A 144,179-nucleotide genomic window follows, 5' to 3' on the forward strand; every position below is an offset into this window, starting at 1 on the left:
GTCCCACACGTGGTCGAGTGTCGGCTCTGATACCATTTGTAACGACCCGGGCCCCATTGTATAATATTGTCCGCTTTGGACACTGAATCCTCACGACTTTAAAACGTGTTATACAGGTTAGAGGGGCCCAAGCCATTATAAATTGGCCCAAGACTCCTTTAGGCGATGTGGGACAGGGACCCCTTCCTTGCGCACGTTCGGGGACTGAGGCGCGGATGCATCGCCATCCCTCCTCCCCGCGCACCACCGCTCAGGCCGTCACAAGAGCTGACTCCCGCAGCGTGTGGGGCCACAACGAGGGCACTGCGCCTTAAGGGGGAGAGAATGTGACGACCCAGACTCGAGGTAGTACGGAGGGAGCCTTAAGGGAGGAGAGAATGTGATAACCCAGACCTGGGGCAATATGGAGGGACGGATTAAGATTGCCTCGGCAGTATGCAGGCGAGGCTAAAGGCATGTCTCCCATTCTAGCGTGTGGGGCCATAGCGAGGACGATGTGCCTTAAAGAGGGGGGAGAATGTGATGACCCAAACCTGGGGCAGTACAAAGGGATGGACTAAGATCGCCTCGGCAGTATGCGGGCGAGGCTAAGGGCAGGTCTCCCGTCCTAGCGTGTGAGGCTGCAGTGAGGGCGTTGTCCCTTAAAGGGGGAGAATGTGATGACCCAAACATGGGGTAGTATGGAGGGACGAACTAAGATCACCTCAACAATACGCGGGTGAGGCTAAGGGCATTCTCCCATTCCACATCGCTTAGGAGGGAGTCCTGGGCTAGCTTATTAGGCTTGGGTTTCTCTAACTATATATACGCGTTTTCTTAGGGTAGTATGAGCTGCCTTGAGAAGAACAAAACCATGAGGACTCAGTGTGTAAAGTGTGTAAAGCGGGCAATATGTGTACAGTAGAGGCCCGAGTCCTTATAAGTGGTATCAGAGTCGACTTCCACAGCGGACTAGCTTATAAAACTTGGGTCTCTCTAACTATATATATTCATTTTCTTCGGGTAGTATGGGCTGCCCCGAGAACAACAAAACTGTAAGGACTTAGTGTCCAAAGCGAACAATATGTGTACAGTGGAGGCTCGGGTCCTTACAAGTGGTTTCAAAGCCGACTCCCATAGCGTGTGGGGCCACAGCGAGGGCGCTATGCCTTAAGGCGGGGAGAATGTGACGACCCAGACTCAGGGCAGTACTGAGGAACGAACTAAAATCGTTTCGGCAGTATGCGAGCGATGCTAAGGGCATGTCTCTTGTCCCACATCGCTTAGGGGGGAGTCCTAAGCTAGTTTATAAGGCTTGGATTTGTTAGTTGATGCTCCGCTGATGCGGTGGTGATGCAGAGACATTTAACGAGAAAAGGAGAGAGAAGTGCGCATAAGAATGAGTAGGAAGATCCCGATACGGGCCGAACTTGGCGGGAGGCGTGAATTAAGGCCCATCATTTTTCGGGCCGAGCCTTAGGGACATATTTGGGCCGGGGCTGACCCAGCTCGCTCAGGCCTGTTGTCCGCCCTTGGGGAAAATTACATATTATTATTGCCCCTCGAAGTTTTTAGGGTCGTTGCAAATTGGGCCCCAGGGGATGTCTCTATTTTTTGCAATTTGCCACGCGAGTATAAGAAATCAAATGTCATTCGGCCCTTGGCATTGACTCTGACCGAGTTTTTTCTTGGAGCTTCCGAGGGCGAGACGACACATGAGTAATTATGACGGGTGAATTTGTCATGTAAATACATAGATATGAAAAAGAAAGTAGAAGAATAATGTAGAATTATATTATGTATGAAAGTGTGGTTGAAGAATTGATAATAATTTGATTGGATCTGATACCAAATTCGTATTGATATACAGTTTTGAAATATGTTGTTATCTAATCATGTGACAGATTATACATGACCAATTCACCTTATAATTTCAAAAAAATAATTCTTTACCACAAATTTCAAAACGTTAGGAGGCAGCATGCAAAATTTCGAAATGCCAAGAGGCAAATTTTCACAATTAGAAAAACTTGAAGGACAATATGTAATTCTCTCTTTTCACAATTACAATGGTCTAGTTTCTAGAAACTCCTAACTTTAGGTAAATTTTAAATCTTCTATGATTTTTTTTTTTTTTTTTTTTGTCTAAAAAGAATCCTTTACTTTAGTTTCAATTCTATTCATGCATCAAAAAATATTTGTTTCAAGTCCATTATCTGAAACTGCACCTTTATTAATACCCTTATTTCCATTCGTTCTTGATGCTGAAAATTTTAAATAAACCAATGCGATTATTGAATGTGTAGGAAAATTTAGGATTGAAGTGAAAGTTGGACTAAAATTTGAGCATTATTTTTAGGTATTTAACCTTAAATACAACAACTAACTACCCTCACTTTGGTTGAAACTGAAGGCGAAGCAGCAACCACCGCTCTTGCTTTGCTAACCGCCAACTGGACCTATCAACTCGCTTCCCACGTGCCGCGTCACTGTCTGAGAAATGAAGAGGAGAAAATATTGGCTGGGTTTTACCCTCCACGTAGGTGGTGGGTAAGACCACTCAGCGATCGACACATGGCGCCACGTAGGCGAGGGCGTCAGGCATTCAAAATTCGTGCAGGCCGCGTGTGGGGCCCACCACTCTGACGCTCCCTCTACTCGCTCTCCTCTGCGACGCCTGCGCCCTGTTGAATCGTCCTCTCTCTCCTCTCTCTCTCTCTCTCCCCGTTCTCCGTTCCGTTCCGTTGCAGGGGAGAACAAAAGTCGCACAGCTGCTTCTCTTCCCCTCCTCTGCTCTCTCTCTCCATTCTCGACTCCGACGCCCCTCAAGCCGGTTGCCTCTGTCGCCCCCGACTCCGACACTGACGATGCCGCCTCCGCCCCCAACGCCCTCTCGCGACTCCGACGCCTTCAACTCCGACGCTCCTCAAGCCAGTTGCCTCCAACGCCGACGACGCCACCTCCGCCTCCACCTCCGCCCTCGACGCCCTCTCGCGACTCGTCGCCCCGACTCCGTCGCCCCGACTCGATGCCCCTCAAGCCGGTTGCCTCCTTTGCCCCCAACACCAACGCCAATGCAACCTTTGCCTCCGCCCCGAACCCGACTCTAACGCCGACGCCCCTCCATCGGTTGCCTCCGTCGCCCCCAACTCGACGTCCCTCAAGTCGGTTGCCTCCGTCGCCCCAGACTCCGACGCCAACGTTGACGCAGCCTCCGCCTCCGTCTCTCGCCCCCAAAGCCGACGCCCCTCCGCCTCGTCCCCGAACCCGACTCGACGCCGATGCCCCGACTCCGACGTCCCTCAAGTCGGTTGCCTCCGTCGCCCCGACTCTAACGCCGACGCGACGTAGCCTCCACCTCCACCTCCACCCCCAACGCCGACGCCCCTCCGCCTCCGCCCCCGGGCCCCTCCCCTTCCTCTCCCCGTCGCCAACTCGCCGCGTCTCACATTTCCCGAGGTGAGCGCCGCTTCCGATTCCTTTCTCCACTCACTCACTCGCGATCGACCGGCCTAAAAGTGAATGTGCTTTCCCGGGAGATTCGAACTCTCTATCGAGTGAACATACCTTGAGGTGTCGGTAGAGGTTTGTCTTTGCTCGGTGCGCAATATTTGAAAGAGCAAAGTGGCAGCTTTAGGTTCGAGACTATGCCGCGATATGCATTTTATTTTTGAAAATTTAGTGTGGACTTAGGAATGCTTGTGAAATTTGAATCCGTGACGGCAGCTATAATGGATGATGGCTTGTGCCGACATGATTGGGCTTGAATGGTGGTTTCGATATTAGGCCTATGTTAGCATTAGGCAGTGACTGAAATCGTACATGAGCTTGTCTATTGTAGTTGCTGCCAAAATGTTCGCGTGAGATTGTGAGGAACCTATCTGTTGTTCATACTGGCTTGATGTTTAAGGCATGTAATTGATGGTTTTGCTCAACGAGATGCTGATGAGAAGTGTCTGTAACTGAATGTTAAGTCATCTATCCCTTTGCCTTCGGTCTTTTATTTAGTGCTGATTAAACAATGATGAACTTGGAGAAGATGAAAGATGTTCAAGGAATCAGTCAGCTATTTCTGACGTGCACATGCATGTGCGGACGTGAGTGTTCCACTAAAAAACTATGCCATTGTTTTGATGAAGAGATACCTGAAGTGCTAGGCAACCTTCAGTCTACCCTAGGAATTTTGTAGAGTTTTGCTCATACAAGGCAATGAATGCGGCAACAAAAGCTCCTGATTCCTCTTCGCCTGATGTAGCATGAGTAATAGGTAGAGATGGTTGGTGACAAAGCTAGAGGCATTTGTTCATCTAGTTTTATTAAGTGACTGTTTGTTTTTCATGTGGAATTTAGTCCCAATGTCACTCATTATTAGCCCGTGCATATTAGTAGTAGGATTATGTCATTTTACTCATAAACGATAATGATTGGGATATTTTATTTCCTTAGAATATAGGGTTAATTAGTGTAGGTGTCAAACAAGATGGGCTAAATATTGTAAGTTTAGTTTTCTTAGAACTTTTTAATAAATTGGATGTTCCATCTTGACAATCACATTTGACAATTTCATAGGAGAAAAAAATCTCATATACTTATGTTTGCTAAAGTGCTATTATAATAAAGCTGTCTTCATGGTGCTTGAATGGATATTTGTCAATATTGCCTGAATATATTAATACTCACAATTGGTTACTTCACTTGAGAGGTTCACATATTGCATTTTTCTTACCTTTTTGTGATCATGTTATTTTTTTCTATTTGGGCAATAATCCAATAGTAGACCATCATTGTAAGTTTGCAATGATGGTGTACTGTCGTATTTGATCAACAACTTGAGTTTTGCAAGGTTTGCCACTTGTTCTGCCGAAATTACATTTTGCGTTATTGGTGGTGGTGGTTGGTGTTCTTATTTTATTTTTTTTTTTTTTTTAGGGGGGTGGTCTGTGATTTAATAGAGATTTGTACCGATTATTTCATTGTTCTCCTGAAGCTATTTGATATGAGCACCGAGAAAATATTCATAATGTTCTAGTGAGGATTTATGCATCTGAAGGGATGCTTTGGGAAGTTATTATTAATGAAGTTTGTATCGTTCCCTAAGTGTAGCTTAGACTACCAAGACTACACTCCCTGCACAGATCCTAAGGTACGAGCAGACCAAATAATTTGTTGTGATCTGATCTACCAGAACGAATCTAAGATATATGGTTTTCTTCTTTTGGGCACAGAGGTGGAGGAAGTATGGCATGCATCGTCTAACTTTCATGGAGCACCATTGCCCGGCGGTTTTTGAGAGAAAGGAATGCTTAGTCCCGCCACGAGAAGGGTACAAGCCGCCGATTAGATGGCCAAAGAGCAGGGACGAATGTTGGTATAGGTAATTGTGTTTCCTCAATCATACTAAAAAACAGAAATTTCTGAATTCATGACACCATAGTGAAAATGGATATGTGGATCGGGTCATAGGAATGTGCCATATGATTGGATCAAAAGAGATATCAAACCAGAACTGGCTGAGAAAGCAAGGAGAGAAGTTTCCTTTTCCTGGTGGCGGTACGATGTTTCACAAGGGTGTGAGTGCATATGTTGATTTGATGCAAGATCTGATCCCGGGTATGAAAGATGGCACAGTTCGAACACCCATTGACACGGGTTGTGGGGGAGTTTGTACTTACTCATGAAGGGGAAAAGAATTGTGGTACTTTTTTTAATTAGCATTTCGGAGATGTGCAGATGCTTCTGTGGTTTAATAGATTTGGCACTTACAGTTCTAGTGGTAGTTTTAGCTGATGCCTACAATATCTTTAAATTGTTTCAAGTTGCAAGCTGGGGAGGCACTTTGTTGGATCATGGGATATTAACCATTTCTCTTGCCCCTCGAGATAATCATGAAGCTCAAGTCCAATTTGCCTTGGAACGGGGGATTCCGGCAATACTAGGCATCATCTCTACGCAATGGCTACCTTTCCTGTCAAACTCATTCGATATGGCCCACTACTCAAGATGCCTTATTCCATGGACTGAATTTGGTAACTCCTTTTCCTGATGCGTTGAATCTAAATACCAGGAAGAATTGGATGTCGGGTATGAAATCTCTCTTTTCTTACTTATGAAAGTGCATTGGTCATTGGTGGATTATACCTCCTAGAAATCAACCGGATACTGCAGCCTGGAGGTTTCTGGGTCCTCTCAGGACCACCAGTCAACTACCAAAACCGCTGGCGTGGATGGAACACCACCGTGCAGGAACAGAAGTCAGATTATGACAGACTGCAGAAGCTTCTCACCTCAATGTGCTTCAAGCTGTATAACAAGAAGGATGACATCGCCATGTGGCAGAAAACCTCAAACAGCAGTTGCTACAATCGCCTTGCGAAACCTGATGCCTACCCACCGAAATGCGATGACAGCCTTGAGCTGGACTCTGCTTGGTATACTCCGCTCCATCCTTGCGTGGTTGTTCCGGATCCAAAGCTCAAGAATATCAGTCTCAAATCCATCCCCCACGTCGCACCTGAGCGCATGTCAGAAATACAAGGAGGAAGCGCGAGTGCTTTCAAGCACGATGATAGTAAATGGAAGGTGCGGGCAAAGCACTACAAGAAAGTACTACCTGCACTTGGGACTGATAAAATAAGAAATGTCATGGATATGAACACTGTCTATGGAGGTTTTGCAGCTACTTTGATTGATGATCCATTATGGGTTATGAATGTTGTCTTGTCCTATAGTGCCAATACTCTTGCCATCAAGCATTTATGTGTGCGTTATAATTGTGTACTAATATATTTTTTTGAACATTCAAATCTAACATTCTTCATTTTGACTTGACTTAGGAGTGTACGTCAAAGCTTAAATTCTAAGCCCAATTATGATTCAATGCGACATTTGTCCATCATTATGACATCATACTATCAAGTAATCAACGACTAAATTGCGGAGAATGATCGATAAATCCGTGATGTCCTACTCCTTTGGCACTTGAGTTCACTACTAAATATAAGAATTAGATCCAAATATGATATGAATGCGGAAAAAATGTCCGCTCATCTTTTCATGCCCTGCAGCTTCACTACTAATTCACATCTTGGTGCTACTCATCAGCATTGTTTAAGTAAACATCGGTATGAAAACTTTCTAATTAAAAATAAGTATTGGTGGACGTTGTTATATGAAACTCCATAATCATTGACAAATAAATATTCACGATACATTTTATAAAATTAATTTATTAAAATACGAAATATTATCATCAATTGACTAAATAAATAAACACTTTCAACCATCAAATAGATTTTTAAGTCCTTGTTCTCTGCAATCTCATTGAACATCTCAATGCACTTCTTGACAAGATTTTTCCTGATGACCTTTAGAATCTTGTTCTGTTGCAGCATCTCACGAGAAATGTTGAGGGACAAGTCATCAGAATCGACAACTCCTTTCACGAATCCAAGATACTCTGGAATGAGCTCCTTGCAGTTGTCCATAATGAAAACCCTCCTAACATATCGAAGAGGTTGAACGGAGCACGTTTTGGGACGAACAAAATAGCCTTGAATTCAAGCTGCCCCTCAACAGAGAAGTGCTTCACAGCAAGATGGTCTTCCCAATCATTGGTCAAGCTCTTGTAGAAGGAAGCATACTCCTCCTTGGTGATCTCCTCTGGCTTTCACAGCCAGATGGGTTTCAGTTTGTTGATGAGCTGCCACTCATGAGAAACGTCCTTAATCTTCTTCTTCTTGGACTTCTTTTCTTCCTTCTCCTCATTGACGTCCTCAACATCTCCTTCCTCTTCCTTCTTGGGCTCATCGTCCTCATCATCACTGATCTCTTTCTCAATTGTCTTCTCAGTCCATAGATAGATGGGGTAGCTAATGAACTTGGAGTGCTTCTTCACAAGGTCCTTAATCCTTCTTTCTTCCAGGTACTCCAGCTGAGGAAAACAGAGAGTTGACGCTGTTAGCATCATGTATCATCCAAAACCATCGTAAATCTTTTCCACCAATTCATAAAAAGCAACCATAAATGAACTCACCCGGTCCTCCTTAAGGAAGAGGGTGATATTGGTCCCTCTGCCGAGTTGCTCCCCACTCACATTTCTCGTAACGGTGAAGGAACCACCAGCCTGGGACTCCCAGATGTACTGCTCATCATTGTGCTTAGTAGTCACAATGACTTTCTCAGCCACCAAATAAGCAGAGTAGAAACCGACACCAAATTGACCAATCATGCTCTCATTAGCTCCCGCCTAAGTGTGGGCGGGAGACGACCAGAGAGAATGTTCCTGGAGAGGTTCAGGTGCGTCAGCTTCGAGAGTGAGCCGATTTGAGGCGGGATAGGCCCCGAGAGGTTGCATTGGCTGAGATTGAGGGACACCAGGCTGTCAAAAGCCGAGAACTCAAAGCCAGTGAGGTTTCCCCCTAGGCTCGCGCGCGGGAGATGTATCTTCATGATGCCGCCCTCCGCATCGCAAGAGACGCCAAACCATCTGCACGGCCTCGTCGACAGGTTTGGGTCACCCATCGTCCTGCTGGTCGTCCACGATCGAAGGGCAGTTTGGTTCTCAAGAGTCGACTTCCATGTGAGGAGCGCCTCTGCTTCTGAACTAGCTCTCGCTTCAGCACTGCAAGATAATAGTAGCAGAATCCAAAGCAAGATGCGTGACTTAAGTTCGGCCATGGTCAGCACTCTTCCTCTTGTCCGCGTTCAGCTTGCTGCAGATTCCATTTATTATTCCTTCTGATGGATTTACATTCTTGCTTCAGTCCCTTGTAGAGATTGTGCTATCTCATCAGATGACGATGACAGGCCGTGGATCAGTGCGAATTCTCGATGAAAGCGAGCCAAGTGACCATTCCAAAACCATGATAGCCGCCGAGATTGCCGTAAGCTGTCGACATCTCGACCGCTGAAACAACAGCCACATTCAAGCACGAGGACAAAATTTCCAGGAAAGCTTAATCCAATGAGAATGGACGACGAATGTGGCAGTCCCAAGAGCAACCCCAGTCGACAGGGACGCGGTTCAACAGTTCATCGCACGGTGGCGACGTTATATGCTGATACGATAACGGGTCAATGTTGGCTTTGTTGTCTATTTTCTTGCACCGTGGTGTAAACATGCATTCCCGACATTACTTGGAATTTTGAGTTACGCCTATTAACATCAAGCGGACGACTTTCACCAGAGACTTGCAACAAGATTGAATGGACGGCCGCTCGATCAAATTGGACCTTTTTGTCGGTAAGATCCCTCGAGGAACATTTTATGACATTATATAACATGACACTTTGCATTAAGCAACTGGTTCCTTGAGAGACCATGTAAGGCTAGAAGTGATCGGTTCCCAATTCGATCCGATCCCACCCAGGACCACATTTCTGGAATTCGGAATCGGACCACCTGGTCCTGGGACCACCAGTCCAGTTTGGTTCCTTGGCGGTCCAATAGAACTGGTGAATTCACATAACTTGATTGAAAGTTTTCGATTAATTGAATTAACAATCTATGTTGCAATTCAAAATTGGGATTTCGTCCAAGATTTGTGAAGAAGACCAAGAGATGATAGGGTCGTGATTGTAAGGGCACGCTTGAAAAAAAGGAGGAGGATTCAGTGAATTTGAATTCTTTTCCATTTTCCATAAACGATGGACTCACAAATTTAAGGAAGGTGGAGCGAGGGAGGTAAAACTGGTGAATTCTTGTAAGAAAAGAAAGAAAGTAAAATTGAGAAAGAAGCAAGAGATAAAAGGAACAAGTTGGATGAATCCGTATAGTGATATGAAAGAAACAAAGATTTACTTCATCATTTGGAATAAGTGAGGGGTGAGAGGAGATTAGGGTTCAGGTTTACACTTTACTTCATTAAGAAATAAAAAATTAAAGAAAAACGTAAATCGATTCAGTCTGGGCACTGGTTCCCACCTCGAAATTAGAAACCAAACTGAAAATCACTGGAATCAGATTGGCAACCCTAAAACTACCCAAAACTGGTCGGTCTGATTCAGTCCGGGCAGTTCTATGGCCGTCCACGATCCAAGCGCGGTTTGGTTCTCAAGAGTCGACTTCCATGCGAGGAGCGCCTCTACTTCTGAACCAGCTCTCGCTTCAGCACTGCAAGATAATAGCAGCAGAAACCAAAGCAAGATGTGTGACTTGAGTTCCACCATGGCCAGCAATCTTCTTCTTCTCTGCGTGCAGATTGCAGCAGATTGTGCTATCTCATCAGACGACGACCACGTGCTGCGGATCAGTTGGAGTTCTCGATGATGGCGAGCCTAGCGGGAAGCGATTGTTTCAAAACCGTGATAGCCGCTGAGATTGCTGTAGGCTGTCGACATCTTGACCACTGAAACGACGGCGACATTTGAGCACGAGGACGACATTTTCAGGAAAGCCTAATCCGACGAGAATGGACGACGAATGTGGAGGTTCCCGGGAGCAACCCCAGTCTATACGGACGCGGTTCAACAGTTCATACCACAGCGGCGATACAGACGAATTTCACCAGCGACTTTACAACAAGATTGTATGGACCGCCGTCGATCAAATGAGACCTTTCATCGATACGCTAAGTTGACTAAGACTTTAGAGGAAATTCCCCGATTCTAAAAACGATCCCTTGAGGAACCGTTCCTCGCAGATCCTCGCAGATCGGTGACCGGGAAAGAAACGATCGTAACCATCCATCGAGGACAATTCGTGACATTGTGTAGCACAGCACTTTGCTTTAAGCAACAGGTTCCTCGAGAGACCATAGAAGGCCGATTTTGCCATGGAAAGGAATTGGATCGATCGATCATTCCAGCCCGAATAAAATAAAAATAAACATCGGTTGACAATCGAAATATGGAGAGATGTATGGATCGTCACAAATTTGATTAAACCTGGAGATTGAATTCCCATCAATCACGGAGAAGACTGAGTGCAAATGCGGTTGGAAATCAACTCAGCACCGTTCTTGACCTAAGTGCTGACTAGAGAAAAAAGAGAAAATCATCACGCTTACATATTAGCTTGTGCAATAAGTGGGATAATTACCAAAAAAAAATCTGAAATCTGGACCTCTATTCAATCTTGAATCATTCATTTGGCCAATTTAATCCAAACCTTTTTAAGAATTTGCCAATGCAGCCATTTTGGCCAAATTTGGTTGGAAATATGTGACATGGATGCTGGCCGTCTTAGGTGGCACGATCGATGTTGATGTGGATGATTTTTGCAATTTCTTAAAATTTTCCGAATTTTTCCTTTTTCCTTTTAATTTTTTTTATTCTTTCTTCTTCCACCTGTTGCCGGCCATCACGAGGGCCGACGATCGGCTAGGGAAGAAGGGAAAAAAGAAAAAGAAATTGAAATAATTTATAAAAAAAATTCAAAAAAATGTTTTTAAAAAAATGCATAACAACGTCCGTGTTAGCACTAGTCATACCATGAGAACAATTGGCATCTAAGTCGGCAATTATTGACTAAAATTTGGTCAGAAAGACTACATTGACAAATTTTCAGAAGGTTTATGACTAAATTGGCCAAATTAAGATTGAATTGACATTGTAAAATAGATTCATGATTCTTCTCTCTTTTTTTGGTGAAAATTATCCCGTAATTACTTGCGAAACTCATTAGAGATGCATTCCTATTCCTACATGACAAAGTGTCAAGACCAATTTGGCTCTACACGGCACGTGCTTCTCAATCTAAGCTAATACCAGTCCCTTGCATCGTCAAAGCACTGAGTGCGAATACATGCTCGTGTGCACGCATATATATACCCCTATCAGTATATGCCATCAACAGACATATCACCTCGCTAATAGAGAAGAGGGTGCATGGAAATGGGTTATAACAGGTCACTTCTTGCGGCCGCCATGCTCGTTCTGGTTGTTTCCGCCGCGCTTGGAGGCGAAGCGACAAGGGTTCTCACTTCAACTTATGAGACAGGTGTTCTTTCTCTCTCTTACTCTCTCAAATCATACTCAGTTTAGGGTCTCTTTGTGCTAGAGGCATTTGGGAGACTCTTCTGCTCTAAGATAAGAGAAGTGAGCGATGTTTTAATCGGATTTGATTGCAGGAGAAAACATGGGACGGAACTTGGAGTCGCAGGTGACCCTTGATTGCCCCGACCCCTATCCTTGGGCGTGCGGTCCGGTCGGGCCCAAGGTCAGCGGTGCCAACGACGAAGGCTAGCTCTCATCAAGTGACGACCTTGGGTTCACTGCTATGTAATGGATATTGATTAGATATGTCACACAATAACAAACATTCTATCCGCCAATATATATAGAAAGAGTTGCTTTCTTATCTCCCTTGCCTTCTTCGGAAATTTAGGTTTCGTTTAGTAACATGTTAGACAGTGCTTGCTTTTATTCTTTTATTCATTGGAATAAAAAAAGAACAAAAAATCCGTTTAATAACTTTTTTTGTTCCCAAGAATAGATTTTGAGCAGAATCAAGAAGTTAAAAAAGTTGTTTTTCGTTCCGGGAACAACTCTAGAATCAAGCAAAAACCATTTTATTTTCTTCCTCTTTTATTTTCTTCTTTTTCTTTTCTTTCTTTTTTTCTCCTCTTCTTCTTCCCCTAGCCAATCGCCGGCCATGGCAAAGGTTGGCAATTGGCTAGCCAAGTTTTGGCGACCTCATCGGTGGTTGAGCGAGGCTTGACCTCGTTGGCTCTCGTCTGGTCGGTTGTGGGCCCTCGCCGTGGCCAACGACCTTGCGACTCTCATCTAGCCGGAAGAAGAAGAGAAACAAAAAAAAAAAAAAAAGGAAAAAATGTAATAAAATTATTAAAAAATTCTAAGTCACAAAAAATTTAAGTAGCGTACCAAATGCATTTCTATTTTGGGAATAGAAATTTTGTACAATTATCAAACACATTTGAATGCTCAAAAATTCATTCATGAAACAGAATGAAAAATACTATTTCTGAGCAAAAATTGTTCCTTTATCCATGAAACAGAATGAAAAATACTATTTATGAGCAGAAATTGTTCCTGGGAACAAAATGGTTACCAAATGTATCCTTATTTTATATGTATTGAGGTAGCCACTAGCTGAGACCGATAATTTGGTAACGGTGGCATTTCCTGTGACCTTGTCCCTAGAAATATAATTGAAGTTCATAAGCAGAACTGGACATTTATAAAAAGATGCGAGAGTTATTTTCACATCATCCGAAAAGAACGATCTTTTACAAAATCCGCCCTTTAACTAATATGTATGAAAAATCTGGAGCAATTCAAGGACCACTCGCTAGTTTGCGTGAGATGAATCTCAGGATGTTCCAAAGCCCTTTCACAAACTCAACAACCGTTATGGTCTCCCTCCCCGCCTTCGCCACCACGTCGCGCTGCAGGAGGGGCGGTGGGAACAACCAGAACCCCATCACCACCACGAACCCCGCCATCAACACCCTTGACACCTTTGCCAGCAGCCGCTGCCACCTTGTGCCGCGCAACGCCTTCTTTGCTGTGACCTTTGCCGCCACAGCGACCCCGTGGAGGAGGAAGAACCGCGCGATCGCCCACGCGGCCTCCTTCCTTCCGATGTGGTAGAGCATCAGCTCGTGCATGAGGGCCAACGCCGCGAACCCGGTGAGCACTGTGGGCAGTGCGGCCCACTGCCTCCCGACAAGGCAGACCAAGGCCGATCGCACGGGGTCGTACATGCTCGGGCACAGGATGCTCATCGAACGGTGGCTCCACCACCGTCCTGATGAGCCGGCTAGTCACAGCACCGCCCGCCAAAGGTGAGATTATTTGGGCGAATGAAGACGCGTGAAGCAGTCAAAGGTGGAAGGACAACTAGGAGAAAGCAAGCATCCCAATCTTTATATTTACTCAAATAAAATACATACATACATACATACATATATATATATATATATATACATATATACATCTATGTATATAATATATACATCTATGTATATATGTATATACATCTATGTATATATGTATATATTATATACATAGATGTATATATGTATATATGTATATATATATATATATATATAGATGTATATATATATATATATATATATATATATACATCTATATATATATATATATATATATATATATATATATATATGATTTGGCAGCTTGCGTAGTTTCAAAAATATTTCAAACCAAGACGCGCGATACGGTGAGTCCCTTTCGCGAACCGTTTTAAAAATTATCCATTCTAAACTCAACCAAAAAAAAAAAAAAAAAAAAAAAAAAACTATGATGTGCTCACCTCTAATCAACATCGTATATTAATATGTTCCGATATATAATTGTTATACTTCATCTCTAGTTAAAGAATTTAGGCAGGATTAACACTCTAAGGACGAGAATCTAACCATAAAGGCAATGTTGACACATAAATACAAGATCTTATTGAGGTGTGCTTCATACTCCCTATCAATAGGAAGGCACAAGAGCTATTTTGACAGGGGTTGCAAGGGTAATGCCCTCAAGCCGCTATATTTTATTAGTTAGTTGAATTTGAGCTCATGAATAACTATTAAGTGTATATATACACAAAGAGGTGTGAGTGCTAATTACAGCGGAATCCTCTATGGATGTAGTCTTGTATCTCGATTTCTCTTTTTCACTTTTATTCTTTCTTTCCTTGCATTTGAGAGCTTAATCCTGACAAATCTGACCCAAGAGGTGGAATTAAAATCCTAAAGATGGGGAACTACATTAATACCCTTAAAACAAGGAAAACGTTGATTTAAAACTCAATATTTAATCAGACTATGAAATATATACATGGAGAAGCTGTCGTAAAAAAATGAATGAATTAGATTAGAGAAGCTGAGAAATGGGGTGTGGTCATTGGCGGAGGAAGGATCAATGGCTGTGAAAGAAAAGAAGAGGGAAGTGAGGAGCAAATCAATGTGATTTGATGTTTGCCTCATTTCAAAATTCTCGAGTGTTGAAGCATCCTCCATATAGAACTCCTATGGGGAAAATTATCAAAAAAGTCTCAAACCTATTACAATTGTATTAGTTCAATCATAAACTTATTTTTTTGATCAATTGAGTTTTAAACCTTTTACAATTATTCCCGATTAGTTTATCCATCCAAAATTATCCAACTGGTGGTGACGTGGCAGCCGGTCGGTACCAGCGACCTTTTATTAATAATATTTTATTATTATTATTATTATTATTATTATTATTATTATTATTATTATTATTATTATTATTATTTATCTTTTTCCTTTTCTCTATCTCTTTTCCCCCTTTTTCCCTCTTCCTTCTTCCTCCCTCCTCCCTCCTCTTACCTTTGGCTCGGCGGGCTCGCCTCACCGGTCGGTGAGCTCGCGCCCGGTGACGGCGGGGCAAGCCCCCGTCGGATCTAGTGAGGGCTCCCTCGTGGTCGGCTGGGCAAGGCGAGCCCTCACCGGGCCTTGTCAAACGCGACGGTGAGCCCCCTAGCCAGATCTAGTGAGGGCTCGCCTTGCTCTGCGGCGCAGGCGAGCCCTCACTAGATCCGGCGAGGGCTCGCCCTACCATTGTTAGGCACGTGCTTGTCGATTGGCGAGGCAAGCCCTCACCAGATCAGGCGAGGCGAGCCTCGCCAAACCCGGCAACCGTGAGGCCCCCACGCCGGATCTGGCGAGGCTCGCCCCGCCGGTGGTTGGGCAAACTTGCCCTCGCCCGGTGACAATGAGGTGAGCTAGCCTGGCCTCCTTAGTTCGGCGACCGGCCAGCCCTCCCCTCTAGTTGGTCGCCGGAGCCAAAGGAAGAAGGAGGGAGGAGGAGAGGAGGAGAGGAGGAGGAAGGAGGGAGAGGGAGAAGGAAAAAAAGAAGGAAAAAAGATTAAAAAAATAATAATAATATTTCAAATAATAAATATATTATTAAAAAAAATGTCGCCAGCGCTGGCCGGTTGCCATGTCGGCGCCGGATGGCCATTTTTGTTCGGATAGAGTGATTGAGAATAATTGTAAAAGGTTTAGTACTCAATTGGTAAAAAAAAAATAAGTTTATAACTAAATTAACACAATAACAATAGGTTTATGACTTTTTTTGGTAATTTTCCCAACTCCTAAGATAAATAAAAGTTAAGTGCTGCATTTTTTAATAATTCATTGACAAGAACCCATTTGCAATATACAATCAACATTTAAAATTCAATAACGTTTGATCCTTAAAGACGACAAATGCATACCATGTGGTGTAGAACGAGTTGGGGTTTGACCTTTTTAGATGTTATAGTATAATATTAGTCGATAATCTAGATGTACGCAATTTCTACCCAAAAGCTGTGTTGACCATGAGATATTTCGCTCAAATACAAGTGTCTACTTGAGGCCCATCAATTAACTATCGGCTTTGATATCTCTTGTTGGGACACCCAACGGAAATGCGATACCTTCATCGGGGGAGATTATTAATAGAGTCTCTAAGCCCCAACCTATCAACATGTCCATTTGAACTTACATTTACTTAAACACTTGATTGCTTCTAATACAATTCACATGAATCTATATTAATAAACTGAAGATGCCAATGATCCTTCGTAAGTGAGAACATCTCAATCCGTAATTACAATTATTGCTCACCAGTGATGGGAGATCGAGATATCCCATTGGAGTTAACTTCTCATCAAACACTTATGCCTAGTTCAAGGCATCATTTTCGGGTAGATTGCGAGTCCCTTTAAGTTCAATTCTTTTTTATTTTGTTTGGCAATACTTTTGTGAAGATATCCTACATCACTTGTTTATGGAGTGTTGAGTTCACATGTGAGTGAAGTGAAAGAAAATTTTTTACTTTAGATGTCAAGAGCTGAAAGAAGCAACTGATAATACTTAATTTGCCCATAATTTAATGGGAAAAAACCATCAAAAACCCCAAACTTTGTCAAAAATGACAAATTTACCCAAAACTTTCTTTTTTCTTTTTTGGTAACCGAGGACTCCATCACGGGCTCCCCGTGCTTGGACGGCACCAAAAGACCGGGCCCCTATACCTTGGGGAGACTAGCCCACATCCCACTTTGCTAGAGCCCCCACTTAAATTGCTAGTAACTGCAAGTTTCGAACCCTTAACCTCAGCGATGAATGAGAGACTCTCAACCAACGTAGCTGCCCACGGATGGGTTACCCCAAAGTTTACCAACCGTGACACATTTATCTAAAACTTTTTTTTTCGTGACACAAAAACACATTTACTTTAAACTTTATGGCATTTTTGTCTTTTTACTTTTTAATATTTTTTTCATTTTTTTTTTCTTCTCTCTTCCCTCCGTTAGCCATGGCGAGCCAACGGAGGGAAGTCAGCATCCAGCAAGGGTTGCCCTCGCCGGCGGAGGAAAGCCGGCGTTTGGCGAGGTTGCCCTCACAGGGTTGGCTAGGGTCACCCTCGCAGTATCGGGTGAGGGTGGCCCTCGGTTGAGTTAGGTGAGGGCACCCCTCACCAAGCCCTCACCGAAGTCGGGGAAGGGGTGCCCTCGCCAGATCTTGTGAGGGAGGCCCTCACCCGATCCAGCCGAGGGCTGCCTTCGCTCGACACTTGTGCTGAGAAGACTGAACCTTGATCTGTTGTCAGTAATTACTTGCTCTCCACTCTTTCTTACCGAGGATACTCTGGGCCAACAAGCAAGGCATATCTAGCTGGGCTCGTTCAAGGGAGATTGGTGCGTATTGCTGGCTTTGGCCGGTCTAACCTCGATAAGTTTCCATGGGCCCAAATAGTACGGATTAAACAAATCATGTCGTGTTATGTTCGAGTTTTTTTTTTTCCTCGGCAATTTGTATTTTGACTGTTGTCGTGCTAAAAATAAGAATGAGATAATCATGATTGGCCAATCTAATTGTGCTCGAAAAGCTTTTATTACACGTAAACAAGCACATGATCGTCATTGCCTATTTAACGCTTAAATTTGCCTACTCGTAGAGGACTAGGAGTGAATCGATTACAGCGAGAAAATACAAATGGGCGTGCCTGCTCCAGACTAGTGAAGATTGTTCTAATTTTCGAGGAGTGCCTGCGACACTTCTCTCATGGTTGGCCTCCGATTCGGATCAACATCTATACATGAACGTGCTTGCTTCACTATTGCTTTCACTTCGTTCATGGTGATTTGATCTGCCGGAGGTGGAAGACGTGCATCTAACAGATCTTCTAGCTCCACGCTTTGCTCGGATTGCAGGGAATTCAGAGATATGCCGAGCTCCGCTGGGTGTTTTCCGATTGTCACTTCGAGCACCAGGACACCGAAGCTATAAACATCGCATTTTTCAGTCAGGCTCATTGTGTACGCGAGCTCTGGCATCAAGCAACGAGAAATCCATTGTCAGAATAGCAATTTTGCGAATAACTAGCTTCCTTTTCAAGTATACTGATTTATCTGATATGCTGATAGTAATATAGTTCTGAAGCTGTTTAACCACAGGATTACAGGCTCAATCAGTATGATCTCAAGGCATTTCCTATATCAATCCAATTACGCCAAAGGGAATGCTCTAGCAACGATGACGAACGATGCGTAAACTTGTAAAGCACAGAGAAAGAGGCGCAAGGAGAGTTACCTGGAGCGACATAACCGTACGTGCCAGCCACGGCCGTCCAGTTGCTCGAATCAGGCTTTAAAATCCTGGAGATGCCGAAATCGGAAAGAAAAGCTTTATATTCTGTGTTCAACAGGATGTTTCGGCTTGATATGTCTCGATGAATTACCGGCGGTGTGCAGTCGTGCATGTAACACAGGGCCCGTGCTATGTCCCTCACGATCTCTGCTCGCCTCCTCCAGTCGAGCTGTGCTGCTTCACCGCCATTGTTCAGGGTGCTCGCTAGGCTTCCCCTCTCAATCAGGTCGTACACGAGGAATTTATGAGGCCTGCTAGAGCAGAATCCATAGAACTTGACAATGTTTCGATGTCGTATGGCTGTCAACAACCTGATCTCATTGATGAAGCTTGCTGTGATCTGCTCTATTTCATCACCTTCCGAGGACTTGATCTTCTTTACGGCTAACGCATGTCCCGATGGAAGCAGAGCTCTGTAGACTCTTCCGCTTCCGCCCTCGCCGATGCAATACTTGTCATCGAAACCCTCCGTGGCTTTGATGATGTCCTTGTAGACGACTTTCCCATCATAGTTCAGCACGGAGAAAACATTTCTGCTGTTTAGCCCAGCAATTCTCACACTCGCGCATTTCGTTCTTTGGCGGGATAGGATGGATTTTCCGAGCAATACCACAATAAGGAGTAAAACGACCAATGAAGAAACGCCTAATATAATCCACAATTTGTGGCTTTTCTTGCGAACTGCGCTCCCCGACAATTTAGCATTGCATGGTTGGAAACCTTGGACCGGACCGCACATGTTCTTGTTGTTGCTGAATGCAGTTGGGGCAGAGTGGAGGAAGAATTTGCTGTCTGGAATCGGACCTTCCAGTTCATTGTATGAGAAATCGACCGATGTTAAACCAGTCATCAGGGCAAAGGAAGGAGGGATTTTGCCGGAGAGCACATTGTGAGAAAGATCTAGATGCTCCACGGCCAACTTTGCAATCTGTGGAGGTATATTGCCGGTGAGGCGGTTATGGCTCAAGTTCAGGGAACCTTGCAGTGCTAGGTTTCCGACCTGAGGTGATATAGACCCGTTGAGATTGTTCATCGCCAGGACCAGGTTCCGCAGCTTTGAGCATTTCCAGAGTTGTTCTGGAATCGGGCCTCCCAGCTCGTTTGATGAGAGGTCAAGGTCCTTGAGACGCGACAGATGCCCAAGTTCAGGCGGAATCGAACCTGAGAGCCTGTTCTCTGCTAAATTCAGCCAAAACAGAGAGGAAAAGTTTCCTAAATGTTGGGATATCGATCCGGTAATATGGTTAGACGACAGATCGAGCACTTCCAGGACACTTAATTTGCCGAGCTCATTCGGAATGGTGCCGCCGATCTCATTTCCAGCAACTTTCAGCAGTGTCAGCTTTAGGCATGATCCCCAGTACGGGGACAGGACCCCCCTCAACTTATTGTTGCTCAAGTCAAGATAATTGAGGTTCGGATAGACACTGAAGTCTCGGTCTAGATACCCCGAAAGGAAGTTGCTCTCGAGACGGACTCGCACGAGAGTCGTGCAGTTCCTCAAGCTTCTAGGCATTGGACCTGTGAAGCTGTTGAAGGCGGCCGTGAATACTACGAGAGGAGACTCTCGGCAGACTTGCGGTAGGGGACCAGAGAGACTGTTTTCACTGAGATGAAGCTTCTTCAGGAATGAAAAGTTGGCGAGTCCTGGAGGTACTGAACCCGAGAGATCGTTGTCATACAGAAATATTTCGACTAGCTTGGTACACTTGACAATATCCTGAGGAATAGGTCCTGAGAGATTGTTCTGCTGCAAGTACAAGATTGTCAAGCGAGTAAGATTGCCGATGGACACAGGGACTGGACCGGTGAGATGATTCCCGTATAAAGATATAGCATCTAAATGCTTCAGGTTTCCGATTTCATATGGGATCGAGCCATTCAGACGGTTGTTATTGATAGCTAGCTCTATGAGATTCGTCAGGAGGCTGATCTCCAAGGGGATTTTCCCAGTGAAATTGTTGTTTTGGAGTTCCAGGAACTGGAGTTCAGTCAAGTTGGAAAACAAGCGCGGATCCAGCTTGCCGTTTATCATGTTGTTGCCGAGATAAAGCAAGGAGAGACGAGTGAGGTTCGAAAGTGTGGGCGGGAGACGACCAGAGAGAATGTTCCTGGAGAGGTTCAGGTGCGTCAGCTTTGAGAGCAAGCCGATTTGAGGTGGGATAGGCCCCGAGAGGTTGCATTGGCTGAGATTGAGGGACACCAGGCTGTCGAAAGCCGAGAACTCAAAGCCAGTGAGGTTTCCCCCTAGGCTTGCGCGCGGGAGATGTATCTTCGTGATGCTGCCCTCCGCATTGCAAGAGACGCCAAACCATCTGCACGGCCTTGTCGACAGGTTCGGGTCACCCATCGTCCTGCTGGCCGTCCACGATCGAAGGGCAGTTTGGTTCTCAAGAGTCGACTTCCATGTGAGGAGCGCCTCTGCTTCTGAACTAGCTCTCGCTTCAGCACTGCAAGATAATAGCAGCAGAATCCAAAGCAAGATGCGTGGCTTAAGTTCGGCCATGGTCAGCAATCTTCCTCTTGTCCGCGTTCAGCTTGCTGCAGATTCCATTTATAATTCCTTCTGATGGATTTACATTCTTGCTTCAGTCCCTTGTAGGGATTGTGCTATCTCGTCAGATGATGATGACAGGCCCTGGATCAGTCCGAGTTCTTGATGAAAGCGAGCCAAGCGACCATTCCAAAACCATGATAGCCGCCGAGATTGCCGTAAGCTGTCGACATCTTGACTGCTGAAACGATGGTCACATTAGAGCACGAGGCCAAAATTTCAGGAAAGCTTAATCCGACGAGAATGGACGACGAATGTGGCAGTCCCCAAGAGCAACCCCAGTCGACACGGACGCAGTTCAACAGTTCATCGCACGGCGGCGACATAATATGCTGATATGATAACGGGTCACTGTTGGCTTTGTTGTCTATTTTCTTGCACCGTGGTGTAAACATGCATTCCCGACATTACTTGGAATTTTGAGTTACGCCTGTTAACATCAAGCGGACGACTTTCACCAGAGACTTGCAACAAGATTGAATGGACGGCCGCTTGATCAAATTGGACCTTTTCGTTGGTAAGATCCCTCGAGGAACATTTCACGACATCTTGACATTGTATAACATGATACTTTTGCAGGAAAAGAAAGTAAAATTAAGAAAGAAGCCATAAACAAAAGAACAAGTTGGATGAATCGGTGTAGCGATATGAAAGAAACAATGATTTGCTTCATCATTAGGAATGAGTGAACCGTAAGAGGAGATTAGGGTTTAGGTTTACACTTTACTTCATTAATAAATAAAAAATTAAAGAAAAACGTAAATCGATTTGGTCTGCGAGCCGGTTCCACCTTGAAATCAGGAACCGGACTGAAAGTCACTGGAATCAGACTGGCAACCCCTAAAACTGCCCAGAAACGGTTGGGCTGATTCAGTCCTGACGGTTCTATGGCCGTCCACGATTGAAGCGCGGCTTGGTTCTCGAGAGTCGACTTCCAAGCGAGGAGCGCCTTGACTTCTGAACTAGCTTTCCCTTCAGCACTGCAAGATAGTAGCAGCAGAAACCAAAGCAAAATAGGTGACTTAAGTTCCACCATGGTCAGCAATCTTCTTCTTGTATGCGTGCAGATTGCAGCAGATTGTGCTATCTCATCAGACGACCACGACGTGCTGCGTATCAGTTGGTGTTCTCAGTTGATGGCGAGCCTAGCGGGAAGCGATTGTTCCGAAACCGTGATAGCCGCTGAGATTGCTGTAGGCTGTCGACATCCTGACCACTGAAACGACGGCGACATTCGAGCACGAGGACGACATTTTCAGGAAAGCCTAATCCAACGAGAATGGACGACGAATGCTGAGGTTCCCGGGAGCAACCCCAGTCTATACGGACGCGGTTCAACAGTTCATTCCACGGCGGCGAAACAGACGAATTTCACCAGCGACTGTGCAACAAGATTGTATGGACCGCCGTCGGTCAAATGGGACCTTTCATCGATACGCTAACTTGACTAAGACTTTAGAGTAAATTCCCCAATTCTAGATACGATTTCTTGAGGAACCGTTCCTCAGGAGATCGGTGACCAGGAAAGAAACGATCGTGATCATCATCAAGGACAGTTCACGACATTGTATAACACGACACTTTGCGTTAAGCAACGGTTCCTCGAGTGACCATAGAAGGCCGATTTTGCCGTGGAAACGATCTCAACCATCCATCGAGGACAGTTCGCAACATTGTGTAGCACGGCACTTTACGTTAAGCAACAGGTTCCTTGAGCGACCATAGAAGGCCGATTTTGCCGTGGAAAGGAATTGGATCGATCGGTCATTCCGGCCCAGAAAAAAATAAAAATAAAAATCGGTTGACAATGGAAATATGGAGAGGTGTATGGACCGTCACAAATTTGATTAAACCTGGAGATTGAAGGCCCATCAATCACGGAGAAGACTGAGTGTAAATGCGCTTGGAAATCAACTCAGCGCCGTGCTTGACCTAAGTGCTGACTAGAGAAAAAAGAGAAAATCATCACGCGTACATATTAGCTTGTGCATTAAGTGGGATAATTACCAAAAAAATCCAAAAATCTTGACGTCTATTCAATCTTGAATATTTCATTTAGCCAATTTAATCTAAACCTTTTTAAAAATTTCCCAATGTAGTAATTTTGACCAAATTTGGTCGGAAATATGTGACATGGGTGCTGGCCGTCTTATGTGACAGTTGACGTTGACGTTGATGATTTTTAAAATTTTTATAATTTTTAAAATTTTTCCTTTTTTTCCTTTTTTTTTCTATTTTTTATTTTTATTCCTATTCCTTCTTCCTCCACTGTTTGCTGGCCATCATTGAGGCTTGGTGATTGGCTAAGGAAGAAGGGGAAAAAAAATTCAAACTCTGAATTTCTTTTTAAAAAATGCAAAACAATGTTTATGTCAAGCACCGGTGTACCATGAGAATAACGGCGTCTATGTCAGCAATTATTGACCAAAATTTGGCTAGAAAGACTAATATTGGTTAGTTGTCAAAATATTTACAACTAAATTGACCAAATAAAAAAATTTAAAATTGAATTAGAATTGTAAAGTAGGTTTATGATTTTTTTTTCTTTTTGCGGAAATTATCCCGAAATAACTTGCGAAACTCATTACAGATTCATTCCTACATGACAAAGTGTCAAGACCAATTTGGTTCTACACGGCACGCGCTTCCCAATCTAAGCTAGTATGTTTCCTATGCATCGTCAAAGCATTGAGCGTCAATACATGCTCATGTGCACGCATATATATGCCCCTGTCGAGTGTTTGCCTTCAACAGAAACATCAACCCGGTAATAGAGAAGAGGGTGCATGGAAATGAGTTATAACAGGTCATTTCTTGCAGCCGCCGTGCTCATTCTGGTTGTTTCCACCGCGCTCGGAGGCGAAGCAACGAGGCTTCTCACTTCAACTTATGAGACAGGTTCTCTCTCTCTTACTCTCTCAGATCATACTCAATTTAGGGTCTCTCTATGCTAGAGGCATTTCGGAGACTCTTTTGCTCTAAGATAAGAGAAGTGAGCGACGTTTTAATCGAATTCGATCGCAGGAGAAAACATGGGACGGAACTTGGAGTCGCAGGCAACCCCTGACAGCTATCCTTGGGCGGACGGTCCGGTCGAGTACATGGTCAGTGGCGCCGACGAAGGCTAGCTCTTGTAGAGCGATGACCTCAAATTGATTGCTATGTAATGGTTACTGAATAGATATGTCACACAATAATAAAAATTCTACTCGCCAATATATATAGAAAGAGTTGCTTTCTTATCTCCCATGCCTTTTTTGGATATTTAGGATTTGTTTTTTTTTTTTTTTTTTTTTTTTTTTTTTTGGTTGGTCGTATTCTATTCTTACTCTAACTCTCATGCTCAGATGTCTCGCCTCTTTGTAAGGTGTTGGAGTTGAAACCTACACTTGAAATTAAATCGTTCCCACTCCTAACCCCTTGATTATGTGGGGATTTGAACTCCCAAAAAAATCAAATTGGCATACCAAACGTATTTCTATTTTTGGGAATAAAAGTTTTAGACAGTTACCAAACGTTTTCGAATGCTCAAAAACTCGTTTAGGAAACAGAATAAAATAAAAATAAAAACTACTTTTTTAGCATAAATTATTTTTGAGAATAAAATGATTACCAAACGTACCCTTAATATACTTGTATTGTTTTAGCCACTAGCGGAGACCAATAATTTGGTAACGGTGGCATTTTTTTGACCTTGTCCCTAGAAATAAAATTAAAGTTCACAAGCGAAATGGCATTCATAGAAAGATGCGACAGTTAATTTTTACAAATCCACCGTTTAACTAATATGTACGAAAATCTGGAGCAATTCAAGGACCACTCGCTAGGGTACGTGAGATGAATCTCAGGATGCTCCAACGCCCTTTCACAAACTAAACAACCACTATGGTCTCCCTCCCTGCCTTCGCCACCACGCTGCGCTGCAGGAGTGGCGGCAGGAACAGCCGAAACCCCGTCGCCGCCACGAACCCCGCCATCAACACCCTCGACACCTCTGTCAGCAGCCGCTGCCACCTTGTGCTGCGCAGCGCCTTCTTTGCTGTGACCTTTGCTGCCACAGCGACCCCGTGGAGGAGGAAGAACCGCCCGATCACCCACGCGGGCTCCTTCCTTCCGATGTGGTAGAGCATCAGCTCGTGCATGAGGGCCAACGCCGCGAACGTGGCGAGCACTGTAGGTGTTGCAGCCCATTGCCTCCCGATGAGGCGGACCAAGGCTGATCGCACGGGGTCGTACACGCTCGGGCACAGGATGCTCGTCGAACGGTGGCTCTGCCGCCATCCCGATGAGCCGGCTAGTCGCAGCACCGACCACCAAAGGTGAGATTATTTGGGAGAATTAAGACGCGGGAAGCTGTCAATGGTGGAAGGGACAAATATATAAACGTGATGAGTTCGGCGAAAGCAAGCATCCCAATCTTTATATTTACTAAAATAAAATACATATACATATACATACATATATATATATATATATATATATATATATATATAAAGTACGATTTGGCAGCTTGTGTAGTTTCCAAAATATTTCAAACCAAGACGCACAATATGGTGAGTTCATTTCACGAACCGTTTTAAAAATTATCCATTCTAAACTCAACCAAACCAAAAAGAAACCATGATGTGCTCACCTCTAATCAACATCGTATGTTAATATGTTCCAATATATAATTGTCATACTTCATCTCTAGTTAAAGAATTTAGGCAGAATTAACACCCTAAAGACAGAGAATCTAACCATAAAGGCGATGTTGACACATAAAGACAAGATCTTATTGAGGTGTGCTTCATACTCCCTATCAATAGAAAGGCACATGAGCTATTTTGACAGGAGTTGCAAGGGTAATGCCCTCAAGTCGCTATATTTTATTAGTTAGTTGAATTTGAGCTCATGAATAACTATTAAGTATATATAATTTTCTTTTTGTATAATTGAGGATTATAACAAAAAGATGTGAGTGCTAATTACAGCGGAATCCTCTATGGATGTAGTCTTGTGTCTCAATTTCTCTTTTTCACTTTTATTCTTTCTTTCCTTGTATTTGAGAGCTTAATCTTGACAAATCTGACCCAAGAGGTGAAATTAAAATCCTAAAGATGGGGAACTACATTAATACCTTTAAAACAAGGAAAAGGTGGATTTAAAACTTAGTATTTAATCAGACTATGAAATTTATACATGGAGAAGCTGTCGTAAAAAAAATGAATGAATTAGACTAGAGAAGCTGAGAAATGGGGTGTGGTCATTGGAGGAGGAAAGATCAATGGCTGTGAAAGAAAAGAAGAGGAGAAGTGAGGAGCAAATCAATGTGACTTGATGTTTGCCTCATTTTAAAATTCTCGAGTGTTGAAGCATCCTCCATATAAACTCATATGGGGAAAATTATCAAAAAAGTCCTAAACCTATTGCAATTGTATTAGTTCAATCATAAACTTATTTTTTGACAAATTGAGTTCTAAACCTTTTACAATTATTCCCGATTAGTTTATCCATCCAAAATTATCCAGCCGACACCGACGTGGCAATCGGCGGCACCGGCGACCTTTTATTAATAATATTTTATTTTTCGAAATATTTTATTTTATTTTATCTTTTTTCCTCTCTCTCTCTCTCTCTCTCTCTCTCTCTCTCTCTCTCTCTCTCTCTCTCCTCTTACCTTTGGCTCCAGCGGCTCACCTTGCCGGTCGGCGAGCTCACGCCCGGCGACGGCAGGCAAGCCCCGTTAGATCCGGTGAGGGCTCCCTCGTGGTCGCTGGGCAAGGCGAGCCCTCACTAGGGCCTTGTCAAACGCGACGATGAGCCCCCTCGAAAGGCGAGCCCTCGCCGGATCCGGCGGGGGCTCGTCTCTTGTCGTTGGGCGCGTGCTCGTCGATTGGCGAGGCAAGCCCTCATCGGATCGGGCGAGGCTCGCCTCGCCAAACCCGGCAATCGTGAGGCTCCTCGCTAGATCTGTGAGGGCTCGCCCGCCGCGGTGGCTGGGCAACTCACCCTCGCCCAGCGACAACGAGGTTAGCTAGCCTGGCCTCCTTAGTCTGGCGATCGGCCAGCCCTCCCCTCTAGCTGATCACTGGAGCCAAAGGAAGAAGGAGGAAGGAGGGAGAGGGAGAAGGAAATAAAATAAAATAAATAAATAAATATTTCAAATAATAAAATATTATTTAAAAAAGGTCACCGGCACTAGACGATTGCCATGTTAGCGTCGGAGGGCCATTTTGGCCGATGGACTGGTTGAGAATAATTGTAAAAGGTTTAGGACTCAATTGGTAAAAAAAAAAAATAAGTTTATGACTAAATTAACACAATTACAATAGGTTTATGATTTTTTTTGGTAATTTTCCCAACTCCTAAGATAAATAAAAGTTAAGTGCTACGTTTTTTAATAATTCATCGACAAGAACCCATTTGCAATATACAATCAACATTTAAAATTCAATAACGTTTGATCTTGAAAGACAACAAATGCATACCATGTGGTGTAGAACGAGCTGGGGTTTGACCTTTTCAGATGTTATAGTATAATATTAGTCGATAATCTAGATGTACGCAATTTCTACCCAAAAGCTGTGTTGACCATGAGATATTTCGCTCAAATACAAGTGTCTACTTGAGGCCCATCAATTAACTATCGGCTTTGATATCTCTTGTTAGGACACCCAACGGAAATGCGATACCTTCATCGGGGGAGATTATTAATAGAGTCTCTAAGCCCCAACCTATCAACATGTCCATTTGAACTTACATTTACTTAAACACTTGATTGCTTCTAATACAATTCATATGAATCTATATTAATAAATTGAAGATGTCAATGATCCTTCGTAAGTGAGAACTTCTCAATCTATAATTACAATTATTGCTCACCAGTGATGGGAGATCGTGATATCATATTGGAGTTAACTTCTCATCAAACACTTGATGCCTAGTTCAAGGCATCATTTTTGGGTAGATTGCGAGTCCCTTTAAGTTCAATTCTTTTTTATTTTGTTTGGCAATACTTTTGTGAAGATATCCTACATCACTTGTTTATGGAGTGTTGAGTACACATGTGAGTGAAGTGAAAGAAAGAAATTTTACTTTAGATGTCAAGAGCTGAAAGAAGCAATTGATAATATTTAGTTTGCCCATAATTTAATGGGAAAAAATCATCAAAAACTCCAAACTTTGCCAAAAATGACAAATTTACCCCAAACTTTCTTTTTTCTTTTTTGGTAATCGAGGACTCCACCACAGGCTCCCCGTGCTCGGACGGCACCAAAAGACCGAGCCCCTATACCTTGGGGGAGACTAGCCCAGCATCCCACTGCTAGAGCCCCCCACTTAAATTGCTAGTAACCGCTGGTTTCGAACCCTCGACCTTAGCGATGAAGAAGAGATTCTCAACCAACGCAGCTGCCCACGGATGTGTTATCCCAAAGTTTACCAACCGTGACACATTTACCCCAAACTTTTTTTTTTGTGACACAAAAAACCCTTAACTTCTATGTGTGACACATTTACTTTAAACTATATGCATTTTTGTCTTTTTACTTTTTAATATTTTTTTTTCTTCTTCCTCTCTCTTCCCTCCGTCGGCCATGGCAGAGCCAGCGGAGGGAAGTCGGCGTCCAACAAGGGTTGCCCTCCCTGGCGGAGGAAAGCCGGCGTCTGGTGAGGGTCGCCCTCACCTGGGTTGGCTAGGGTCACCCTTGCCGGTGTTGGAGAAATCTTCTTGAAGTGTTTTGAAGTTGACAAATCGTTTCTATCAGTCTAGTCTGAAGGCTTGCAGACTCTGCTATTTAAAGTCTGAAGACCTTGGGACAGCCAGACTCAAGACTCAAAGTCTATCCTCATTGACAGTCACTAATCCGTTGAAGAAAGGTTATCTAGAACTGTATGTTTCGTTGAGGATTTAACCTTGTCAACTGGAGAAGATCTCATGGCTGGAGAAGACATAATCGGAGTCCTTTGATTGATCGAAGATTGATTCGATATTTGAAGATCCGGTGATTGCCTAAATATTATTGGAAGGTTCTGCTTATGGAAACCGAGATCCTGATTGTATGGGCGAATATGATTGATGGGCTATCAACACGTTCCTTTAATAGCTTGAACAATCTTCCTAATTGATTCCGTCCAACGGGTAGATTGGAGGAATTCCTTTGGTAAGTGCCAACGGGTATGATGGCATAAATGAGTATATAAGGAAGACTGTCTTAGTTGTTCAAGGTGTGCGCGATAGAAGAATTCCAAAGTCTGAAGCTCCTTTTTGTTTAGACAAATCCTTTGAGCGAATACTTGTATACGAAAGAGAGAGTCTATATTTGTGAGAAATCTTGAGGAGGTGTGGTAGAACATCTACACTATGGAATCAAGGCAAAGCTGTGCTGTAACCTCTCTCTTGTTCATAGTGGAATCCAGCCAATAGGCTGTCGGTGAAGAAGAGTGGACGTAGGCTTGATATAAGCCGAACCACTATAAACCGCGTGTTAAATTTTCTCTTCTCTCAGTCTTACTTTGATTATCGTTTCATCCAACTGTCTAGTATTGTGCAATTGCTTGAGAAAAATTCTTTATATACCTATTCACCCCCCTCTAGGTACTCATACTAGCAATATCAGCCGGCATCGGGCAAGGGTGGCCCTCGGGTGAGTCGGTGAGGGCACCCCTCGCCAAGCCCTCGCCGGAGTCGGGCGAGGGGTGCCCTCGCCAAATCTAGTGAGGGAGGCCCTCACTTGACCCAGCCGAGGGCCGCCCTCCGAGGGCCTCCCTCGCTCGACACTTGTGCTGAGATGACTGAACCTTGATCTGTTGTTAGTAATTACTTGCTCTCCACTCTGTCTTACCGAGGATACTCTGGGCCAACAAGCAAGGCATATCTAGCTGGGCTCGTTCAAGGGAGAGATTGGTGCGTATTGCTGGCTTCGGCCGGTCTCACCTCGATAAGTTTCCATGAGCCCAAATAGTACGGATTAAACAAATCATGTCCTGTTATGTTCGAGTTTTTTTTTTTCCTGGGCAATTTGTATTTTGACTACTGTCGTGCTAAAAATAAGAATGAGATAATCATGATTGGCCAATCTAATTGTGCTCGAGAAGCTTTTATCACACGTAAACAAGCACATGATCGTCATTGCCTATTTAATGCTTAAATTTGCCTACTCGTAGAGGACTAGGAGGGAATCGATTACAGCGAGAAAATACAAATGGGCGTGCCTGCTCCAGACTAGTGAAGACTGTTCTAATTTTCGAGGAGTGCCTGCGACACTTCTCTCATGGTTGGCCTACGATTCGGATCAACATCTATACATGAACGTGCTTGCTTCACTATTGCTTTCACTTCGTTCACGGTGATTCGATCTGCCGGAGGTGGAAGACGTGCATCTAACAGATCTTCTAGCTCCACGCTTTGCTCGGATTGCAGGGAATTCAGAGATATGCCGAGCTCCGCTGGGTGTTTTCCGATTATCACTTCGAGCGCCAGGACACCGAAGCTATAAACATCGCATTTTTCAGTCAGGCTCATTGTGTACGCGAGCTCTGGCATCAAGCCACGAGAAATCCATTGTCGAATAGCAATTTTGCGAATAACTAGCTTCCTTTTCAAGTATACTGATTTATCTGATATGCTGATAGTAATATAGTCCTGAAGCTGTTTAACCACAGGATTACAGGCTCAATCAGTATGATCTCAAGGCATTTCCTATGTCAATCCAATTACGCCTAAGGGAATGTCTCTAGCGACGATGACGAACGATGCGTAAACTTGTAAAGCACAGAGAAAGAGGCGCAAGGAGAGTTACCTGGAGCGACATAACCGTACGTGCCTGCCACAGCCGTCCAGTTGCTCGAATTAGGCTTCAAAATCCTAGAGATGCCGAAATCAGAAAGAAAAGCTTTATATTCTGTGTTCAACAGGATGTTTCGGCTTGATATGTCTCGATGAATTACAGGCGGTGTGCAATCATTGTGCATGTAACACAGGGCCCGTGCTATGTCCCTCACGATCTCTGCTCGCCTCCTCCAGTCGAGCTGTGCTGCTTCACCGCCATTGTTCAGGGTGCTCGCTAGGCTTCCCCTCTCAATCAGGTCGTACACGAGGAATTTATGAGGCCCGCTAGAGCAGAATCCATAGAACTTGACAATGTTTCGATGTCGTATCGCTGTCAACAACCTGATCTCATTGATGAAGCTTGCTGTGATCTGCTCTATTTCATCACCTTCCGAGGACTTGATCTTCTTTACGGCTAACGCATGTCCCATAGGAAGCAGAGCTCTGTAGACTCTTCCGCTTCCGCCCTCACCGATGCAATACTTGTCATCGAAACCCTCCGTGGCTTTGACGATGTCCTCGTAGACGACTTTCCCATCATAGTTCAGCACGGAGAAAACATTTCTGCTGTTTAGCCCAGCAATTCTCACACTTGCGCATTTTGTTCTTTGGCGGGATAGCATGGATTTTCTGAGCAATACCACAATTAGGAGTAAAACGACTGACGAAGAAACGCCTAATATAATCCACAATTTGTGGCTTTTCTTGCGAACTGCGCTTCCTGACAATTTAGCATTGCATGGTTGGAAACCTTGGACCGGACCGCACATGTTCTTGTTGTTGCTGAATGCAGTTGGGGCGGAGAGGAGGAAGAATTTGCTGTCTGGAATCGGACCTTCCAGTTCATTGTATGAGAAATCGACCGATGTTAAACTGGTCATCAGGGCAAAGGAAGGAGGGACTTTGCCGGAGAGCACATTGTGAGAGAGATCTAGATACTCCACGGCCAACTTTGCAATCTGCGGAGGTATATTGCCAGCAAGGCGGTTATGGCTCAAGTTCAGGGTACCTTGCAAAGCTAGGTTTCCGACTTGAGGTGATATAGACCCGTTGAGATTGTTCATCGCCAGGACCAGGTTCCACAGCTTTGAGCATTTCCAGAGTTGTTCTGGCATCGGGCCTCCCAGCTCGTTCGATGAGAGGTCAAGGTCCTTGAGACGTGACAGATGCCCGAGTTGAGACGGAATCGAACCTGAAAGCCTGTTCTCTCCTAAATTCAGCTGATAGAGAGAGGACAAGTTTCCTAAATGTCCGGGTATCAATCCGGTGATATGGTTAGATGACAAATCGAGCACTTCCAGGACACTTAATTTGCTGAGCTCGTTCGGAATCGTGCCGCCAATCTCATTTCCAGCAACTTTCAGCAGTGTCAGCTTTAGGCATGAACCCCAGTACGGGGACAGGACCCCCTTCAACTTATTGTTGCTCAAGTCAAGATAATTGAGCTTTGGATAGACGCCGAAGTCTCGGTCTAGATACCCCGAAAGGAAGTTGCTCTCGAGACGGACTCGCACGAGAGTTGTGCAGTTCCTCAAGCTTCCAGGCATTGTACATGTGAAGCTGTTGAAGGCAGCTGTGAATACTACGAGAGGAGACTCTCGGCAGACTTGCGGTAAGGGACCGGAGAGATTGTTTTCACTGAGATGAAGCGTCTCTAGGAATGAAAAGTTGGCGAGTCCTGGAGGTACTGAACCCGAGAGATCGTTGTCATACAGAAATATTTTGACTAGCTTGGTACACTTGACAATATCATGAGGAATAGGTCCTGAGAGATGGTTCTGATGCAAGTAAAACATCGTCAAGTGAGTAAGATTGCCGATGGATGCAGGGATCGGACCGGTGAGATGATTCCCGTATAAAGATATAGCATCTAAATGCTTCAGGTTTCCGATTTCATATGGGATCGAGCCATTCAGACGGTTGTTATTGATAGCTAGCTCTACGAGATTCGTCAGGAGGCCGATCTCCGAGGGGATTTTCCCAGTGAAATTGTTGTTTTGGAGTTCCAAGAACTGGAGTTCAGTCAAGTTGGAAAACAAGCGCGGATCCAGCTCGCCGCTTATCATGTTGTTGCCGAGATAAAGCAAGGAGAGACGAGTGAGGTTCGAAAGTGTGGGCGGGAGACGACCAGAGAGAATGTTCCTGGAGAGGTTCAGGTGCGTCAGCTTCGAGAGTGAGCCGATTTGAGGCGGGATAGGCCCCGAGAGGTTGCATTGGCTGAGATTGAGGGACACCAGGCTGTCAAAAGCCGAGAACTCAAAGCCAGTGAGGTTTCCCCCTAGGCTCGCGCGCGGGAGATGTATCTTCGTGATGCCGCCCTCCGCATCGCAAGAGACGCCGAACCATCTGCAAGGGCTGCCCATCATCCCGTTGGCCGTCCACGATTGAAGCGCGGTTTGGTTCTCGACAGTCGACTTCCATGCGAGGAGCGCCTCTGCTTCTGAACTAACTCTTGCTTCAGCACTGCAAGATAATAGCAGCAGAAACGAAAGCAAGAGGTGTGACCTAAGTCCCACCATGGTCAGCAATCTTCTTCTTGTCTGCGTGCAGATTGCAGCAGATTATGCTATCTCATCAGACGACGACCACGCGCTGCGGATCAGTTGGAGTTCTCAACGATGGCGAGCGTAGCGGGAAGCTATTGTTCCTAAACCGCGATAGCTGCATTGCCGTAAGCTGTGGACATCTTGACTGCTGAAACGACCGCGACATTCGAGCACGGGGACGAAATTTTCCGGAAAGCCTAATCCGACGAGAATGTCCGACGAATGTGGCAGTCCCCGAGAGCGACCCCAGTCTATACGGACGCGGTTCAACAGTTCTTACCACGACGGCGACGTAGACGAATTTCACCAGCGACTTTGCAACGAGATTGCATGGACCGCCGCCGATCAAATTGGACCTTCATCAGTACGTTAATTTGACTAAGTCTTTAGAGTAAATTCCCCGATTCTAGCGGAGATCATTGACCGGGAAAGAAACGGTCTCAACCGTCCATCAAGGACAGTTCGCGGCATTATATGACATGACACTTTGCGTTAAGCAACAGGTTCCTCGAGCGAACATAGAAGGCCGATTTTGCCATGGAAAGGAATTCGATCGATTGAATTCCCATCAATCACGGAGAAGACTGACTGTAAATGCGCTTGGAAATCAACTCAAGGCCGTGCTTGACCTAAGTGCTGACTAGAGAAAAAAGAGAAAATTATCACGCGTACAAATTGCAGGTCGCCTCGATGGAAAATAAATTGCATTTGTCGGATGGATGAGAAAAAAAAAATCTGAAATCTATTATAGGGAAGTCTATTCAATTTAAACCTTTTATTCGGCCAAATTTGGTTGGAAATATGTGGCGTGGATGATGGCCGTCTTATCTGACACAGTTGACGTTGACGTAGATGATTTTTACAATTTCTTAAAATTTTCCGAAATTTTCCTATTTTTCTTTTTCTTTTATTTTTAATTTTAATTTTAATTTTATTCCTTCTTCCTCCACTGGTTGCCGGCCATCATTGTGGCCCAACGATGGACTAAGGAAGAAGGAAAAAATTAAAAAAATTCAAACTCTGAATTTCTAAAAAAAGAAAAAGAAATGCAAAACAATGTCAATGTTAGCACCAGTGTACCATGAGAACAACGGTATCTATGTCAGCAATTATCGACCAAAATTTGGCCAAAAAGACTACATTGGTCAATTGTCAATAGATATATGACTAAATTAGTCAAATTAAAAAGTTAAATATTGAATTGGCATTGTAAAATAGGTTCATGATTTTTTTTTCTTTTTGTGGAAATTATCCCGAAATAACTTGCGAAACTCATTACAGATTCATTCCTACATGACAAAGTGTCAAGACCAATTTGGTTCTACACGGCACGCGCTTCCCAATCTAAGCTAGTACGTTTCCTATGCATCGTCAAAGCATTGAGCGTGAATACATGCTCATGTGCACGCATATATATGCCCCTGTCGAGTACTTGCCTTCAACAGAAACATCAACCCGGTAATAGAGAAGAGGGTGCATGGAAATGGGTTTTAACAGGTCATTTCTTGCAGCCGCCGTGATCATTCTGGTTGTCTCCGCCGCGCTTGGAGGCGAAGCAACGAGACTTCTCACTTCAACTTATGAGACAGGTTCTCTCTCTCTCTTACTCTCTCAGATCATACTCAATTTAGGGTCTCTCTATGCTAGAGGCATTTCGGAGACTCTTTTGCTCTAAGATAAGAGAAGTGAGCGACGTTTTAATCGGATTCGATCGCAGGAGAAAACATGGGACGGAACTTGGAGTCGCAAGCAACCCCTGACAGCTATCCCTGGGTGGACGGTCCGGTCGAGTACATGGTCAGTGGCGCCGACGAAGGCTAGCTCTTGTAGAGCGATGACATCAAATTGATTGCTATGTAATGGATATGGAGTAGATATGTCACACAATAATAAACATTCTACTCGCCGATATATATATAGAAAGAGTTACTTTCTTATCTCCCATGCCTTTTTCGGATATTTAGGGTCTGTTTAGTAACATACTAAACAGTGTCTGATTTTATTTTTTTATTTATTGGAACACAAGAAGAACATAATTATGTTTGGTAACTTTTTTGTTTTCAGAAATAGATTTAGAATAGAATTAAGAAGTGAAAAAAGAGCGGCTTTTTGGTTTTCAGAACAACTCCAAAATTAAGCCAAAACCATTTTCTTTCTTTTCCTCCTTTTTTTTTCTCTCTCATCTTCTTCTTCCCCTAGCCGGTTGTCAGCCAAGACTAGTTAGCCAAGGTTCGGTGACCTCATTGGTGGTTGGGCGAGGCCCGACCTCACCAGCTCTCTTTTGGTTGATCATGTGACATTGCTATGACTTGGCAACCTCGCTGGATCTTGTTTGGCCAAAAGAAGAAGATAAAGAAAAAGAAAAAAGAGAAGAAAAATGTAATATAATAATTAAAAAATTCTAAGTTCCAAAAAAAAATTTAATTGGCATACCAAACGTATTTCTATTTTAGGAATAGACATTGTAGACAGTTACCAAACGCTTTCGAATGCTCAAAAACTCGTTCGGAAAACAAAATAAAAAAACTATTTTTTAGCGGAAATTATTTTTGAGAATAGAATAGTTAACAAATGTACCCTTAGTATACTTGTATTGTTTTAGCCACTAGCGGAGACCGATAATTTGGTAACGGTGGCATTTCCTTTGACCTTGTCCCCATAAATAAAATTAAAGTTCACAAGCGAAATGGCATTTATAGAAAGATGCGACAGTTAATTTTTACAAATCCACCCTTTAGCTAATACGTATGAAAAATCTGGAGCAATTCAAGGACCACTCGCAAGGGTTCGTGAGATGAATCTCAGGATGCTCCAAAGCCCTTTCACAAACTAAACAACCGCTATGGTCTCCCTCCCCGCCTTCGCCACCACGCCGCGCTGCAGAAGTGGCGGCAGGAACAGCCGAAACCCCGTCGCCACCACGAACCCCACCGTCAACACCCTCGACACCTCTGCCAGCAGCCGCTGCCTCCTGCTGCGCAGCGCCTTCTTTGCTGTGACCTTTGCTGCCACAACGACCCCATGGAGGAGGACGAACCGCCCGATCACCCACGCGGGCTCCTTCCTTCCGATGTGGTAGAGCATCAGCTCGTGCATGAGAGCCAATGCCGTGAACGTGGCGAGTACTGCCGGCAGTGCGGCCCACTGCCTCCCGACAAGGCGGACCAAGGCCGACCGCATGGGGTCATACACGCTCGGGCACAGGATGCTCGTCGAACGGTGGCTCCGCTGCCGTCCCGATGAGCCGGCTAGTCACCGCACCGACCGCCATAGGTGAGATTATTTGGGCGGATTAAGGCTCGTGAAGCAGTCAAAGGTGGAAGGGACAAATATATAAAACGCGATGAGTAAGGAGAAAGCAAGCATCCCAATCTTTATATTTACTAAAATAAAATACACACACATACATACATACATATATATATATATATAAAGTACGATTTGGCAGCTTGTGTAGTTTCCAAAATATTTCAAACCAAGAGGCAGAATACGGTGAGTCCCGTTTACGAACCGTTTTAGAAATTACCCATTCTAAACTCAACCAAACCAAAAAGAAACTATGATGTGCTCTTCCAATATATAATTGTTGTACTTCATCTCTAGTTAAAGAATTTAGACAAGATTAACACCCTAAAGATGAGAATCTAAGCATAAAAGTGATATTGACACATAAAGACAAGATCTTATTGAGGTGTGCTTCTTACTCTCTATTAATAGGAAGGCACGGGGCTGTTTCGACAGGGGTTGCAACGGTAATGCCCTCAAGCTGCTATATTTTATTAGTTAGTTGAATTTGAGCTCATGAATAAGTACTAAGTATATATAATCTTTTTTTTTTTTTTGTGTAACTGAGGATTACAAAGAGGTGTGATGTGCTAATTATAGTGAAATCCTCCATAGATGTAGTTTTTGTGTCTCCATTTCTCTTTTTCACTTTTATTCTTACTTTCCTTGTATTTGAGAGCTTCTTCCTGACAAATTTGACCTCAAAGACGGAATTAAAATCCTAAAGAGGGGGAGCTACATTAATACCCTCGAGACAAGGAAAAGCTGGGTTTAAAACTCAGTATTTAATCAGACTATGAATTTATACATGGAGAAGCTGTCGTCAAAAAATGAATGAATTAGACTAGAGAAGCTGAGAAATGGGGTGTGGTCATTGGAGGAGAAAGGATAAATGGCTGTGAAAGAGAAGAACAGGGGAAGTGAGGAGCAAATCAATGTAATTTGATGTTTGTCTGATTTCAAAATTCTCGAGTGCGGAAGCATCCTCCACATAAAACTCCAAAGATAAGTAAAAGTGTGCTGCGTTTTTTAATAATTCATCGACACCCATTTGCAATATACAAATCAACATTTAAAATTCAATAACGTTTGATCCTGAAAAACGACAAATGCATACCATGTGGTGTAGAACGGGTTGGGGTTTGACCTTTTCAGATGTTATAGTATAATATTAGTCGATAATCTAGCTGTATGCAATTTCTACCAAAAGCTGTGTTGACCATGAGATACTTCACTCAAATACAAATGTCTATTTGAGGCCCATCAATTAACTACCAGCTTTGATATCACTTGTTGGGACATCCAACAGGAATGCGATACCTTTATTGGGGGAGATTATTAACAGAGTATCTAAGCCCCAACCTATCAACATGTCCATTTGAACTTACATTTACTTAAACACTTGATTGCTTCTAATACAATTCACATGAATCTATATTAATAAACTGAAGATGCCAATGATCCTTTGTAAGTGAGAACATCTCAATACGTAATTACAATTATTGCTTACCAGTGATAGGAGATCAAGATATCCCATTGGAGTTAACTTCTCATCAAACACATGATGCCTAGTTCAAGGCATCATTTTTTGGTAGATTGCGAGTCCCTCTAAGTTCAATTCTTTTTTATTTTGTTTGGTAATACTTTTGTGAAAATATCCTACATCACTTGTTTATGGAGTGTTGAGTGCACATGTGAGTCAAGTGAAAGAAAGAAATTTTACTTTAGATGTCAAGAGCAATTGATAATACTTAGTTTGCCCATAATTTAATTGCGTAAACTTTTGAGTGTTTGTAGATTCAATTAGTTTTTTTTTTTTTTTTTTGGTAGATCCTGTTAGGTTGTCAATGAGCTCAAGTTATGGGTTCCCTCTTGGATCTCTCTTTATGAAGGTATTAAATTTATGAAAAACTTCCCCAACAGTTTTATTAGAGCCAATGGTCGACTGGTAGGCTCCTAATATGAATTAACATCCTGAACTCAACAAGGAATCCTATGAAGACTCATAGTTGCTTCGTGCAGTTTGCCATCATAGTTCGGCCTACAAGAAGAGCACGAGTAAAAGGCAAGTTTGCACAATTGGTATTGATTATAGATTCAGGTTAAGATTTGTTTATGTGGAAGAATACCAGGCTTGGATTAAGGGGGTGACGGCTCAATGTCTTAAAGACTCACATATAAGGAGAGAATGTTGAGTGCACATGTGCGTAATGTGAAAGATAGCAGGTTTAGTAGTAATAAATAATATTTAATTGGCCCATAATTGAATAGTTTAAGTTTTTCAATGGGTTCAAGTTATTAGCTCCTATTGGATCTCTCCATCATCATTATTATTATTATTATTATTATTATTATTATTATTATTATTATTATTATTATTATTATTATTTTTGGTCGGTGGATCTCTCCATTATGAAGTTATTGAATTTCCCTAACACAAGATTTGAATGGGTCTTATATTCACATATTCTCCACCACTTTTAGGTTGGACATATTAACATGATCATATCAAAAGATCCTGAATTCAAATATTCCAGACTCATATAGGCCTATTTTATTATACATTTCCACACTTTAGTTTTAGACTATTGGTCTATAGACACTATAAAAATTTTGGTTTACAATCCAAAATTTCGAGACAAAAATGCCCCTACCATTGCTGTGGAAAGCCGCACATGCTCGCAGGCCAATGGACTTGGCATGCAAACCCAATTAGCGAAGATTTGACTAGTTGGTGAGCTTAGGGGTGATTTGAGACTAAGTTGCTCACTTCAAAAGTTTATTTTAGACGAAGTCCAAGTCCGTTTTGGGACTCTTTCAAGAAATGACTCTGCTTGAAGAGCTAATTGAAATTTTCCCCTGTGCAAGAAAGTGGTTATAGTTTAGAAAATGATAATAATCCATTCGAGGCTAATGATGTATTCACATATTTACTCATCCAATTAGTGCGGGCTTTCTCTCTAAATTCCTATTATCTAGTAATACATTTTACTTTTCTTCTCGACAAAATAGCATATGAACTTATTTAAAATGCATTCCTATGTAACACAGTGTCCAGAGCAATTTGGCTCAAACAAATTAAACAAGATAACACCATTTTGAGTTGGGTTTTCCTAGTAGGACCGTCTTTGGGTTACTGTGATAATAACAGCTTATTGCGAGTCATAAATTCTTAAGGAGTAGACCCCATATTAGATAATAATTTTTTGTTATTTAGTTTTTTATTGAGTAAGATAGACTATTATTCTCACGATAAATTAAATGTCATTATCTAATTATTTCTTTTTTGAGTTTTATCTAACATAGCTTGCGCTTCTTAATCTAGCCGTACTATACCTTGCACTGTCAAATCACACTTTATGATCTCTTAAACTATATACTATCTTGGTCCGACGGTCACATTTGGTTTCATCCAGACTTAGCGAGCCTGGCATGCAAATAGAGGGCGAGGAGGAACTATTTTGCTTTGAGATAAATGACGTGTTAATCCGATTCAATTGTAGAAGACATGGGAAAGAACTTGGAGTCTCAGATGACCACCAGTAATTTGGCATAGACAAATTTTCAATGACCTCATGCCTAGATGTGGATTCTATTAGTAAGTCAATTAGAAACCACCGCAGTTTTGAAAAATGGATCGAATCAAGTAAAGCTAAGTTCATGAGTGAAATTGAATATCAAATATTTCACATCATTGATAAATGCTCTTTATATTCCTTCCACCTATAAATTTAAATTTTTGGGTGGTTTTCGTAACATGGTACCAGAACCGGTGCTATCCCTCCTCTTATCAGCTTAGAGGACAACTAATCTGTGCACAATGAGGAGCGACCACTCAAGAAGCTCCAGAGACTTTTCACAAACTCAATAATAGCAATGGTCTCCCTCTCCGACTTCGCCAATGTGTCGTACCGCAGTAAGGACGGCAGAAACAACCAGAAGCCTGTCGCCACCACGAACCCCATTGTCAACAGCCTTGATACCTCTGCCGGCAGCTGCCACCTCGTGCCACGTAACGCCTTCTTCACCGTGATCTCTGCGGCCACGGCGACCCCATGGAGGAGGAAGAACCACATGACCACCCATGTGGGCTCCTTCCTCCCGATATAGTAGAAGATCAGCTCGTGCATGAGAGCGGACACTGCGAACGTGGTGAGCACGGCGGGCAGACGAGCCCACTGCCTTCCCACGAGGTGGCCCGAGGCTGACCGGATGGGTTCATACACGCTCGGCCGCAGGATGCTCGTCACCATGAGGTTCCATCGCCGGCCCCAAAAGTCCTGTAGTGATGTGGCAAGGTACGGCTCGTTGAACTGCGGCTCCACTGCCACGCCGATGAGCCGGGCAGCCGCTGTACCAACCACCGCCAGAGCCACCTCGAGCACGATATACACGTGGACTAAGTACGCCAACATCATGACCTTCTCATGCACATAGTCACTTCGCTGGTAGAGCGGAAAGAGCGAAACCGACAATAGACATTTCATGACGTAGTTCGCCGGCGACATCAACCCCCCGCCACTGCCATGCTTGGAAGCTGCTCTTTCTGTGGCAGGGCTGATCTTGATCGGAAGCGATGCAATGGCGATGAAGAGCAGGAGAGAGAGAGGTGCTGATGACGGTGGCGGCACTAAAGGGCCTTTGCCATAAGCGAGGAGGAGGAGCTTGAAGTTGGAGAGCCAGGCGACGAAGAAGGAGGTGAGACCGGCGAGGGTGAGGCTGGTGAGGCGGAGTGGGAGGAGGAGGAAGAGGAGGATCACCGGGAGGAAGAAGAAGAGCCTCTTCAGTCCGACGGGGACAAGGACGGAGATGTAGCGACAGTAGGTGAGGGCTGCGATGACAGAGATCCAGACGAAGATGAGGTTTTGGAGCTCGGTCTCCATGGTTTCGGTGAGATCGTCTTGTTTCAGGTCTGATTTAGTTGTGATGGAGCTCTTCTGTTAGATGGTCAAATGCTGTGTTTATTTCTAAGTTATTTGGGAAAGTTCAGGCGATTTGGGACGTGCGAAGCAGTCTGGGACCAAAAAAAAAAAACAAGTGATGAGTTAGGAGAAAGCGTGGAAAGCAAATATTTATATGTTTAACATATATAAATATTTATATATTTAACATATATATATATATTTTACAGTATGATTTGGCAGTTTGCATAAGCCGCACAATCCGGGTGCAGTCCCTTTCAAGAACCATTTTAAGACTTACCCATCCTAAACTGAACGCAGAAAAAAAAAAAAAAAAAGGTGATGAGTTAGGAGAAAGCATGGAAAGCATCCAAATATTTATATATTTAACATATATATTTATTAAAGTATGATTTGGCAGTTTGAGTAAGCCGCACAATACGGGTGCAGCCCCTTTCAAGAACCAATTAAAAAATTACCCATCCTAAACTGAACCCAGAAAAAAAAAATCAATATTGTGCTCAGCTCTAATCAACACTATACATGAGTATGTTGCAAGGGTTGCATTATGTAAGAATTCTTCTCTAGCTAAAGGATTCAGGCAAGATCAACGTCCCGAAACAAGGACTTGAATCTAAAGGCGAGGTTAAAGCCCTAAGGACAAGGAGCATATCCTAAAGGCAGGACTGACGTCCTAAAGATGGACCCACCCTAAAGTTGAGATTGACAACCTAAAGACAAGGATATGACCTGAAACCCTAAAAATAGGGATCTGACCTTAAAGGTGGGACTAAAATTTAGTATTGAATCGGACTATGAAATTTAGATTCTGAGAAGCTATCGCATAAAACTGTTTGAATGAGACTAAGGGACAATGCAAAATGTAGTATTATGGTCATTGGAGGTGAAAGGATCAACGGAGAAGAAGCAAATCAATGTGATCTGACATTGCAGAGCTTCGAAAATGGGTTGTAACAACACAACTAGGGGTGTGCATGGTTTGGGTGGGTGATTCCCAGCCTAGAACCATGAACCGCCTGCTAAGGACCGGTTTAGAAATATTGGAATTGAGAACCATTCATTAGTTGCATGAATCCACTCGAAAAATCGATCATTGGTCCGGTCCGATTCCCGGGTGAATCCATGGAACCGTTCTCACCAATAATAATATCATTTTCCAAATTCCACCGTAAGTACTCTTCATATTGAGTAATATTTTTCTTTAAATCGAAACGGCTTAATTAAGGGTACCATTTTCTTTATTTTATTGGAAAACACTACCAAAGAAGAGAAATAGGTTTTTTTTTCCTATTTTTGAATTATTTCAATTGAAATCTAAAATATTCTTTAAGTTCAAGATTCTTGATGATTGTTATATGTAGATTGTCTTTTCCTTTATCCCCTAACAACAATTAATCTCTTACAACCTCTGCTTTACTAAATTCTTTCTATAGAAATAATTCCACCGATACTCTACATATTTTTGAACACAATGTCTTATGTGAGTCCCGGAAGTATCTTTTGAATGAGCCATTTGTTGAGTTGCTGAAAGGTAGCTTACACACTTTACTAAATTCTTATAAAAATATGGAAATGTGAGAGGAGATGGAGCCCTAAAATTTAGGTTTGCTAATTAGTAATTTCAAGATTTATTTTAATATTAAAAATTAATATATTATTATAATATAATCGGTTCGGTCCAAGGTGGGCGGATCCACCCATGGAACCGGGAACTAGACCGGTACCCACTGGTTACCATAAATTGGAATAAAAAATCGGATCAATTCCCTCAAGAACCACTAGTTCCGGACGGTTCTAGTTCGGTTCCATGCAATCTGAGTGGGTTCCGGTTCTTTTGCACACCCCTAAACACAACCCCAAAATTCTCTAAGTGCGAAAATATTATAAAATTGAAAACGAGCTAACTGCTGCCTTTTAATAATTACCGACAAGACCCATTTTCAATATATAAATCAACATGACCTGAAAACCATTCGGATAGAATTCTCAACAAGGTTCGATTTTGCAAGATGACAAATGCATACCATGTGACGTAGAACGAGCTAGGGTTTGACCTTCACATGGTATAGTTTGATATTAGTCGATAATCTAGCTTTCCCTCTAGATATGTACGTACAAGTTAAAGGTACTGATTTATCAATCAAAGAAGAATAACATGGAGGCATCAAATTAAATACAAGAAATAGTGGGGGTAGACATAGCCAAGTAGATCAAGTTAGTGGATTGTGAATCCACCATGCGAGGGTCCAATTCTTGTCATTCGCCTATGAAAAAATGATTAGCTACAAAAGGATTTTTTTAGTGAATGTGTCATGATTAATTACTTCTATTTCTTTATTTTTGTAAAGACGAAGAAAGAAATTAGATTTTCTTCCCAATTTATTATGGCGACAAGAAATCAAATTATCACTATATTTCTTTTTTTTTTTTTACTTCTTCTTGATTTGATATCCTCTGTATTCTTTTTTCCTTAATTGATACATCAATGCCTTTACAAATGATAGAATTGGATGTTTACGTCGCATTTGGTAACAATTCTATTCGGAAACTGTTTTTGATGAGAAATGATTTTTTTTTTTGTTTCTAATCTTGGAAACAGTTTCTGAGTATAAGAATGTGCTTAGTAACTACAAAAAATTCATATTCCCGGGATAGAAATGCGTTTGGTAAAATTGTATAATTTTGTTGTTTCTTTTAATTTTTTTATTTTTTTAATATTTTTTTTTTTTTTTTTTTTCCTTCTTCCTCCTTGGTGGCCGGTCATCGGCCACGGTGGTGGCTGGCGATCGGTGGGCGAGGTCCGGTGAGCTCGCCGGGCCTTGCTAGGCCACCGCGAGGCTTGGCCTTGCTAGATTTAGGAGCGGGCCGAGCCTTACCGGTGGCCTCGGTGGCTAGGCGAGCCTCGCCAGGCCACTAGCGAGGCTTGACCTCGCTCAGGCAGTGCAAGGTCGGCCAGCCTTAGTCGAGCGAGGCCGAGCCTCGCCGGTGGCTGGGGGAGCTCGGCCTTACCAGATCTAACCTTAAAGGTGAAATGAAACTTGAAGATAGGATCTTGTTGAAATGTGGTTTATATTCCATATGAAACATAATGGTATTTGGAAATTTGTTGAGTTGCCTGATGTTCACTAGCTCATCAACTATAAATGGGTATACAATACTAAAACGGACTCTAAAGAAAGATTGAGGAGTTTAAAGCCAAATTGGTAGCCAAGCGTTTCACTCAGAAAGAATGAATGGATTGTGAAGAAATATTTTTTCTAATATTTTATAAAGATTCTTTCAGAGTGAATATGCCATTAATAGCTCATTTTAATATGGAGTTATACCAAATGGATGTTAAAACTATTTTTCTAAATGAAGACCTTGATAAAAGATATATATGGTGCAACTTGAAGGTTTTGTAGCAGATGATTCAAATAAGCTTGTGTATAGACTAAAAAGTCTATTTATGGCCTCAAACAAATTTTAGACAATGGTACTTAAAGTTTCATAGTGTTGTCAATCTATTCAATTTTGTTGAGAACAAAGTAAATCGGTATATATACTGCAATGTTAGTGGAAGAAATTTAATTTTCTCGTACTCTATGTACATGATATCTTACTTTCATGTAGTGATTTTGAATCACTACATAAGACAAAGTAGATATTATCGAAAAATTTTAACATAGAGGACCTTGATGAGGTGTCTTTTGTCCTTGGCATTGAGATCTATAAGGATCATTCTTGTTGTATATTAGGTTTGTCTTAGAGGATATATGGTAATCATATTTTTTATTTTAAAAAAATCAGTATACATCACTACAAGCTAGGAATGCTCTTGTCATTAAGGGTGATGAACTGAATCTGTCACAATATCCTCATTCAAACATTAAGAAAACCAAATTGGATGATATACCTTGTGTTAGTGCACTTGAAAGTATTATATATGCTTAAATTGTACTAAACCAAACATCACTTTTGCGATAGGACTTCTTGGCACATAGTAGTTAAATCCAAGATATGATCACTAGGTTGTTGCTAAGAAGATCTTGAGATATTTAAAGAAGACAAAAAACTATATGTTGATTTACAGACATGTTCAAGTCTTATAGCTAGTAAGATATTCTAATGCAAACTTTGTTGACTATTAGGATGACATGAAGTCAACAACACAATGCATTTTTATGTTAGTGGGAAGTACAGTATCATAGAAAAGCAAGAAACAAAAACTTTTGTCATCCTCTACCATGTAAGTAGAGTTTGTTACATGCTTTTCGACTATTATTCGAGTTATTTGGCTCTGAAACCTCATTAGGGAGTTGACTATATTGACTTTGTGGATAGACTCATACTATTATATTGAGATAATAATTATGCAGTGTTGTTTATACAACAACAACAGATGTCTCAAGAGATCTAAACATATAGCGGTCAATGTTTTAACCAAAAAATAAGGGTACATAATAGTAATGTTATAATATAACATATTTCTACAGATAATATGGTTGTATATCCACAATTTAAAAGCCTTCGCCCTAGTGTTCTTGAATGACATGTTATTAACATGAGTTTAGGAGCATCATGAGGTGATGTTATTTAATGAGAGTTGTTTTAGTTTTGCTCTAATAAAGTTTAGATTTGTATTTGTTACATTTAGTAACATTGTGATATATGTCAACTTTTTTGTATTTAATAAAGTAATTATAAATGCATTGTTATCGAGTTGAATACATATATTTGTTGAAATTCTCAAGGTATTGTATGAACCTTGAGTAAATGCTAGGAGCATCTCGTTATTAGCCTTAATGATATGTCTTGTTATACATAAAGAAATGTTAACCATAATAATAAGACATATGTATGTTCATGGGAACCATAAAGATATTCTCTGGTTGCAAAGGTTTTTGTGACACTTAAGTAAAAAGAATGATAACTGACAAAGAGAATGACACTATTACTCTCTATAAGAGGTGTTATCCACTTGCCACTTTACCATATGAAATCCATATTAGTAGAGTTGAAAACACTTGTGATAATGTAAGGCTCTATGTGTATACATTAGTTATTGCCATGATTCGGTATTTTAAACCTTATGGGATAGGATTGGCCATTAAAGATTATCTCTAGACCAAGGTGCACACATGCAATTTCAAGTAATATAGCCTAAATTGGAGAATGTAAAATTTTTCTAATATGAGCTACATTAATTTATATTGTAATTTATGATTTTATGAGATTGATCAAATAAGGTGAGATAGAAGGTTTCTTAATTAGTCTAATATGGGACTGGCTTGTGTGGGTTGAGTTGAACCTAGCCCATGATGAGAGAGCTTAGGTGAAAATTTTATAAATAGTGTTCAAGTTTCTCATCTAATCCTAACACATAATAATCTTCATATAAGGAGCTTTTACTAAATGCTAATGAATGCTAAGGGTGAGGAGTAGTCTCATTGAGGTAGTGATACATCGAGTAATGGAAGAGAAGCTCTTGATTGGATCGTCGATTTTGCATTAAGAACAATGAATTCCAAATCAGGTGTGTAAATTTCTTTACTTGATACATATGTTCTTGATTTTAATTATAGAGATCTTGGGATGTTGCTTTCGTGGCTTACAGTAGCGACAATAGATGAGGGCTGTGACAACAGAGATCCAGACGAAGACAAAGTGATGGACCTCAGTCTCCATGTTTTCGGTGAAATTGCCTTGTGTAGATCTATCCTAGTTTTGATAGAGCTCTTTTGTTTGATGGTTAGTGCTGTGGGCAATGGACATCTGAAGCAGTCCAAAACAAAAAATAAAAATAAAAAATTGATGAGTTATGAGAAATCATGGAAAGAGTCCAAATCTTTAAACTGTAGGTCTTCACTTCTCTTTACTAACCCTGCAGCTCGTCTCTCCCGTTTTGGGAGTTTCTCTCTCGCGGGAAGAGTTTCTCCACGCTTGATGTGGCAATGGCTCCTTTACTCCCTAATCAAAACCCTAATCGAAACACCCACCATTCCACTTCAGTCTATTTCCATTCCCTGTGATTCCCTTCCCAACGAGCCTCCTTGTGAGAACGGAAGTTCTTCGAGCATTGTTACATTCACCTGGGGCTGTCATCCATGGCGTGTTCATGCTCCTTCTCACAAAATGAGTTTTTTTTTTTTTACTTTTTTCCACTAAAACCAAATCCAAAGCTCTACAAAATCCACCATTTCAGTCTTAATACCCCTTTCCACAAATCATCCAATTCATATATCCAACACTACAAAAATCCTAACCCTTTCCCAGCTGTTGAATCACGCTTCAATCCGACTTTATGTAAGTTGTCTAAGATGAAGGGATGATCAATACAGCTTCAAAATGGTTACGATAAGACAGGCGCAATACACCCACCATTTTCATATTGGTATCAAATGCTATCCATTGTTCTAGGTTGGTCTCTTCCCTTAAAGTGTTAAGAACATGTCTTAAGGCATTGTCGAGCATGCTTGTGGTTGTTTTACTACCTTCTTCAACTGCTTACTAGAGTGTTCCGCCTCCATGGAACACAAAGGAGCAGATCCTCGGATGGAACTTTTCTGCAAGAGGTTGGGAGATATGTGGTCAGAAGATGATATAATTGATCTGGAGGATATTGACACTAGTGAGTAGGAAAAAGATTGCCAAGCTATGTTGATAGGAAAGCTATTTATGAACCCAAATGTTAATTTTCAAGCTTTTCAGAGTACTATGAAGAAGGCTTGGAAAATTGAAAGTATTGATATTACCCACTTGGAGCAGGGATTGTTTTTATTTGCTTTCAAAACAGAAGGGGACTCAAAACGTGTGTTGAATGGAGGCCCTTGTTCTTTGCTAATCATTGTCTGTTACTAAAACCATGGAAACCAAATACCCCCCCCTCGCTGTTACAATTTCTCAAAAGGGGCTTTCTAGGTCCACATACTCGGCCTTCTAGTGGAATGGCGTAATGCGGAAGCTGTTAGGAGAATTGCGCAGGATCTTGGAGAAGTGTTAGAGATCAAAGTGGAACCCAAAGGTGTTGCAAATTTTGTATTAGGGAAAGTGAAAGTTGAGTTGGATCTCTTTGCGCCTTTAAAACAAGGAAGTGTGGTTAAACGAGTGGGAAGAAAATTTTGGTTGGAATACAAATACGAAAGGCTTCCTCATTTTTGCTATGCATGTGGAAAATTGGGACATTACACTACTAATTGTGCTGAAAACCAAGTTGACCTTGAGAGAATTAATGAGCTACGATTTGGGTATTGGTTGAAGGCATAAGCTAAAGAATTTAGCCCTATATGGAAGATGTTTTATGAAGATATGAATGAGGATAGTGTAGTAGAAGAAGTTGTACCTGAAACTCAAGAGAATCCAAGCTAGATGGATATTGTCTAGCACCTCCCTTTAAACAGCAGCCGCATGGATAGACCTGAAAAAAAGAAAAGAGATGGAAAATGAAAAACCAGGAGATGTACAAGGAAAGGCAAGCTCTTCATTCCTGTTATTAACATGGCCAGAAAATGAACCCTCTTCTGCATCTCTCAAACAGAACATCCAAAAGGGATTGTATCCAAGAAAAGAAGGAAAAGTAGCCAGGCACACAAGCAAAAAACATAAAAGGTTCAGTCCTTATGGCAATGAGAAGCAAGACCAGGAGATTTTGGATGAGACTCAACTCCTAGAGACCCCAATCCAAGTTGAGAAGGGAGAGAGGGCACATGGGCTTTGGTGGCTAGCCCTAATAAGCCACCTAGGTACCAATGAACATATTAAGCTGGAATTGTCAGGGGTTGGGCAATCCCCTGACAATTTGGGAACTAAGAGCCTTAGTGGCTCAAAATAGGCTTAGTTTAGTGTTCCTAATGGAGACGAAGAACAAAGAACAGCTAGTTGTGAGGTTAAAGAAGAACTTAAAGTTTCAGAATCACTTTGTGGTGGACCCAATTGGGACTGTAGGCGGGCTAGCTTTAATGTGGAATGCTGAAATTCAGGTATCAATTGAATCATACTCAGCTGATTTTATAAATGCAACTAATAGTGATGCGGAGTACGTTTGTGCATGCCCCTTATACTTTCCAAAAAAAGGGTGTTGTTATGAGAGGAATTGAAGTATATTAAATCCCACAATTCTATGCTATGGATTTGTATTGGCGATTTTAATGAAATTCTATACCACTGGGAAAAAGTAGGAGGAAGATTAGCTAAGTATCATAGAATGGCAGCATTTAGACAAATTGTAAATGAGTGTTCTTTTATGGAATTAGAAGGCAAAGGCTGCGCGTTTACATGGGCAAACAACCGGGAGGAGATGAATTTATAAAAGAAAAACTTGACAGAGTCCTATGTACCATTGAATGGAGGGTTTCCTTCCCAGAAGCTTTAGTATTTACCCTTTCGACAATAGGTTCAGATCACTGTCCCTTATTAGTATCACTCATGGCTGAAAGGAGGAAGATAAAGAGGTGCTTTAAGTTTGAAGCTTTCTAGTTGGAAGATCAAGAATATGAGGAAAAAGTAAATATGGTGTTGAATGATCTTGGAGTGAAAAATCTTTGGAGGTATGGAGCAAAAATTATTCCAATGCACAAACTCAAATCAGAGACTTAAAAAGTAAACTTGAAGCCATCACAAATAATCAAAAGGCTGAGAATGATAGAAAGAGGGTACAAGAGGTAAAAGGAAAAATAGAACTGTTATGGAAGCAAGAAGAAATGTTATGGGGGATGAGATCGAGAGTTTCATGGCTAAAATGCGGGCATAGGAACTCTAAATATTTTCATGCTACCACTATTCAGCATAGGCAAAGGAACATAATATCTATGCTCCAAGTCTCCAGTGGAGAGTGGACCTAGGATGAAGGAAGACTAAAAGAGGAAACTTTAGCTTTTTTCTCTGAATTGTACACTTCGGTGGGACCTCGCAATATCCAACCCATCATTGACCAATGCCTATTATGGTGACGGAAGAGATGAATACAGCTCTAACAGCAAAAATTATGCTACAGGAAGTCAAAGAAGCTATCTTTCAACTCGGTGCGTTAAAAGCCCTAGGACCAGATGAATTAAATGGTCAATTTTATCATCATCACTGGAAAGATATTCAAACAGAAATTATGGAAATGGTAGACGACATCTTGGAGACTAAATGCCTAAATTCGAATCTGAACATAACACATATTGCACTTGTTCCTAAAGCCTCAAACCCAAAAAAATTAGACCAATTCTGACCGATCAACCTTTGTAACTTTTCTTATAAAATTATTTCAAAAGTGTTGGCAATCGTCTTAAGAGATGGCTTCCTGATTTGATTGAAATAGAACAGAGCGCTTTTGTTAGTGGAAGACAGATACAAGACAACATCCTCATAGTTCAAGAGGTCCTTCACCAATTCAGAATCAGGAAAAGAAAGAATAAATTCCAAGCCGTGCTCAAACTAGACATGAAGAAGGCCTATGACAGAGTTGAATGGGACTTCCTTGAAGCTTGCATGAAGAAAATGGGTTTTAGCACTACATGGGTAACTCGAGATCATGCAATGTGTCACAACTACCTCATTCAAAGGTGAAATTAAATGGAGACTCCCTACCTTATTTTCAACCAGCTCGAGGTATTAGACAAGGAGACCCTCTATCCCCTTACCTTTTTTTATACTTATGGTGAATGTCTTATCTTTAATGTTGAAAAAAGCAGTTGATGAGGGAAGACTAAAATGTATTAAGTTAAATAGCCACTGCCCCACACTATCACACTTACTGTTCGCAGATGACTCTATTTTCTTTTTAGATGGCAAGATTAGTGAGTGTCAAAATCTAGCTGAGGTGTTGAATCAATATTGTGTAGCTACTGGGCAACTAGTGAATTTGAACAAATCAGGGATCCTTTTTAGTGCGGGCTGTCCACAAAGTTTAAGAAGGAATATGGCAAGGGAGCTGCGAGTCTCAGAGATCGACAAAACAGGGAAATATTTGGGTATCCCCTCTGATTGGGGTAGTTAAAAAAAAAACATATGTTTACATGGATTTTGGCATGGGTAAATATGAAGCTGGAAGGATGGAAGGAAAACTTGTTGTCTAAAGCAGGAAAGGAAGTCCTCTTGAAAGCAGTAGTTAAGGCTATCCCACAATATGCAATGTCAATATTCAAAATCCTGGTATCTATTTGCAAAGCAATAGAACAAAAGATAGCTTCCTTTTGGTGGAAAAATAATGAAAGGAAAGCTGGAATTCACTGGAAAAGTTGGAATCTAATGAAAATGAGAAAAGATCATGGCGGTATGGGTTTCAGAGACCTCATTACATTCAACAAAGCTATGCTAGGAAAGCAAGCATGGCGTCTAGCGGAAAATTCTCCTACACTATGGATCCAACTTTTGAAAGGCTTATATTTTCCTAAAACAGATTTATGGCATGCAAAATAGGGGCAAAGAGCTTCATGGGGATGGAAAAGTCTCCTAGTTGGGAGGGAAGCTATCTCAGAATTGACCCAATGGTTAGTGGGTGATAGACAATCAGTCAGAATACGACAGGATAAATGGCTAAAGCGGGGTATACTAATCGGAACTTGCTAATAGAGAAGACCCTGAGCGTGTTAACGAGTTAATTGACAAGCAGATTGGCTCATGGAAAGAAGATATAGTACAAAACACTTTTGAAGACAGCATTGCAGATGAAATACTGGCCATTCCTATCCTAGCTACAAGTGTAAAAGACAAACTAGTGTGGAATGCAACAACATCAGGCAACTACACAGTCAAAAGTGGGTATAATCAACTAAGGAGAGCAGAGATCAATTTAGCACACAATGAAGCATCAACTTCATACCATAAGCCAAGAGAACTATGGTGCAAAATCTGGAATTTGTAGACTATCCTGAAAATAAAAGTTTTTATGTGGACCCTTTGTCAAAATGTGCTCCCTACATTAGAAAACTTAAGTAGAAGGAAAATTGCACTTGAGTCGACTTGCTAGCTCTGTAAAAAGAACCCCGAAACAAAGGAACATATGTTCTTGCTCTGCCCCTGGACAACCAAGATTTGGTCAGACCCACGCATCAATATACCAGTTCAAAGAAAGGGACAAACAATCATAGATCGGTGGATCCTCAACTACAAGCGAGCCTTACCAGAAGCACCACCCCTCGAGCAAGTTGCTGAACTACTTTGGTTCATGTGGAAAGCAAGAAACAAGGCCATTTTCAGAGGGAAATCGCTAGATCCGCAGGGAGTCATCTCGGAAGTGAAGAATTCAAAATCTGGAACTCAAAACAGGAAGTGCGTGAGGAGAGAGACCATACCTGCGCGATGAACTAAACCCCCGCACCAAAATCGCTGAAAATTAACATCGATGGAGGTTTCCGTAGGCGAATCTAGAGGATCGATTGCGGGTGTATGTAGGGACGCGGATGGTGTTCTTCTCGGAGGGTTCGCATGCCAAGTTAGAGTGCAATCTGCACTCCAAGCTGAAACCCTAACTCTACTTGAGGGGATGAAGTTTGTGCACGAATGAGAGAAGGGGAAAGGTAAAAGTGAAAGTACAATTGTTGAATCTAACTCTTCTGTTGCAATTCACACTTTGTTGGGGGAAGGACAAGTACCATGGGACATTGCAGCACAAATTGAAATGGGCCGGGCCTCTATGTCTTCTTCACCTCACATAAGAATTACCCATTGCTTTAGAGAACAAAACAAAATTGCCGATTGGGTTGTTAAAGCCCAGCTCGACCATCGCCTCCCGAACAATTGGGTTTCGAGCCCACCACAACCACTGTTTGATTTTCTTTGTTTTGAAACCAAGATGGGATCATGTTCTATGTTCTCTACTTAAATTGAAATGAAATGCAGCTTTTTCGATAAAAAAAAAAAAAAAAAAAAAAAAAACTTCAGGTCTTCAAGGTTATTAATTTATATGTTAAGTTTCAATTAGAGAATTACGGTCGTTGATGATTAAATTTCATTCCTAATCACGAGTGCCTTTAAGAATTGATTGACATTTACTTGTATGTGACTCCTGAGCATGATTTGTTCCAGCTGGCCATGTTGTGTTAGATGCAATTGCGTGGTGTGAGGAAGTGATTGCTTAAATGGAGTTCCTGCTTGAGTATCAGACAATTAGATTTCATGTACTTGGGTGCAACTTGACGTATGTGCTCAACTTTTCATTAATTTTCTTAATACATAAACATTTTTTTGGGAAATTCAAGTTCTCCTACCATGCCATTTGATATCAACTTAAATGAGAATCATTATCTTTTCTAATAAGTCTTCATATGTCGAATCTCACAGTATGCTTATTTATGATTGATTGACCTTTATCATTGCCATGCTTTACTTTGATTCCGCTTGTTTTATTTTCTTGCATTAGTCAATACATATTAGGGCTTTGAACCTTTAAATACTAACGTCAGACCCTAATATTTTCTTCACGTGATTTGATATGATTGATTTGATTAGTTGAAACTTGATGGCCTTGAAATATCATGTTATCAATGATATGGTGAATTCTAAACTTAACATGTATTTCAATACATCATGATATTATCAATCATCATTGGTCGTCACTGTCTCACGCATATTTAGAGCTTAGCGCATGTAATTCTTGTGGTCTTTTGATTAGGGCAGATGCATGTTAGTTTTAGAATGCACATAGATTTAGCCTAATACATATTATTATTTTTTTGGTAAAAAGCATAATACATATTTTTCATAAATATGTCACAAATAAAATTGTTATCTAGGTTTCATTTAGATAACAGGTACACCTAGAATTAATTAGGCTCATGTCATATAATGCATGTCATTTTGATATAAGTTTTAATAATTATATCTAGATAGTTTTAGTTATTGCATGTAAAACATTAAACGCTTCAGGAAATATATCTACATGATAATTACAAAAATATTTACATGATAGTTACTAACAAGTTACTTGGAAAAAAAAAGTCAAAAAAAAAAATCATATACCGATTTATTTACCAACAAATGGTTAACATTTACTAGGACTTACTGTAATCCACTAGTGTGGATAAAAAATTCGTATTATTTTGTCATGGAACAATATAATTATGCACATAAAATAGATGGTTTCCTTTCTCCTTTTGGTGATGTCTAGTTGCCATGGAAAAATATTTTCATGTATAGAATATATATCAAAAAAAAAAATTGCTAAATAGAAACGACCAACGGACGATAATTCTTAAAGTCAACCTATAAGACAAACCCTAAATTTGGGGTTTGCTCTCCATTCTCACCTAAAACCCTAGAAATTGCTTACTATGATATATGACATGAGCTAATAATTCTCGATGCCTTATTGTGACGGTGATGGATGGTACCCTGTACTATGCAGTACTTCTTATGCTCCTCAGTGTTTGTACATGTACTGCTTAGTTCTCTAGTTGGTGAATAAATGCAATGAAGTCATACATCTTCTTCGCTCCCTTCTTCCCTTGCTTTTACCACGACACATCATGCTTCTCAATATCCTCCTACTCTCAATTATACAAGTTCTCGAATTGACACATATCGATCAACTGGTTGCACTGTGCTAGGGAACCAGAAGGTAAGCATTTTGTCTTGTTTTCCACCAGTTCAGTTTCTTGTGCTACTCCATTTCACTTATTCATGTCGAGTAGTGTAGCCGATGTATCCCTAACTGGAGTGCGCGTGCACCGCAAAATCCATAAGCCATTATTGCATGTGTTGGATTGTGTACTATGGCTTCTCACTCCTTGTATCACGTAAGTCTTACATAGAGTCCCCACAAGAATAGTCAAATCAAGCGTCCTTCCCCTTTTAAACAACCTTTATGAACTCTACCCATGTGCAATAGATATAGAGGACTATTTTACTGTTTCGAGCTTATTTACCTGACGCAGGCTTCTTGGATATCTAGTCCAGCAAGTAAGTCTATGTAAGACCTATGGCTCTGGGCTTCCTTCCGGGGTAGTTCTTTCAATGATAATTTTAAAATAACCAATTTAATCCTAAATCTTTATCCAAAATTTAAGTGTAGTCTTTTTTTTATTATCAATTTTCACCGGAAATTACTAATATAACAATCCAGTCATTACCGGCCATCCTACGTGGCATATCACCTCGTCGGCGATTTCCGACGGAAATTGGCCAGAATGATTATATTGAAATTTCACATGAATATTTGAAATTGAATTGACGAAATTAATTTTTTTAGAACTAACTGATATCCTTAAAACATGTTATGCTTTCGAAGTGGTAGTATTTATTCGATTTATAATTTCAGATAAAATTACGTTTGGCGGGACAATGCTAAAAACACCATAGGCTCCAATATGCCAATCTCCATTATTCTTTGTCATGAACCTTTCTTTGGCACACGAAACCCTCTCCTTGCTCGTCTAATTTTGGTACTGCGAACGTCCATGGACACAAGGACAATGATTCTACTGCTCTCAGCATGTGCCTTCATTCCTCTTTCACGCAAGTCTGTTCTTCAAGTGCCGCCCCTTCTGTCTGAAAAGAAATCAATTATTCAACTCGTGACACGTCTGAATCAATAATTGAGTTGCATATGTACCACGTGCCCATATAATAAAGAATAGGATGCTAACCTTTTTACCATTGTTTATATGATGGATAAATTCGACGAAGAAAAAGGGGGTCCTTGACCAGCTGAGATCGAGGAGATTCTTTTTGGGTAGAAAAAGGAGACATTTTTTAAATTTTACGACTTTTGTTACATCTGTCTGGGTGGAATCAACAGGGAACGGTTACAGCGAGCATGCATGCATCTAGAGTGCTAGAGCTAGAATCCTCTTAATCTATATCCAAGCCAGCTAATCGATGCACGTTTGATACGTGTGTAAGTAGGTAAAACACGAGCTAATTCTAGAAATAGGATCATTATTCGATCCGATGAAGAACAACAATGTTTTAAACACTTATCTTGTTATTATGCACCCCATCATTTGTGATAGTGCTAGAAAAATCATTGCATGCACGTTTCTATAGATCACATAGACTAATATCATCTCAATCAATTAATTGTGGAGCCAGCTTAATCAATGCTAGAGATGAAATTGATCTACATGATCTATATGTAAGTCATGTAATGTTTTGCTTGAGTCAAGAGGGGGAATGTTTGATCTCTACATGCCCATTGCTAAGTAGCAAAACCCTAGTCGTGACCAGTGAGCTGGCTCGCTACCTAGTTCCTCCATTTCCTGAACCGGAGGCCTGTGCTTCTACAGTAGATCTGGCTTTCTAGGATCCGGTTTTTTCACTGCTGTGGACGGAATCATTAGTTTTGCTTTCACCAGCATGATCTCTTTCACGTTGTCTAGTTCTGCATTATGTACCCAAAAACGTGCCCACATAGCAAACATAATTATTACATGAAACACAACATGATCAATTCTACCTAGTCTTCCCACGGAACAATATAATAAACTAAAGAACAAGGTCACTTCCGTGCAGGCCACAAGTTAATTTAGTCCACGATAGTAGTGATCCTCCGGTTAGCCTTGTTACGCTCATATTCTAATTGCCTCCCATGACCTTGTTCAGTGATTTATTAGGTGATAATGCAAGATAATTCCACAAGAACAAGCTTGATGATACGACAACGGAAGCTCCTTTTCAATCTTCCCAATTAACTTTATTTTTGTCTACGCATTGTTATTATCAGTGATAGTACAGTCATCTGTGTCTTTCGTATACTCAGAAAGCAACCCACTCCATTGGTTCCGCTAAAAGTAAAAATTTCATGCCAAAAACAAAACACTCGGGAGGAATTATTTATTTATTTATTTTTATATTCGCGAGGAATAGTATCCTTGCAATTTAATTAGAATCTCACATTTTGTGAGGCCCATGGCTGTTCATTAAGTTACGACACTACTAATTATTTGAATAATCTTGCATCCAAATTCTCAAGTTGTAATAAAATCGTTTTATATAATTGCCTTGGTAAACTCTAGTTTATATCATAAAGATGTCTTATTATTATATGCTTTGCTACTAAGCTCCGGTATTTTTTTATTCTTTTGCCATGACCATAAGTTCCATTAGTCTTGCGGCACTTTTGAAATTTTTCGTAGCGCGTTGATTAATTAAAAGGTGCACCACTGTTTCTCCATTCTGCTCTGGTACATTGTCTGTATCCGAGGAAAATATGAAGTTCCAACATGGCGCTCGTGTTGTAAGAAACGTGTTTTTGGGTTTCTTGTACGAGCATGAAACCACGCCTTGTGTATTGCAGGGAATTATGTAAATTAAAAAGCGATTGCTTAAGGAGTGAGTTACATGACCATGGAATGGTGTCGAAATACACGAGGAAACTTCCATAGGAGCAGGATCTTGTCCGGTTATGGAGGCAACATCATGGGGACATCATCAATTTAAGAAGAGTGTCTCCACGCCTCAAACGTATACATTGGTTACTGTTCTTCGTCGATTCACTGGTCGAAGCAGAACTCTGATGAGGGAGATATTCTTAGATGCAAACATAAGATGTTCCCACCCTCCCAAATTGATAATTACGTGCCAAGGTTCATCGGCTCAGAAGAAAATGAGAAAATACACGATATTTAGTATGTAATGATTCATTTGGATGGATTGTTGATGTTGGGGCAATCAGAAGTGTTTGTATGTTTCTATCGGCAAGGTGTAGAGGCTATGACAACCGGTGTCCTCTCAAGAAATAAAATGTTAATTGTTTACATGTCGACATCAATTTAACTTTTAAAAAATCATGAAAACATTATATGTGAATTTTAGTGTCAAATTTGTATATTGTGAGGGTATTAGATATTTTGGGATAAGACAAAGTCTAAGATGTTCATCACAAAATTTAGATTATGCAAAAAGAAAAATGTAAAACCTAGAGAATTTTTTATTGATTGGGCATTGAGAGATTTTCAGCTAGAAACTGGAGGACACGTATCTAAATCCTGCTAATTGTTTGCAAATTACACTTGATTAGGGCCCTTGCATGGGCCAAAGGATTGTAAATAATTAGTTCATGAGATCTAGAGGGTGTTCAATGAATCTCTAGTCAAAGATCATAAAAGAATTGGAAAAAATAGAAATAAAAATATTTAGACACGCCTTTTAAGATTTATGGATGTGGCATATGGAGGTTCATGGTTGAAACATTAATCATGTGGATCACACAATTTTCGTTTCCTTTCATATTTATTGGTCAATCGGCCATCCAAAGTAGCTCATGCTATCATGAGCAATTGTCAGAATAAGTCGGTATCTGTCTCTTCATGGCTTGAGTTTCTCGATTTACTTTCTTGAGTCTTTAGAATTGATATACACCAATGTTTATACCAAAAATTCACATTCTAGAAATAGTTTGTACCGTAGCATTTTATCATAAGTACAAAAGCATATGTTAGGCATTTATTGATGACCCGTTGGGAATTTATACCGCGCAATCACCAAGTATCAAAGCGAAGGGCACTCATAAAAATTGGATTACTATCGCGATGGTGGTTCAGGGTTTTTTCAGATACTAATGCTGCGCCGGCAATGTTTATGACATCAACTTAAATTACTCGAAAAAGGGTCTTTCACGTCTATAAAGCAATGATAAATGACAAAACCCTCAATTTCCTAGGCCATGTTTTTGTTGAAATATGCCGTGAGTGAATCATCCCTTGTCATAGAAGATCGACAGCCTGCAAAGAAAGTTAACCACCGGCATCTCGTCCAATCATGTAAAAGAAAGATGCTAGCTCATCTAGTCAAACAATGATTCGCACCGCGTGCTTTAATCAAATCATGCAATCAGCTTCCCGAACATGTTTTCCCGGGCTACGGTATTGTCTCTGATCTGGATCCACTTTGTGTGCTTATATGTCAAGAGGAACGTTGGAAAAGAGATTTCCTACGCGCTTCTGTTCCACGAAGGAATTGAGGCAGCTTGGTCTAGGTAAAACCCTGCAAGATCGATCTCATAGAAATTTGGTAAGAGTAGCCATGACTATAAGCCGTCATTACACATGGAAAAATGAACCAAATATGCTTTTACATTCCAATTTTAATTTTTTTGGCAATTTGCATTATCTTCTTCTTTTCGAGAAAATAATTTACTCTGTGAAATTCCCAAAAAAAAAAAAAAATGCTTTACTTCAATAATTTACGCATTATTGGGGGTAAAAAAATGTATTTACAAGCTTTATAAGATGGCCATATTTAAATGGGCATTAGTACAAGTTCGATTTTGTATCAAGAATCAACAATGGATCTTGAAGCAGTTGACGAGCGCGTAAGATAATGTTTGCCTTTCTCTCTCTTTCTGGCCGGCACGACTAAACAAGTCGAGAGAAGTTCATCAGCTTGTTCCTCTGCGGTGCTCTTCAACCGATCTTCTTCTTCGTGGAAACACAGGAAAAACGAGCACGAGCCTTTGAATTTTTTTTTTTTTTTTTTTGAACAGAGAGCCTTTGATTAACAAATGCTCATATTTTCTTTAATTATCATTTGCTGTAATGCCGTAGGACACGTCTCTCTGTGGGGCCTACGGCGACTTCGTTTGCATGTGGGGGCAGACGGTGGTCTGAGATCACCAAACATCGAGAGAAGTTTCCTATAAATAGCTCCCTTCAACGGAAGGGGAAGGTCACAAGAAAAAGAAACAGAGCATAACCCAAGTCTGCCATTCAGTTCTGGATCGAGCGATTAGTACAGGTTCGATTTTTTGTATCAGGGAGAGGGGGAGAGAGAGAGAGAGAGCGACGATGGGAACATTTCTAGGGTTTATGGTCACTCTGACCCTGCTCTTCTGCATGGCTCAAGGCGAAGTCCTCTTCTATGATTTCGTGGTGAGTAGCAACATCCCCTTGCTGAACATTTAGTGACTAAGAGCATGGATTGCTACCAGTTTTAGCATCTTTCGGAGGCATTATAGTTGACCACGATCCTATCAGTGTATTCTACACAAGAATCTCCTTATTTCAACAATGATCTTTACATGTAAATCTCTCAGCTAGCTAAACCCTGGAGTATGCTCAAGGCTGAGCACTACGTCATTCAAATGCCAAACTAGATGCAATTTTTCTGACGATTTCGACATCTTGAGAGTTTAATAGTAATCCGACAATATCTATGGTTGTCTGATTTATATATTTTACTCTTTTGGGATGTGGTTTCCAATCCCGTCTGGAGTCTTTATCCATAAGAAAGTTTGGCTACAAGCCTTGTGTCAATTTAATAAGACTAGTTATTTTATGGGTATAATGGTCTAAGATTCATAGGGTGATTTTTGTTGCAGTTAAACGAGACACCTATTGAGATGTTGTGTGAGACAAATCGGAGTGTAATAACTGTGAACGGTCTATTTCCTGGGCCAGAGATCCGTGCTCACAAGGGCGATACTATTCACGTTAATGTCACCAACTTAGGACCTTATGGAATCACTATCCACTGGTAATAATACAGCCCCCCTCTCTCTCTCTCTCTCTCTCTCTCTCTCTCTCTCTCTCTCTCTTCTCTCTCTTCCCCCTAATTTTATACACATGTGCAGGCACGGAGTGAGACAAATACGATATCCTTGGTCTGACGGCCCGGAATACATCACACAATGCCCCATCCCTACGAACTCAAGCTTCCTTCAAAAAATCAAGCTCACCGAGGAAGAGGGCACATTATGGTGGCATGCTCACAGCGACTGGTCACGTGCCACTATACATGGTCCTATAATCATTTTGCCTGTCAACGACACCAACTACCCTTACGAGTTTGACAAGCAACACACAATCGTGCTCTGTATGCTATTTTCAACTACCTTAAATTTCATAAATAAGTTTTTCACTTACTCAAACAAGCATACACGCACACACAAATAACAATTTGCATTGTTTTTCTTAACAAAATTATTGTTTGGCATGCAGCTGAATGGTATGCGAGAGATACGAAGGACATAATCGATGAGGCTCTTGAATCCGGAGGCGATCCAGACTTGTCCGTGGCCTATACCATCAATGGTCAACCCGGAGACAGTTATACATGCTCTAATGGTACTAATTCTAGTGTATATATGTGAGTGTGATATATGCTATAAATATAAAAGAAAAACTCTTATTCAAAGGTAATGAAATAAGACTTTACTACTCTATAGTTAATGAAATGAGATCTTTGCGAAATTGTTATGCCTTTAAAATTTATTAATGATGATTGATATATAGCAAGAGTAATCTTAGGATCTTCATCAATACTATTTAATATGGTGTGCTTTTTTCCCCTTTTGTAGATTCAGCGTACAATATAACAGTTGTGCAAGGAAAAACGTATCTCCTTCGGATCATACATGCCGGGTTGAACGAAGAGATGTTCTTTGGCATAGCTGAGCACAATCTCACTGTGGTCGGAATGGATGGAGCTTATTTAAAGCCGCTTAATACTGAGTACCTCATGATAACTCCCGGTCAAACAATGGATGTTTTGGTCACTGCGAACCAAACCATCGATCGCTACTATATGGTTTTCAGTCCTTTTGTGGACACCGATGCCTCATCCAACGAAAACGTCACTAGGGGGATATTCCAATACAGCGGTAGTAACAGCTCAGAGACTCCTGTGTTACCCGAGCTTCCAGGTTTTACAAATAAGAGCGATGCTGGAAACTTTACTATTCAATTGAGGAGTTTGAATAGTGAAGAACATCCGTCCACAGTTCCAACCAACATCACAAGAAACATTACAATCACGGTGTCCGTGAATCAGCAGCCATGTCCTGCTAATAAAACATGTACCGGTCCAGACGGCTCTATGCATTCGGCAAGCTTGAACAACATAAGTTTTTCAGCTCCCTCAATTAGCATTCTCCAAGCATACTACAAGTACGTAAATCGTTAGACCCACAAATTTTGATCCTATTTGTTCGGATTGGATATCTTTTTCGAACTGATAGTGCTAGTTCAGGTTGAAACATTCTTCAAATGGAACCAATTAAACTGGTTAAAACCTTCATTGTCTTAAAGTGAAGGCATAATTCGACATCTAAATGTGTCTATAACATTATGTTTGTGTGGTGTGTGCAGCAATCTTCTAGGAGTCTACAACAAAACTTTTCCAGATGAACCACCTTTCGTGTTCGACTACACCGGGAATGTTTCAGCCTTAGGGGAAGCTGCCAATGTGAGTACCGAAGTGTTGATGATTAACTATAATGAGGAGGTCGAAATAAGATTCCAGGGGACCAATTTCGGAGCAGCGGAGAATCACCCCATGCATTTGCACGGCTATAGCTTTTACGTCGTTGGAATGGGTGATGGAAATTTTAGTGACTCCTATGTATCGGATTATAATACAGTGGATCCGCCCTATATTAACACCGTCGGACTCCCCAAAAATGGGTGGACAGCAATCAGATTCAAAGCCGATAATCCAGGTACTATGATTTCATCGGTAGACACGCATAGAAACATATCGTTTCTGTTTTCAAATGAATAGCATCTATTATCATGTATCTACCATTTTGGCATTAGTTTTTCATGAATTGATCTTGTATATGAATGCATAATTAACTAATTATTCTTTTACGGGTGGCTGTAGGAGTATGGTTCATGCACTGTCACTTAGAACGCCATGCGAGCTGGGGAATGGACACAGTCCTCATCGTTGGAGACGGGAAGCTAAAGCATCAGAAGGTGTATCCGCCACCCAAAGACATGCCTCCTTGTACCGTGTCTTAATCTGGATGTTGTTTGCTTCGAGTTCATTGCTAGTGCAAGAGGCTATTGACATCCCAATGGCAATGAATCATCTGTGTTTTATATCGAAGTATGCACTTTTGCAATATTCTAATAAGTTTCGATTGTAACATATGCTCGAAATCTAAGAAGCATTTGTTCAATTCAAAATAATGTATTTTTGTCCAATAAAGTGATTCAAAATGTATTTTGTGCATTGCCGATGATGACTCTAAATTTTATCAATAGGGGTGAAATTCTCAACGATGTTGACTGAAAGGATCATTTACTATCCAATCTTAATAAGTTCGTTGAACATAAATTGGCATAATTATATCAATTTAACGTGTAAAAGAACCTAAGTAATAACCATCGTCAAAGCGAAAAATGCATGCCAACTTGCGGTGTTGACGTGGAAAGAGTGAATACAAGCCGAGCCGATTAATGGTTGAATCAATTATCCATTGCCTCGTTTTACCGACCAAGGATGATAATTAATTTTAGCTAGCGTGGATTATTTATTTTGTGAATTAATTACTGCATTTTTTCAAGACATCTATCTATTTGTTATTATTACCATGGCGCTTACTTACTCGTGCAATTTAACATAAGGCATTTTCTTTTATACCTATAAAATATGGAAAAAGATATTAAAAGTGTCATAATTTTTATATGATGCTCATTTTAGTGCTAAAACTTTTCACCAAATTATTTTAGTCACTTTTTGTAAAGAAAAATAGTCACTTTGTTAAGAATGTGAATCTTTGAATAGAAAAAGTAGGGTAGGAGAACATTAGAAGTTCCTATATCACTTAAATGTCAAGCGAAGAAAAAATTATTAAATGAGTGCAAACATTGAAAAATTCCCAAAAAAAATAATACGTGGCTTTTATAATTAATATTTTTATATGATTTGACATATCATTTAAAAAAATCCAACCCATGTTGCATTTTCATGTGACGTGTTTGGCATTGAAGTGATCGTGTTTTAATAATGATTGATATATATTGATGTATCACGTATACTCGATTTACTATGAAATGAAATCATCTGTCACTTGTTTTTGAGTTTCCTGGACATCTTTCCCATACTACTTCAACCGATTTGAACTGGTTGATTCCGGTATGCCTCCATGTTCCATTTTGGGTAAGCAATTTACATTCAGAAGCACCTAATTCTGGCTTAAAAGAATCAGGGGGTAAGTACACTAATGGTGCCATAAGTTGTGTACGGCGCTCACTTTGGTGCCAAAAGTTTCCGTCGGATCACTTAAGTGCCAAATCGGAGAAAAAACGCTCACTTTGGTGCCACCGGCGAAAGATTCCGGCCTCCAGCGAAAGATTCCGGCCAAAATGATTTTTTTAAATAAAAAAATCGATAGGCCTTTAAATGACGTCGTTTCGGTCCTCCTTAAGAAAACGATGTCGTTTTGCCGTCCTACGTGGATGGCTTCATGGAAACGACGCCATTTAGCTCACATGGGGAAAAATTAGGGTTTCCGCCGCTCGGCCACCGTCATTTGCCCGCCGTCGCTCGGCCACCGTCGCTGCTCGGCCACCGTCGCTGCTTAGCCACCGTCACTCAGCCACCATTGTAGTTGCTCGACCAGGTGAGCGAGGAGATTGTTGCAGGAAAAATCGAAGGCGAGGGCGGAGGAGGAGGAGGAAGAAGATGGGTCGAAGGGGTTGCTGGTGCGCTGCGCTTGCTGGTGTGCTGTCCGCTAGTGCTGCGTTGTTGGTACCGTGCCGGTGCCATTGCTGGTGTGGGTCTTCGAGGAAGAAGAAGACACGAAGACGAGCTTCCCTCTCTCTCAATTTGGGGATTAGGGTTTCAAAGTTGGGGGAAAGATGCCAAACGACGTCGTTTTGGTGTTTGGATGCTGACTCAGCTCTCCGACGAGCCACGTCGGCGTCAAAAATTAATTAAAAAAAAAAAAGGGCACGTCGGATTTTCGGCCAATTTTGTCGGAGTTGGCACCAAAGTGAGCATTTTTCAAATTTTTTGGCACTTAAGTGATCCGACAGAAACTTTTGGCACTAAAGTGAGCGCCGTACACAACTTATGACACAATTAGTGTACTTATCCCAAGAATCAGAGCTTGAACTCCAATATGTCAGCAAACAAGTACCGATGATCTTTCAAGAGAGACCAGAATTCATACAATCTAAAACTCTAGTTACTCTCATCAAAACCCACAGTAAAAGAACTCTGGTAAATTATTAAGCCTAGGCCACACAGCTGCACTTGTACGTGGACATGCATTTATTGCAATCGGATAGCTTTGGCTTCCCACCCTTGCAGTCACACCTCCTCGTGCATTTGGCTCGCGATGACCCGCCCCACAAGCACCGCTTTATGCGGCAGAGAACCGGCCCGCACGATGGGCAACCGCGGTTCAGCCGGTCCATGATGCAGTCCCGGCAGGCGCTGCCATCCGAAGAAAAAGCCATGGTCCGAGGAGGGACGGCCATCGATCACAGCACCCCCAGCATTATGAGCGGCTCGAGAGCCAGCTTAGACATCTTCTCCATCTCTTTACATACCCAATGTGATGTGCAGGATCCTCTCTTTGTTTGCCAATATAGGTCCGTTTGGTTCAGCTTTGAGAATGGGATTTGGGGCTCTAAAGTCATTTGCCAAATGCAAACTTGTTTGATTCGTTTTTTTAGGCAACTTTGGTAAGATGCAATTGCATCTCCAAAGGACTCCAAGGGCCTTTAGCCCAATGTAGTTCTAAAGGTGCTTTGGGAAGTTACATCTTAGTATGCAAGTCTTCAGTATTGTTTAACTTCTCCAAACCACCGCTGATCGGAGGCCGACGACCGCCGGCCAAGGGGTTGCGCGCATCGGCGATGGCCGCCTGAGGGTCGCCCGACCCCAACGACCATCGCCGGACCTCAGGCGACGCTTGGGTCGTGTGACCCAAGTGACTAATGGCCTGAGGTCACGCGACCTCAAGCGGCCATCACCTGGGGTTGCTCGACTCCAGTGACCAACCGAGGGCCAAATCCGGTTTGGCAACCAGATATGATGGTCCGGTGGCCGAGACTTAAAAATATATATATAAATTTTTTTTTTAATTTAATAAAAGTCATTTACAAATGCAAATTTTACCAAACGGTAATTTAGCCAAAGTTGTTTTCAATGCAAATTTTACCAAATGTTATTTACATTTCGAAAAACTTCCTTCATCCAAAAGTATTTGCATTTTTACAAATGCATTTTTCAAAAATCGAACCAAACGAGCCCATATAATAAGTCTCCTACTCTCGCTGTGGGCTTTGACTTGAGAGCATTGATCACTCGCTTCCATCTGCTACCATTAAATGTCTGTCCTCCTTCCTTGGTTTGCTCAAAGTTTTATCTCATCGGGTTCAGTAGCTCCGACACTTGTGCTGAGATGACTGAACCTTGATCTGTTCTCAGAAAATACTCGCTCTTCACTCGTCTTACAATGGATGCTCTGGGCAAACAAGGAGGCATTTACAGCTGGGCTCTTTCAAAGGAGAGATTGGTGCGTATTGCTGGCCTTGGCCCGTCCCACCTCGACGAGCTTCCATGAGCCCAAACAGTATGGATTAAGCGAATCGTGTCGTATTATATTCAATTTTTTTTTTTTTTGGGCAATTCACATTTTGACTCTCGTCATGCTATTACTAAGAATTCGATTATCATGATTGGCCTATCTAATTTGCTTGAGAAGCTTTCATTACATGTGAACGAGAACATGATCGTTATGTTCGGTTTATCTATCGAGTCATTCCATTGCCCATTTAATCCTTAAATTTGCCTACTTGTATGGGTCTAGGACGAAATCGATTACTGCGAGAAGATACAAATGCGCCGATGAGCGTGCCTGCCTGAGACTAGTGAAGATTGTTCTAATTTTCGAGGAGTGCCCGCAACACCTCTCTCATGATTGGCCTGCTATTCAGATCAACATCTATACATGAACGGGCTTGCTTTGCTATTGCTTTCACTTCATTCATGGTGATCCGATCTGCCGGAGGTGGAAGACGCACATCTAACAGATCTTCTAGCTCCATGCTTTGCTCTGATTGCAGGGAATTCAGAGATAAACCGAGCTCCCCTGGGTGTTTTCCTATTATCACTTTGAGTGCCAGGACACCGAACCTATAAACCTCGCACTTCTCAGTCAGGCTCATTGAGTGTGCGAGCTCTGGCATCAAGCAATGAGAAATCCATCATCAGAATAGCGATTGCGAATAGCTAGCTTCTTTTTCAAGTTTAGTTAATAACGTCTGATATGCATAGAGTAATATATAGTATTGAAGCTGTTTCAAGCACAGGATTACAGGCTCAATTTGTATGATCTCAAGGCATTTCCTGTATCAATCCAATGGGTGCCAAAGGGAACTTCTCTGGCGACGATGGCAAATGATGCATAAACTTGTAAAGCACAGTAAAAGAGGCACGAGGAGAGTTACCTGGAGCGACGTAACTGTATGTGCCTGCCATGGCCGTCCAATTGCTCAAGCCGGGCTTTAAAATCCTAGAGATGCCCAAATCAGAAAGAAAAGCTTCATACTGTGTTCAACAGGATGTTTCAGCTCGATATGTCTCGATGAATTATGGGCGGCATGCAATCATTGTGCATGTAACACAGGGCATGTGCTATGTCCCTCACGATCTCTGCTAACCTCCTCCAGTCGAGCCATGTTGCTGGATGGATGCTTGCTAGGCTTCCCCTCTCGATCAAATCGTACACGAGGAACTTATGAGGCCCGCTAGAGCAGAATCTGTAGAACTTGACAATGTTTCGATGTTGTATTGCTGTCAACAACCTGATCTCATTGATGAAGTTCTCTGTGATCTGCTCTATTTCATTGCCTTCCAAGGACCTAATCTTCTTTACGGCTAGGGCATGTCCAGTTGGAAGCAGAGCTCTGCAGACTCTTCCGCTTCCGCCCTCCCAGATGCAATACTTATCATCAAAACCCTCTGTCGCTTGGACGATGTCCTCATAGACGACTTTCCCATCATGATTTAGCACGGAGAAAACATTTCTGCTGTTCAGCCTGGCAATTCTCGCACTTACACATTTTCGTTCTTCAGCAGGATTGGATGGATTTTCCAAGCAATACTACAATCAGGAGTAAAACGACCGATGAAGAAACGCCTAGTATAATCCACAATTTGTGGCTTTTCTTGCGAACTGTGCTCTCCGATAATTGAGCATTGCATGGTTGGAGACCTCGGAGCGGGCCCCGCATGTTCTTGCCGATACGGAATGCAGTTGGGGCAGAGAGGGGGAAAACTTCACCATCTGGAATTGGACCTTCTAGTTGATTGTAGGAGAAATCGACCGATGTTAAACTGGTCATTCAGGCAAAGGAAGGAGGGATTTTGCCAGAGAGCTCGTTGTGAGAGAGATCTAGATGCTCCATGGCCAACTCTGCAATCTGTGGAGGTATATTGCCACCGAGGCGGTTATGACTCAAGTCCAGGGAACCTTGCAGTCCTAGGTTTCTGACCAGAGGCGATATAGACCCATTAAAAGTGTTAATCGCCAGGACCAGATTTCGCAGCCTCGAGCATTTCCAGAGTTGTTCCGGAATCGGGCCTCCCAGCTCGTTCGACGAGAGGTCAAGGTCCTCGAGACGTGACAGATGCCAGAGTTGAGGCAGAACTTGAGAGCCTATTCTCTCTTAAATTCAGCCGATAAAGAGAGGAGAAGTTTCCTAAGGGCATGCATGACAACATTTCTGTTTCTCTATTTATGTGTTTTTCTATTACCTAAAACAAGTTTGGAACATAAATCTGTTTGGTAATGCAATTTCATTTTTCTATTTTTAAAATAGAATTCTATTCCAAAAATAGATTTGCAGCAAAAATCAGAAATTAAAATTTTTAGCTTTTCTATTTCTTGAACAAAAATGAGAAATCAAAATTTTTCTTATTGTTCACTCTCATCATTGCTTGTCACCCACTCGCCGCCCATGGGATGCTGGACTCTCGCCGCCGGTTGCCAGCCACCTGCCATCGACCCTAGCCACCAACCATCAATTGCCAGCCACCGAAGGTCGGCTGTCGGCCACCAATCTCCGGCCGCCCGTTGCCAACCACCAGTCGCTAGATGCCGGACACCCATAGGTCGTTAGTCACTCATTGCCAATCATTGGATGCTAGAGGCTCACCACTAACCACTGGATGTTTGCTGCTGATTGTCCGCCACTCGCCACCGGCCGTCAGATGTCGGCCACTTGCCGTCGAACTCCAGCCACTAGCCACTTGCCACCAGCCTCCAGTCGCCGGACTCCTAATGTCGAATGTTAGACATCAAACTCTGGACTTCGGCCGCTCGTCACTAGACTTCGAACTTCAGCCGCCCATTGCCGATCACTGGACTTTGACGCTGGACATTGGACTCCAAACTTTGGCCGCTCGCTGTCGATCACCGGACGCCGGTCGTTGCCGCTCTTAGAAATAGAAATTTTATTTTGTTATCAAGCGAATTTTTATTTCAGAAATAGAAATTTTGAATCGTTATCAAACGCATGTCTTTGCTTAGAAACTCGTCCATGGAATAGAAATTGATTTATATTCTTGGAATTTTGTCATACACGCCCTAAATGTCTCAGTATCAATTGGTAATATGGTTAGACAACAAATTGAGCACGCCCATGACACTTAATTTGCCGAGCTGGGATAAGTACACTAGAAGCGTGAAAATTTATGTATGTCGCTCATTTTAGTGTTAAAAGTTTTCGCTAGTTCATTAAGTGCTAAATCGAAGAAAAAACAATCACTTAAATGCTGATAATAAGAAATTCTGACCAAATTGATTATATGTCCTTTATAATTAAATTTTTAATATGACTTGGTAAATTTTTTAAAAATTCTAATCCACGTGACATTTTCACAGGGCATGCTTGACACTAAAGTGATTGCTTTTTCACAATGACCGGCACTAAAGTGATCACTTTAAACAAAATTTGGCACTCAAATGATCACTTTAAATAAAATTTGGCACCCAAATGATCATTATTTATAACTTTTAGGCGATGTCATTTAAGGGGTTATATGCTAACTTGGCATGCCAGCGAGCCATATAGAATTGAGAAATTAATAAAATATAGTCACATCGGATTTTCGACGACTGAGCTTAGAGTGATTGTTTTTTTTTTTAAGTGGTACTTAGGTGATATGAAAAAAAAATCTTTTGGCACTAAAGTGAGCATTGTACACAACCTTTGACTTTTTTAGTGTATTTATCCTTGCAGAGCTCATTCAGAATCATGTCGCCAATCTCATTTCTGATAACTTTCAAAAGTGTCGGCTTTAGGCATGATCCCCAGTTCGGGGAGAGGACCTCCCCTCAACTTATTGTAGCTCAAGTCCAAAAAATTGAGGTTCGGTTAAATGCTGAGGTCTCGATCTAGATAACCCGAAAGGAAGTTGCTCTCGAGATAGACTCACACAGGAGTCGTGCAGTTCCTCAGGCTTCCAGGCATTGGACCTGCAAAGCTGTTGAAGGTGGCCATGAATACTATGAAAGGAGACTCTTGACGGAATTGTGGCAAGGGACCAAAGAGATTGTTTACGCTGTGATGAAGCTGAAAGTGCTAGTACGAACACAAATGAGCCACCAGATTTCTGGTAGATGTTCAGAATCTGTTATACGATAGAACAAACTTCTGAAATAACGTCCATTCTCCCACGCTAATAGCCTTCTAGCTGGATTCCGCTGTGTGATCAACAACAAATTATAACTTTGAGTGCAAACACTCAATGGTAGATCACGCTTGTCGCGACCTAATTTTTTCGCGGGTTCACCACCTAAAACTAGGTTAATGGATTACTAAGTCTTTAAGCCTAGCTCGGATTCTCCCAAGCCCATATCAATTCGCGACTTAAGTTTGAATTTCTGAACATGCAAATTGATTTTTATCAGAAGTCGCCACTAATCTATTTTTGGTGGGTCGATTAGAAACCCAAGTAAAGTAACGGGAGATTTACTTTAGTCCTACGAACCAGAGATTTATGAGTTCGGGAACTCTTAGTGCCCTTTCGGTACCTTTTTATTTCATTTTAAAAAAAAATGTTTGGCAATTGAATTGATTTTAATTTAACTTCCTAACATGTGAGGTAATTATACATGTGCGCATACCACCAATTTAACACTCAAGAAAGCAATTAAATATTGCAAAACATACCTAGGAGCAACAAAAGCATCTGCGTTGTTAAATCAGAATTCACATCAGCAGCCATAGATATGATTTCTAATTAACATGCAATTTCAATTTTTTGTTTTCACTTTATTTAATGAAAATCATGACTTATGCAATGCATGTTAATAATCTAATATGACATGGCAGCATGACCTAAACTATATGACATGAAGAAATGCAATAATTAAATGAAATCTAAATGACCTAATTTTAATGACATGTAATGCGATGCAATGACATACAAAATTATTTAAACTAAGATGACATGCCGCATATAATCTAGCACGCGAGTTATATGTCATGCGACATTTATTAAATGAATTAGTCTAATGACGAGGAAGTTCTAATAAAATGAACCTAATAAAAACTAAATGACGTGCATTTGATATTTCTATTTAAAAATGCAAAAAATGATCTAGCTAGATTAAAATTCTATCTAATTTAAACTAAGGATTAAGTCACATTAAATCCTGATTTAAACTAAGATATTATCTTAATCTAACATGTAATTGATCTAATATATAATGACGTGCGGAGCATGCCCTAATTCTACATGACATATGCATGATATTTTTTATCTTTTATTTTTTATTTAAAATTCAAAATTTAAAATTGCCACGTAATTAAACATGTAACTAAAATCCTAAATGAATGCATTTTTTTATATTTTTCAAATTGAAATCCCTATCCTAGATATGCATGATAACAAAAATATTTCAAAAACAAACTGAATCCTAATTCAAATATTTTTTAGATTTTTTAGTGGTTTTCAAAAAAACAAGCAATTATCAACTAATCATTAAATCTAAACAATCAAGATATTCAATCACATGAATGATTAAAATAATCGAAAAATAACATGTTGTCTCACAGGTCAAATTAACGATTATCCTAACCCTAATTATCACGACAAGGAGTTCAAAATAACTAAAATCTGATCCGAATTCTTACGGATCAAATTAATAATTACATTGATCAAGACTTAAAACACTATCAACAAACCCCAAAAGTTAATATAATTAAAAAATGATCCAACATCTTACGAATCAAATTAATAATTACAATAATTTTAGGGAAGACCCTGTGGATAATGCCTACAAAATTCATGAAATAAAGATCACTCCTAAACTTAAAAGAAATAAATAAAATAAAGTAAATAGAAAAAGAAAATAAAACTACCTAATTTCCCTTTCCTTTTCTTTTTTTGTTTTTCTTTTCCTGCTTTCTTCACCCACGGTTGAGCAGCTTCGGTGGATCACCGGAGGTTGGGTCGTCGGCGTTCAGAGCTCCGGCGAAGACCAGCAACGGACTGATCGGCGGTGCTGGCGGAAGACTCCGAGTGCGGGTGTCGCGATGGAAGGCAGGCCCAGCTGGTCACGGGTCAGGCGAGACAGGAGCGGCACGGGCGAAGGAGACAGCCGGCGTCGGAGTTTTGGCGCGGACTGGGCGGCAGCAGCAACAGGGAGGCGCGGCGTCGGTGACCGGCGAACAGCGGGGTAGCGGGTCGCAGCGATGTTGTCCCACGGGTGCGTAGTGGCTCGGCGTTCAGTTCCGGCGTCGTGGGTCAGCAATCAGAGCAACAACGGCGACTGGGCAGAGGTGCTGGTGCGGTGGAAGCTGGCGTCGCGGTGCCGGTGCAACGCACGGCCGGCGCGTCGGGGTCTCCGCGAGTTGCAGCGGCGGCAGGTGAGGAGTGGCTCCGGTGTCACGAACCAGCGCGGATCGGAGATGAGGCGGAGCACGCGGATTGGCGAGGCAGCAGCGGAAACCCGGCTAAGCGCCGGCGACGGGGCCGGCGTGGGTGCTCGCGGACGGAGGCCGGGAGGGGGCGACACCGCGGGCAGTCTGAGATGCGGTCGCTGGACGCCGGGCGCGGCGGTGCTCACAGCTGCGGAGGCGCGACGGGTCGGACGGCGAAAGAGTCCGAGCGGCTTGCGGTTTGATGGCGTCGGCGCAGCGCAGGCGCGGGTGAAGAGAAGCCGGCGGGACAGAGGATGGGGCAGCGAATGTGTGGGGAAGATGATGAACAGTAGGAGTCAAATCACCTTTTTACTTTTACCTTTTCCCCTCTCTCTCTCTTTCTCTCTCTCTCTCACTCTCCTGCTGACCTTTTTTTGTTTTCTTTTTTTTCGACCCAAGAGAAGCCGTGAACCCCCTCTACGGTTTGCTCTCTTTTATAGGCCAAGACAAAATGCAATCCTTTTGTGAATATTTCATCTGACGAAAAGATTGTCTATAACCTCCTAATCACAAAAATCCTTAGCTCAAAAATATTCTCCCCCGATTTCATCATCTATTGATAAAAAATAAGATTACAATGCAATTTTTTTAATTTTTCAAAAATCATAATATCGCATCAAATCTTAATTTTTCGCAAGATAATCAATTAAAAATAACGACGGGGCTTGGGTTAATTTTATCCTTTCATGGGCCTAGCCCGGCCTATTAATTTAAAATTCAAAAACACCAATTCGACTCATCCGCCACCGGTCCAATAAATAAAATGCAAAATTAGCTATGCAATTAAATTTTTTTTCAGGGATAAAATTAACCCATAATTTTTTATGCAATAAATGACCAAATAGATCGCCAAAATTTAGGTGTCAACAACGCTATCTCACTAAGTCACTCTTTTGGTATTTTTCTCACGATCACAAATGTTTAAGCTCACCAAAGATAAGTGTATGATCGAAGTTCACTCAAACTTTGGAATTATAAATTATATGCTCCGTTTCTCACTTGATCATCGGTCCTTAATCTCCTTAAATACTCCTCCACTTCCAAACTAGCTGTTAGATAGTATTTAGAGGATCATCTTCTAATCTACCTATTGGACAGATCTGTATCAAGAAGATTTAGTAGCCATTGAGTGACAAAAGTAGAATCACAAATTGATTCTGATTGCCTATACAAACAGAATCTTGGTTTCCATAAGTAAAGCTTCTTCGTTTAGAAAGTTCTTGTCTTCAAAATCTAATTATTAATCAATTAGATTGAGTCAATTAAATCTGTCTTGACGTAGAATACAAACCAGATCACTAACTGTTATATGTTTGGGGCTTATGTTATGTTCTGTCAAGTTGTCTTGTTCTGGACATGCTTCATTCTAAACCTTGTCACGTTATGGACTTGTGTCGTTCTGGATGTAAAGTTTGAGGGTGTTCTGTCGAAAGTAAAGTCTGAGTGTCTTCCGTCTGAGCTAAAGTTTAAGTATCTTCCGTCTGAAATAAACTTTACAATCTATATGTAAGTCTGAACATATTCTTCTTATGAACATATTTAAGGCGCGAATGATAACCATTCCGGCTAGAAATTGATTTCTGGAAAAGAAATAGATTTTTCTATTTCTATTTCTAGATGAGTTTCTAAACAAAAATACCCGTTTGATAACAACACAAAATTTCTACTCTAAAAATAGAAATCCGTTTGATAACGACACAAATTTTCTCCATTTTGGATGGCGGTAATCGGCGAACGGCGGCAGTGGCGGCGGCAGACAGCAGACGAAATGGCCGATGGCCGGCGACTGGTGGACAGCGGCGACAACCATCGACAAATGGTGGTCGGCGGCGATGGATGGACAACAGGTTCGTAGTAAGGACGAACAATGAAATGAATTTTTATTTCTCATTTCTGTTCCAAAAATAGAAAAGTAGAAAATTTTTACTTCGATTTCTATTTCAAACCTATTTTCGGAACAAAAATCTTTTTAGAAATAGAAAAATGAAGTAATTTTAACAAATGGATTTTCATTCCAAAAACAAGTCTGGAATAGAAAAATTGTTTTTGGAACAAAAATTATGGTTTGTCATGCACCCCCTTAGCCTTAAGGTCTGGACACAATCTGAATAAGTTCAGCTCCAGCATAGAGTCTGTCTTCTGGTTCTTCCAAGTGTAGACTTCAATAATATCCTTTACATGTTCTATCATCTGCATAGTCTATTACTCAACTATTAAACACATTAGTAGCCTTTTGGATCTCTCCATTATAAAGTTATTGAATCTCCCCAACATGGGATTTGAATGGGCCTTATATTCACATATTCTCCATCAACATAATGGCCGAAGCTTTTAGGTTAGACATATTAAAATGATATCATATCCAAAGGTCTTGAATTCAAATATTTCTAGACTCTTATTTGCCTATTTTATTATATATTTCCACATTTTAGTTTTAGACTCTTGATTCATCGACACCATAAAAAAATTTGGTTTACAATCCAAAAATTCGGGAGAAAAATGCCCCTACCATTGTCGTGGAAAGCCACATGTGCTCATGGCTCAACAAACCGAGCCAGCAAATATTTGGTCTGCTGGTGAGATTGAGGGTAATTTGAGACAAAGACGTTGACTTTAAGAGTTGATTTAGGACAATGTCTATTACAGGGACTCTTAAAGAAAAAAAAAAAAAAAAAAAAAAAAACTCTACTTTAGAAGCTACTTGAAATTGTCCCAATGGTTGTGGAAGAAAGTGCTTATAATTTAACAAAAATAAATAAATAAATAAATAAATAAATAAATAAATACCCGCCAGCTGATGATGTATTCAAATATTTACTTACCCAATTACTGCGGGCTTTCTCTTTAAATTCCTAATATCTAGCAATACCTTTTACTTTTCTCCTTAACGAAATAGCTTATGAAACTTATTTAGAACGCATTCCTATGTAAGTGAATTAGAAACGACTGTAGTTTTGGAAATCGGATTGAATTGAAGAAAACTAAAGTTCATGAGCGGAATCAAATATCGACTATGTTGAAGTTCACATCGTTTGACAATGGGTTGTTCTTTATATGTAGTCTTCTTCTATCATCTATCAGTATTAATTTTTAGGCTCGACTTTTAAACATAGTATCAGAGTCAATACTATCCCTTCACTTATCAATTCAAGAGGATGATTAATCTGTGCATAATGATAAGCGACCACTCACTATGGTAAGTGAGATAAATCTCAATAAGCTCCAAAGCCTTTTTCACAAACTCAATAACAGCAATGGTCTCTCTCCCCGCCTTCGCCACCGTGTCGTACCATAGTAAGGGCAGCACAAACAGCCAGAAGCCTGTCGCCACCACGAACCCCATAGTCAACAACCTTGATACCTCTGCCAGCAATTGCCATCTCGTGCCTCACAGCGCCTTCTTCCCTATGACCTCTGTTGCCACGGCAACCCCATGGAGGAGGAAGAACCACATGACCACCCATGTGGGCTCCTTCCTCCCTATATAGTAGAAGATTAGCTCGTGCATGAGGATAGATACTGTGAAAGTGGCGAGCACGGGGGGTAGAGGAGCCCACTGCCTTCCCACGAGGCGGCTTGAGGCCAACCGGATGGCTTCATACACCAGAAGTCCTGCAATGATGTAATGAGGTACGGTAATCGAACTGCGGCTCCACCGACACGCCAATGAACCGGGTAGCTGATGCATTGACCACCGCCATAGCCACCTCGAGCACAATATACAAGTGGACGGAGTACGCCAACATCATGACCTACTCGTGCACACAGTCACTCCACTGGTAGAGCGGAAAGAGCAAAACCAACAATAGACATTTTGCGACATAGTTTGCCAGTGACTTCAGGGCCCCACCGCCGCCGCCATTCTCGGTGGCCGCACTTTCCACGGAAGGGCTGATCTTGATCGAAAGTGACACAATCGTGACGAAGAGTGGAAAAGAGAGGGGTGATGATGTCGGCGGCGGCACTAAAGGGCCTTTGCGATAAGCGAGGAGGAGGAGCTTGAAGATGGAAAGCCAGGCAACGAAGAAGGAGGTGAGACCGGCAAGGGTGAGTGTGAGATGGAGCGGGAGGAGGAGGAAGAGGAGGATCATCGGGAGGAAGAACAAGAGCCTCTTCAGTCCAACGGGGACGAGGACGGAGATGTAGCAATAAGAGTTTTTCTAATTTAGACCATTAATTGATATTACAATTTATCATTTTATGAGATTGATCTAATAAAATGAGATATAAGATTTCATAATAAATCTAATACCGGGCTGACTAATGTAGACTAAGTTGAGCCAAGAAAATGATGAGAGGGCCTAATTGAAAACTTTATAAATGGTGCTCAGGTTTTTTTTTTAACCCGACACATAATTATCCTTAAATAAGGAGCGCTTATTGAATACTAGTGAACATTAAAGGTGATGGGCAGTCTTATTGAGCTAGTAATATAGAGGGGAACAAAGGAGAAGCTCTTGAGTTTGGATTATCGTTATTTCGCATAAAAAATGATGGATTCCAAATCTGATGCATAAATTTCTTTACTGATTATACATGTGTTCTTAATTCTAGTTATGAATATCTTGAAATGTTTTCACAACTCACATGTGGTACTAGAGCAACCATAGCCTAGAACTCAAATGTACAGATTTGGCCCCTTTTTTTTCGTGACTTTTCATGCAATAAAAATTAATTTTGATCACATAAATGGAACGAGCTCATTGAGATGAACGCTTAGAGTGGTCACACACCACCAAGGAAGTGGCACATGCTCACACGTGCCACCACATGCTGCGATGGTGTCAGCGCATGCTATAGTGTCGACATGTGGTGATCATGCGCTCCCACGCACACTCATCAAAGCAAGCGTGTGCTCCACATGCCAGGGCTGATATCATGCTGACATCACCAACCTGCGCAAGATGTGGTTAAATCGAAGGCTACCCATTGAATGGTTAAGACCCGGACCATGCAAATGTTAGATCTGCTCACTCGACTAATTCAAGACTGAACGTGAATGATGAACCAGAAGACAGACTTTATGCTGAAGTTGAACCCAAACCTTAAAACTAAATCTGTTTAGAAGCAGATGTTCAGACCCGAGTTTGTAAAAGTCTACGACTCATATTGGACATCCATATTCGATGAAACATAACTCAAGCCCAATCATATAACGGCTAGTGATTGACTCAAGATTGATTTGATTGATTCGATTGATTCAATCTAATTGATTGACAATTGGATCTTGAAGACAAGATCTTTCTATACGAAGAAGCTTTACTTATGGAAACCAATATTTCGTTTGTATGGGCGATCGGAATCAATTTGGGATTCTACCTTTGTCACTCAACGGCTACCAAATCTTCTAGATACAGAGCTGTCCAATGGGTATATTGGAAGACGATTCTCAGGATACTGTCCAACGGGTAGTTTGGAAGTGGAGGAGTATTTAAGGAGATCATGGACCGATGAGCAAGTAAGAGATAGAGCGTAGAATTTATAATTCCAAAGTCTGAGCAACCTTCGATCATACACTTGTCTTTGGAGAGCTTAAACATTTGTGATCGTGAGAGAAATACCAAAAGAGTGACTTAGTGAGATAGTGTGATCTACTACTAAGTGTTTGCACTCAAAGTTGTAATCTCTTGTTGATTGCATAGTCGAATCCAGCCAAGAAGTCTGTTAGCGTGGGAGAGTGGACGTAGGCTTGGATTAAGCCGAACCACTATAAATCTTGTGTCCTAATTCTCTTCCTTAACTCCTTTGTTTTACTCAAAGTTTATTTTATTCCGCATATATTTGCCAAGGTTTATTTTATACACCTATTCACCCCCTCTAGGTGTTCATATTAGCACTCTCAATTGGTATCAGAGCCAAGTGCTCGGTTTATAAAAGTGTTTTTACTTTTGAGCTAAAGATTCTTTATGGCTAGTATCTTGGCACCAGGACTTATGGAAGGGCAAAGCAACACAAGGCCACCATATTTTGATGGAAAAGAATACAACGTGTGGAAGAACAAAATGAAAGCATTCTTAAGATCCAGAGATCCCTTGCAATGGGATGTTGTGGAAAAAGGAATCAATCCCACTGCTGCATCTACATCAAATAAGAATGGCAAAGACAAAGAAAGCAAACCCCCCGCTCCTATGTCTCGGATGGAGATGTCCAAAAGAGAAGCGCTTGATGCAAAAGCTATTTATTCTTTATATTGCGCATTGTCTCCTACTGAATATAATAGAATCCCTTCATGTGAAACAGCAAAAGAAGTTTGGGATAGACTTCATGTTACATATGAAGGGACCGATCGTGTAAAAGAGACAAAAGTAAACTTCCTGCTCGGCAAATATGAATCCTTCAAGATGAAGCAAGGAGAGTCGATTGAAGATATGTTCAATCGTTTTACAGAAATTGTAAACAGTTTGGCATATCAAGGTCATCCAATTTCTTCGCCAATAAAGGTCAACAAACTCTTGCGAGGTCTCTCAAAGGATTGGAACCATGTCAAGACCTCAATCCGGGAGACTCAAAGGATTATGCCACTCACCATTGATGAATTGATCGGCACTCTTCAATCCTATGAAGTGGAACAAATCAACGATGAAGATCCCGAAGGTAAGAAGTCCATTGCTTTAATATCTAATGTTGTTTTTGATGAAATAGACTCAGAAAATGACATGAACGATGAAGAACTTGCCTTTATGGTCAAGAAATTCAAAAGCTGAGTAGAAAAGGAAGGAAATTGATGGAAGAAAATACAAGCAGAATGGCCAGAAAAGAACAATAAAAGAAAATGATGAGCATGGAAATTTATGCTTGATGGCACATTCAGAATCTGAGTCTGACTCAGACACGGACTCAGAATCAGAGTCTGACTTAGACACAGACTCAGAATCCGATGAGGAAATCGAGGTAAGTCATTCAAAAATTCCTCTCAAAGTTTCAAAGTATATAAAGAAGCTTTGCTCAAATCTCAAATCTTCTCTTAAAAGGATCTCCAAACTTAAAAGGAAAATTTTCGGCTTAGGCAACATGATCTTTCTCAAAAAAGAAAATTTTGAAATTTTGCAAAAGATTTTCTACAATCAAAAGAAAGTCGAGATTTATTTGCCAAAGAAAATGATTCTTTGAAGAAAGAATTTTCAAATATTTCAACAAGACTTTCAAATGGATCAAAAACATTAGAGCATATCATTTCTATACAAGTTCCTTACTATAATAAGTCGGGACTTGGTTTCATTAAGGAAAATGATTCTTTAATTGATTTTCCCAAAGTTAAGGAGAGACTTAGACAAAGACCTCATAAACTTGCGTACAAGAAGCATTTTCAAAATATCTTTACAAAACTTGTTGGTCTAAATGCCCTTAAGTGTTCAAATTGTGGAGATTTGGAACATTTTGGGAAAGATTGCCCTAAAGTCTGGAGACCTGTTAAGAAAAATTGGGTAAAAACAGCATATTCTGCTAACTCTCATGGACCCAAGAAAAATGGGTACCAAAGAAAAGATGAGTTATTTTTGCAGGATATGAAAAAGAAAGAAGAAAGAGGATTTGGTAAGGAATTTTTATTCTCAATTTGATTTGAGTGATAATTCTCATTATACGTGATATTCGATATATCCTTGGTTGATTGAGATTTTATAATGATCATATTCCTTGATTTGTTTTATGGAAGAAAGAATCGTATGATTTGTTTTTGTGATTTGTGAGTTGAGATTTGATTTAGTACGTGTGATTATTTGAGATAATTCAGATTATTTTGTCTAATTTTATACTCTCAGATTTATTCATATTTTGCAAAGTGAAAATCTGTTTTACGTGATGATGCAAGATATTTTTAGATATTCAAAGATTTTATTCTCTCTGTTTTTATCGTACAATGACTAAGTGAGAATTTATTTTTCAAAATAACATTGTGCATAATATTCTTTCTTTGAATACTTTGTTACGATGAATTAAGAAAGAATATTTGATTATGGAGATTTTCTATTTTACTCTAACGTCATGGAAGGATCCAAATTAATGGATACCAAAAAGGGAAATGAGTTGATTGCAGGAAATTCAATAAGGCAAGAATGATTGCGAATCTATGCAAATTTTGGTGCAATTAGAAAAATATCTCCTACGAAGATTGGTAATGATTTCTTTTAACGGTATATTTCAAACATTTACCATGGGTAAGAGAATATTTTTTATCATCCCGCCTTGCAAATTTCTACGTGTATTTATCATGATTTTGGATTATTTTTTATTATATTGTGAATATCTTCTGTCATAAATATAAGGTATTGCAATTTTGGCACGTGACAAAAATATCTATTTTCCTTTTGCAAAATGCATATCTGAAATTTATGCTCAAGGAAATCTCTTTGATCTCGAAAGATATTACTGCATATTCATAGATATTCTTGCTATATTCTTAGAAGATATATTATATCTAGCAAGTTTGATCCGCAAATCAATGGAAGATATTACGTGACATTTTTACAAAGATTATTATCTGTTATATAAGAATTTGCAGGTCACAAAAGAATCTTCCATATGGATTTTTGGAAAACTCAATCAGAAAATCATGGAGATTCTATATTATCTTCTGGAGGTTCAAAGATTCCATTCCTTATGCAAAAAAATTTGCAAATTATTGAGGAAATCCCTTATGTGTCGTACAAAAGGTTGGATAGTTCAGAATTTTAATATTTGATAATTTTATATATGCTATTCAATTTATCTATTTGAAGAAAATGGTATTATATATATCACGTGGATATTATTACAGCTTATTTGTGCAAAAAAATTAGTTAAGTTTATGCAGTTTGAATTCGAGACGAGCTTGATTGAAGAAAATAAATTTTTGCCTTGAATTTCAAAATGCAAGTGATCGTTGCAGATGTTGTTGCTACAAAGGAAATATTGTAAAAATATTATGTTCAACGTGCACAAGCAACAATTGTTTCTATTCGCAAATATTGCCATAATCACAGGGGGAGAAAGCAAATCCAAGAAAAAGGAAAGAATCGTGATCATCTCAAAAAGGCAACAAATTGAGGGGGAGCTTTGATCAATTATGGAAAAATATTTTTGGATTGATCGTGATCTTGTTATGAATGAAATGAAAGGTAAATGTGTCAGAATTTGTTTTAAAAAATTCGGTTAGTGCATCTTTTATTACCTTTTGTCATTAACAAATCTTTTATTGATATTATCATTTTATTATGACAAAAAGGATAAATGAATTTTATGATGCATCCGTGATTTTTATTGAATATTTTCTGATATATATAATCGAAGTGAGCTATATTGCATATCTTCAATATTCAATTTACCTTATAAAAGCTGATTTTTAGAAATTATGCAAGACATATTTGTTATAATTCTCTACGTGATACTTTTTCCCATTATTGTCGCTTTTTGATTATGACAAAAAGGGGGAGAAGATATGAATATGCATGTGTTGATTGATTGATATTATTTATTGCATAATATTGAGCTACGATTATTTTTTCTATATATTGTTATGCTCAATTTATTTGCTATCTTCTGATATCCTTTGATTTAAATTAATATCTTTAAAAGCATGTTTACAAATCTGCATATTCAGAGATTGTTTTGTCATCATCAAAAAAGGAGAGATTGTTAGGGAAATCCCTTATGATATTTTGAAGATGACAAAATAAATCAAAGGCTACTAACATGTTTAATGGTTAAGTAATAGACCATGCAAATGTTAGAACATGTAGAGGATATTATCAAAGTCAGAAGACGGCCAGAAGACTTAACGTAACATATGTCCAAAGTATATTATGAAGATTTCCAGACTTCTGTGTCAAAGTCTGAAGACTGCCAGACTTTAGTGTCAAAGTCTGTTCTACATCAGAAGTCTGCTCACTCTAACTAATTCCAAACTGAACGTGAATGATGAACCAGAAGACAGACTGCCAACCCGAGATCTAACCTTGTTCTCCATTGACCAGACCGGTCAACCAGTTGAACCGATTGAGTCAACAATTCAAACGGATTCAAGTAAACATCACATGCGGTGTACGGGCTATGCACTCCAAAGACACATGAAGGCACATCCGGGCTTCGATTGGTGCGTTCTTGGAGTCTACATGCTTGTATAGAGATGTTTTACATTGTAGTATATTTATTTATATTTTTGATGATTTTATGAATGTGGAAATATATACGAAACCTTAAATACATGTATTTTTAGGATATTATTGTTTTTTTTTTATTATTTTGGAAATACAAATGCAAGTTCACATCTATATCATCACATAAGTAATATGTAGAGCATTGATTCATTGATAATATATATAAGGTTCAACATGTATTAACATGTATCAATGAATGAAAAAAATATAATTGGTATGACATGTAATTTTAGTGACAAATTACCCCGTCTAGAATCATATGCTTAAGATGAATGTGAGACATAAAGTTTATATTTCCAGTATGAGAGAGTTTCAATTATTCAATTGAATTGTAACCGCCAAAGTGAAACACTTGGTTAGATTTGAAAAATATCGATTTCATATTGTAGTGGGATGTCTCCAATTCTAATGCGTGGTCATACTTCCAAAGAAAATGATTATGATTGGTTTATGGAGGGACACATAAAAAACATATAGTTGAGGAATGACTGATCCTAGTGGTTCGTACATCCAAAGGTGATGAATTCACAAAACTTGGAATATATACTTATAGTCGTTGTCATATGAAGAATATACAACTACATGTCATGTATTTTGCCTAAAGATAATTATATAAGGATCCGAGTAATTCTCTGGATGTGTACTTATATGTTTTTAAGTTACACAGTACTCACATGATGCTAATTATATACATTACTTTTTTTTTAGTCACCTTTTATGTACATGATAACTTCATGACTATTGAGGTTTTTACTAGTTCAATTTTTAAGAAATAGAAAGAGGATTTTCTGTTTTTGTGATAAGCTAGTGGATATTCATGTTGCTTTTACTAAAGATAGGCTGGTAGATTACACGATCGACAATATTGAACCCCAAAAAGGCATATTTTACTACTTATTAAAAAAAAAAGCAATCAAATTTGCTTGTTATCCAAGAAACCATTCCTTATAGAACACTTGAATAGTGATTTGTCAGCTGACTGTTACAGTTAGACAAATGATGGAAGTCTTTGTGGTTTGAAACTGTACCTTATCTAATACCAAGATTGAGACATACTTGAAAGGACAATTCAACATAAGATATGATGGTTCAGGTAAAGTTAGGGATTGCATCCTAAGGATGGTAAGCCTAAAGTCCAAAAATCATACTCATTAAGGAACTTATGAAATCACTGGTTATTCTGACAGTTTGAGTCTTAAGAAAGTACCATTCAAGGGATGGTGACCATTGCCTCTTTTGTAAGAAGAAATGTCACATAAAGATAGTCTGTAGTAAATATTTAAAACTTGGTTGTCCAAGCATGAGTATACAGGTAATGGGTCTTTGGCATTTATATATGAATTCAACTTATCAACAGCCCTCTTCAGTTCTTGGTGACTAAAGAGTAGTGCAACTAATGATGTTACTTTTACCATACGAGGATTCATAAATCGAATAAAGCCAAATCATGATGAACTATATAGTTGATGTTGAGTTCATGAGAGATCATTTTAATTCTTAATTATGGTTTTAAATGATATTATGAAACGCATTTTATGTACTTTCTTTAAGACGAAACTTAGTTTCCATATCATATTTGGACATGAGTGGTTACTCTTTTGAAATAAAGAATAATATTATTTCTATGTTCTTTAATTCAAATAAGGTCGGGTGTTGCAATATATCTAATGGATTGTATAAATTATGTTTAACTCCCAATGAAATATATGTCGGATATACAGCTAAAAATATTACTTCCAAGAGACCTCTATCTAAAGAATAATCTTATTATTGTGGTATAAACATCTTAGTCACATCTCTAGAGAAAGAGCAGAAAGGCTAATAAAGCTGACATTTTGTTTACTCTTAAAAGTGACCTAAAGACCTACATAGATCATGGTAGAGGTAAGATGACTAAGATAAAGAAGAAAACTATATTTCGAAGTTATGACCTATTAGAGGTCATTTACATTGATCTTAGTAGACCTATATAGTAATGTTGTGTAGAAATTTTTATTTCAACATATTCATTGACGACTATTTGAGATAGCTAGTATAAGCACCTAGAGGGGGGTGAATAGGTGTAAAAAAAAATTTCTTGAGATAAAAGTGCAATACTAAGCAGACAATAGAAAGGAAGTTCTTTTTTCGTTAACAAAGCGAATTATGATCAAAGTAAAGCAGAGAGTAGGGAAGAGAAAATGAACACAGAAATTATAGTGGTTCGGCTTATTCCAAGCCTACGTCCACTCTTCCGCACTGACAGCCCACCGGCTGGATTTCACTATGAACAAAAGAGTTATTACAGCAAGGCTTTCCCTTGATTCCATAGTGTAGATACTCTACCACACTTCCTCAAGGTTTCTCAAGAATATGGACTCTCTTTTGCGTACAAGATTTCGCTCAGAAAATGAATTGACTAAGAACAAAGAGCTTTAGACTTTGGAATTCTTCTATCGCGCACACACTCGAACAACTGGAACGTCTTCCTTATATACTCATTTATGCCATCATACCCGTTGGCACTTACCAAATGAATTATTCCAATCTTCCCGTTGGACATAATCAATTAGGAAGATCATTTGAGCTATTTAAGGAACATGTCGATAGCCCATCAATCATGCTCGCCCATACAATCAGGATCTCGGTTTCCATAAGTAGAACCTTCCAAGTATATTTCGCCAATCATCGAATCCTCAATCTTTGAATCAATAAAGGATTCTGTTATGCCATATCCAGCCAAGAGATCTTCTCCAATCGATAAGGTCAAATCCTTAACGAAACATCCGATCTGGATAGCCCTTCTTGACGGATTAGAAATCACAATGAGAATAGACTTTGAGTCTTGAGTCGGCAGTCCCGGAGGTCTTCGAGACTTTAAATAGAAGAGTCTGCAAATCTTCGAGACTAGACTAATGAAAACGTTTTGTCGGCTTCAAAATACTCCAGGAAGATTTCTCCAACACTATTTCTTTTTACTAGATTAAGTAAAAGTTTGAATCTCTTGATAAATTCAAGATTTTTTGGATTGAAAGTAAGAAGCAATTAAGGATAAGTCTTAAATATTGTCAGATATGACCGTGGTGGTGAGTATTTTGGCAAAGTATGGCAATACTAAATAGTTTAAAGGGCTATTTGTCACATACTTAGAGGATTTTGGGATAGTAACTTAATTCACTGTGCTTGGAAATCCTAAGCATAATGATGTGGCCGAAAGACACAATAGCACCCTCATGACAATTATGAGAAGTATAATTAATACAACTAACTTATCCAGTTTCTATGGGATAATGCTTTGAAAGCAGCCTTTTCAACCAAAACTATTTCATTGACTTCTTTGGAGTTATGGACTGGATGTAAACCCAGCTTGAACTATCTTAAGGTTGGGGATGTCATATAGAAGTATGGTTATATAATCCAATATTAAATAAATCGGACTTTAGAAATACTTGGCGTTACTTCGATCTTTACCCAGATCATTTAAAGGGTTATTCATAATCCCAATGGAGTTACAAAAATTGTAAAATCACAGACATCAAGTTTCTAAAGTTCGATGTAGCCGCAGAGGACAGTTACTTTTAGATTATTAAGTATAATAGTACAATGGAGACTACCATATTTTTCTCTTTACCTATACAAACAGTTGTGGAGTCTCCTATACCATAGACTAAGCCTGCTAAGGTTTGGGATACTATTGTTGAGATAGTTCCTGATGAAGTTCCTCAAACCTCTCAAGTGAAGGATGAAGTTGTTATAACTCCACTTAAGACATCTATTAAAGAGAGATGATTAGCTATACCACCAAACTATATAGTTTACTTGTGAGAGTATGACTATGATATCTGCTACATGGTTGATCCAATGACATACATAAGTTGTTTCTTGTCCTCATTACATTTGTGGTTAGATATGATGAAAGATGAGATGCAATCTATGACACATAATGGTCTTTGGAAACTTGTTGATTTGCTTAAAGTTACAAGCTCATCAATTGCAAATGGGTATTTAAGACTAAAAGAAGACTCTAAAGAAAAATTGAGAAATTTAAAGTCAAATTGGTAGCCAAGTGTTTCACTTAGAAAGAAGGAATGGATTGCGAAGAAATATTTTTTTTCTAATATTTTCTAAAAATTCTTTCAGAGTGAATATGGCATTAATAACTTATTTTGGTATAGAGTTACGCCATATAGATGTTAAAATTGTCTTTCTAAATAAAGACCTTGATAAAAGATATATAAGGTGCAACTGGAAGATTTTACAACAAATGATCTAGCTAAGCTTATGTGTAGACTAAAAAGTCTATTTATGGCCTCAAGCAAGTTTTTAGACAGTGGTACTTGAAATTTCATGATGTTGTCATTTTGTTCAACTTTGTTGAGAACAAAGTAAATCAGTGTATTTTGTACAAAGTTAGTGGGAAGAAATTTATTTCTCTTGTAATCTATGTATATGATATTTTGCTTACAAGTAGTGATCTTGAATCACTGCATGAGACAAAACAAATATTGTCAAAAAATATTAACATAAAGGACCTTGATGAGACATCTTTTGTCCTTGATATTGAGATCCATAAGAATTGTTCCCGTTATATATTGGATTTGTCTTAAATGATTTATATTAATCGTATTTTGGAAAGATTAAGTATATATCAATATAAGCTAGAAATTGCTCGTCATTAAGGGTAATGAATTGAATCTGTCACAATGTCTTCATTTAGACATTGAAAAAATTCAATTGAACAATATACCTTGTGTTAGTACACTTGAAAATATTATATATGCTCAAATTTGTATTATATCATTCATCACTTTTGCCAAGTACTTCTAAGTAGATATTAGTTAAATCTAGGACACGATTATTAGGCCATTGCCAAGAAGATCTTAAGGTACTTAAAGAGAACAAAAGACTAAATGTTGATTTACAAATATGTTCAGATCCTGCAGTTAGTAAGGTATTCAGATGCAGACTTAATTGATTATTAGGATGACATGAAGTTGACAATGGAATGCATCTTTATGTTAGCATGAAGTATAATATCATGGAAAAGCATGAAACAAAAACTTTTATCATCCCCTACCATGTAAGCAGAGTGTATAATATGCTTTTCAGTTGTATTTGAGTTATTTGGTTCTGAAACCTCATTAGGTAGTTGATTGTATTTGACTTTGTGGATAAACTCATATAGTTGTATTAAGACAATATTCTACAATGTTGTTTATATAGTAACAGTAGAGGTCTCAAGAGGTCTAAACATATGGCGGTCAAATTTTTAACCACAAAGAAACAATACATAACAATAATGTTAGAATAAAGCATATTTCCACATATGATATGGTTGCAAATCTATTAACTAAAGGTCTTCGCCCTTGTATTTCTTGAATGACATATCATTAACATGGGCTTAGGAGTATCATGAGATGTTGCTTAGTGGGAGCTCTTTCAGTTTTGTTTGAATAAAGTTTACATCTACATTTATTACATTTAATAACACTATGATATATGTCAACTCTTTTGCATTCAATAAAGTAATTCCGAATGCATCATTATGGAGTTGAATGCATACATCTATTATAAACCTCAAAGTATTGTGTAGACCTTGATTAAAAGCTAGGGGCATCCAGTTATCAGTCTTAAGAATTTGTCTTATTATACATAAAGAAATGTTAACCATAAGAATAAGACATATGTAAATTCATTAGAACCATAAAAGTATTCTCTAGTGACGCGAGTTTTTGTTATACTTAAGGAAAGAGAATGATGAATAACAAAGGGGATGACACATAAAGGTATTACTCTATATGAGAGGTGTTATCCATTTGCCATACTACCATATTAAATCTATATCAATAAAGTTGAAAACACTCATGACCATAGACGGCTTTGTGTGTCTATAGGCAGTTACCACAATGATGAGGTGTTTAAAACTTTATGGGATATAGTTGACTATTAAAAATTATCTCTAGACCAAGATGCATATATACAATTCCAAATAACATAGCCCAAGTGGAAGAATATAAGAGTTTTTTTTTCTATGGGCCATATTAATTGATATTGTAATTTATTGTTTTACGATATTGGTCTAATAAAATAATATAAAAAGTTTCTTAATTAATATAATATGGAACTAATTAGTATAAGCCGAGTTGAGTCCGACCCATGATAAGAGGACTTGGCTAAAAAGTTTACAAATAGTGTTCAAGTCACTCATTTAATCCTGACACGCATTAATCCTCACATAAGGAGTGTTTACTAAATGCTAATGAACACTAAGGATAAGGGGTAGTCTCATTGAGTCAGTGATACAAAGAATAATGAAGGAGAAGTTCTAGAGTTTGAATCATCGCTATTCTACATCAAGAACGAGGGATTTCAAATCAAGTGTGTAAATTTTTTTACTTGATACATGTATTCTTGAGTCTAACTATAGAGATCTTGGGATGTTGCTTTTGCAGCTTACAGTAGCGATAGTAGATGAGGGCTGCGATGATAGAGATCCAGACGTAGGCAAAGTCATGGAGCTCGGTCTCCATGTTTTCGGTGAAATTGTCTTGTTTAGATCTGTCCTAGTTTTGATCGAGCTCTTTTTCTAGATGGTTAGTGCTGTGTTTATGTTTTAATTCATGGGGAAAGTTTGGGCGATGGACTTGTGAAGCAGTCCGAAACAAAAAGGAAAAAAAAAAAAAGTGATGAGTTAGGAGGAAGCATGGAAAGAGTCCAAATCTTTAAACTGCAAGTCTTCTCGGTTATTAACATATGTTAAGTTTCAATCAGAGAATTACGGTCGTTGGTGATTAAATCTCATTCCTAATCACGATTGCCTTTAAGAATTGCTTGAGATTTACTTATATGCCACTCCTGAGTATCATATGTTCCAGCTGGCCATATTATTTTAGAAGTAATTGCGTGGTGTGAGGAAGTGATTGCTTAAATGGAATTCCCGCTTGAGAATCAGACAGTTAGATTTCATGTACTTGGGTGCAACTTGACATATGTTCTTGACTTTTCATTAATTTTCTTAATGCGTAAACATTTTTTGGGATATTCAAGGTTCACCTACTATGCCATTTGATATCAAGTTAAATGTGAATCATTATCTTTTTTAATAAGTCTTGATATGTCGAATTTCACAGTATGCTTATTTATGATTTATTAACCTTTATCATTGCCATGCTTTACTTTGATTACCCTTGTTTTATTATCTTGCATTAGTCAATACATATTAGGGCTTTGAACCTTTAAATCCTACAGTCGGACCCTAATATTTTTTTCGTGTGATTTGCTATGATTGATTTGATTAGTTAAAACTTGATGGTCTTGAAATAGCATGTTATCAATGATATGGTGACTCTAAACTTAACGTGTATTTTAACACGTTAGGATATTATCAATCATCATTGGTCGCCACTATCTCACGCATATTTAGAGCTTAGTGCATATAAGTCTTGGCCTTTTAATTAGGGTAGATGCATGTTAGTTTTAGAATGCACATATTTAGCATAATACATATTTTTCATAAATATATTCAAATAAAAAATGTTATCTAGGTTTCATTTAGATAACAGGTGTACCTAGAATTAATTAGGCTTATGTCATATGATGCATGTCATTTTGATATAAGTTTAAATAATTATATCTAGATAGTTTAGTTACTGCATGTAAAATGTTAAACGCTTCCGGAAATATATCTACATGATAATTTTAAAACTATCTACATGATAGTTACTAACAAGTTACTCGGAATAAAAATTAACAAATAAAAAAAATCAAATACCAATTTATTTACCAGCAAATCTTGAACATTTACTAGGACTTACTGAAATCTACTACTATGGATAAAAATTCATATTCTTTTATCATGGAACAATGTAATTATGCACATAAAATAGATGGTTCCCTTACTCCTTTCGGTGATGTCTTGTTGCCATGGCAAAAAAAAAAATTGTGTATCGAATATAAAAAAAAAAAAAAATTACTAAATAGAAACGACCATCGGAGGATAATTCTTAAAGTCAACCTATAAGGCAAACCTAAATTTGGGGTTTGCTCTCCATTCTCACCTAAAACCCTAGAAATTGCTTACTATGATATATGACATGAGCTAATAATTCTTGATGCCTTATTGTGACGGCGAGGGATGGTACCCTGTACTATGCAGTACTTCTTATGCTCCTCAGGGTTTGTACACGTACTGCTTTGTTCTCTAGTTGGTGAATAAATGCAATGAAGTCATACATCTTCTTCACTCCCTTCTTCCCTTGCTTTTACCACGACACATCATGCTTCTCAATGTCCTCCTACTCTCAATTATACGAGTTCTCGAATTGACACATATCGATCAACTGGTTGCACTATGCTAAGGAACCAGAAGGTAAGCATTTTGTCTTGTTTTCCACCAGTTCAGTTTCTTGTGCTACTCCATTTCACTTATTCATGTCGAGTAGTGTAGCCGATGTATCCCTAACTGGAGTGCGCGTGCGCCACAAAATCCATAAGCCATTATTGCATGTATTGAATTGTGTACTATGGCTTCTCACTCCTTGTATCACGTAAGTCTTACATAGAGTCCCCCCAAGAATAGTGAAATCAAGCTTCCTTCCCCTTTTAAACAACCTTTTATGAACTCTACCCTTGTGCAATAGATATAGAGGACTATTTTACTGTTTCGAGCTTATTTACCTGAAGCAGGCTTCTTGGATATCTAGTCCAGCAGGTAAGTCTATGTAAGACCTGTGGCTCTGGGCTTCCTTCCGGGGTAGTTCTTTCAATGATAATTTCAAAATAACCAATTTAATCCTAAATCTTTATGCAAAATTTAACTACAATTTTTCTATCAATTTTCACCGGAAATAACTAATATCACAATCCAGTCATTGCCGGCCATCCTACGTGGCATATCACCTCGTCGGCGATTTCCGGCAGAAATTGGCCGGAATGATTATATTGAAATTTCACACGAATATTTGAAATTGAATTGAAGAAATTTAAAAAAAAAAAAAATAGAACTATCTGATATCCTTAAAACATGTTATGCTTTCGGAGTGATAGTATTTATCGATTTATAATTTCAGATAAAATTACGTTTGGCGGGACAATGCTAAAAACACCATAGGCTCCAATATGCCAATCTCCATTATTCCTTGTCATGAACCTTTCTTTGGTCCTTCTTTCTTCTTTGACACACGAAACCCTCTCCTTGCTCGTCTAATTTTGGTACTGCGAACGTCCATGGACACGAGGACAATGATTCTATTGCTCTCAGCATGTGCCTTCATTCCTCTTTCACGCAAGTCTGTTCTTCAAGTGCCGCCCCTTCTGTCTGAAAAGAAATCAATTATTCAATTCGTGACACGTCTGAATCGATAGTTGAGTTGCATATGTACCACGTGCCCATATAATAAAGCATAGGATGTTAACCTTTTTGCCATGGTTTTCGACGAAGAAAAAGGGGGTCCATGACCAGCTGAGATCGAGGAGATTCTTTTTTAGTAGAAAAATGAGACATTTTTTAAATTTTACGACTTTTGTTACATCTGTCTGGTTCGGATCAACAGGGAATGGTTACAGCGAGCATGCATGCATCTAGAGTGCTAGAGCTAGATTCCTCTTAATCTATATCCAAGCACGCTAATTGATGCACGTTTGATACGTGTGTAAGTAGGTAAAAAACGAGCATGTATACGTTTGATCGAGGAGATTCTTTTTGGGTAGAAAAATGAGACATTTTTTAAATTTTACGACTTTTGTTACATCTGTCTGGTTGAGATCAACAGGGAATGGTTACAGCGAGCATGCATGCATCTAGAATGCTAGAGCTGGATTCCTCTTAATCTATATCCAAGCAAGCTAATTGATGCACGTTTATACGTGTGTAAGTAGGTAAAAAACGAGCTAATTCTAGAAATAGGATCATTATTTGATCCGATGACGAACAACAATGTTTTAAACACTTATCTTGTTATTATGTTACGCCCCATCACTTGTGGTAGTGCTAGAGAAATCATTGTATGCACGTTTCTATAGATCACACAGGCTAATATCATCTCAACCAATTTGTTAAAATATGTCTCGAGTTTAAGCCCAATGCAAAATTACGAATATTCCGAATTGGATATGTTGTGGATGTTCGAAATCGAGCAAAGAAGATCCGAAGATCAACTTCCCGAATTTGAATTCGCGTTGGAGAGTCTGGCTGTTAAAATAGGAAAGTCCAACTTTGACTAGGACTTGGATTTTTGTTTAAAATATACAAAGATATGTTTTGGATAGGAAACAAAATCCTATGAGAAGTTGGCAAAAGAATAAGGGTTTTACTTATATATAGACTTAAGGCCATGGGTGATAGGTGTGGATCACAAGTTGTTTTGAAGCGCCACGTGAGTGCTTGGTGTTCCGCCGTTGATCATGAAGAATTGATCTTGAAGCGCCGTCTCGTTGTCGAGTGCTTGGGAGGGATTTTCTTTGTCATGAATTACATCCAAGAAGGTTTAGTGTTAAAGCCAATTAAATCTTGTGATAAGATTTGCGTGTAATTCCTTTGTGAGATTGAGAGATTATTTCTTGAGGAATTTCGGGGCTAAACACTTTGTGTGTGTTATTGGGTGTAATTGGGGCTTGGGAAACACCGAGAGAGTATTTGAGTGACTTGAGTGTGTAATCTCCTTGTATCGCTTGATCTATAGTGAAATTCGCTGCTGCTCTCCCGTGGACGTAGGTCTTTACGACTGAACCACGTAAATCCGGTGTCTGATTTATTTTTCTTCTTCCGTCTATATTTTGTTCGATCGCTCGCCCTATCGCAACAAGTGGTATCAGAGCCAGGCTTGGCTGAGTTGAAGCGAATCGATGGCGACAGAAGAAGTAAAAGTGAGAATCGACAGATTTGATGGGAAGGATTTTAGTTTACGGAAGATGCAGATTGAAGATTATCTTTATCGAGATGAAACCGCACTTGCCCTTGTCGGGGAGAAACCAGCGACAATGAAGCAAGATGATTGGGATTTGCTGGATAGACGAGCTATGGGTGTTATTCGGGCCGACGTTGGCTCGTAACGTCGCGTTTAACATCTGAAGGAGAAGACCACCGCTGATTTGATGCAAGCCATCGGATATGTATGAGAAGCCCTCTGCGATCAACAAGGTACGTTTGATGCGACGTCTCGTTTAACTTGAAGATGAAAGAAGGTGCGTCGGTTGCGGATCATATCAATGAATTCAATGTGATTGTTAGTCAATTGAGTTCGAGTTGAGATTGATTTTGAAGATGAGGTATGTGCTTTGATTCTATTATCTTCATTGCCTGATAGTTGGAATACTACCATTACTGCTGTTAGTAATTCCTCTAGGTCAACAAGTTTGACGTTTGATGGGGTTCGAGATTTGATTCTCGAGCGAGGACATTCGTAGAAGAGAATCGCGAATCTGTATCTACTTGCTTTAGTAGGTGAAAATAGAGGAAGATCGTAACACGTGTGGGTAATAGTAGTACCAATATGAATGAGACGTAGTCGGTCTAGGACTGCTAATGTTGTCCGTTGGAACTGTGGCAAGAGGGGCATCTTAGAAGGGATTGCCTTAAGCTGAAGAATGAGAAGGGTAAGGGAATTATGGTTGATTCTACGAGATAATGTTGCAGCTGTAGCAGATAATGCTGATTATGTCTTGTCTGTCACTGATTATTCATTGTTTGATGGATGGATTATGGATTCTGGTTGTTCTTTTCATGTCACACCAAATAGAAATTGGTTTATCACTTATCAGTGCACGGGTAGTGATAAAGTCCAGTTAGGGAACAATGCTAAGTGCGATGTTGTGGGTGTTGGTGATGTTAAAATCAGAATGCATGATGGCATTGTGAGGACATTGACTGGAGTGAGGCATGTTCCAGAGTTGAAGAAGAACTTAATTTCCTTGGGTGTCCTAGATTCACTGGTTGCGGTATTCTTCAAAAGGTGGAGTTCTGAAGGTTGTTCGAGGTGCCCTGGTGATAATGAAAGGAATCAAGCATGATGGCCTGTATAAACTTCAAGGTGAGACAGTGATAAATTTCGCTGCTGAGACGTCGGATGCATCTGTTCGAGAGTCTATTGACTGCTCGAGGAAGACCTGGGTGTTTGTGCCAAGGCACAAGTTTGATGCTGGTGTCAGGATCTCGCAGTCAAAAGCTTTGATCGAGACAGAGATTGGTAAGTTGATCAAGCATGTGCAGACTGATAATAGCCTGAAGTTTTGCTCAAAGCTGACCAATAAATTCTGCATGAAAGAGAGCATAGTGAAACACCGCACTAGTGCTAGTAAATCACAACAATTTGCAGAATTGATGAGCAGAACATTACTAGAGATGGCCCGTAAAATAATCTCTAGTGCTGGTATTACTAGGAGAACCCTAGTTGATGTGCTAAGTACGGTAAGCTACCTGGTGAATGGATCCCCATCAACTGCTATTGAATGGCAGGCTCCTAAAGAAGTGTGGTCAGGTAACGTTGCTGATTATTCTATTCTTGGAATGTTTGGTTGCCCATGTTATTTTCGAGTGAGTGATGATAAGCTTGATGGGAGGGCAAGGTGCATATTCCATGGCTATGCACAAGGTGAGTGGGGCGATCAGTTGTGGTGCCCAGATATAAATTCACCTGTTTACAGCAGAGAAGTTACCCTTGATGAGTCTCAAGTACTTCTGGCCAAGAGTGATTATAGCAGTGTTAATTCGGATCTGAACGGTGTTCAGCTTGAGGTGGAGTTGCAACCAGAAACTCCTGAGGTAGCGAGTACGAGTACTAGCAAAGTAATCAACACAGATGGTGCTCATAGCGAGATGGAGCCTATAGAGCCAATGGTTGCTGTAACTGTTGAAATTAACAAGGTATGTATTCGATCTCCTGACAGATATGGATGCAACAATGGTTTTGCTTTATCTGCGGTTAAGGAGGTTATGTCGGAAAATCCTTGTGGAGCAGTTAAAGGTGCATGTGGAGTTGGTATTCTGATGAGGTCCTCGGTTATGGCGAAGTTCAAGCGAGGCTTGGACTTGCACAATATCTGTGGTGGTTGAGCCCATCGGGGACTAGGGGAAAGTAGCAGTAGAGTTTGAATTTTTTACGAAGCGATTGCGACTTAGCTCAAACGTCGAGCCAAGGTGGAGATTGTTAAAATATGTCTCGAGTTTAAGCCCAATGCAAAATTACGAATATTCCGAATTGGATATGTTGTGGATGTTCGAAATCGAGCAAAAGAATATCCGAAGATCAACTTCCCGAATTTGAATCTGCGTTGGAGAGTCGGCTGTTAAAATAGGAAAGTCCAACTTTGACTAGGACTTGGATTTTTGTTTAAAATATACAAAGATATGTTTTGGATAGGAAACAAAATCCTATGAGAAGTTGGCAAAAGAATAAGGGTTTTACTTATATATAGACTTAAGGCCATGGGTGATAGGTGTGGATCACAAGTTGTTTTGAAGCGCCACGTGAGTGCTTGGTGTTCCGCCGTTGATCGTGAAGAATTGATCTTGAAGCGCCGTCTCGTTGTCGAGTGCTTGGGAGGGATTTTCTTTTCGTGAATTACATCCAAGAAGGTTTAGTGTTAAAGCCAATTAAATCTTGTGGTAAGATTTGCGTGTAATTCCTTTGTGAGATTGAGAGATTATTTCTTGAGGAATTTCGGGGCTAAACAATATGTGTGTTATTGGGTGTAATTGGGGCTTGGGAAACACCGAGAGAGTGTTTGAGTGACTTGAGTGTGTAATCTCCTTGTATCGCTTGATCTATAGTGAAATTCGCTGCTGCTCTCCCCGTGGACGTAGATCTTTACGACTGAACCACGTAAATCCGGTGTCTGATTTATTTTTCTTCTTCCGTCTATATTTTGTTCGATCGCTCGCCCTATCGCAACAACCAATTAATTGTGTAGCCAGCGTAATCAATGCTAGAGATGAACTTGATCTACATGATCTATTTGTAAGAGATGCAATGTTTTGCTTGAGTCAAGAGGGGGAATGTTTGATCTCTATGTGCCCATTGCTAAGTAGCAAAACCCTAGTCGTTGTTACAGAATCGCACATCGATTCCAAAAAAATAACGCTCGCAAACAATTTATCAGGTAGAATATAATAATAAAAGAACGAAATCAGAAGAACATGCCGGAAAATTTGTTATCAAAGTTCACCCAAACCTGGGCTACATCTCCGCGCAGAGGCACTCTGTGAATCACTAGACTTTGAAAAAAGTTGAAATATAACGATGATTTTCTCTCAAGATCAGGGCACAAAAAGATTGAGTACCCATATAAAGAAAAAACTTACTTTTTTCTTCTCTCTTTTTTTGCCTCTCTATTTTCTTTTTCAGCATCTTGACGGTCAACGTCTTGCCATCGCTAATATAAAGATATCACTTTTAACCTAAAAGCAAATCTGATAGAAATGACAAAAAAAAACCCTAAAAAATATTTGGCTTCATAAAGAGTCATGACCAGTGAGCTGGTTTGCTACCTAATTCCTCCATTTCCTAAACCGGAGGCCTGTGCTTCTACAGTAGTCTAGTTCTGCATTATGTACCCAAAAGGGTGCCCACATAGCAAACATAATCATTACATGAAACACGACATGATTAATTGTACCTAGTCTTCCCACATACCGTTATAATAAACTAAAGAACAAGGTTACTTCCGTGCAGGCCACGAGTTAATTTAGTCCACGATAGTAGTGATCATCAGGTTAGCCTTGTTACGCTCATCTTCTAATTGCCCCCATGACCTTTTTCAGTGATTTATTAGGCGATAATGCAAGATAATTCCACAAGAACAAGCTTGATGATGTGACAACGGAAGCTCCTTTTCAACCTTCCCAATTAACTTTATTTTTGTCTATGCATTGTTATTATCAGTGATAGTACGGTCATCTGTGTCCTTCCTATACTCAGAAAGCAACCCACTCCATTGGTTCCGCTAAAAGTAAAAATTTCATGCCAAAAACAAAACACTCGTGAGGAATTATTTATTTTTTCTTTTTATATTCGCAAGGAATGATATCCTTGCAATTTAATTAGAATCTCACATTTTGTGAGGCACATGGCTGTTCATTAAGTTACGACACTACTAATTATTTGAATAATCTTGCATCCAAATTCTCAAGTTGTAATAAAATCGGTTTATATAATTGCCATGGTAAACTCTAGTTTATATCATAAAGATGTCTTATTATTATATGCTTTGCTACTAAGCTCAGGTATTTGTTTTCCTTTTGCCATGACCATAAGTTCCATTAGTCTTACGGCACTTTTGAAATTTTTCGTAGCGCGTTGATGAATTAAAAGGTGTACCACTGTTTCTTTATTCTGCTCTGGTACATTGTATGTATCCGAGGAAAATATGAAGTTCCAACATGGCGCTCGTTTGTGAGAAACGTGCTTTTGGGTTTCTTGTACGAGCATGAAACCACGCCTTGTGTACTGCAGGGAATTATGTAAATTAAAAAGCGATTGCTTAATGAGTGAGTTACATGACCATGGAACTACACGAGGAAACTTCCATAGGAGCAGGATCTTGTCCGGTTATGGAGGCAACATCATGGGGACAACATCAATTTAAGAAGAGTGTCTCCACGCCTCAAACGTATACATTGGTTACGGTTCTTCGTCGATTCACCGGTCGAAGCAGAACTCTGATGAGGGAGATATTCTTAGATGCAAACATAAGACGTACCCACCCTCCCAAATTGATAATTATGTGCCAAGATTCATCGGCTTAGAAGAAAATGAGAAAATGCACAATATTTAGTATGTAATGATTCATTTGGATGGATTGTTGATGTTGGTGTAGAAAATTTATTCACATAAACAACTAATCAATCAAGAAAAAACGGATCCATATATGATTGTAAAACACCGAGATCAATAAATGCAGTGGAATTAAATCGTACATGTTTGAGCCATTACTTCACTTGAAGAAAATAGATCAATCTGATAACAAGTGATCTATCGGAATACCAGATCTTCCTCTCTATGACTTATTTCAGTATAGCAGCTTTCAATTGGATTAAAGCAACTAGTTATAAACTATCATTTTATAGGCTAAAGAGGGGACCTAGCAAACCCTAATCAATAACGTGTCAACTGGGCCATTCCCATTACGAACTTCAGTCAAACACAATTGCTTACACTTTGCTGCTCAACCAAGCCCGTTATCAATAGATGCAAAACCCAATTTAATTAGATCACTTTAGAGTTCAACAAATATTGGAATATGCATTAACCGATTATTTAAAATAAAAAATTAATTAATTAATGTAAGCCAATATTATAGGAAATTTCCAACAGTTGGGGCAATCATAAGTGTTTGTATGTTTCTATTGGCAAGGTGTAGAGGCTATGACAACCGGTGTCCTCTCAAGAAATAAAATGTTATTTGTTTACATGTCAACATCAATTTAACTTTTAAAAAATCATGAAAACATTATATGTGAATGTGTCAAATTTTTATATTGTGAGGGTATTAGATATTTTGGGATAAGACAAAGTCTAAGATGTTCATCACAAAATTTAGATTATGCAAAAAGAAAAAAGTAAAACCTAGAGAATTTTTTATTGATTGGGCATTGAGAGATTTTCAGCTAGAAACTGGAGGACACGTATCTAAATCCTGCTAATTGTTTGCAAATTACACTTGATTAGGGCCCTTGCATGGGCCAAAGGATTGGAAATAATTAGTTCATGAGATCTAGAGGGTGTTCAAAGATCATAAAAGAAGTGGAAAAATAGAAATAAAAATATTTAGACACGCCTTTTAAGATTTATGGATGTGGCATCTGGAGGTTCATGGTTGAAACATTAATCATGTGGATCACCCAATTTTCGTTTCCTTTCATCTTTATTGGTCAGTCGGCCATCTAAAGTAGCTCATGCTACTATGAGCAATTGTCAAAATAAGTCGGTATCCGTCTCTTCATGGCTTGAGTTTCTCCATTTACTTTCTTAAGGAGTCTTTAGAATTGATATACACCAATGTTTATACCAAAAATTCACATTCTAGAAATAATTTGTACCCTAGCATTTTATCATATAAACAAAAGCATATGTTAGGAATTTATTGATGATCCCGTTGGGAATTTATACCGTGCAATCACCAAGTATCAAAGTGAAGGGCACTCATAAAAATTGGATTACTATCGCGATGGTGGTTCAGGGTTTTTTCAGATACTAATGCTGCACCGGCAATGTTTATGACATCAACTTAAATTACTCGAAAAAGGGTCTTTCACGTCTATAAAGCAATGATAAACAACAAAACCCTCAATTTCGTAGGCCATGTTTTTGTTGAAAAATGCCGTAAGTGAATCATCCCTTGTCATAGAAGATCGACAGCCTGCAAAGAAAGTTAACCACCGGCATCTCGTCCAATCATGTAAAAGAAAGATGCTAGCTCATCTAGTCAAACAATGATTCGCACCGCGTGCTTTAATCAAATCATGCAATCAGCTTCCAGAACATGTTTTCCCGGGCTATGGTATTGTCTCTGATCTGGATCCACTTTGTGTGCTTATATGTCAAGAGGAACGTTGGAAAAAAGATTTCCTACGCGCTTCTGTTCCACGAAGGAATTGAGGCAGCTTGGTCTAGGTAAAACCCTGCAAGATCGATCTCATAGAAATTTGGTAAGAGTAGCCATGACTATAAGCCGTCATTTCACATGGAAAAATGAACCAAATATGCTTTTATATTCCTATTTTTCTTTTTTTGGCAATTTGCATTATCTTCTTCTTTTCGAGAAAACAATTTACTCTGTGAAATTCCAAAAAAAAATGCTTTACTTCAATAATTTACGCATTATTGGGGGTAAAAAAATGTATTTACAAGCTTTATAAAATGGCCATATTTAAATGGGCATTAGTACAAGTTCGATTTTGTACCAAGAATCAACAATGGATCTTGAAGCAGTTGACGAGCGCGTAAGATAATGTTTGCCTTTCTCTCTCTTTCTGGCCGGCACGACTAAACAAGTTGAGAGAAGTTCATCAGCTTGATCCTCTGCGGTGCTCTTCAACCGATCTTCTTCTTCGTGGAAACACGGGAAAAACGAGCACGAGCCTTTGATTGACAAATGCTCATATTTTCTTTAATTATCATTTGCTGTAATGCCACAGGACACGCGTCTCTGTGGGGCCTACGGTGACTTCGTTTTCTGTGGGGACAGACAGTGGTCAGAGATCACCAAACATTGAGAGAAGATTCCTATAATTAGCTCCCCCCTTCAATGGAAGGGGAAGGTCACAAGAACAAAGAAACAGAGCATAACCCAAGTCTGCCTTTCAGTTCCGGATCAAGCGATTAGTACAGGTTCGATTTTTTGTATTAGGGAGAGGGGGAGAGAGGGGGAGAGGGACGATGGGAACATTTCTAGGGTTTACGGTCACTACGATCCTGCTCTTTTGCATGGCTCAAGGCAAAGTCCTCTTTATGATTTCGTGGTGAGTAGCAACATCCCCTTGCTGAACATTTAGTGACTAAGAGCATTGGATTGTTACCAGTTTTAGCATCTTTCGGAGGCATTATAGTTTACCACAATCCTATCAGTGTATTCAACACAAGAATCTCCTTATTTCAACAATGATCTTTACAGCTAAATCTCTCAGCTAGCTAAACCCTGGAGTATGCTCAAGGCCAAGCACTACATCATTCAAATGCCAAACTAGATGCAATTTTTCTGACGATTTCAACATCTTGAGAGTTTAATAGTAATCTGGCAATATCTATGGTTGTATGATTTGTATATTTTACTCTTTTGGGATGTGTTTCCAACCCCGTTTGGAGTCTTTATCCATAAGAAAGTTTGGCTACAAGCCTTGCGTCAATTTAATAAGACAAGTTATTTTATGGGTATAATGGTCCAAGATTCATAGGGTGATTTTTGTTGCAGTTAAAGGAGACACCTATTGAGATGTTGTGTGAGACAAATCGGAGTGTAATAACTGTGAATGGTCTATTTCCTGGGCCAGAGATCCGTGCTCACAAGGGCGATACTATTTACGTTAATGTCACCAACTTAGGACCTTATGGAATCACTATCCATTGGTAATAATACAGCCCTCTCTCTCTCTCTCTCTCTCTCTTCCCCCTAATTTTATACACATGTGCAGGCATGGAGTGAGACAAATACGATATCCTTGGTCTGACGGCCCGGAATACATCACACAATGCCCCATCCCTACGAACTCAAGCTTCCTTCAAAAAATCAAGCTCACCGAGGAAGAGGGCACATTATGGTGGCACGCTCACAGCGACTGGTCACGTGCCACTATACATGGTCCTATAATCATTTTGCCTGTCCACAACACCAACTACCCTTACGAGTTTGACAAGCAACACACAATCGTGCTCTGTATGCTATTTTCAAATACCTTAAATTTCATAAATAAGTTTTTCACTTACTCAAACAAGCATACACACACACACACAAATAACAGTTTGCATTATTTTTCTTAGCAAAATTATTGTTTGGCATGCAGCTGAATGGTATGCGAGAGATACAAAGGACATAATCGATGAGGCTCTTGAATCCGGAGGCGATCCAGACTTGTCTGTGGCCTATACCATCAATGGTCAACCTGGAGATAGTTATCCATGCTCTAATGGTATTATTTCTAGTATATGTATGTGAGTGTGATATACGCTATAAATATAAAAGAAAAATTCTTATTCAAAGGTAATGAAATATAACTTTACTATTCTATAGTTAATGAAATGAGATCTTTGAGAAATTGTTATGCCTTAAAATTTATTAATGATGATTGATATATAGAAGGAGTAATTTTAGGATCTTCGTCAATACTATTTAATATGGTGTGCTTTTTTCCCCCTTTTGTAGATTCGGTGTACAATATAACGGTTGTGCAAGGAAAAACGTATCTCCTTCGGATCATACACGCCGGGTTGAATGAAGAGATGTTCTTTTGCATAGCTAAGCACAATCTCACTGTGGTCGGAATGGATGGAGCTTATTTAAAGCCGCTTAATACTAAGTACCTCATGATAACTCCCGGTCAAACAATGGATGTTTTGGTCACTGCAAACCAAACCATCGATCACTACTATATGGTTTTCAGTCCGTTTGTGGACTCCATTGCCCCATCCAATGAAAACATCACAAGGGGGATATTCCAATACAGCGGTAGTAAAAGCTCAGAGACTCCTGCGTTACCCGAGCTTCCAGGTTTTAAAAATAAGAGTGGTGCTGGAAACTTTACTACTCGATTGAGGAGTTTGAACAGCGAAGAACATCTGTCCACAGTTCCAACCAACATCACGAGAAACATTACAATCACGGTGTCCGTGAATGAGCAGCCATGTCCTGCTAATAAAACATGTGCCGGTACAGACGGTTCTATGCTTTCAGCAAGCTTGAACAACATAAGTTTTTTGACTCCCTCAATTAGCATTCTCCAAGCATACTACAAGTACGTAAATCATTAGACCCACAAATTTTGATCCTATTTGTTCGGATTGAATATCTTTTTCGAACTGATAGCATTGGTTCAGGCTGAAACATTTTTCATTTTTCAAATGGAACCAATTAAACTGGTTAAAACCTTCATTGTCTTAAAGCGAAGGCATAATTTCAACATCTAAATGTGTCTATAACATTATGTTTGTGTGGTGTGTGCAGCAATCTTCCAGGAGTCTACAACAAAACTTTTCCGAATGAACCACCTTTCGTGTTCGACTACACCGGGAATGTTTCAGCCTTAGGGGAAGCTGCCAATGTGAGTACCGAAGTTTTGATGATTAACTATAATGAGGAGGTCGAAATAAGACTCCAAGGGACCAATATTGGAGTAGCGGAGAATCACCCCATGCATTTGCACGGCTATAGCTTTTACGTTGTCGGAATGGGCGATGGAAATTTCAGCGACTCCTATGTATCAGATTATAATACAGTGGATCCGCCTTATATTAATACCGTTGGAGTCCCCAAAAACGGGTGGACAGCGATCAGATTCAAAGCCGATAATCCAGGTACTATGATTTCATCAGTAGACACGCATAGAAACATATCGTTTTTGTTTTCAAATGAATAGCATCTATTATCATGTATCTACCATTTTGGCATTAGTTTTGCATGAATTGATCTTGTATATGAATGCATAATTAACTGATTATTCTTTTACGGGTGGCTGTAGGAGTGTGGTTCATGCACTGTCACTTAGAACGCCATGCGAGCTGGGGAATGGACACAGTCCTTGTCGTTGGAGACGGGAAGCTAAAGCATCAGAAGGTGTATCCGCCGCCCAGTGACATGCCTCCCTGTACCGTGTCTTAATCTGGAAGTTGTTTGTTTCGAGTTCATAACCAGTGCAAGAGGCTATTGACATCCCAATGGCAATGAATCATCTGTGTTTTATACCGAAGTATACACTTTTGCATTATTCTAATAAGTTTTGATTGTAACATATGCTTAGAATCTAAGAAGCATTTGTTCAATTCAAAATAATGTATTTTTGTCCAATAAAGTGATTCAAAATATATTTTGTGCATTGCTGATGATGACTCCAAATTTAATCGATAGGGGTGAAATTCTCAAAGATGTTGACCGAAAGGATCATTTACTATACAATCTTAATAAGTTCATCAAACATAAATTGGCATAATTATATCAATTTGACGTGTAAAAGAACCTAAGTAATAACCTTCGTCATAGTGAAAAATGCATGCCAACTTGCGGTGTTGACGTGGAAAGTGTGAATACAAGCCAAGCCGATTAATGGCTGGATCAATTATCCATCACCTCATTTTACTGACCAAGGATCATAATTAATTTTAGCTAGTGCGGATTATCTAATTTGTGAATTAACTACTACATTTTTTTCAAGGCATCTATCTATTTGTTATTATCACCGAGGCACTTTCTTACTTGTGCAATTTAACATAAGGCATTTTTTTTTATACCTATAAAATAGGGAAAACGATATTAAAAGTGTCATAATTTTCATATGACGTTCATTTTAGCGCTAAAACTAGGCTTCACAACCTACCCCTCGGAGGAGAGGAAATAGGTTTAAAGGTATTGTATAAAGGACATATTTAAGGCTCATGATTAGGCACGGGCTCTCCCAAGCCCATACCTCACACGACATTGGGATATTCTTAAGAATTTCGCAATAAAGAGTCACCACTAGCTTATTGGATTCAGCTAGAAACCAAGCGAGCCATGGGAGTATGTATCGCTTCCTACGCAACCAAAGAATCTAGAGTCGGGGATTTGATTACACTAATTGACCAATTAGTGCCCTTTCAGTACCTAATCCTGTTCATTTTAAAAGAAAAAAATTTTGTCAAATAGTTTGGATGATTTTACATCTATCCACTAATATGCGAGGTGATCATGCGAGTACACAATCATTAAAATAATAATTATAGCTACCAAGATCCTAATTGCAGTAAAATTATGCAAATTAAACATGCGATATAATTAATATATGAGCAAATAAATGCCTAATTACACTAAGAATGCAAGACATGGCAATTCCCAACCAAACCCTGCAGCTTTTAGATTTTCGAATTTTCTTTTTCTTTTTGAGCGAATCGGGTTCGGTTCGGTCTAACCCGACCTAGGTCTGACCCGGTCAGGGCAGGCCGGTCAAACCCACCCGGATCCATTCCGATCGGGGTTGGGCCGATCAGCCCACCTGAAAGGACCAAGTCTCTCCAAGGGTGGTTGGGCTTTTGCCTAGTTTGGGGATTGAGCTCACCTAACGGGCCCAATTTCCTTTTCGCAAAAAAGGCTCACTGCAGACCCACAGCCCAAACTAATTCTGGGCCATTGGCCTGTGAAATGAGGGTGGCCGAGCGGGCCCGATCTATGATACGACCCAGCTTGGCTAGCGCCCTCTAGTTCACGATTACTTCGTCACAACAAGGGGGCGCCACACCGGCATGCAGCTCAGGTGGCTTACCAGCCAGAACACGACAGTTCTGCTTCGGTTAAGTGGGGGGTCTCGGCGGTGGCGACAGGGTGTTGGTCGAGGACAGCCCTCCGCCAACAACAACCCCTACTCCACGACCTACCCTATCACGACAAGGAAGGTGGCGACGGCAACTGGGTCGAGCGGTCTCCAGCTAGGGCAAAATAGCGTCTCCACAGTCAGGCGGGGCATATCCCGACTTCCAAACAGATGATGATGCCCCTCCAATGGTCGACCGACCCTGCCGAGGTTCTAAATAGGAGGGTCAAAAACTGATTTTCGGTTCGGCATTCTAGCGAACAGGTGGTGGGCATTCATGAAAGCGGTGGCTTCTAGCTCGGTCAAGGCCCGAGCAAGAATCTGGAAGGCTAATAAGGCATGCCAAGACAACAGGAGATGCAGCAAGGACAGGTGGGGGGCTAGAGCTCGCTTGAAACGGTCGAGGAAGCTTCGACCAGCTCAATACCACACTACACACACTAGGCATTTGGCGAAATGCCTACTTAGGTTCCAGGGAGATGGTGGCAATCGGCGTTGCTCGGGTGGCTCACCAGCGGCAATAGAGCGTCCCGGGGGGTCTCCTTCTCAGATTCTTTCTCCAGCCCTATCCTCCCTATCTTTCTCTCGTTTCACTCTCTCTCGCTCTTGGTTCCCTCTACGGTCGTGCCTGTCCCCCTGCCTCCTCTCCGGTTGCTCTTTTCTCCTTTTTCTTCTCTACAGGTCCACACGAAAAGACCCTTGCAACAGCAGCTAGCCGGCTGAACTGCTCCTGACCCACGGATCGCACCAGCCAGACTACTCCTAACCCACAAATCGTGTCACCAACCTGACCCTCATGATCCTCTTGTCCCCCGCTATTGCTCTCTTCTTTTATGTTTCCGCAGGTTGCACGCGAAGGACGCCAAGGGGAGGAAGACAGCTAGGGGCCGGGCCCCACGTGAGTGAGAGAGAAAAAGGAGGGGCGGGTTGGGCCAAGGCCGGATTTGGCCCAACCCAGCCCCCTTATTGTGTTTTCTTTTCTTTTTTGTTTTTTTTTTGTTTTTTTTTTGTTTTGTTTTAAAATAAGTGTCAACAAGTTCTTTCTCTCTCCCATCATACTCACTTTAGGGCCTCTCTGTTCTAGAGGGATTTGGGAGACTGTTCTATTATAAGATAAGAGAAGTGAACAACATTTTAATCGGATTCGATCGGAGGAGAAAACAAGAGAGGGAACTCAAAGTTGTAGGCGACCCTCGACGGGTATCCTTGGGTGGATGGTCCAGTCAACATGCTCAGCGGCACTGACGACGAAGGCTAGCTCTCGTAGAGTGGCGACCTTAGATTGATTGCTATGTAATATATACCGAATAGATATGTCACACAATAAACATTCTTATCTCCCATTCCTTCTTTGGAAATTTAGGGTTTATACTTGTATTGCAGTAGCCAATAGCCAAGACCGATAAGTTGGTAATAGTGGCATTTCCCATGACCTTGTCCCTAGAAATAAAATTAAAGTTTAGGAACAAAATTACACATCAATAAAAAGATACATTACATCATGCAGAAACATTGAATTTTTACAAAATCCGCCCTTCAAATAACATGTACGAAAAATCCGGAGCAATTCAAGGTCCTATCGCTAGGGTATGTGAGATAAATCTCAAAGATGCTCCTACGCCCTTTCACAAACTCAACAACCGCAATGGTCTCCCTCCCTGCCTTCTCTGCTGCGTTGCACCGCAGGAGTGGCTGCAAAAACAGCCGAAACACCGTCCCACCATAAACCCCACCGTCAATACCCTCGAAACCTCTGCTGGCAGCCGTAGATGCCGCCACCGCCACGTCGTGTTATGCAATAGCGCCTTCCTTGCTGCAACCTCTGCTACCTTGGCAACCCCGTGGAGGAGGAAGTACTGTGCCACCACCCACGTGGGTTCCCATTCCTCCCAATGCGGTAGAGCATCAGCTCATGCATGAGGCCGACACCGCGAACATGAGGAGCACAGCGGGCAACGCAGCCCACCACCTCTTGACGAGGCAAACCAAGGCTGACTACACGGGGTCATACATGCTTGGGCACAAGATGCTCGACATGAGGTTCCGCTGCCGTCCCCAGAAGTCATGCAGCAACGTGACGAGGTACGGCTCATCGGCGTGGCGGCTCATCGAACGGTGGCTCCATCACCATGCTGATGAGCGGGCTAGTTAGTCGCAGCACTGGCCGACAAAGGTGAGATTGTTTGGTCAAATTAAGACATGATGCTATCAAAGGTGGAAGGGACAAATATAAAATATGATTAGTTAGGAGAAAGCATGGAAAGCATCCCAATCTTTTATTTACTAAAATAAAATACATACACACATAGAGATAAATACATATATATACACACACGTTTTGAACCAAGCCGCACGATACGGTGAGTCCATTTCACGGACCGTTTATAAAAGTTACCCATTCTAAACTCAAGCAAACCAAGAAGAAACTATATTATGCGCACTTCCGATCAACATCGTATATCACTATGTTCCAAGATATAATTGTTACATAAAACTTCATCTCTTGTTATAGAATCTAGGTTGGATTAACACCCCCAAAGACAGGGATCTGACCGAAAAGGTAGGATTAACACCCTAAAGACAAGGATCTAACCCTACAAGCGAGATTGAAACCTTAAGAAATGATTCTGTTGGGGTGTGGTTCATCATCCACATCGATAGGAAAACATGGGGCCATCTTGGTGGGGTTGCGGGGCAGTACGATGTGCTAATTATAGTGAAACACTGCAACTAGATGTAGCCCTTGTGTCCAATTTCTCCTTCTCACTTTTATTCACTATTTCATTGTAACTAAAAGCATAATCCTAACAATTCTGACCCCAAAGGTGGAATTAAAACCCTGATGACAGGGTTTAATACTCTTAAGGGAAATGTGGGTTTAAAACTTAGTATTTGATCAGATACTTTTGAGAAGCTGTCGCATAAAACTGATCGATTATACTAGAGAGGCTGAGAAATGGGGTATGGTCATTGTAGGTGAAAGGATCAGTGGCTGTGAAAGAAAAGAAGAGGGGGCAAGTGAGGAGCAAATCAATGTGATTTGATGCTTGTCTGATTTTAAAATTCTCAAGTGTGGAAGCATCCTCCATATAAAATTCCAAAGATAAGGAGTTAAGAGCTATATTTTTTAATAATTTGCCAACAAGAACCCATTTGCAATACACAAAAACAACATTTGCAATTCAACAACGTTTGATCCTACAAGACAACAAATGCATACCTGTTTTTGTTTCCTTCCTTTCCTCTCTACTTGTTTTCCGGTTCCTTTTCCTTTTGTTCCTCCCCCTGGTGTGTTTATTCCCCCCCCCCGGCATGGGCTTTTTTTCTTTTCTCTCACGCGGCCCAGCCCTCTTCTTCCCTCCAGCCTGGCCCGCCCCATTGTCTTCTCCCTCAGCCGCTTTCTGCACGGGGAACCGGTGAAGACGAAAGCAAAAAGCAGCCGTTCGCGGGTTGGGAAATGGCGAAGCCGAAAGCATGGGCAACCAGGGCAAAGGAGACAGCATCATCTCGTTGGGCAGGCGAGCGTGGGAATGTGGAAGAGAGGTCAGAGCCGGCTGGTAGAGTCCGCGGGTTGGGGGAAGCCGAGGGCACGCGCGCGCAAGCCGAACAATCGAGAAAGAGAGAGATCTCGAGAGGTGGGAGAGAAAGAAACACACCGAGGGGAGGAACAAAAGGAAAAGGAACCGGAAAACAAGTAGAGAGGAAAGGAAGGAAACAAAAACATGAGAGAAACAGAGAGCAAAAGGAGGGTTAACTCACCGAGGCCACCGCTGTCGACTCGTCTCCCGACCGCTGCAACCGCCGCTGACGCATCTCCGGGCCACCATCGCAAACGCATCTCCAAGCTACCATTCTCGTTGGAACTCATGTTGGCATTTCATCAAATACCTGGTGTGCATTTTGAGCTCGAGTTGGCCGGAGTTTGTTCCGTTCGTTTTGGGCGAGCTTCGGCCTCCATAGGACCCCCTTAGGTTCCTGTTTGTTGTTAGTTATTTGCTGGTCACTACCGCTGCCGCCTCGAAGCCCCATTGGATCGGAAGCCACTGGTTCACCCATGCCCTCTACCTATTCGCCATAATGCCTGAGTGGGCTCTCTCCCTCCGAGGCTCCTCTATGTGGAGCCCTAGGGCCCCTGACTACCGAAGGGATGCCGTTGCAGTTAGGGAAGCCGCGTCGTTCACCCCGCCTGGCCACGGCGGCGCCATCACCGGCGTGCGTCTTCTCGGCGACCCTGGTCACAACTACCCAGTCACGACCAAAGGGAGGCCTGTCAAGTGGGCCAGATCACAGATCTGACCCACTCGACTCCTATTTTTGCTTGGGCCCGAATCTCGGGCCTAAGTTGTGTTAAGTTAGGCCCAACCTAGGACGGTCGGGCCTAACTCGATCAGCCGGGCCCGGTTGAGTCGAACCCAGTCCAACTGGACCCGACCTGGCCGAGCAAAGAAAAAAATTAAAAAAAAATTAAAAAAATTAAAAATTAAAATATTTTAAAAAATTAATTAAAAATTTAAAAATATTTTTTAAAAATCGAAAATTAAGAAGTGTAGGGTTTGGTTATGAATTGCCACGTATTTTTTAGCGTAATTAGGCATTTATTTACTCATATATTGATTATATCATATGTCTAATTTGCATATTTAATTATGCTTAATTCACGTGTTTAATTTGACTGCAATTAGGATTTTGGTAGCTATGATCGTTATTTTAATGATTATGCACCTGCATGATCACCTCATATGTTAGTAGATATGTATAAAATTAATTCAAACTGCTTGCCAAAAAAAATTATTTTGTTAAAATGAACAAGATTAGGTACCGAAATGGCACTAATTAGTCAATTAGTGTAATTAAGTCTCTGACCCTAGATTCTCTGGTTACGTAGAAAGTGTGGCATACTCCCGTGCTTCACTTGGTTTCTAGCCATCTCAATAGGCTAGTGGTGATTCATTTTGTGCAAAATTCTAAAGAATATCCCAATGTCACGCGGGGTATGGGCTTGGGAGAGCCCACGCCTGATCATGGGCCTTAGGCCCGTCTTTTAGGCAATACCCCTAAACCTGTTCCCTCCCCCCGATGGTAGGTCATGACAACAGTGTCCAGAGCAATTTGGCTCAAACTATTGAACAAGACGACACCATTTGGAGTATTATCCTAACCCGGCATGCACTCCTCAATCTAGCCATACTAGAATCTTGCGCTGTCAAAGCAGAAGTGTGAATACTCACTTCAAGATCTCTTTGTGAGAGATCCTATCCTGGTCCGACGGTCACATTTGGTTTCATCTAGACTTACCGAGCCTAGCATACAAATAGAAGGCCTGGAGAATCTATTTTGCATGCCGGGCCAATCTGGCATGGAATGAACTTATAATCATGAAATCGATTTGATAATCTAATTATAAATTATTAGATCATAACCCTAGCCTAATATCTTTTGGGTGGAGCAGGTAAGAGACATTTTTTAATCTGATTCAATTGCAGGAGAAGACATGGGAGGAGACTCAGGAGTCTCAGATGACCACCAATAATGCGGTATAGAGGCATTTTATGACCTCATCCCTAGATGTGGATTCTATTAGTAAGTCAATTAGAAACGGCTGCATTTTTGGAAGTGGGATCGAATTGAATAAACTAAAAATCATAAGCGAAATCAAATATCGAATATGTTGAAGTATTACTCAACATCGCTTAGCAACGGATCATAAATACATTTTATATTAATATAGTCTCCTTCCACATATCAATTTAAATTTTTGGATTGGACTTTTTAATATGGTATCGAAATCAGTGCTATTTCTCTACTTATCAGAAGACGGCTAATCTGGATACAATGAGGAGAGACCACTTATAACGGTAAATGAGCTAAATCTCAATAAGCTCCAAGGACATTTCACAAACTCAATAACAGCAATGGTCTCCCTCCTCGCCTTAGCCACCGTGTCGTACCGCAGCAAGGGCGGCAGAAATAGCCAGAAGCCTGTCACCACCACGAACCCCACCGTCAACACCCTTGACACCTCTGCCGGCAGCCGCCACCTCATGCCATGCAGCGCCTTCTTGGCCGCGACCTCTGCTGCCACGGCGACCCCGTGGAGGAGGAAGAACCACGTGACCACCCATGTGGGCTCCTTTCTCCCGATATAGTAGAAAATCAGCTCGTGCATGAGGGCGGACACTGCGAACGTGGCGAGCACAGCGGGCAGAGCAGCCCACTGCCTTCCCACGAGGCGGCCCGAAGCCAACCGAATGGGTTCATAGACGCTCGGCCGCAGGATGCTCGTCGCCATGAGGTTCCATCGGCGGCCCCAGAAGTCCTGCAGCGATGTGGCGAGGTACGGCTCGTCGAACTGCGGCTCCACTGCCATGCCGATCAGCCGGGCAGCCGCTACACCAATTACCGCCAGAGCCACCTCGAGCACGATATACACGTGGACGGAGTACGCCAACATCATGACTTTCTCGTGCACATAATCATTCCGCCGGTAGAGCGGAAAGAGCGAAACCAGCAATAGACATTTCGCGACGTAGTTCGCCGGCGACTTCAGGCCCCCGCCACCGCCATTCTTGGAAGTTGGGCTCTCGGCGGAAGGGCTGATCTTGATCGGAAGCGACGCGGTCGTGACAAAAAGCTGAAGAGAAAGAGGGGACGATGTTGGCGGCGGCACTAAAGGGCCTTTGCCATAAGCGAGGAGGAGGAGCTTGAAGTTGGAGAGCCAGGCAATGGAGAAGGAGGTGAGACCGGCGAGGGAGAGGGTGGTGAGGCGGAGCGGGAGGAGGAGGAAGAGGAGGATCACCGGGAGGAAGAAGAAGAGCCTCTTCGGTCCAACGGGGAGGAGGATGGAGATATAGCGGCAGTAGATGAGGGCGGCGACGACGGAGATCCAGACGAAGACGAAGTTATGGAGCTCGGTCTCCATGGTTTCGGTGAGATCGTCTCGTCTTGCTTAGGTCTGATTTAGTTTTGATGAAGCTCTTTTTGTTTGATGGTCAAATGCTGTGTTTATTTCTAATTCGATTGGGTTAGTTTGGGCGATTTGGGACGCGTGAAGCAGCCTGGGACAAAAATATTTATATATTTAACATATATATTAAAATATGACTTGGCAGTTTGAGTAAGCCACACGATACGATACGGTGGCAGTCTCTTTTACAAACCATTTTAAAAATTACCCATCCTAAACTGAACCGAAAAAAAAAAAAATCAATATTGTCCCCACCTCGAGACATAAACATTATGTAAAAAATCCTCTCTAGCTAAAGGATTTAGGCGAGATTATCGCCCTGAAACAAGGATCCGAATTTAAAGGCGAGGTTAAAATCCTAAAGACAAGGAGCTGATCCTGAAGACAGAACTAACGTACTAAAGATGGATTGACGCTAAAATTGAGATTGACAATCCTAATGATAGATTTGACTTAAAGATGGGATTGAAACCCTAAAGACAAGGATCCAACCTTAAAGGCGGGATCAAAATTTAGTATTGAATTGGACTATGAAATTTAGACTTTGAGAATGTGTCGCATAAAACCGAATGAATTAGACTAGAGATGCTGCAAAATGTGGTACTATGGTCATTGGAGGTGAGAGGATCAACAGAGAAGCAAATCAATGTGATCTGATATTGTAGAGCTTCAAAAATGAGCCGTAACAGCACCCCCAATTCTCTCACTGCGGAAACATTATTAAATTGAAGACGAGCTAACCGCTGCCTTTTAACAACTCACCGACGAGAACCATTTGGAATAATACAAATCGACATGGTATGGTATAATTCTTCACAACGTTTGATTCTGCCAGATTACGTGTGAATACCATGTGGTGTAGAACGAGCTAGGGTTTGACTTTTCACATGTTATAGTATTAGATTAGTCAATAATCTAGCTTTCCCTTAGGATGTTTAGGTACAAGTTAAAGGCGCTAAATTATCGATCAAGGAAGTTGGTTGGATTGTTAGATTCTTCTTCCTAGATTAATAATGATCCAATCAAATTCCTTAATTGATGAATCAATGCCTTTACAAGTAATAGAACTGGATGCTTAGATTATCGTGTCATGTTAAAAAGTTGGGCTAAACCGGGTATTCCTATCCGATGTTTGGAGATTAGCCCACCTTCATGTTGCTTAAGACACTGCGCGTGCATGTGGAGAAAATATTGGCCACAGCTCTGACTCCAGCATGTCTTCCTCCGAGTCTATTAATCGGGCGACACGTGTCGCCCGGCAGCCACGCTGGAATCAGAGTAAATTTTGGAAAATTGATATATTAGTTTCTCTCTCTTGCTGGCCAACCAGTGCCAAGGTCAAATTTGAAAAAGCCAAGCGCGAAGCGCTCTCTCTCTCTCTACTGCACATGCTCTCTCCTATGCAATGCATTTATTACGGAAAACTTTTTTCTTTTCTTCTCAAGAAAGAGGGCAGTCGTTCTTTCTGTTGCAATAAGGCGAGCGATCGAACAAATAATATAGACAGAAAAAGAAAATAAATCGGACACCAGATTTACGTGGTTCGATCATAAAGACCTACGTCCACGGGGAGAGCAAAGCGGCGAATTTCACTATAGATCAAACGATACAAGGAGATTACACACTCGAGTCACTCAAACACTCTCTCGGTGTTTCCCAAACCCCAATTACACCCAATAACATACACAGTGTTTAGCCCCGAAATTCCTCAAGAAATAATCTCTCAATCTCACGAAGGAATTACACGCAAATCTTACCACAAGATTTAATTGGCTTTAACACTAAACCTTCTTGGATGTAATTCACAACAAAGAAAATCCCTCCCAAGCACTCAACAACGAGGCGGTGCTTCAAGACTAATTCTTCACGATCAACGGCTGAACACCAAGCACTCACGCGGCGCTTCAAAACAATTTGTGATCCACACCTATCACCCATGGCCTTAAGTCTATATATAAGTAAAACCCTTATTCTTTTGCCAACTTCTCATAGGATTTTGTTTCCTATCCAAAATATATCTTTGTATATTTTAAACAAAAATCCAAGTCCTAGTCAAAGTTAGACTTTCCTATTTTAACAGCGGACTCTCCAACGCAGATTCAAATTCGGGAAGTTGATCTTCGGATCTTCGAGCAGTTGATCTTCGGATCTTCTTTGCTCGATTTCGAACATCCACAACATATCCAATTCGGAATATTCGTAATTTTGCATTGGGCTTAAACTCAAGACATATTTTAACAATCTCCACCTTGGCTCAACGTTTGAGCTAAGTCGCAATCGCTTCGTAAAATTCAAACTCTGCTGCTACTTTCCCTTAGCTCCCGATGGGCTCAACCGCCACAGATATTATGCAAGTCCAAGCCTTGCTTGAACTTCGCCATAACCGAGAACCTCATCGAATACCAACTCCACATGCACCTTTAACCGCTCCACAAGGATTTTCGACATAACCTCCTTAACCGCAGATAAAGCAAAACCATTGTTGCATCCATATCTCATCGAGATCGAATACATACCTTGTTAATTTCAGCGATTCAGCAACCATTGGCTCTATAGGCTCCACCTCGCTATGAGCACCATCTGTGTCGATTACTTTGCTAGTACTCGTACTCGTTACCTCAGGAGTTTTTGGTCGCAACTCCACCTCAAGCTGAACACCGTTCAGATCCGTTTGAACACTGCTATAATCACTCCTAGCCAGAAGTACTGGAGACTCGTCAAAAGTAACTTATCTGCTGTTAACATGTGAATTTATATCTAGGCACCACAACCGATCACCTCGCTCACCTTGTGCATAGCCATGAAATATGCACCTTGCCCTCCCATCGAGCTTACCATCACTTACTCGAAAATAACACGGGCAACCAAACATTCTAAGAATAGAATAATCAGCAACGTTACCTGACCACACTTCTTTAGGAGTCCGCCATTCAATAGCAGTTGATGGGGATCTATTCACCAGGTAGCTTACCGTACTTAGCACATCAACTAGGAATCTCCTAGCCATACCAGCACTAGAGATTATTTTACGGGCCATCTCTAGTAATGTTCTGCTCATCAATTCTGCAAATTGTTGTAATTTACTAGCACTAGTGCAATGTTTCATTGTGCTCTCTTTCATGCAGAATTTATTTGTCAGCTCCGAGCAGAACTCCATGCTATTGTCAGTCTGCACATGCTTGATCGACTTACTAGTCTCCATCTCGATCAAAGCTCTTGACTGCAAGATCCTGACATCAGCATCAAACTTGTGCCTTGGCACAAACACCCAGGTCTTCCTCGAGTAGTCAATAGACTCTCGAACAGATGCATCCGACGTCTCCGCAGCGAAATTTATCACTGTCTCACCTTGAAGTTTATACAGGCCATCGTGCTTGATTCCTTTCATTATCACCAGGCACCTCGAACAACCTTCGAACTCCACCTTTTGAAGTATACCGCAACCAGCTGAATCTATGGCACCTAAGGAAATTAAGTTATTTTTCAATTCTGGAACATGCCTCACTCCAGTCAATGTCCTCACGATACCATCATGCATTCTGATTTTAACATCACCAATACCCACAACATCGCACTCAGCATTGTTCCCTAACTGAACTTTACCACTACCCGTGCACTGATAAGTGATAAACCAATTTCTATTTGGTGTGACATGAAAAGAACAACCAGAATCCATAACCCATCCATCAAGTGATGAATCATTAGTGACAAGACAAGACATAATCGGCATTATCTCGGTTGCAACATTATCTCAGAATCAACCATAATTCCCTTACCCTTTTCGTTCTTCAACTTAAGGCAATCCCTTCTAAGATGTCCCCTCTTGCCACAGCTCCAACGACAACATTAGTAGTCCTAGATTGGCTACGTCTGTTCATATTAGTACTACCATTACCCATACGTGTTACGCGATCTTCCTCTATTTTCACCTACTAGAGCAAGATGCGGATTCGCGATTCTCTTTCTACGAATGTCCTCGCTAAGAATCAAATCTCGAACCCCATCAAACGTCAAACTTGTTGACCCGGAGGAATTACTAACAGCAAAAGAATTGGTAGTATTCCAACTATCAGGCAATGAGGATAATAGAATCAAAACACATACCTCATCTTCAAAATCAATCTCAACTAAACTCAATTGACTAACAATCACATTGAATTCATTGATATGATATGCAACTGACGCACCTTCTTTCATCTTCAAGTTAAACAGACGTCGCATCAAACGGACCTTGTTGATCGCGAGGGCTTCTCGTACATATCCGATGGGGCTTGCATCAAATCAGGTGGGTCTTTTCCTTCAGATGTTAAACGCGACGTTACGAGCCAACGTCGCCGAATAACACCCATAGCTCGTCTATCCAGCAAATCCCAATCGCTTGCTTCACCGTCGCTGGTTTCTCCCCATACAAGGGCAAGTGCAGTTTCATCTGATAAAGATAATCTTCAATCTGCATCTTCCAGAAACTAAAATCCTTCCCATCAAATCTGTCGATTCTCACTTTTACTTCTTCTGTCGCCATCGATTCACTTCAACTCAGCCAAACCTGGCTCTGATACCACTTGTTGCGATAAGGCGAGCGATCGAACAATAATATAGACAGAAAAAAAAAATCGGACACCAGATTTACGTGGTTCAGTCGTAAAGACCTACGTCCACGGGGAGAGCAGCAGCGAATTTCACTATAGATCAAACGATACAAGGAGATTACACACTCGAGTCACTCAAACACTCTCTCGGTGTTTCCCAAGCCCCAATTACACCCAATAACACACACAGTGTTTAGCCTCGAAATTCCTCAAGAAATAATCTCTCAATCTCACGAAGGAATTACACGCAAATCTTACCACAAGATTTAATTGGCTTTAACACTAAACCTTCTTGGATGTAATTCACGACAAAGAAAATCCCTCACAAGCACTCAACAACGAGGCGGTGCTTCAAGACCAATTCTTCACGATCAACGGCGGAACACCAAGCACTCACGCGGCGCTTCAAAACAATTTGTGATCCACACCTATCACCCATGGCCTTAAGTCTATATATAAGTAAAACCCTTATTCTTTTGCCAACTTCTCATAGGATTTTGTTTCCTATCCAAAACATATCTTTGTATATTTTAAACAAAAATCCAAGTCCTAGTCAAAGTGGGACTTTCCTATTTTAACGCGACTCTCCAACGCAGATTCAAATTCGGGAAGTTGATCTTCGAATCTTCTTTGCTCGATTTCGAACATCCACAACATATCCAATTCGGAATATTCGTAATTTTGCATTGGGCTTAAACTCAAGACATATTTTAACACTTTCCATTTCTTTCTCCACACGAAGGTTCCGAAATTTTGAATCCCAAATTCTTCCTCTGCGCTCGTTGTTGCTTCGGCGTTTGTCAAGCGGCCATTCTCCCGCTGTCTCCGATAAAGCACAAAGCACATAACGGCCACCCCTGCTCCGGCGCTCACTCGCTTCTGTCTTTGTGCTCGTTGCTGCTCCGGCCAAGGAGGAGGAGATCCAAAAGATCGGGAAGCTCAACTCGGCGCTGGAGGAGCGAGTGAAGTCACCATGCGTAGAAAACCAGATTTGGAGGACCTCGCCCTGGCCAACAAGGCCACCGCCAACGCCCTCTGCACCAACCTCAAGCAGGTCTTAGTGTGGGTCAGCAAGGATGACCACCCTCGCGGCGGGGCCTCTTTGGATGATGATGTGGACGATGTTGCGTTGTGTTGCAGGAGCAATTACGAAGTCAGGGAGGAGAGCGGGAGGTGGGCAGGAGGGAGGCGTAGGTTGATAAGAGAGGGAGGGCGATGACGACGTCGTCCTAGAAGTGCAGGAAGGAGGAGGCGAGCGTCCTGTTGTTGCTGTGCAGGCACTTGTGTTTGTGCGCGGTGTGTGGGTCTTCCCTCTGTTTTATTAGTGGAATTGTATCATGATCGCCATTCCTTTTTTCATTTCTTGGTCAGATGGTCATACCCATTTTGCGAAGCAATAAAGTTGGAAGTCATAAGAGAATTTAGGGCGCGTTTGGCAACGATTCTTCCCGAAACTAATTCGACAAGAAATGATTATTTTTTATTCTTCCGAAACCGATTACGAGTAAAAGAACGTGTTTGGTAATTGTCTAAAATTTTTTATTTTGGAATAAAATTGCGTTTGATAACGTGTTCATTGATTATGTTCCAAATTATTTTTTTATTTTTAAATAATTTTTTATACTTTTTTTCATTTTCTTTTACCTTTTTTTCCTTTTCTTTTTCATTTTTTCTTTTCTTTTTTTCCTTTTTCTCCTATTTTTCTTCTTCTTCTTGTGGCCGGTCGCCGACCGCGACCTCACTCCCACGTCGCCGCCCTCGGCGAGGCCGGCCCTCGTCAACCGAGCCTCGCCGCGGCACTGGCGAGGCCGAGCGCGCCGGTGGACAGGCGAGCCTCGCCGGGCTGGCGAGGCCCGCCCGGCCACCGGTCGCTAGGCGAGCCCCGGCCGGTGGCTAGGCGGGCCTCGCCTCGCCGGTGGACAGGCGGGCCTCACCTAGCCCGGCGAGGCTCGCCGGGTGGCCCGGCCGGGCGAGCCTCCCGGCTCGCCGGGACCGACTAAGCCGGGCGGCGGCGGCGGTGGTGGGCGGCGGACGGCGAGTAGTGGCGAGCGACGATCGCGGGATGACGGAAGGAAAGAAGAAGAGTTTTATTGTGTTGATTCTTTTTTTGATTCTCGGACGCAGAATCAACTTTTTTTTTATTCTCAAATCTACTCCAAAACGATTCTCGGAACAAATTTATTCCCGGAACAAAATTTTTACCAAACGCGATTCTCGTCCCAAACCGATGCAGGGAACAAAAATCGGGAATCGATCCACTGTTTTGCATGTTGCCAAACAGAGCCTTAAATGCTCAACTCGCGGACTTGAAGACGACTGGAAAGAACTCACACATGTCGATGACACCACCCAATTCCTTTTTTCCACCGTGCGAAAACTTGACATTAAAACCAATGAAAGAGATTAAACAAAAAGGACAGCTAACTCGAACCTTAATCGACAATTTCAAGTTTTCACTTTCAAGTGTCCATCTCTTTGGCATCCCCATCGTTATTGTTCTAAGTCGAGCATCATCAAACGAGATAGTTGATCAAAACGAGCTATAGGACCCTTTTGGGTGCCACTGGCTCAGCCATTGTTCGTTTTCTACGTTGGCATACATGCATGAGGCACGCAGGTAGGCGAGTAGTGAAGAACGGGACAACTCCGACAAGTTCGAAAGGAAGAAAATTTCATTATATCACTGCAGCAAACAAGGTGGAAAAAAAAAGTACGAGAGTACCTACGGTGATTGCCCTAGGCGATCAAGAAGCACAAATATACAAGAACCATGCTACGCTCCTTGAACTGGGAAAAACGAAAAACTTAGAGACGCTGCCTTACGGCGACAAACCTCAACAGTCGCAAACTCTAGACATCTTTCTATCTTATTTCCTACATTTTAACTCAGCTCCTGGTTCTAAACTTGGAATCATTGATTGGGATGCCCTCGCGAGCCGCCCTTTCTCCGCCGGACTCGTCAGTGGTGCTCAGTCCGCCCTTGCGGCCCATCTCTTGGTACCCTTCTTCCCTTATCTGTTGTTTCCTCGTATCCCCTCCTCTGTGCCTCCCTTCTTGCCCTATGTGCTGCACCACATCCGCCTTGTCCTCCAAGAAGGCCTCACCGTGGGGGCGGTCGTCCTTGCTGACCTACACCAGGACCTACTCGAGGTTGGTGCGGAGGGCGTTGGCAGTGGCTTGGGCGAGGTCCTCCAAATCTGGTTTTCCACGCATGGTGACTTCACCCGCTCCTCCAACACCGAGTTGAGCTTCCCGATCTTCTGGATCTCCTCCTCCTTGGCCGGAGCAGCAACGAGCACAAAGATAGAAAAGCAAGTGAGCGCCGGAGTAGGGGCGGCTATTATGTGCTTCGTCGAAGACAGCGGGAGAACGGCCGCTTGACAAATGCCGGAGCAACAACGAGCGCGGAGGGAGAATTTGGGATTCAAAATTTCGGAACCTTCGTGTGGAGAAAGAAATGGAGAGAACGACTGCCCTCTTTCTTGAGAAGGAAAGAAAAAAGTTTTATGTGATAAATGCATTGCAGAGGAGAGAGAGCGTGTGCAGTAGAGAGAGAGCGCTTCACGCTTGGCTTTTTCAAATTCAACCGAGGGGATGGGCCAGCAAGAGAGAGAAGCTAATATATCAATTTTCCAAAATTTACTCTGATTCCAGCGTGGCTGCCGGGCGAGACGTGTCGCCCGGTGAATGGACCCGGAGGAAGACACGTTGGAGTCAGAGCTGCAGCCAATATTTTCTCGTGCATGTGCGCTTTTCGACATGCATGTGGGGATGCAAAGCCAAAACGAGATCATCGTAGTTTCTTGATCTGTCTGAGCTGTCAAATAGAGTTTCCCACGTGCATATGCGCTTTTTTTTTTGCCGTTTTCTTTATCAGCCTGTGATGCTTCCTTGCAAAAGCCTACTTGGCTGCTTGTGCTAACTGTTTGTGGTTCAGAAATTGTGTATGGCCACTAGACTATGTGTTTAATTTCAAAAAGTGTTATTTTGCCTAGCGAAAAAATGAAAAAGAAGACTTGTGACAACATTCGAGTTAGAGAAAAACGTAGAGAGAGTTAAAATTAAAATTTTCCAGTGATTAATCATGTGGGCAAATTTAGATCATTTACAAGGTTTGTTGTGTCCAAATGTGGCATATTTTTTAATGAATGGTGTTGGGACGTGCTGCAGAATCTTCATTGGGGAGATTACCAAAAGATTACCAAAGTTCAAGTTCATAAATATATTTAATTAGACTCATTTTCGCTTAAAAAATTAAATTGATGAGTTATTAATCAATTAGCATATGTATCAACTGCTCCACATTATAACGAATCTTTGATACAATTTACGCACATGTACTTCAACAATAGCCCCTCAAAAGTGAACTTTAGTGTCAGGCGTGCTTCTTTTAGTTAGGTATCCATTTGCATCATCATATCAAGACCAGGTCAGTACACCATAATGTCCACCTCCATGAGTATTCTCTTTTCAAGAGGCCAAACGTGAAGGCGATTTCTACTCAATAGTTGCACCAACCGTGAGATATTTTATCAAATACAGATCTCTATTTAGGGGTCCACCTGCTTCAATATCACTTGTTGGGACACTTGACAAAATCAATAGCTTCATCTGGGGAGATTATTTTAAGAGAGTCTACTCTCAAACCTATCAACATATCCATATTCACTTAAACACTTGAGACAGTAGTTATTGTGGCTTGTAGACTACTGAGGCCACAAACCAGTGGAGGAAAATAAGAAAAAAAAAGGACAAAAAAAAAGACAAATCACAAAAATTAATATATATCCATGTCAGGGCCACCATACTACATAGAATAGTTGGTGTTCACATCTTTTGGCCAAAATTGACCGAATGAACTACATTGAAAAAATGTTAAAAGGTTTAGATTTAAATTGCAAAATTGAACCAACAAGTAGTTGGTCTAGTGGTAGCAAGCTGGACCTCAGGTGGACTTTACTTGCCAAAGGCAAGGGCTCCAAAACTCGGAGAAACCCTTGTTGGGAGGGGAGAAACCTTCACTACTCTAATCCCCGAGTCCGGATTAGTCAAGGCTTCGGTACCGGATACCGAGCAAGTTACACCACCCACCCAAAAAAAAATTGCAAAATTGAAAGGTTTAGGAATTGATATATGAATAATAAGTTCATGACTATTCGGTGATTTTTCCTGCGAATTAGTGGATTTGTTTGTGAAGCAAGGGAGATGAGGAAAATGCGCGATAATATGGAAAATAAATAGGAGTTTATAATCATTGTGAGAAGAAAGGAGAAGGGAAAATTAACTTTTTCTTCCTCTCTTAATCTTTTCCCCTCTCTAGACAAAGCATTGGACTCCAAATTTGGAGTAAATATAACGAGTTTTTTTCAAAGGAAGATCTAAATATCCTAACTTTTCATTGAACGTTTGATGCCTAGAAGGTATCACCTGTAGGTAGATCGCGAGTTCGTATAAGTGCAATTCTCTTTGATTTTGTTTGGCGATATTTGTATTAATATATGCCATATTGTTCATCTATGGGTATCGAGTGCATATGTGAGCGAAGTGAAAGAAAAAAAAAATCTCACTATAGATGTCAAGAGTTAAAAGAAGCAATTGATAAAACATAGTTTGTCCATAATTCATTTAGCTTAAAAATTTTGAGTGACCGTGGGTCCACCTAGTGGACTCCCTCATTTTGAATGTATTGAATTTTTGCAAAAACTTCCCAATAATTTTATTATTCATTTGTTGATTGGTGGGCGCCTAATACATATTAGCGTCCCAAACTCAACAAGGAATCTTATTTGCTATCACAGTTCAGTCTAAGAGATGAGCATGAGTGAAAGGCATGTTTGCACCAATCAGCACTAATTGGAGATTTGGGTTGAGACTTGTTAGGCTATATTTGGTTTGTTTTTGGGGAAATGCAAAGCACTTAAAGGCTCTATTTATTTAACAAAAATGAATGATTTGAAAAATATTTTCCTAAAAAATTATCATTATATTCCTTAAAATAATTAGCCAGTACAAAATATTTTCATTATCGATAACAATATATTCTAAATATTTTCTTGAATGATATCAATAATTTCATAATTTAATTTTTATAAGTGATATAAATAATTATTTTTTAGGAAATTTTTTTCCAAATTATTCATTTTTAGCAAAACAAACAAAGTCTAAGATAATGGAGATTTTTAAATGCAAATTGTGTTTGTCCAATTGTAATTTGAAAGTGCAGTAAAGCCACTTTGGGTTAAATAATTTTTGGAAAAATTCATCTTGCGACCCAAGTCTTTGCAAAGCTTCCCTAACATGGGGTTTGAATGGGTCTTATATTCATATATTCTCTCTCAACCAAGTGGCTGAAACTTTTAGGTTGGACATACTAATTTGATATCAAACACGAAAATTACCAAAAAATTCCTAAACTTATTGCAATTATATTAGTTCAATCACAAATGTTCTCAGTTTCTATTATATATATGTCAATTCAGTCCATCTGGCCAATTTTGACAAGATGTCATTGATATTAATGTCGGCCGTCCTACATAGCACAAATAGTGTTGATGTGGACAATTTTAAAAATAATTTAATATTTATTTAAATTATTTTTATTTATTTATTCTTTTTTCTTTTCTCTCTTTCTTTTTTTTTCCGTTTGCTTCTTCCTCTAGTCGTTTGTTGAACCTTGGTGATTGACCAAAGGTGAGAGCCAAAGAGGTCGACCTTCCCAACCTCTAGCGAAGCTCGCCCCCATTGACCTCTAGCTAGGCCAGCCTTCACCTTTGGTCAGTTACCAAGTTCCAACGACTTGTGAGAGGGGAAGGTAAAGAAAGAGAAAAAAAAAAAAAAAAAAGGGGAGGGGGAGAAAAAGAAATAAAAATATATCATTAAAAATTGTTCACATTAATGCTTACTGCGCCATATAGGACGGACAATGTTCATGTCAGCGATTTTTAACTAAAATTAACTGGATGAACTAAATTGACTTAAATGTAAAATATTTAGAACTCAATTAGAAAAAGAAAATATGTTTAGGATTGAATTGTTGCAATTATAATAAATTTATGACTTTTTAGATAATGTTTCTAATATGAAACTATAAGGATATGAGTTTAAATCTCTTCAAGATCATATTTGCCTCCTCTATTATACATTTTCACACTATAGTTTTAGACTATTAGTCCACCACCACCATTTAAAAATTTGGTTTGCAATCAATATTTTGGGTTAATATCTTGAAAAACCCCAAATTGGTTCACTTGTAACAAATTTATCACAAACTAATTTCTTTACCACCAAAAACCCCAAACTAGTACACCTTTGATAAATTTACCTTAAACTAGTACAATTGTGACAAATTTACCCTATGTTAATTTCCGTTAAATTTTATTGTTAAATTACTAAATTAAATGACACATGACACATTGATTGGTATAACATTTTGCGATTTTACTCTCCATTTGTCATATTTGTACAATTTTTGTGATTTTATGTGATATTAATCCAATTCAACAGAGAGTATATTTGTGACAAATATACCAGTTTAAGATTTTTGACGGTTGAATAAATTAGTTTGAAATAAATTTATTATGATTATACTAGTTTGGGGTTTTTTTTATGGTCAGTTTGGGTAAATTTGTCACAAATTACCAATTTGGAGATTTTCATGGTCAAAAAATTAGTTAGGGTAAATTTATTGTATGTATACCTGAGATTTTTAAATGTATTAACCCCTATGTTTTTTAGACAAAAATTCCCCTGCTGTTGTGGCGAAAAGTTGCACGTCTCGAGGGCCAACAAACTTGACCGGCAAACCTAGTCGGAGAAGATCGGCAAGCCAGTGAGCTTTGGGGGTGAACAGCAAAATGTACCTAAATTGGGAAAATAAATCCAAGGGTCGACGACAAAATGTACATAAACTTATTTTATAAACAACAACATCGATCTACTATATAGTGTGGGATGAACTCTACGTAAGACAACGTTGAAAGAGGTTCTGACGCATATAAAACAATTTGGCACACACGAGACGCGATGCGGAAAGATCTCTTAGATTGTATTCTTGAAAACAAGGTGAATTCAAAATTGGGTTTGACCCAAAAATAAAAGATGAAAAAGTACCTAAATAAATAGAGATGGCAAACACAAAGTGCATGGAAAAATTTCCCAATTAATCCTAAACCTATTGTATGGAAGTCAATTCGATCCTAGATTTTTTAATTTTACCAATTTGATTATAAAATTTTGCTCAAAATTTTAATATAGTCCTTCTAGTCAATTTTCTTTTGAAATTGCTAATATGGCGATCCAATCACCACTGGCTATCTTACACGGCACACCGCCACTCAACAATTCCAACCAAAATTGATTGGAAGTACTACATTGAAATTTTGCATAAAATTTTAGGATTAAATTAAAAAATGAAAATGAAAAAAGTTCAGAAATATTATTAAAAAATTGCAAAAGTTGTCAACTTGACACTGCCCTTGCCATGTTGGACATTCGCCCTCCACATTAGCAATTTTCAACCATAACTAACTTAATTGGCCAAATTGAGATGTTTGTAACTAAATTGGCATTTGTATAGTAGGTTTATGAATTTTTCTTAATTATCCTCACAACACTATGTATGAGTGAATTTATATGATTTTCTGTCGTGGGTGAATTTATACTATGTAGGCAAATAATGCTTATTGATGCAAGCTTGTGCTTTTGTCATGATATTGTTATTGATATAATGTGAGAAGTTCGTTATATTCATGATGCCATTAGGAGATGTTAAGAGTCATTCTATGGATTATAACTATATTTCATGAATAAAAACACGATTGAGCGATTTCAAGAGGATTTTGAAATGACCTTGATGATGCGATGTACCAAATGATTATTTACACGGTAAGTGTAATGATAAAATTGCACATCACAATGTTATATTATGACGATTTGCATGTAAAGGATGCCATATGATGGAGACCTTTACTAAGGTCTATATGCCAGAGAGTGAACTTTCTTATATTAATATGTGAATAAGATTTTGGGAAAAGACGAATGTTCTTACCATCTATGGCGGGTTTCTAAAGAGTTGAGAGAATAGAGAATCCTATGTGTCATATATGAAATGATATGGCTTGTGTAGTTTGTGATTTGATATTATAAAATAGCCATCGTCATGCAGTTACTCTTAGGTAGAGTGAATGGATCTCTAACTTTAGACAAAGAGATTTCATTTACTAAGCTCAGGTTCACTCCAAAATCATTTTTTAGATTGGTCGAGTTCGGAGTTTAGGAGCATTCAGTTTAGTGCTTCTGAAGTTCTTCGATCAAGAGCGTGCAACAAAAATAGCCATGTTTTTTTGTGTGCTTGATGTTTTGATTACGTATAGTGAAAAAAAAAAAAAAAGTCAACAACTTAGGCTCAATTATTTATTCTTTCGAGATTCATATTGTATGAAAAATTCAAGTCGTGACAGGTATTTTGTCTCCCACTCCATTTCAAAAGTGCATCACACACATAATGTAAAAGGCTTCACATATGAGAAAATTATAGGATTGTATTCGTGGCCAAATTGTATGGCTTTTATACTTTGACAGCGGCTGCCACTAGCCAAGACCAATAATTTGGTATATTGGCATTTTCAATGACCTTATGCCTAGAGATCTCGGGGTCCAATTTCCCTAATTAAAAATAGAAGCTTTGAACTTTGTGACAACCTAGGTGTGTGGATTCTATTAGTAAATCAATTCAAAAGGACCAAACTTTTCGATTTCAGACAAATAGGATTAATTAACTAAAGTCTATGAGCGAAATTCAAGATTGAATAGAAAGATGCAAGAATTATTTTTTTGCTCCATAAGGGAATTTTACAAATTTTTTGTAGCCAAAGAACGACTAATCTTTAATAAAATATGGAGCAATTCAAGGACCACTTACTACCTCAAATGAGATGAATCTCAAGATGCTCCAAAGCCCTTTCCCAAACTCAATAACCGCAATGATCTCCCTCCGCGCCTTCGCCACCGCATCGCACCGCAGGAGCGGCGGCAGGAACAGCCAGAACCCCGTCACGACCACGAACCCCACCGTCAACAGCCTCGACGCCTCCGCCGGCAGCTGCCACCTCGTGCCTCGCAGCACCTTCTTCGCTGCGACCTCCGCCGCCACGGCGACCCCGTGGAGGAGGAAGAACCACGTGACCACCCATGCGGGCTCCTTCCTCCCGATGTAGTAGAAGATCAGCTCGTGCATGAGGGCGGAGACCGCGAACGTGGCGAGCATGGCGGGCAGCGGGGCCCATCGCCTCCCGACGAGGCGGCCCGAGGCCGACCGGACGGGGTCGTACACGCTCGGCCGCAGGATGCTCGTCACCATGAGGTTCCACCGCCGCCCCCAAAAGTCCTGCAGCGACGTGGAAAGGTACGGCTCGTCGAACTGCGGCTCGACCGCCGCGCCGATGAGCCGGCCAGCCGCCGCGCCGACGGCTGCCAGAGCCACCTCGAGCCCGATGTACATGTGGATGGAGTACGCCATCATCATGACCTTCTCGTGCACATAGTCACTCCGCTGATAGAGCGGGAACAGCACAGCCACGAACAGACATTTCGTGACGTAGTTCGCCGGCGACTTGAGGCCGTCGCCGCCGCCGTTCTTGCCACCCGCGCTCCCTGTGGAAGGGCCGATCTTGATCGGAAGAGACGCGACGGCGACAAAAAGCGGTAGAGAGAGAGGCGGCGCTAAGGGGCCTTTGCCACAAGCGAGGAGGAGGAGCTTGAAGTTGGAGAGCCAGGCGACGAAGAAGGCGGTGAGGCCGCCGAGCGAGATGGTGGTGAGACGGAGAGGGAGGAGGAGGAAGAGGAGGATCACGGGGAGGAAGAGGAGGAGCCGCCTGGGTCCGGCGGCGACGAGCTTGGCGACGTGGCGGCAGTAGACGAGGGCGGCGACGACGGAGGTCCAGACGAAGACGAGGTTCTGGAGCTCGGTCGCCATGGCTTGTGTAGATCTGCTCTTAGATTTGATCGAGCTCTATGTTACAAGGTTAAAGCTGTCTTTATTTTTAATAAATTTGATGGAAAGTTAGAGGGGAAAAAAGGCATCTGTTGGAATAATTGCTTTGCTTTTTACTAAAAAAAATTTGAAGGGGAATAAAGTGAAGCGGTCAAAGGTGGTGGGCCTTAGGAGAAAATGTGTGAAAAGCATCCAACCATCTTTTCTATGCCAAACCGTGCAAGATATGCGCGTCATAGAGCATCGACCGTTTAGTCAAATAAACAAATAAATATATGTGTACGTATGTGTGTGAGGCAAAGAATAGAATGGACGGTATCAATTGAATCAACGCTTGAGGTGAGCATAAAAAAACACACTGAAAATATAATAATTTTTATAGGGCACGCATTTCGATACTAATATTTTTCGAGAGACCACCTTCAACGCTACCACCTTCGGTGCTACCTTTGGAGAAGAAACCGATCGCATAAATGCTATTGGTCAATTTAAGTGACCAGAAATCCGACATTGTATTTTTATAATTAACACTTCGACATGACTTACCGGCAAAGAGTCACGTCAAACCTAAAAAATTCCATGTTGGAGTTAATTTTTTTTGTCTACGTCGAACATCAAATATTTCCCTTTTCATTTTTTCAATTTGCTGGGGATTAGAAAAGCAAGAGTTGGCGATGGTGATTGGATAAATTAAAAAGTTATAAATCATATTAAATAAATTGAAATCTTAAGAATAATATTATATATTAAATCAAAATTCATAGATTATTTGTGTAATTAACTAGGTACTAAGAAAGTATAAGAATCTGAATGGACTTTCTTTTTTTTCTTTTCTTTTTAACTCAAACTTGGAAAGTCCGCCTCGTCAACTCTGGCTCCTGTCAAACCTCTGTTATGAAGACAGTTTCCAGGTCTTGCACGGCTGCTGCCGCTGCAAGAAACCTACAAAACCGGAAACCATTCACACGGCAGTTGCTGTCAGCAAAATTGAAAAAAATTAAAGTTAGACGGAATCGAAGTTGGACCTTTCTTCCTCCTTCATAACCCTTTTGCGTTTGGCGTACCTTTATTCAGAGCCGCGTGTAAACTGGGAATTGGTACCAAATCTTGATGGACAAATTGTATATAAATTCACTTTGCCAACCGTGGCATCAATCTCCATACAAGGACATCAGAGTGATACAGAGAAAGCGCAGGGTGAAATCGGCATGTGATGAGGCTGAAAAGGGTATAAACATAAACAAATCGGACACACATACGCAGCAAATTAGGGTTATAAAGACTAAATGTAAAGTAGCTATATATCGAGAATGTTTCAGAGGCTAATAAGTCTATAAATAATAGAGATGAGGATTAGGGTTTTACTTTTCAACTTATTTGGCAAATTCCGATCAATATCGTCATTAAGTGAATTAAACTCTTTCGCAACCGATAAATAATTAAAATAAAATATCTCAAGTGCATAACCAATGCAAGTAATTTTATTATATTATTAGGTTAAAGGGTGAGCGTCATGATAATTGCATCCGAGGTTCAGGTCAAGCATAAAGTAGGGTTTCAATAAGTATTCAAAGTGGATAGGTCGATCTAAAGAAAGTGTCAACCACTAATGAATAGACTTTTTTTAATCAATAAGGGTTGGTTTATTTCGACAAAAATGAATACTTTAAAAAATATTTCTTAAAAAGTGATCAATTGTATCATTTAAAATAAGTAAACAAAAGGAAATTTTTTTCATTAACGACAATAATTTATATCTAAATATGTTCGCACACCTTGAAGACATTTTTCATTTGTTTATTTTTGCAAATGATATCAATGGCCATTTTTAGAAAAATATTTTTCAAATCAATCATTTTTCGCAAAATAAACAGATCCTTATAAAAACGAGACACCCTAGTGTTGCTTGGTGGCAGTTGCTCCCTTTTCTTGTGAACCGACCATTCATTAGACCGAAACTTAAAAGTATTTTCAAATTGTCCGAAAAATTTTAAATCTTTTATATGTCGAATCAATTTAGTCATAAATTTTTTTTTAATTTAGTCAATTCAGTCTTAAATCTTTTAATAATTTGTTAATTTAGTTGTTTTGATAAATTTTAGTTAAAAATCGAGGACGTGACAGCCTAACAAAAACAATATTTGCAATTTCTTTATAATTTTTCTAAAATCAATGACGTGGACAGTCGAATGTCCTATGTGGCACAAGCCTCGTCTCATGACTCATTATAGCCATCACTAAGGTCCCAGCGACCCTTGTCAGACCTCTAGAAGAGAAGATCAATAGAAAAACATTTTTAAAAATTTATAAAAAGTTTGAAAATTTTAGAAGTTTTGTAAAAATTGTCAGTGTTAGCATCGTCTATATTACATAAAATGGTGGGTATCCATATTATTAATTTTCTATCAAAATTGGTTATAAGGATTAAATTGATAAATTATCAAAATATTTAAAATTTGAATGATCAGTTTCAAATATTTTGGATTAAATTGATGTGTAAGACTTTTTGGATGGTTATCATGGTGGACTTCAAAGAACTATTTGCATCATTGAGTATTAACTCTTCATCCACTGATTCTGACCTGTGACACTTCAAACTAAGAAAATGAATGATTGGATGTTCACCAGCTACTCAATTTATCTTCCCTAGGTATTCAATGAACTAACCATGCAACCACCAAGTTTGTCTTGACTGGGTTTGTTTACAGTTTCATATTTTCATATTTATTTCAATTCCTTTTTCCAACCTCTTTTCAAGTCCGACTTCCTTGATTTTGACTAATCGAGCCTGCCACATCGCTTGAAGTTTCTCGAAAAACCATAAAAAAAAAAGAAAAAAGAAAGAAAGGGACATAATTATCGAATCAGTCCTAAATTCATCTTAAATTTATCAAATGGACATCATTGCATTTATTAATTTTTTCATTATATACATGTAATTTTGAACTTTTAGGCGAAAGTTTAGTGCTACCAACTAATGGCTCTTGGAAATCGCTGATGGTGTGTCGAATTTCGACGGCAATGGATAGGAAAAAGTTCATTGGAATTTCGCTTCTTTTATTAGATATATGTTGCCTTTCTTTAGTTTCATATTTATTGTAAAGCAATGATGACTCAAAAATAGGCAGACAAAAATGTGTGCCCGAAAAATAGAAAAAAGTTTATTAAGGGAGGATAATATGGAATTTGTGGAAGTTGCGCGGACCCTTTTGAATTACCTTTTTGATTTATTAGTGATAAAACCTTATTATTAACTCTTACAACATGCAGGCATCGGTTTAATTTGAAGTTATTAAACTGATGTGAAGTTTCATAAATAAATAAATAAAATGCCTCAACAGGCCAACCTCATATATCACCAAAAATAAAAATAAAAAATAGTTCTAAATTTCTGTAAATTTTTGTTGTACAGAAGAAAGGTAGATGACGATTCCTAGATGCCATTGGATGCTCTCTGTTCCGTCTGATCATGGAAATGGATGCAGGTTAGGGTTTGGCCGGCAACCATGCGTTAAACGAATTAGGGTTATAAAGACTAAATGTCAAGTCGCTATATATCGAGAAAGTTCCGGAGACTAATGAGTCTATAAAGAAGTAGAGATGAGGATTAGGGTTTTACTTTGCAACTTATTTGACTTATTCCAATCAATAACGGTATCAAGTGAATTAATCTCTTTTGCAAGCAATAAATAATTAAAATAAAATATGTCAAGTGCATAACCAAACGCAAGTAATTTTATCATATTATTAGGGAAAGGGTGAGGGTCATGATAATTGCACCGGAGGATAGAGTCAAGCATAAAGTAGGGTTTCAATAAGCATTCGACCGTATGATTAGGAATTGATTCGATTTGATGGTTTTGTGGAATGAACTGGCGAGTACTGCTCGACAAAAACATTGGTCTTTTTTTTTTTTTTTTGAGCAAAAAAAAAAAAACATTGGTCTTTCAAAACGTGCAAGATCGTCCAAATTTCGTGGCACTCCAAGCTGGACTCTACTTTATATTTCGTGCACTCGTTGACTATAGTGCTCGTGAGCGTACCATTCATTGGACCGAAAGTTATATCATTTTCAAACGATCCAGAAAATGTTAAGCCTATTATACGTTAACCCAATTTAGTTTTAAATTTTTTTTAAATTTAATCAATTTATTTCTAAATCTTTTCCATAACCTTTGCCAAACCTCCGCCAGACCTTCATGGAAGAAGATCAATAAAATTAAAATAAAAACAGACAAAAAATAAGAAGCTTATTACAAATTTTAAAAATTTTGAAAATTTTGTAAAAACTATCAATGCCAACCGGCTATTCCACATAGGACGGCGATCTTCATGTTATCAATTTTCTATCAAAATTAGCCATTAAGGTCAAATTAACAAATCATCCAAAGATTTATGATTCAATTAATCAATTTTAAAAATCTTTAACTAAATTGACCACCTTATGATATGTGAGGGACTTTTTGGATAATTATTTCAATAGATTTTAAAGTTTAAACAACCATCGCATCATTGACTCTTCATCCACTGATCATGACTCGTGCCACTTCAAACTTAGAAAGCAACGATTAGACATTCACGTGCTACATGATGTATCATTCATAGATACTTAGGCTCTGTTTGTTTGTATTTTTTTTTTTTCTGTTTTTAAACACTTTTTCTGTTTTTTTTTTCTTCCTAAAACAAAAAGGCAATGCGTTTGGGTGCGTTTTGTTCATTTTTTGTTCTTTTGTTCACGTAAACAAAAAAAAAAATAAATAAGAAACACATCTAAGAAACACTTTCTATTTTCTTCTTCTTTTTTTCTTTCGCCGGTCGCCGCCTCGGCTATGGCCGGCGACCGGCCGACGAGGGCCTGCGGCCTCGCCCGGCCACGGCGAGGCTCACCGGCCCCCTCACTTGTCCCCCGGCGAGGCCGAGGCTCGCCGTAGCTGGGCGAGCTCGAGCTCGCCCAGCCAAGGCGAGGCCAACCTCGCGCCGGCCTGGGCGAGCTCGATCTTACCCAGATCCGGCGAGGCGAGCTCGCCCGGTGGTCGGCGAGGCTCGGCCTCGCCGGATCTGGGGGCGAGCCTGGCGTTGCTTGCGGTGGCCGGCGAGGCCACGCCTCGCCGGCCGCCGGGCGAGGCCGCCGCCCTTGTCGGCGGTCGCCGGCCATGGCCGAGGCCTGGTGACCACCAAAAGAAGAAAAAAAAAAAAAAAAAAAAAGGAAAAATATAAAAAATAGAAAAAATAAAAGAAATAAAAAAATTATACAAATTTACCAAACGTGTTTCTATTTATTTTTATTCTCGGAACAAGTTTACCAAACGCGTTTTTTGTTCAAAAATTGTTTCCTAACAAACACTTTTTTCTATTTCTTCCCCGGAACAATTTTTAAACAAAATGCAAACAAACGCACCCTTAATGAACTAATCATGCAATTACTAGTTTGCCTTGACTAGGATTGTCCACAGTTTCGTATCTTCATATTTATTTCAATTCCTTTTCCTAACCTCTTTTGGTGCCCAAATTCCTTGAGTTTGACTAATGAAGCCCGCCACATCACCTGAAATTTCTTGGCAAAGGTTAAAAAAAAGGGGCATAATTATCAAATCAGTACTAAAGCTAGTCTAAATATCGAATGGACGTCAATTTAAATTTAAATTTTCTGATTTTACAATTGTAGTTTTAAACTTTTATGTGAAATTAAAGCCCTAACGATTAATTGCTCGTGGAAACTGTGGATAGTGCGTTGAATTTTGACGGCAATTAATTGAAAAGGATACATTAGAATGTCGCTCAATTTATTAGATATAAGTTGTCTTTCTCTAGTTTTATATTTATTGTAAAGCAACGATGACTTTTGGCGCATTTACTTTCATTAGGTGTCCCCAAAAATAGGCACACAAAAATGTGTGCGCGAAAAATAGAAAATGTTTATTAAAGGAGGAAGATATGGAATTCGTGGAAGTTCCGTAGACCCATTTTGAATTACCATTTTCACTATCAATCAGTGATAAAACCTTATAATTAAATCTTACACCATGCATGATGCACGCATCGGTTTAACTTGAAATTATTAAACTTATGTTAAATTTTAATAAATAAAAGAAAACACCGCAACAGGCCAACTTCGTATCTCATCCCAAAAAGAGAAATGTTCTAAATTTCTGTATATTTTTGTGGTACAGATGAAAGGTTGACGACGATTCGTAGACGCCATTGGATGCTCTCTGTTCTCCTGTCTGGTCATGGAAACGACGCCGGTTAGAGTTTCGCTGGTGACGATGCGTTGAAAGCTCCTCCCAAGGTGAAGCTCAGCCCTCTCCCGACGACGTCCCTCACCAACGCGCCCACCGCCGCGTACTCCTCGAACGCCCTCTCGTCCGCCCTGCACCGGAGCAGCGGCGGCAGGAACCACCAGAACGCCGTCAACATCACGAACCCCACCGTCAGCGCCGCCGCCGCCGGCCTCGGCAGCCGCAGGCCCAGTTTGAGCTCCTTCTTCGCGGCGATCTCCACCATCAGGCACACCCCGTGGAAGAGGAAGAACCACGTGATCTCCCAGTTGGGCGGGACGCGCCCCAGGTAGTAGAAGATGAGCTCGTGCATCAGGGCCGACACCGCGAACGTCCCCAGCACCGCCGGCAGCGCCGCGTACCTCCGCCCGACGGCGCGCGAGGCCCACGCGAGGAGGGGTTCGTACACGGTCGGGCGGAGGATGCGGGTGACCATGATGTTCCACCGCCGCCCCCAGAAGTCCTGGAGCGAGGTGGAGAGGTACGGCTCGTCGAACTGCGGCTCCAGCTCGAAGCCGAGCGTGGCGCGGGCCGCGACAGCCACGGCGACCAATATGATCTCGAGGCAGATGTAAATGTGGAGGATGTAGAGGAACCAGACGACCTTCTGCGGGAGGCGGTCGCTATAGTCGTAGATGCGGAGAATGGTCGCCAGAAGAAGGATCTTGATGCCGTAATTGATGGCCGATTTGTGGCCCTTTTGGGGCTTTTGAGGAGTTGGGTTTTGTTTATCCCGGCCGTTCTGAATTGGGTCGGCGTTTTCTTGGCTTCTCGAGGCGGTTTCCGGCGACGGGTCGGTGCGGCGGGCGGGCTGGATCTTGATGGGCAGGCAGGCCAGGGCGATGAACCGGGGGAGGGAGATGGAGGGGTCGGAGGCCAGGGGGCCCCGGCCGAAGGCGAAGAGCAGGAGCTTGAAGTTTGCGAGCCAGGCGATGAAGAAGGCCGTGCTGCCGCCGAGGTGTATGGAGTGGAGGCCGAGAGGGAGGACGAGGAAGAGGCCGACGACCGGGAGGATGGCGACGAGCCGCGGCACGCCTTTGCCGGCGATCTTGCCGATGGCGTAGCAGTAGCCGAGGGCGGCGAAGACCGAGAGCCACACCTCGATGAAGTTGTGCACCTCGCTTCCCTGGTCCATTTTCTTGAAAAGGAAGGTTGAGTACAAACGCCAAGTGAGGTGGGCTCTTGAAAGGTTGGAGCTCTTTCTTGGTGAAAGCCAAGGAAAGAGAGCTAATTGGAAGGATAGATGATGGTACACTCTAGTCTTTGCTCCTATATGGACCCCAATGTCTTCGAGTGTTTAATGAAGGCTTTCATATATTGGTAGATAGATAAATGTGGTGAAATTGGGTTGGGATTGGTGTGAAAGAGGCTGAGCCACATTTTTTTCGGCGGGATCCCCTGTGCCTTCCGGCACGGATCATTGCAATATACGGAGATATTAGATCGGACAAATGTCAATTCGAGGGGAATTAATGTGGTACCGGTAAGTTTCCTATCGGTCTTAAGTATAGCCCGTTTGGTTAAACGTTCACTCGTTTGTGGCTGATGATCATGACCATGGATCGATTAGGGATCGCGGCCAAGCATGGCCATAGGTCAGATTTTTAATTTCGTTGTACTATACCCAATAAACATTTTTTTCACGGATAAACTTGGTCAGGAATTACTTTTTGTTTGGGCAAAATTGCGTCTGCCGATCTTAGTCCATGAGTACTAGCTAACAAGTAATTATTTACCGTGACGGGTGTGCTGACCTCCCCCATTGCAACGCGTTGGGATTTTGTCTTCCCGGTGTTCACGCCTTGTTCCTGGAGACGTTAATCTCCCGTGAATATCAATAGTGTTTCACGGCTGTCATCCTCGGAAACAGTGCTTGTACCTTAGGAACTGACTTTTCTGGGGTTTTAAGTCAATGTTAGGAAAAATCTGCGATCAATTTTAAATCTATTATTTATATATATATATAAATTCAATCATAAATTTGTTAAATTTTGTTAACTTTTTTTTTCAATCCTACTATATCCCTACTCTAACTCACATTCTCAGATTTTTGCCCTACTTCCTTGCAGGGTATGGAGTCGAAATCCACTACTGAAACTAAATTGTCTCCACCTCAACCTCCGAAAATGTGGGAATTTGAACCCCTACCTTCCCCTTTCATATTAGAAGAGTGGCCATTGGGGTTTGCCCCAATGGTTAAATTTTGCTAACTTAATCTTAAACTTTTTGCACAAATTTTCAATTTAATCTTAAAGGAAAAATTATCAAAACATTTCTAAAGTTATTGTAATTTTTTTAATTCAATAATAAACATTTTACGTTTCTGCCAATTTAATCCATTCAACTAATTTTCATCTAGTGGCACTGATGTAGCACCAACTAGGCCGATCGTCCGGCCAACATTAACGTGCCAATTTTTTAATTTGTTTTCCTTTTTTGTTTTTTCTAACCTTCTTCCTTTGGCGGATAACAAAAAAGTCAAAGAGAAAAAAAAATTAAAAATTGACACATTAGTGTCAATCGTCATCCACATAAATGCAATTCGGCCAAAATTAGTTGGATAAACCGAATTTGTACTACAAAATGTTTAGAGCTGAATTGATAAAAAAAAAAAAAAAGGTTAATATCCTAAAAAAATCCCAAATTAGTGCACATGTGACAAATTTATCTTAAACTATTTTTTTAACTATAAAAAAACCCCAAATTGGTATACTTATGACAAATTTACCTTAATTGATCATAAAAAATCTCAAATCGGTACACTTGTGACAATTTTACCACAAACTAATTTATTTGACTGCCAAAAACTTCAAACTAGTACATTCGTGACAAATATATCATTTGTTAAATTGGATTAATATTACGAAAAATCACATAATTGTAATAAATAAAAAGTAAAATTCCAAACTGATACATCAGTCAATTATCGCGTATCATTCAACTTAATAATTTGACAGTAAAATTTAATAAAAATTAACATAAGTTTGGGATAAATTTGTCAAATATGTATTGGTTTAAGGTTTTTTGCGATAAAAAAATTAGTTTATGATAAATTTATCATATGTATACCAGTTTAAGATTTTTTAGGGTATTAACTCTAAAAAAAATGTTTATGATTGAATTGAAAAAATTACAATAAATTTAAGACTATTTTGGTAATTTTTTTAATCTTAGAACTGAGTGAACAATTTTCCTGTTGATTTCTAACCAAGGTCAATAAAAGCTCAAGACGAATCAACCTTTCTTTTGGACGTATGTTTGGTGAGCTATATTCTACGGCATTTTCTAAAATACAAAGGGAGAAAAAAAGGGGCGATCAAGCCGGAAACAACACTTCCCCTTCCCAAGTCAACGGTCAACACAAACCCACCAAGAAGAAAGTCCAATTTGTCGAACCAACATGCGATGGTGGATCCAAGCGTCATTTTCCTAGAAAACCAGGCCTTAAAAGATGAACATGCAATTATATACTAGTTTTTACATCTGACTTTCTCTGCACTCGGATGCCCTTTGCGACCCTTCGCCAGGTTTTTAATCATCAGCAATGTGGACACTTGCGTTTTAATAGTCGAGCTCGAAATTTTTGACTGGAAATTTTGCTGGCCCATAGTTTTAGTGGCAGATCAAGATGGAACTTTAGGTTTCATCGACAGTGATGCAACCCGGCTGCCTAGATTAGGGTGCGTGGGTTTCAGGACCATGAAATTTACCATGTAAACATTAATTTCAAACCTTTAGAATCTTACACCTACCTTGTGCATTAATTTCAAACTTTTAGAATCTTAAACCTACCTTGTCTAGGTTTGAGATTATTTGGAACTTGTCATTTGCGCATGTTTTAAGGTACACTTTACTATTCTACTTTTTTTGATTTTTTTTAAATGAATATTCACCCATAAAAACATTGGCGCCTTGATAATAAGGTACATGTTTATTCCAACCTCAGATATAATAATATATACCTTTCTTCCTATCATTTCATACATAACAAAAAAAAAATGATACTTAATTCAGTACAATTATTTTTATTTAAGTACTTCATGGACCCTCTATCTTTCTAAGGGGCTACCTCCACATGGTAGGGTCAAGATTGGATGGTGGGTATAATCCCAGACTTTGGAACCTACCATAAAGTCATCGTTTCCAAATTTTTGAAACGTTAAATCTATCATGTGATATGAGATCACAAATTATACTTTACGATTTTTTTTTCTTTTCTAGCCAAATTGACCTTGTTGGCCACTGAAGATGGCTAGCCTCACCCAACCAAGAATTTTTTAAAATTAAAAAAAAAATTAAATATAATTAAAAATTATCCATTTTGGCATCAGCCGCGTCAAATATGATGATTGGTGTCAATGTCAACAATTTTGGCTAAAATTGGCCAAATGAATGAATTAGCACAAATGCAAGACATTTAGAATTTAATTCACAAAAAATGTTTTATAACTATATCGGTATAATCATAATAGATTAAGAGTTTTTTTGGTAATTCTATCGGTCATTTGTCTCATTTTTCCATATATATTTATATATTGATCAATATTAACTTCACCAAAATTTTATAAATACCCAATGCTGGACTCGAGCATGATCAAGCACAAAAATTTATAATTTATCTATCGATCATTTGTGTCATGATAACTCAAATATCTCAAAAATTAACTTCACTTGAAAAATATGATCGCTAATACTTGACTCAAGCACAAATTTATGATGTCTTGGCTCACATAAACTCGTCAGAAAGATTAGGGTTAACATCACGAAAAATCTCAAACCGGCACACTTATTTACTCCTAGTGACCACAAAACCCAAAATCGGTAAACTTGTGTCATATTTATCCTAGACTAAATTTTTTAACCCCAAAAATCTCAAATTGATACATATTTCTTTTGATGACCCAGGGAACCCCGTCGGCCGGCCACGGCCTAGAGCAAACCCGATGGGACACTAGCGAAGGACCCACTACCCCCGACATCCCACTTAAGACACCAAATGCCTCCTTTGGGTTTCAAACTCCTTTAGAGAATGATCAATAGAGCTCTTATCCAAACTGGGCCACCATGCGGTGGTAAATCCCAAATTGATACATTTATAACAAGTAAAATCTTAAATTGGTATACCAATCAATTATCACATATCATCCAACCCAACAATTGACAGTAAAATTTAATGAAAATTAATAGAGGGTAAAATAAGGTAAATTTGTCAAAAGTGTACTAATTTTGGGTTTTTGATAGTCAAAAAATTAACTTGGATAAATTTATTATAAGTATACTAGTTTGGGGTTTTTTTTCTTGTATTAACCCAAAAGATTAAAAACAATCTATTCTGTTCATTGTGATTGGTTCACTCCGTTGGGTCACTCTTAAGTATTGAAAAGAGATTGCGTAAGAAAAATGGAAAATGTCATTGGCTTCATCTGACTTCCTCTGTACTCAGTCGCCCCGCATGGCCCTTCACCAGGTTTACCATCATGAACAATATTGACCACTCCATTCGATCCTCGAACTCGAAATTCTAGAAAGGAATCTTAGTGCAGAACATATTAAGAATAGAGACGTACCTTTAAGTTCAATCAACACCAATGCACGATTAATTAAATTACTGGATATATCAGAATCCCTGAGAACGCGCTTTGTGGAGAAAAGCTGTTTCTGGCACGGTTTTGGTTACACGGTGTACCTCCTCCTTGAATTTACCAGTGCGGCTTCAGCCTCTCAGCATCAAATTTCTTCTTAGAGAGGAACAGGGCGTTGTTCTACATAAATTGCTATCGACAAATGTGAGAATCAGGCTAAATTGTCCTTGCGAATCGTGGCTAACCTGTGGTAATGCAGAATAGCAAGCAGTTACTGTATTATTAGCTTCAGCTTCAACATCCACTGTAATTTGAGGGACATTTTGGTTGAACCAATTTTATTCCGTACCTCGGGCATAGCTTTTTCACGGCCTCCATCTCGCTCTCGCTCTTCTACAAGCAAATAAGAGTCTAGACAAGGTGGATTTTGCACGCCAAATAGCGATCAGAAGCAATGTAAAACCATCAGCACGTGTGAGTTGGAATAAGATGGGATACCAGAAAGCACTCTCTCACTTTGAAGTCCCAAATCCAATTGCAAAGTCTTGTGAAGCTGCGACATGAACTTGGCAGGTTTGCGTGACGTAACTTCCTGCAGAAACTTGTGAGGATGTATGTTTAGCGAATCAGCAATTTGAGCCAACCTCATGACATTTGGACCTGCCCTTTGATTGGTATAGTTTAACATTGCAACGTCTCAAACCGCGCCACACTACTAATCTACCATAAGCACCTGGCCACCGGCTGTTGGTGATACTGGCGGTCCCTTTGGTTTCTCAGCAAAACATCCTCTCTTTCAATTGCCATCTTCTTGATCTCCTCGTCATAATCAGCTATCTTGTGATCAGACTTTTGACAAGCTTGTACTGAATGGTGATGGGGATGGTTGATGAAGCACTCTTGCCCTCTTTGAATCTAGAGCGAGCTCCTTGTCGTCTGCCACTTCTCCTTCTCTTTCTATGACTATCCACTGTCGCACGATTATAGCATGAAATTGAAGAGGAACATACTTTACCCAGAAGCAGGTTAAACCCAGGATAAATTGGGGACATTCAGGGCAAAGTAAGGTAATGTTCAAGAACACCGATTCTTGAAGGCTTGATATATATCAGTATGATGATATAGAGCCCATCTTAGTTTTTCTTTCCCTCGAATGATCAGAATAGATGATGCTATTGTTGGAGATGGATCCAGAGCCTGCAACTTTACTTTGGCTATTACTTTGGCTACCACTGGCATAATAGCACGTTAAGAGCACGTTCTGGTACTATGTATGGTCAAACACAAATACAAGTATGTCTCAGTTCATCAAATCAGGCTGCAAAAGGTTGCAGCATGAGTCCAACTTGTATGAGCACGAGACATCACTACTCAGGACTCATGGATCATGTTGGTTCCGATGTATTATTGGCCTCACATGAAGCTGGTTTTTGCACTGAGAGTTTGTGCAAGGTATCTCGATTTGAAAAAGCTCCCCCTTCACAAGAGGAACGTCTCAGATGATAGGTATCCTGTAGTTAAAGCAAATGGGCTGTTTATGATCACATCTTATAAGCATTTGACTTCACACCAACCATAACAGTGTTGATTTTATCCTGGAAATTGGATTGTTTCGGAAAGCGGAGCCTTTACCTTTGGCCAGTGATATAAAAAATTTGCTCTATAGGGTTTGCACATTCATGTGAGCTTTACAGAACCCCATGATGGAATGTGCCCTGAGGAGAAGCATCCAAGACGTGGAACTGCTGATGGCTGATGAAACGCCTGTCCAGTCAAGTTCCGGATAGTTCTCAGAAGCTGATTACTCGAGTATATTTCAACTGTTAGTTTTTTTGGTGGTTATGGGCAGGATGAGTTTGTAAACACTTAAAAGACAGGAAAATCTTCCCCTATTCAACAAGGGGAAAATGAAGAGAAGATTGTTCCATTTAAATTCTCCAATCTCCATGAGATGTCGGGTTCGCCCAAAAACTCGTTTGTTAGTCCTTGTCTGTCAAACCGGTCCTTGTTCATGCATTGAACTTAGCTAGATACAATCTCTTGAGGACATCAATCGTACTCGACTGCAAATTTGTGTCTATCGCACTACATGGCAACTTCTAGTTTATAGCAGATATCTGGTTATTCCTTGGGTAAACCAGATGGTCCTGCTCAGTTACCATGTCCAATTAGCACACCTACCATTCTTCTTTAGCAAGGCCCATTTGGCTTCTTTGACCATTTACAAGGTTTAAGTTGCTTAAGCTCCTTAAAAGCACTTTAGGTGGTGCTCTGGAGAGAATGGGAGATAGGAAAAGCGCATCTGAACCAGTGTTCATCTACCAGATTGACTTAATCTCTAATCTCCAATTCCAGAATACATCATGACATCCACGTCTAGACTCGAGGCTGCGAAAGGAAGCTCCACCTTCATCGAATCCCAGACCCGATACTTCACGAAGTGCGAAGCCGCAATCGCGCCACAGCAGTAGGATCATCATTGAAAGCAGTTCCCTCGGACAAGCACTTGACAGTGCACCAAACATGGGTCCAAAAGTGTTGACTTTCTCGCCATGGAATCTGCCTTTCTTTCCTTCTCAGATGGGATTTTGTTTTGGAAAGTGGAGCCAGAAGCAAGCGATGGGGGACTTCTCTTTTGCTTTATCTGGCTGGGCACACTCATGAAAGCGTATGCTTTGATTGCTTTGGGTCAGTTCATAGTCCCTCCTGCCACGGGCAAATTCACATTTTGCCCCCCAAGGTTTTTGCGTTTTTGCAAATCGCCTCATCATGTTTTGCAATTTAGCCCCCGAATCATAATTTGGTTGCAGTGCATCCCATGGCATTGACTTTGGCCAAAATTTTGCTTGGAGCTTTGACCACATGATAGTGTCACGACCAAGAGGTTTCTGTAACTAAAGGGCCGTACCTTGCTACGGAGCTCCTGCGATCGCTAGGATTCCCGACAAGACTTCTTTTAGAACTTTCCAAGGGCGGGCGATACGGTCATTACGCCAAATTTTAAAAATCTCCTCTCATAAGTGTCGTAGTTGGTAGATATGATGGTGCGATTTTGTCCCCCAGATGGAAAGCCGATCAATGGATGTAATCTGAGAGTCTCTAGTATAATAAGGGGTGTTATTCCCCTCATTTGTATCCATCCAACCATTTCAATAGTATCAATGCTAATTTCTTTCCAAAACTTCTCTTTCTAAAAACTTTCTCACTCTACGATCCGGGTGAAACGAGCGAGTGTGCGATCGCTTGGTCCAAAAAGTACTTGAGTCATCACACGGTCACCATCCTAATCGATCGGCCCATGACAATAGCATGTGACTAATTGCAGAAGACAAATTCATCATACAAATAATAAAAGAATAATTTAGAAGTTTATTGTATGTGAGAACGTATAACTTGAATTCTAATGAAAATCTAATTGGAATCAA

At 40.5% G+C, this 144,179-nt stretch overlaps 11 protein-coding genes, 3 long non-coding RNA genes and 1 pseudogene across 14 annotated transcripts; 5 read left to right on the forward strand and 10 right to left on the reverse strand.

Annotated features, from left to right (window-relative positions):
* Positions 1–5,240: 5,240 nt before the first annotated feature.
* On the forward strand, positions 5,241–6,807 carry LOC104447545 (probable methyltransferase PMT21). The gene is made up of 2 exons (XM_039314001.1): positions 5,241–5,353; positions 6,093–6,807. Exons 1-2 carry the CDS (start codon positions 5,241–5,243, stop codon positions 6,805–6,807), a joined length of 828 nt encoding a protein of 275 aa, XP_039169935.1.
* Positions 6,808–7,199: 392 nt separating this feature from the next.
* On the reverse strand, positions 7,200–8,284 carry LOC104447544 (annotated as a pseudogene).
* Positions 8,285–13,214: 4,930 nt separating this feature from the next.
* LOC104447542 (probable long-chain-alcohol O-fatty-acyltransferase 5) lies at positions 13,215–13,664 on the reverse strand. Its single transcript, XM_010061266.1, has one exon. The coding sequence runs from the start codon at positions 13,662–13,664 to the stop codon at positions 13,215–13,217; it is 450 nt and encodes a 149-aa protein (XP_010059568.1).
* Positions 13,665–17,801: 4,137 nt separating this feature from the next.
* On the reverse strand, positions 17,802–21,072 carry LOC104445644 (MDIS1-interacting receptor like kinase 2). Its single transcript, XM_010059548.3, has 2 exons — positions 18,510–21,072; positions 17,802–18,246 (listed from the first exon to the last, which is right to left on the reverse strand). Exons 1-2 carry the CDS (start codon positions 21,070–21,072, stop codon positions 17,948–17,950), a joined length of 2,862 nt encoding a protein of 953 aa, XP_010057850.3. The 3' UTR covers positions 17,802–17,947.
* Positions 21,073–24,992: 3,920 nt separating this feature from the next.
* LOC104447540 (MDIS1-interacting receptor like kinase 2) lies at positions 24,993–33,450 on the reverse strand. Its single transcript, XM_039314002.1, has 3 exons — positions 30,877–33,450; positions 30,359–30,751; positions 24,993–25,391 (listed from the first exon to the last, which is right to left on the reverse strand). Exons 1-3 carry the CDS (start codon positions 33,448–33,450, stop codon positions 24,993–24,995), a joined length of 3,366 nt encoding a protein of 1,121 aa, XP_039169936.1.
* A 1,487-nt stretch (positions 33,451–34,937) lies between these two features.
* Positions 34,938–35,414, forward strand: LOC120293386. The gene is made up of 2 exons (XR_005551146.1): positions 34,938–35,066; positions 35,195–35,414. It is a non-coding gene; the product is annotated as an uncharacterized LOC120293386 (long non-coding RNA).
* Positions 35,415–40,568: 5,154 nt separating this feature from the next.
* On the reverse strand, positions 40,569–41,645 carry LOC104447539 (acyl-CoA--sterol O-acyltransferase 1). The gene has a single exon (XM_039314003.1). It carries the CDS (start codon positions 41,643–41,645, stop codon positions 40,569–40,571), a length of 1,077 nt encoding a protein of 358 aa, XP_039169937.1.
* Positions 41,646–47,882: 6,237 nt separating this feature from the next.
* Positions 47,883–52,885, reverse strand: LOC108954316. The gene is made up of 4 exons (XR_005551077.1): positions 52,772–52,885; positions 52,601–52,667; positions 49,006–49,080; positions 47,883–48,229 (listed from the first exon to the last, which is right to left on the reverse strand). It is a non-coding gene; the product is annotated as an uncharacterized LOC108954316 (long non-coding RNA).
* Positions 52,886–55,098: 2,213 nt separating this feature from the next.
* Positions 55,099–58,413, forward strand: LOC120293144. Its single transcript, XR_005550836.1, has 2 exons — positions 55,099–55,206; positions 57,883–58,413. It is a non-coding gene; the product is annotated as an uncharacterized LOC120293144 (long non-coding RNA).
* Positions 58,414–60,270: 1,857 nt separating this feature from the next.
* LOC104445643 (laccase-14) lies at positions 60,271–63,539 on the forward strand. Its single transcript, XM_010059546.3, has 7 exons — positions 60,271–60,454; positions 60,904–61,058; positions 61,156–61,397; positions 61,523–61,648; positions 61,882–62,470; positions 62,672–63,021; positions 63,186–63,539. Exons 1-7 carry the CDS (start codon positions 60,371–60,373, stop codon positions 63,323–63,325), a joined length of 1,686 nt encoding a protein of 561 aa, XP_010057848.1. The 5' UTR covers positions 60,271–60,370; the 3' UTR covers positions 63,326–63,539.
* A 13,104-nt stretch (positions 63,540–76,643) lies between these two features.
* LOC104431476 (acyl-CoA--sterol O-acyltransferase 1-like) lies at positions 76,644–77,863 on the reverse strand. The gene is made up of 3 exons (XM_010044098.3): positions 77,843–77,863; positions 77,028–77,415; positions 76,644–76,867 (listed from the first exon to the last, which is right to left on the reverse strand). The coding sequence occupies exons 1-3, from the start codon at positions 77,861–77,863 to the stop codon at positions 76,644–76,646; spliced, it is 633 nt and encodes a 210-aa protein (XP_010042400.3).
* Positions 77,864–101,280: 23,417 nt separating this feature from the next.
* Positions 101,281–104,884, forward strand: LOC104445642 (laccase-14). Its single transcript, XM_010059545.3, is given in 8 exon segments — positions 101,281–101,805; positions 101,808–101,821; positions 102,271–102,425; positions 102,491–102,732; positions 102,860–102,985; positions 103,219–103,807; positions 104,017–104,366; positions 104,531–104,884. Coding segments are annotated over 8 exon segments (1,683 nt in total). The 5' UTR covers positions 101,281–101,738; the 3' UTR covers positions 104,671–104,884.
* Positions 104,885–112,169: 7,285 nt separating this feature from the next.
* LOC104447537 (acyl-CoA--sterol O-acyltransferase 1) lies at positions 112,170–113,270 on the reverse strand. The gene is made up of 2 exons (XM_039314004.1): positions 113,148–113,270; positions 112,170–113,051 (listed from the first exon to the last, which is right to left on the reverse strand). The coding sequence occupies exons 1-2, from the start codon at positions 113,268–113,270 to the stop codon at positions 112,170–112,172; spliced, it is 1,005 nt and encodes a 334-aa protein (XP_039169938.1).
* Positions 113,271–127,722: 14,452 nt separating this feature from the next.
* Positions 127,723–128,945, reverse strand: LOC104445641 (acyl-CoA--sterol O-acyltransferase 1). Its single transcript, XM_010059544.3, has one exon. It carries the CDS (start codon positions 128,874–128,876, stop codon positions 127,809–127,811), a length of 1,068 nt encoding a protein of 355 aa, XP_010057846.2. The 5' UTR covers positions 128,877–128,945; the 3' UTR covers positions 127,723–127,808.
* A 5,992-nt stretch (positions 128,946–134,937) lies between these two features.
* Positions 134,938–136,524, reverse strand: LOC104441505 (acyl-CoA--sterol O-acyltransferase 1). The gene has a single exon (XM_010054664.3). The coding sequence runs from the start codon at positions 136,305–136,307 to the stop codon at positions 135,141–135,143; it is 1,167 nt and encodes a 388-aa protein (XP_010052966.2). The 5' UTR covers positions 136,308–136,524; the 3' UTR covers positions 134,938–135,140.
* Positions 136,525–144,179: the final 7,655 nt, after the last annotated feature.

Source organism: Eucalyptus grandis, chromosome 5 (assembly GCF_016545825.1).
Source record: "Eucalyptus grandis isolate ANBG69807.140 chromosome 5, ASM1654582v1, whole genome shotgun sequence".
Lineage (NCBI taxonomy): Eukaryota > Viridiplantae > Streptophyta > Magnoliopsida > Myrtales > Myrtaceae > Eucalyptus > Eucalyptus grandis.

Bases quoted from the DNA above. Each gene is read 5' to 3' on its own strand.
- LOC104445641 (XM_010059544.3), bottom strand. From the start codon at position 128,876: ATGGCGACCGAGCTCCAGAACCTCGTCTTCGTCTGGACCTCCGTCGTC.
- LOC104431476 (XM_010044098.3), bottom strand. From the start codon at position 77,863: ATGGTTGCTCTAGTACCACAT. The intron at 77,416-77,842 runs GTGAGTTGTGAA...GGTCTAAATTAG, and splicing joins TGGTTGCTCTAGTACCACAT to AAAAACTCTTATTGCTACAT. The intron at 76,868-77,027 runs GTGACTGTGTGC...ACATCATTGCAG, and splicing joins CTTTCCGCTCTACCAGTGGA to GACTTCTGGTGTATGAAGCC.
- LOC104441505 (XM_010054664.3), bottom strand. From the start codon at position 136,307: ATGGACCAGGGAAGCGAGGTGCACAACTTCATCGAGGTGTGGCTCTCG.
- LOC104447545 (XM_039314001.1), top strand. From the start codon at position 5,241: ATGGAGCACCATTGCCCGGCGGTTTTTGAGAGAAAGGAATGCTTAGTC. The intron at 5,354-6,092 runs GTAATTGTGTTT...TACTTATGAAAG, and splicing joins AGGGACGAATGTTGGTATAG to TGCATTGGTCATTGGTGGAT.
- LOC104445643 (XM_010059546.3), top strand. From the start codon at position 60,371: ATGGGAACATTTCTAGGGTTTATGGTCACTCTGACCCTGCTCTTCTGC. The intron at 60,455-60,903 runs GTGAGTAGCAAC...TTTTTGTTGCAG, and splicing joins TCCTCTTCTATGATTTCGTG to TTAAACGAGACACCTATTGA. The intron at 63,022-63,185 runs GTACTATGATTT...GGGTGGCTGTAG, and splicing joins ATTCAAAGCCGATAATCCAG to GAGTATGGTTCATGCACTGT.
- LOC104445644 (XM_010059548.3), bottom strand. From the start codon at position 21,072: ATGGCCGAACTTAAGCCACGCATCTTGCTTTGGATTCTGCTGCTATTA. The intron at 18,247-18,509 runs GTAACTCTCCTT...GCTTGATGCCAG, and splicing joins GTACGGTTATGTCGCTCCAG to AGCTCGCGTACACAATGAGC.
- LOC104447542 (XM_010061266.1), bottom strand. From the start codon at position 13,664: ATGAGCATCCTGTGCCCGAGCATGTACGACCCCGTGCGATCGGCCTTG.
- LOC104447537 (XM_039314004.1), bottom strand. From the start codon at position 113,270: ATGGAGACCGAGCTCCATAACTTCGTCTTCGTCTGGATCTCCGTCGTC. The intron at 113,052-113,147 runs GTGATCCTCCTC...TCCAACTTCAAG, and splicing joins GGCTCTTCTTCTTCCTCCCG to CTCCTCCTCCTCGCTTATGG.
- LOC104447540 (XM_039314002.1), bottom strand. From the start codon at position 33,450: ATGGTGGGACTTAGGTCACACCTCTTGCTTTCGTTTCTGCTGCTATTA. The intron at 30,752-30,876 runs GTGCTTTACAAG...GTGGTTAAACAG, and splicing joins CTCCTTGCGCCTCTTTCTCT to CTTCAGGACTATATTACTAT. The intron at 25,392-30,358 runs GCACTCCTCGAA...GGATGGCGGCAG, and splicing joins CCATGAGAGAAGTGTCGCAG to AGCCACCGTTCGACGAGCAT.
- LOC104447539 (XM_039314003.1), bottom strand. From the start codon at position 41,645: ATGGAGACCGAGCTCCAAAACCTCATCTTCGTCTGGATCTCTGTCATC.